Source organism: Barbatula barbatula (assembly GCF_947034865.1).
Source record: "Barbatula barbatula genome assembly, chromosome: 14".
Taxonomy (NCBI): domain Eukaryota; kingdom Metazoa; phylum Chordata; class Actinopteri; order Cypriniformes; family Nemacheilidae; genus Barbatula; species Barbatula barbatula.
In genome coordinates this window covers 12,315,033-12,427,711 of record NC_136777.1, presented here as the reverse complement: position 1 = coordinate 12,427,711, position 112,679 = coordinate 12,315,033, and the positions used below count along the sequence as shown (strand labels likewise).

At 38.4% G+C, this 112,679-nt stretch overlaps 7 protein-coding genes across 10 annotated transcripts; 4 read left to right on the top strand and 3 right to left on the bottom strand.

Annotated features, from left to right (window-relative positions):
• Nucleotides 1-27,937: 27,937 nt before the first annotated feature.
• srbd1 (S1 RNA binding domain 1) lies at nucleotides 27,938-76,692 on the bottom strand. The gene is made up of 21 exons (XM_079472359.1): nucleotides 76,581-76,692; nucleotides 76,258-76,354; nucleotides 75,754-76,039; nucleotides 75,323-75,568; nucleotides 74,981-75,147; nucleotides 74,411-74,528; nucleotides 74,069-74,207; nucleotides 72,780-72,876; nucleotides 72,432-72,594; nucleotides 68,242-68,345; nucleotides 66,922-67,029; nucleotides 66,646-66,803; nucleotides 65,817-65,907; nucleotides 65,622-65,729; nucleotides 55,054-55,145; nucleotides 50,434-50,516; nucleotides 41,347-41,453; nucleotides 39,105-39,272; nucleotides 38,760-38,909; nucleotides 31,121-31,305; nucleotides 27,938-29,512 (listed from the first exon to the last, which is right to left on the bottom strand). Exons 2-21 carry the CDS (start codon nucleotides 76,323-76,325, stop codon nucleotides 29,220-29,222), a joined length of 2,931 nt encoding a protein of 976 aa, XP_079328485.1. The 5' UTR covers nucleotides 76,326-76,354; nucleotides 76,581-76,692; the 3' UTR covers nucleotides 27,938-29,219.
• Nucleotides 76,693-77,138: 446 nt separating this feature from the next.
• On the top strand, nucleotides 77,139-81,010 carry LOC306904183 (lysophosphatidylserine lipase ABHD12-like). The gene is made up of 13 exons (XM_079473936.1): nucleotides 77,139-77,315; nucleotides 77,701-77,789; nucleotides 77,918-78,011; nucleotides 78,119-78,238; nucleotides 78,601-78,634; nucleotides 78,727-78,772; nucleotides 78,888-79,017; nucleotides 79,104-79,141; nucleotides 79,323-79,399; nucleotides 79,743-79,825; nucleotides 79,956-80,034; nucleotides 80,117-80,241; nucleotides 80,408-81,010. Exons 1-13 carry the CDS (start codon nucleotides 77,215-77,217, stop codon nucleotides 80,433-80,435), a joined length of 1,044 nt encoding a protein of 347 aa, XP_079330062.1. The 5' UTR covers nucleotides 77,139-77,214; the 3' UTR covers nucleotides 80,436-81,010.
• Nucleotides 81,011-81,152: 142 nt separating this feature from the next.
• On the top strand, nucleotides 81,153-90,593 carry tm9sf3 (transmembrane 9 superfamily member 3). Its single transcript, XM_079472952.1, has 15 exons — nucleotides 81,153-81,513; nucleotides 84,382-84,577; nucleotides 84,747-84,869; nucleotides 85,183-85,343; nucleotides 85,554-85,631; nucleotides 85,743-85,874; nucleotides 86,192-86,358; nucleotides 86,671-86,765; nucleotides 86,908-87,038; nucleotides 87,234-87,373; nucleotides 87,473-87,541; nucleotides 87,616-87,762; nucleotides 87,909-87,992; nucleotides 88,165-88,241; nucleotides 88,345-90,593. Exons 1-15 carry the CDS (start codon nucleotides 81,421-81,423, stop codon nucleotides 88,410-88,412), a joined length of 1,761 nt encoding a protein of 586 aa, XP_079329078.1. The 5' UTR covers nucleotides 81,153-81,420; the 3' UTR covers nucleotides 88,413-90,593.
• Nucleotides 90,476-93,066, bottom strand: prdx3 (peroxiredoxin 3). The gene is made up of 8 exons (XM_079472958.1): nucleotides 92,974-93,066; nucleotides 92,480-92,587; nucleotides 91,992-92,109; nucleotides 91,761-91,902; nucleotides 91,475-91,610; nucleotides 91,187-91,290; nucleotides 90,858-91,023; nucleotides 90,476-90,670 (listed from the first exon to the last, which is right to left on the bottom strand). The coding sequence occupies exons 2-8, from the start codon at nucleotides 92,555-92,557 to the stop codon at nucleotides 90,620-90,622; spliced, it is 795 nt and encodes a 264-aa protein (XP_079329084.1). The 5' UTR covers nucleotides 92,558-92,587; nucleotides 92,974-93,066; the 3' UTR covers nucleotides 90,476-90,619.
• On the top strand, nucleotides 91,828-96,903 carry sfxn4 (sideroflexin 4). Of its 3 annotated transcripts, none has more exons than XM_079472956.1 (15): nucleotides 91,828-91,932; nucleotides 93,114-93,206; nucleotides 93,336-93,401; nucleotides 93,578-93,640; nucleotides 93,727-93,753; nucleotides 93,897-93,951; nucleotides 94,091-94,116; nucleotides 94,209-94,262; nucleotides 94,344-94,406; nucleotides 94,478-94,546; nucleotides 94,632-94,722; nucleotides 94,812-94,927; nucleotides 95,068-95,153; nucleotides 95,250-95,367; nucleotides 95,551-96,107. In XM_079472956.1, the coding sequence occupies exons 2-15, from the start codon at nucleotides 93,168-93,170 to the stop codon at nucleotides 95,626-95,628; spliced, it is 951 nt and encodes a 316-aa protein (XP_079329082.1). In that variant the 5' UTR covers nucleotides 91,828-91,932; nucleotides 93,114-93,167; the 3' UTR covers nucleotides 95,629-96,107. The 3 variants fall into 3 exon arrangements, with proteins under 3 accessions (XP_079329082.1, XP_079329081.1, XP_079329083.1); XM_079472955.1 differs by having other exon boundaries at nucleotides 91,859-91,932; nucleotides 93,031-93,206; nucleotides 95,551-96,108; XM_079472957.1 differs by lacking the exon at nucleotides 91,828-91,932 and adding an exon at nucleotides 96,578-96,903 and having other exon boundaries at nucleotides 93,027-93,206; nucleotides 95,551-95,661.
• Nucleotides 95,850-99,523, bottom strand: dennd10 (DENN domain containing 10). 2 transcript variants are annotated; one of them, XM_079472954.1, is made up of 10 exons: nucleotides 98,957-99,428; nucleotides 98,625-98,821; nucleotides 98,215-98,294; nucleotides 97,950-98,098; nucleotides 97,604-97,715; nucleotides 97,380-97,480; nucleotides 97,109-97,216; nucleotides 96,933-97,027; nucleotides 96,602-96,778; nucleotides 95,850-96,121 (listed from the first exon to the last, which is right to left on the bottom strand). In XM_079472954.1, exons 1-9 carry the CDS (start codon nucleotides 98,994-98,996, stop codon nucleotides 96,611-96,613), a joined length of 1,050 nt encoding a protein of 349 aa, XP_079329080.1. In that variant the 5' UTR covers nucleotides 98,997-99,428; the 3' UTR covers nucleotides 95,850-96,121; nucleotides 96,602-96,610. The 2 variants fall into 2 exon arrangements, with proteins under 2 accessions (XP_079329080.1, XP_079329079.1); XM_079472953.1 differs by having other exon boundaries at nucleotides 95,850-96,778; nucleotides 98,957-99,523.
• A 3,412-nt stretch (nucleotides 99,524-102,935) lies between these two features.
• Nucleotides 102,936-112,655, top strand: eif3s10 (eukaryotic translation initiation factor 3, subunit 10 (theta)). The gene is made up of 22 exons (XM_079473637.1): nucleotides 102,936-103,167; nucleotides 103,865-104,055; nucleotides 104,160-104,296; nucleotides 104,709-104,872; nucleotides 105,096-105,295; nucleotides 105,533-105,741; nucleotides 105,888-106,059; nucleotides 106,650-106,754; nucleotides 106,931-107,029; nucleotides 107,161-107,277; nucleotides 107,547-107,732; nucleotides 107,817-108,164; nucleotides 108,260-108,364; nucleotides 108,507-108,620; nucleotides 108,889-109,011; nucleotides 109,202-109,355; nucleotides 109,540-109,724; nucleotides 109,868-109,947; nucleotides 110,032-110,477; nucleotides 111,269-111,413; nucleotides 111,588-111,745; nucleotides 112,008-112,655. Exons 1-22 carry the CDS (start codon nucleotides 103,119-103,121, stop codon nucleotides 112,193-112,195), a joined length of 3,675 nt encoding a protein of 1,224 aa, XP_079329763.1. The 5' UTR covers nucleotides 102,936-103,118; the 3' UTR covers nucleotides 112,196-112,655.
• Nucleotides 112,656-112,679: the final 24 nt, after the last annotated feature.

Here is a 112,679-nt window from a genome sequence, read left to right as displayed (position 1 = left end):
TGTGAATTGCATTTGTCGCCGTGCTTGTTTGCGTGTGAGGTTAACTGATGGCGCACTACTATTTATTTAAGTTTTTTATTTAGTTTTTGCGATTAAAACTTGTTTTCCGGCTGCATTGCACTGCTGTTTATCAAGAGCCATATGATCTGCGAGATGTGGGAAAACGTGGAAGAAATCGCAAATCGTAATTCTTCAATTCAAATATGTACTCTGCTTGTTCTGCGTATCCATGAGTGAATAAGTTGCACAGTTTAACATATTACAAGCATGACACTCGTGGATTTGTCTGTATCTCACTATATATTGTGCATTGCCTTAAATTGATACTTAAATTGAAAACATTATGTTGTTAACCACCATTTATCAACATTAACAGTAAGTCAGCTGGCAGTGTTTTTCAGGTGAACAGTATATTTTTAGGACCTGATTAGTTAATCGATTATTTTTCCGATTAGTCGACTAATCTAACGATTACGTTTCCAATTAATCCAATGCTTGTTGTTGCATTACCATATTCATTATTTGGTAAACTTTGCTCTCACTCTTTACTACTGATATATTATATGGCTTTAATGCTTTTAAGGAAAAGGTGTTGAAATACATATTTGAGGCCCTGCAAAGATGGGTGGTGTTTGTGATCATACTATATGCGGGCCGGTCTGGGCCAAAATGCCAGGGCTGATCTCAGTCCAGCCCTGACGAGCATGTGAAAGAAACTTTACCATATTACTACACTGGGGAAAAATGCACTTTATCACCTCAGTCAGTGCATTTGGTTTAGGTTCCACTCCATTTCAATTGGCGTAAATCGCGCCATAAAGAAGTGGGGATCGTAACTCTCGATTCTCTTTGAGTGATCTCATTGAGTCAGACAGGCCTCTTGATATGAGAAAACCACAAGTGCTAGGAGCACATGTGATGTGTGTAAATGCGTGTTCACACAGAGGCGTGGGCCTCACACGTTTAACAAGCTGACTTCTCCCCGATAGGACACATTCGTGTGTTTGGCCAAATACTGACCTTCTCGCTATGACACTTTCACTCGCTATGTTCACCGCCGATATAAATACCATCACTGTGCTAAATCATGAGCAACCTAAGACGCTTCAACCACTGTTGGCCACACCACGTCACATGACTGATGTTCTTGCCAACTGAATCACAGAATCATTACTGCCATGGGGATCTTTTTATACATTGTTTGTTCAGAAGGCATCCGTAGAAAAAGGAAAGAAAACACAGATTGGGGAATTGGGTTCCGTATTGAAACCGGATCGCAGCAACTACGCTAATATGTCCAAAAGGACTGTAATTATGAGGTGATAATGCCAGCTGATCAGGTTTCTTGTTGCCAGTGAGAGGGAAGCCCCCACTATTCCCAAAGCCAGCAGGCCGATGGGTGTTCCAGGACGTGTGATGCAATAACCTTGCCCCCAAGGGGTCACATGGAATGAGCGGGCACTGCGCTGAATGGCAATTTACTGTTGACAGTTTCCCCTCATCTAGATGGTGGTTCAGTTACGTATAAACAAAATGTTTGTCAGTCATGAGGCTGTTACAGACATTAAGCGGCTGATGCCAGAGTCATTACGTGTAAAGTCATACTTCCGAAACTAATGTTCATGATATATTTTTAAAGAAGGGAGAGACGTCAAAACTGCGAGTGAGGTAGGGTGGGGGGATTTAAGAAATCTGGTCCACATTATGTCCAGTTATTTTACACTTGTGACAACCGTATGATTGAGATATCTAAACAAAAATTAATTTTGAGATAATGCACTTCTGATCGTCAGACATCTTGTGTTCCCACAGAACTTTTTACATAAGTGCCAACTGTGGTAGGAAAGCAACAGAAGTTGCAGAGTCTGCAAATATTGAATAGCCGCATGATGGTGACTTTTGGAGGTAAGAGGTCAGGTAGGGGTTAAAGGTCATGATCAGGGACACCAAAAGAGGCACAGCTTTATCAGCTCTGTTACAGAAAGGCAGACAGACAGTGTGGACCGAGACTGAGCTTTAATTATTCCTGACATGTGTGGCTCGACTCCAGCTGTTCTGCAATGTGGAGCGCTATGGAAATACAACAAGCCTGTTTATTCACCGTCTCACATTTACACTCATTTCCTTTTTATGTTTTCGGATTATGTTCAGATTTTCCAGCCTGGAATTTTTAATGCAGGGTAAAGAGAGAGGGGGGGGGGGAAATAGTGATTTTAGCACTCAAACCGCATTTCGACTACCGCTTTATTAACTTTTTTGCCTCTTCCCAGCAAATACTGTATGTAGCTACATGTTTTTATGCTACTGTGGTAGGATCGTAATAAAATTTCGTAAAATGTTTATTTATTAAACCAGCAATATGCTCATAATATCAAAATCCAGCCTTTTTTAATAAACCGGACGTAATCGCGGCGCTCCCTTTTTGAGCGCGGTTGCCACGCATCTCCATTTCAAACGAATTTGCGTGCGCAACAGAAGCGAAATGTGAACGGCCCCTTGGTCTTCAGTCATTTTGTGAAGGTATGCAGATGAATGTATTATAATGTATATACTGTACATTTTACCGTTGCTAAAGTAATGGTTTACAATTATGTTATCCCAATTCACTGCACACTGTACAAAATAATAAGTGTTATTTTAATATCAGGTGTGATTTAATTCCCCGTTTGAAATGAAGTAAGAAAGTCAGCCCTGAATCTGATACCCATTTCCACCAAAATTACTAGGCAAATCAAACAGACAATGTTAGATCCAGTACGAAACAGGTTTCATATTAGTTTATAATGCTGGCTTCGATTGTTAATATGATAGCGAGCTGCTCCCAATGGATTTCCACAAAGAAACAAAACACTGAAATCTTACACAGAAACTATTGCTTGCGCTGGACTGGTCTATTTGTTTGCACTGTAAGAAAATATGCATGTTGTTTATAGCTGTGGTTTAAAATAGAACCATTACTCATGACTCTATTGGACATGGCGGTTCGTGACCCAACACCCAACTTACAGCACACTGAAAAAAAGGAGATCAGTGTGAGGGTATGCGTACATGTGTATATGAAGTCGTCAGACCTTTTTATAAAATAAAAGTGAAAAAAAACAAAAACATTATGAGGTGTATTACATAAGTTATCATTCTCACATTCACTTTACGTTTTCAAAAAATGAAGGGGAAAAAAAACTATCAAACAGCCCACATAACACCCCCATGTATGGGGCCGCCTGTGGCCCTGTCAAGGGCCAGCAGCTGGGGGACAGAGGAGAAGGCAGGGGGGGGCGTATGACCCAGGGTCCAGGTTCTGAGTACTTTAGCAGACAGGTTGGCTCCAGTAGCAATGAGTCATGGCTGTCTGTCTGTGTAGCCTGCAAGCTGGCCAAGAGGGTCTTATATTTTATCATGATGCTAACCACTGCTTCATTGACTCAGAGAATAGGCCTGCATTTAAAAGCTATACAGTATGAGAGTTATTGTATAGCCACTGTAGAGGAAACAAAACAAAAAGTTATGAAGGAGTTTAAGTTTGGAATACAAGACATTTTCAATGTCTTTTAAATAAATACACCATTTAAAGTAATATATAAAAGAATAAAACTAATTTTCCAAAATTGGTTTCAGCCATTAGGTTACTGTATTATTTCTGTTTGCCTAAAAACATTACAGTTACGTGTAATATACTGATGGACAATATGTTTGACATCATTAGGAAATATTAGACCACCCAAAATAAAAAGAAAACTTAGTACTGGCCACACTTGACTTCACACAAATGGTCCTCCAAAAGACATATTATATACTACTAACCCCAATTTAAGAGATAAACAAGCACAAAATTATGAATATTGATCATAATAAATAATAACATACTGTGGTAATTCACACAAAGTCACTTTAGCATGGTCCTCATTATCAATGAAAATCACTACACAGATGACAAACACTCTGTTCCACTCAAGCCAAGCAAGTACACAGGCATGGTATCCTCGGACTTGTGGATGATATATAGCCGAGCTCTGAGATTAATTTGAAACTCAACAAAATCACCAGTGAAGAGCACCCCTGGGCTCGGGTTCTGTGGGAGCATGTCATGAACACCTCAAATAAATTTAGGCATGTCTGACCATGAAGCTCTAGTTGACCAAGCTCACATTTATTACGAACTTAAAGTGAAATTCCCCATCAAAATTGCCAGTTTTTTTCTCCGCTCTGTAACCGGATACCGGGCAGATGGACGTCCTCCAGCGGAGGCAGATTTCACAGATGAGGCTGTGAGTCTTGAACTCTATCACTGTCTCAGCCCGTCGTCTGCACTTTCACAGACCTACGGCAATTGTTCTGGGTAAAAAAGTGAAAGCAGTATCGCCTTACTTCTTCAGGATAAAGGTGAAAAAACATGCAACCTAAAACTCTTCGGAACTCCGTGTGACAGAGAAATGAATGAAGGCAGCGAGCATGTCAGGCTTGCTAACAAACAGACTTAATTTGTGTTGTTTCATAGGCTTACACTGTTAATCTCTGGTTGCTATTATCATTACACTATCCATAGCAAACATTAAACTTAAAATGAACAGGAAAGGTACTAATCTCATGTCATGTGTTTTATTGTTGACAAATTATTTATTTATAATTTTTATAGTTTACGTTTCTAAACAGAGCATTCATACTAAAATCATAAAGACCTTTTACAGGAATGCTAACTGCAAATTCTCTTTGACCTGTTGATAATTTCTAAAGTAGCTCATCTGGAAGACTTTCAATAATACAGTGATATTGAAAAATGTATATAACACCTTCATATATATATGTGTGTACGTTTCTGTGAATGTGTATTTGTATTTGCTTTTTCACTTACCTTCTCTATTTCATGCTATTTATTAGGTTTTTCTTCTATATTTTGTGTGTTCAGCTTTGTTCTAAAAGCACTATAAAATGTAATTTAATTCAATTGAATAACCTTATAAAATGTTTTGCATAGGAATGTACAGTGTATCTTATCAGTATTTTCTAACATCGCTATGATGAGTCCCATGAACAACACCGATGTCCCCTAACTGTAAATAAGCAGATGCATGAGGTGCAATTAGGAGATATAAACAAAATACTAGAAAACATTACAAACATACTTACATGCAACAACATAAACACGCAAACACAGAGAATTCTGAAAATAAAACACAATATGGATGCAGCCTCCACAAACATATCAGACACACAGTAAAAACTAAACATTGTTTGAAGAATTGTTATACTTTCTGTTGTATTATAAAAAGAATCATTAATAAAACATTTTTACAAGGATTATTACTCATGAATCATTTTTTAAATTGGAATTAGCTGCTTTTTAATAGTTGTTATTACAGTGCGTGAACTTGCTTTTTAGGGCTGAACGTCATATCATGTCCTTGTGTGCTAGCTGATCATTGGGGACTTTTCGGTAATTGAGAGCACACAGACACAAACACGACCTTATCGGGTTGATCAGGTATGTATGGGAAAGCGATACAAAGCAACTTACTTGCCCTCTAGATAAGGAGGTACAAGTTTCCAGTTTGCAATAGTAGCATATCCTGTTACTTAAACTGCACTGGTTTTGTTCCTCTGCAGGGATGTCACATCCCTGAGGGAAAGGAACATCAACTTCCACAAACACACACATGGAAATATCAACTGATTGCGCTCACACACTCTTTCGCTCTGTTCATCCATCAAGAACTCACACCATAAATATCATCTCACCGAAAATAACTTCCTTACCTGCTCATGTGCCACATAATCTGTACTATCATGTCTACTGCTGTTTTCACACGATAACACACCCCTGGGGTCTGCTTTATGAATTAAACCTTATGTTCCGCAGAACAAAATATTTTCGTTTTTCTGAATTTACTATACAGAGATATGTGTTTAGTTATTTAAAATGTAGATACATTTTTGTTTTGTTTTATCAAACAAAAGCGTTGTTTTTATGTGCATTTATTTTCAGTAAAGCTGAAATGGGATGAGCTGGTCAAAAAAACAATGCAATGTTTCAGATCAATACTACATTGTTTTTACATTTATTTTTTTGACGGTTAAAAATATAAAAATATTTGATGAAATTCCTTTAATTAATTTTGATAACAGGTTTATACACTGGATATGTCAAAGTAAAAAAAAGCTGTAAAGTTAGCGTCCCAAATACTATAATTCAATTTTAATGGGCCCTAGAGTTCCAGACAAACTACCAGGATGTAAAGTTAATCAAAACAACATTACTACTAGTTAACACTCCTGACTGTCATTTTATAGCCTTAGAGACAGACATTATAACTATTGTTGTATTATGGTCTGCCTGGTGTCTTAAACAGTGTTTGGATGTTGAAGGGAAGTCTGAGGTTATACGGGTCATGACACACAGTTGCAGGTGCCTCTTGCCTCTGTAGTCAAAGTTCTCTCAAAGGCTGTCAGAGAAATCAGACAATTGTCTTAACAACTGAGTAAAAATCGATGCCAACTACACTTCTAATGGCCATTGTATAGACAAATTTTTTTCCAATATATTAGATTTACTGTCACAATTTACTAAAAAAATGTAAGTGATAGTTCACCCAAAAATGAAAATAATTTAAGTCAGTCATTTCAAACCTGTATGACTTTCTTTGAGAAAGATAGAACACAAAGATATTTTAAAGAATGTTGGTAACCGAAAAACCGCAGTACCCATAGACTTCTATTGTATGGACACAAAACCAATGCAAGTCTATGGGTACTGCAGTTGTTCGGTGTAATAAAGTTCGTAGAAGGGAAGGAAGGAGGCGGGAACCGGCGAACATTCAAACTTTAAAACTTTAATTAAATAAACAATAAACACTGAACAAACCGGCAGCCACCTCACGGTAGACTGCCGGCCATAAAACATACACCAACTAAACACAGTTTCGGGCCCGGTCCTCTCTCGTCAACAGTCCTGCCGAACATCCTTTTAAGCTCCCGATCTCCTCCGTGATAAGATGCGGGACCGGTGCGCGCACAGCTGCTTCCACTGATCACTCACGCCACCGGCCCCGCGTCACGGCTCTCGTCCCGCCTTCCTCACCACATACCCCCATCACCCCTTACAGGCCGGGGGGCACCACCGAGACTGTACCTACTCCCCCCCCCCGGGGAGCCAGTCTCGGAGTCGGCGGCGCCTGGGGGTATGCACCGGCGAGACGAAAGAACGGAGACGGGAGCCCTCGGAGCGACAGGGACGAGAGAGGGGAGAGAGGAAAAGAAAAAAAAATTGTCCGGTTCCCTGACAAGCTGTCGCTCGGTCCTCAGCCAGCCGAGAAACTCTTCCTCGCGGTGCCATGCGATGGTACTGGACGCTCGGTGGACGGCTCGATCCTCCTCCGCCCCCTGGCGGCCGGCGATGGCCCTCCAGCTGAGGGCAGCTGGTCATCCGTTCCCTGCTCCTCCCCATCATGGCGGCTGGCAGCAGGCTCGGCCCACGGCGAACGGGCCTTGGCTCCCTCCTGGACGGCAGCCACCCCACCTCGACCCAGGAGCACGGCAGCGAGGTCCTCGTCCCATCCGACTTCTTGATCCAGCACCACCGCCTCGGGCAGCCACTCGCGGACTTTCCTCGTCCGCGCTGCCCGAACTCCCCAGCACCGCGATCACCCTCGGCAGCGAGGGCTCTTTGACAGCATGTCCCTCCTTCCTCCCGGGTTTCGGCACCAATGTAATAAAGTTCGTAAGAAGGGAAGGAAGGAGGCGGGAACCGGCGAACATTCAAACTTTAAAACTTTAATTAAATAAACAATAAACACTGAACAAACCGGCAGCCACCTCACGGTAGACTGCCGGCCATAAAACATACACCAACTAAACACAGTTTCGGGCCCGGTCCTCTCTCGTCAACAGTCCTGCCGAACATCCTTTTAAGCTCCCGATCTCCTCCGTGATAAGATGCGGGACCGGTGCGCGCACAGCTGCTTCCACTGATCACTCACGCCACCGGCCCCGCGTCACGGCTCTCGTCCCGCCTTCCTCACCACATTCGGTTACCAACATTCTTTAAAATATCTTCTTTTGTGTTCTGCAGAAGAAAGTCATGAGGGTGAGTGAATGATGACAGAATTTTCATTTTTGGGTGAACTATCTTTATGTAATTTTGTATATAGAAAACACAACTTGATGTTTTAGATAGGCTCTCAAAGAACCTGCCATTATATCATCATCACAACCATCTAAAAATACAAGGGTCCAATGATGTAATGCCACGGTTGAGGAATACTTTTGGCACACGAGCAGAAGTCAAAAGCTTAAGCCTTTCGCTAACGTCCTCCAAGATAAATCTGTCAGCATTGCAAAGTGGGCATGACTGTGTGAGGAAGGTAATTTTCCTTTTAACAATAAGGAAGTCTGTACAGAGTCCCGTCCCCGCTATATCACAGGTCCCCTTCTTTTTCACACATGTCCCTTTCACAATATGCCATTCTCTCATCACACCCTTCGGCCTAAACTATTCTCTGAAGCTTTTCCCAGGTTCAGCCCACCACTTTTACCTCTCTGTTCTCAGTCGATGACCTGCCCCGAGGAACACCAAAGAATCCATTTAAGTGGATTTTTCACATTCCTGCGCTGTCATACTAACCGTGCTGTTTACCTCGTCTTTCAGAGGAAGTTTTGTGTCTACCGGCCTCTGCCCGCCCTCCTTTGAGAATCTGAGCGGAGCTGTCAGTGACAGAACCTTTAAACTGGTTTCACAGTAGGTGCTGTTCTCACCTGTACAGGTAGTCATTAAATACTCCAACACACGACGAGCTCTGCCCTGTCAGCACCTCTAATCCGGGAGCCTAAAAGCTCTCCCAGCCTCTTTAAACTCTTCACCCCGAGGTCCTCAAGCGCTGCTAATCCCAAATGAAACTTTTGTGGACATATGGCAGGGTAATTTGATAAGCCCCTTTTTGTTTTATTTGTTGTGGAGGGTTGTAGGTACACATTCAACCAGGTATCATGTCAATCATTTCTGCGAACGCATTTTTCAACACTCAGACATGCAAACATACATACACATTTACAACCTAGACAAAGACATTACTATGCATTTTGTGTAGTCATTGTCACTTGCTAGGAAACAGACAGAGTAATTTCAATGAGAAACCTGAGAAGCGCAGTTACACACACACAAACAGTACCTTCTTTGTACAAATATCTGATTTCAGACATACATACACTCTTTACATGATTTTGGTTGACAAAAAGGATCAACACGTGTCATGTCTGTGTTTATCTAACAGGTCTAGCAGGCTTTGCTGGATGTGACTTAATTAAAATTTGTCACCTTCATAGGTGTTTTATTAGTTGCAAGATTTTAAAAAGTAGCAAACAAAAGGCTTTTTTTAAGTGAGTAATTAAAATTTTTGACTTTGAATCAACGAGCAGAAGTGACAGAATATATCAGAATGACCAAATGAAAGCCGAATGCATTATTATTATCTCTATAAGAGTACATTTGTTTGTTGGTCAATGGCACATATTATGAGAGTCAATTTGGTTATTATTTGAATATTATTTGTCTAAATAGCTGTTTGTTTTGCATTTGGTGGACACAGGCCTTTACTCTAAGCCGGTTGATACTGTCAACCCTCACACCTCCACAAATCGACAGTGTTAAAAAAGGTCAAATTATATTTCACAGTGTGTATATATACAGTACACTCTCTAAATGTGGATTTGTGAGAGTTAATTTGACCTTTTTTAACACTGATGATTTTGCTGTGCAGGCCTACCTCTCACCTGCATCCAGGCGGTCACCCATCTCAGGTTGTGTGGGAGAGAGAGCGCTATTTGAAATGCATATGCAGTTACATTAGGCTTACACTTACAGTAATGTCAGCAAGAGTTCATCCAAGCCGAGGCGAGAAGCTGCCAGAACGGTCAAGTCTGAACACAAACTGAAGAACAGAAAGCTTTGCACCCCTTTCATGAGGTTCAGATAATCTTTCAGTTGCCCAAATTAATATCTGGTTGCCAAATGTTGACATTGACTCCCAGCAAACTGCTTTTACTAATTATCTGAATGGTCTTTAAATATGGAACACATTAAGTTTGAATGATACCTCAAGAACTTTCTCTTTAGTCCAAATAGTGTGTTCATGTATGGATGCATTCGACGGTCATGAAGGTATGGACTTATGCAGGTTTGTTTCCTTCAGATTCAACTATTGTTGAACTCCCCAGAGACGGATTTCTTTATCTCCCTCTGCTGGTTGCAAAACAAAACACAGAGAACTTTATCTTCAATACCTTGATTTAATTGTACAACAAGTACTGACTTTGCTGAAGGCCATCTAGCAGCCACTCATATGACAGTATTTTAATTAAATGCAAAATGCAATGCAGCAATTCTATCTAGCTGACCCAAACATCTTGGTAGAATGCAGAGGAATGGTTTTACACATAAAAAATTCAAATGACCAATGAGAGGTCTCAAATATTTTTCTTAAACATTAACAAGATTAAATGGAGAGCACAAGACTCTTTATATTTATTCCTGATGTGAAGACCCCAAAATCTCCATTACGGTTTTAGACGAGATCACAATGTGACAAACTGAGCTTTTATTTGCCACATATGCAATACTGTAAAAATAAATATATAGATTATGAACCCAAACATTTCTCATTGAATTTACCCAAAACCAGGATCTCTACAATATGTTTATTATACACCTTCCAATGTATTTAAACAAATATCTTATTTTGGCTCATCAGTTTATGATTTTACTTATCTTTTAGTAGAAATATCTGAGACAAATTTGCTTCTTGAAATTAACTGAGAATTCATTAAAATCAAATCACCTAAGCTATGAAAGAGAAACCTTTGAGAAACAACATGTTTCTCACACCCTGTCTTCACCAAAAATGAGCAGCGTGACGTGATGAGTCAAACCCATTAAGAATAAGGCATTTGTAACATCGTATCACGATGCATCCAGTTACAGTACGGACAACATTTCTAATTATAACTGGTTCTATTGTCTTTTTCTCTTAAAAAGAGACAAATAATTTTAGTTTAGCACTTACATGTTATTTTTTATGTTAAACACTTTCTCTTAAACGTCCATGCTTTAGGTGCAAAGACACTGCGAGATGATTTCTCAGACATATAAATACTGTAGCACTAAAAAAACATTGCTCTTCATTTTAGCATCGTGACCAGTCGGACATTGGCTTAACCAATGGTGTAAGTTTGAGGCAGGCCATTCTGTTTTTTGGCCCATTACCCAAAGTTTGGACCCTAACATCTGAAAATAGTGTATTTGGTGGCACAGAAATGATTTAGAAAAACATTTTCTGAAATTACCTAGTTTGCTGAGTTTCAGTGGAAGCAGAAAAATGAAAGGGAAAGCAAGTGAGAATACATTTCCATAAGCGCACTTATTTAGCAAACACTTTCTTCCCTTCCAACATTGGAAGACTAACGTGTGGGAGGAATGAAGAAGGAAGAGATTCGCTAGTAAAAATAAACTGGAAAATAAACACCAGCAATATTGGTGTAGGGTTGCAGTGTTGAGAAAAGGGAGGTCGCTTCACAGAGGCTGTGGATGGTAAAGTGATGAGGATAATCGTGTTGCTGCTGAAATCAATCCACATAAAGAAGGCAAACAGCAGCCAGGAGATGGTCACAAAGGGTTTAGCCATAGCTTGGTGAAGCATGTGTATAAAGCAAGGATGCCAATAACATCAATTTAAAATGCCTGGATATGTGCAGAGAAAGTTAATCTTCTAAAATCAAGACCATTGAAATTGTAATAATATACTCAGTTACAGTGCTCTCAAAAAGACTGGAAGATTGTAAGTTGAATGCTTGACTTTAACACACTTAAAGTGATAGTTCACCCAAAAATACAATTTCTGCAATCCTTTACTGGCTTTCTTCAAAATATCTTCTCTTGTTCTGCAGAAGAAAAAGTCATACAGGTTTGAAATGACAACAGGATGAGTAAATGATGACAGAATTTTCATTTTTGGGTGAACCGTCACTTAAACATTGTGCTTTCCATATACAGGGTATATACAGAAATCATGGAGCTAAATGTAATACTTTGCAAGACCTTTTTTAAGACTCTCCATACATTTTAAGACCTCATCACCACTTCAAATGCATACATGCCAGTGACCCTGAGGTTATAATATAGATTTTTTTTAAAGTGTAATTTCTGAACAACGTCACAATGTGATGAAGTAAAAATAAATGTTGTCTTGCTGTAGGGCAATCATATAAAAATGAATTTGCCTGCATGTGTGACATCATAAATCCAGCATAACTAACTATTTGAAAGCTTGTTTCCATAAATGTTTTTCAGATGATTAGGAGGGCATTTTCAGTGTGACGGATGTATTAATAATACAAAAGCCTCACATATGTCAAAAGCTCAAAGAAAATTTGATTCCTCAAATCATCACTCCGACAATTATAAATAAATACAGTAGACAAGTTAGAGTACAGCCAACCAGCATACTGATCCTTCTGCAAGATGGTGTTCATTTGAAAAGTGGCATGCTGGGATGTGAGACCAGAGGAAATATCATGTGTCTGTGTGTGTGAAGGTGAGGAACATACCCCTCCTCTCACCTAAATAAGTCTGAACGATGCTTCATCCCTCAGGTGATCTTCTCAAAGAGGCGCCTCTGCTTTAAGTTCTACTTCCTCCTTCACCTGTGCCAAATCTGAAGACTTACTCATTCACCTGCCTGACTCACTGTGAAAGCGCAAAAGCGTATATGACAATAGCAGGCCTAACTGGGTCTCTCCCCAGCCACAAATATTTACACTCTGTCCTGTGAGCCTGGGAAAGGAAGTACACCTGTAATTCTAGCCGAACTCTCAAAGTTAAGCGCTCGGTTAAACCGCGTCTTTCTTCTTTTTGCCCAAGGTCTGCTCCTCTGCTTTTATGATACAAGCAGTACATGTTACACAACAGCAGTCTTTAGGCCAGAGGCCAGCCATTTCTGAAATGTTGTCTGTCCACCTCCAGAGGTCAAACTCAATAGCATCTTTAATTTAGCCTAACAATGCTATAAACACAAAAAGGATAATCATGGGATATAACAGAAAATTTGTTTTTTATCATATTTATATAATGTCACAATATACTGTTAGATAATATACTATTAAAAATAAAAGTCTTAAAACTATTCTCATCAATATTGTGTGAATTCTACACGATCGTAAGTTATTCAGCACCCATTTGCCTTATAACTGTTAATGGTTACAAACTTTCCAAATGCAAAAATAAACACATTAAAAGAGGAATTATTATCACTATCTATTTTTTTAACATTTAAATCAATATTGTGACACAATTGGTAACAGGATTTATTTTAGTCACAATAACTGTGTAGCGATATCTGATCTGATCTGATATCGTGACAGCCCCAAATGTGTGTGTTGGGAGGTGTTGTATATCTAAATATGTAGTATTCTTTCTCCAAAATGTATTTACTATGCACTTAATGTGACAGTTTCGGTCAATGTAAGAGTTAAATTGCTGAGTTTGAAAACTGCCACACACAAAATGAACAGAGATGTCTGTCCAAAGACACAAGGCTTAAAACTCACTACTCCAGGCATTAACAATCATAAATTCAGTTTAAACTCTTGAAACTCAACTCCCACATCTGTCATCTATACTCAACTATATGTCAATGTGGCACTCGACCCACCATCCAGCATTTCCTAAGTAACAAGATCTAAAGAAAACATGATGTAAAGAGAAGAGCGTGTGAAGAGAGGCAAGGAAACTTTTTTAAAGGGTGTAAATTGAAACTGCCATTTGGAGGCATTCATTTCCTGGGGTATTTGAGTAAATATTATTAAGATATTTCTCAGTGTTGCGCAGCCAATCCATCATGCCTCGCAAAGTTCAAATATTAGCTCACTTGATTCACTTTGTCATACTTAGTCATTTTGATTTTTAAGGCGGACAGCTTTCCTCCCTAGCAACCAGTTCTGCTGCACCAGAGAAAAAACATTAAAACCCTCAAGTTTCTCCCCACCACAGGCGGTTTCATGCAAGAGGCAAAGAGAAATAAATGAACGGGCGAGATGAAAACAGCTAGCATGACAGACACGGCTAACTTCGAGCCCAATCTCCAGCACACATTACACAGGTGCAGAGAATATTAACATTGGCTTCACACTGTACCTGCTGAGAGCCTGTGGAACAAGGCCCAGGAACAGTAGGTCCTGATGGAGCTACGAAACGACTAACGCTGTTTGTTTTCTATGTGCAGTATTGAGTTCCAAATATTATCTATTAAGTTCGATAAATCTGGAAATGAAAATCCCATCCTCATAACACCCCAGTGGAAACGGATCCTTTAAGTGTAATTCCAACAGCTTGATGTTCCGTTTCTAAAGCCTCTCCTGGGAGTCTACAGAGCGATTCAATGACTGCACAGTGCATTACTAACAAACCAGCCATCGCAAAAAGATTATATACGTTTCATCTTTCTTACCATAGTATGACCAAAAGATTCATAACGGACAACCTTTACACACAATTACCAGCTTGGCCGGTAGAAACATTTTGTTTCAGTGCATTGATTCAAACACATGCACACCGAGGGCTGCACAATATTGACCTTTAACAGTAAACCAATAGTCAAAATTTCGAAAGATTAATACTACCAGTAAAACGATTAGTTTTATTATTAAACAATATTAATAATCCACTGAGCCACATGAAATGTTTTTAAATAAAATAAAAAATCACCATACAGAAATCTTAAAAACATGTATGATTTAAAGAAAAATATGCTCGGCAAGGCAAAGCTAATAGCAGAGCTACTGGAAGGGAGTTTTGGTGCGAGCAATTTATTTATTTACATAAACTTATATGATGCTTAGCATCGGTAGCCCTCCCGCTCGCTTTGGAAAGGAGGAGAAGACGGCACGACCCGTGCTTTCCTGCTTTCTTTTAGACGTATAAAGTAAAAAACGAATGTGAAATATGAATAAGTAATAAACAATGTGTGTATTTTGCGCGGGTATAGCAGATCGGATTTATATCGGTTTAGCTAAGACAGGTTTGTGTGGCAAAGTCCCCTATTTGGATATATAATCCTGGCTGGTGGAAAGCAAATGAAACGTCCTGCTTCCCGAGGCGTTATCTCTGCCTTCCCGGGACATCCGTGCCATCTGATAGGGTGTTTTCTGCCGCGGGACTGAACTGTCACTTAAACATGTTACATTATTAAATAAAAACTTCAAGGTTTGGACTGAGGTAGGCCTGCAATTTTTATTTGATGAAAACTGACGTTTTCTGACAGAAATGAACTTAGCTGGTTCTTCTGTGCTTCTATATCATTTGTTTATTATTCAAGTTTATTTTATGCTTTGGATTTACATTATTTTAGTTTTTCTCCATTGTCCAAAACGCTGCAGGTTCGTGAAAATGTGAAAATTTGTTTTCATGTAGTGCAACATTACTTTCATTGGCAGTACAATGCTTTATTTTTCCATGAAAGAATAGGAAACTTGTAGGTTGCTCATATGCCGCTAAACAGTATTACTATATATTTTAATATAATTAAAAATTGTTTCACAAACTTAAAGGCTTAAAGATTTTTGCATTGCAATATCCTGGCACTGTGTTAGATGGTTTTAAAGCAACAACATAAACAAATGTTACTGCTCATGCACACTAACACAACAAGTAAACTACATTAGCTAGCAAGTTAAAAGTATGTCTTATTTATTTTGGGTTACCAACAGAAGAACCGTTGAGAGCTTGGCTAAACTTTAATGTGAAGTTTCACGACAAATTGTTTTTTTAATAAAACTAATATACAATAAAATTAAACACATTTTTATTTATTACAACTATTATACATTCAAATACTAATATAAATTAAGATTAACATAAATGAGATAAAATATAAAGAGTTTTATAAATCATTAATATTGGTCACCCTGTTTGACTGGTCATCATGTTTGTCTGTGGGTTTTGCAAATATTTAATTAATGAAAAGTAATGAAATTATTGTGTTCAATTATTGTTAAAATGTACTGTTATATATTTCCTGTAAAGTGGCAATTGTGGGAGCTTTCAACAATATGCAATATCCAGTGGTGAAAATTACACACAGTGCCTTCAAAGCATTGTCATATTGCATTGTATCGTAACATACTTTAGCAAGTTATCACAAACCTGCATTTCTCACTCTTCAATATCATGCAGTCTTAAAACACAAAGTGAATCCACATTTATGTCTTTCCACGTATGGAATCATATGGGCGTTTGGAGGCCATCATTATGTTTCAGTTATAGACTGTATTTTCTAGCTATGAGTAACACTACACTATTAAACTTCTCAGTCACAACCCAAATCTGTAACAGGTGATAGACAAACCGCAGAATTCATGTTGTCCTTCACATTTAAGTGCTTGTCAGAAGGAATACGACGGCATAGAGCCCTATCCGCAAGAGGAACAAAAATGCCTTGCAGTCCATCTAAGACGTTTTTTTATAGAGCTCTGATCCCAAGCAGGGCAAGGGAGATAATTGGCCAATGGATATTTCAGACACTCAGCTCTCTAAGTTCCAGCTTTCCAGGTCCAGGCCGACCGGAAGCAAGGGCTTCTGGGATAGATTTATATGGGTTCTGGCCTAAATTGCACATGTCAGGGTCGACTCTCTCTAATATTAATATTAATTCCTTTTGGAATGGAAGCTGATTCTGGCAAGCCTAACATGTCTGGAGTTCTAAGTAGTTTTCCATGAGTGTAAGGCAGAACTGAAGCTTTGGAGATATGATGACAAAAACCGCCCGCTCTCCTTCGCCTTTTCTATTCTTTTATGTCTTGCAACTCCACCTCACAGGCTTTTTATAAACGCCACGATTTCCTCAGTTTCTTCACGAGGGGCCGCAAAACATTAATCTGGTGTATTAGTAATAAGACTCAAGATCTGCAGGTCTTACTTGTTATTTTAGGTAAAATAAACCTTTCACAAAGCTAAGAAAAACAACAACAGACAGAAAGCACTGGAACATGATATTCTGGGGTATTATATGTATTTTCTAGAACATCTAAGCACATGCAAGTCCTCATTATAACCTCTAGAAATCTTTGGCTACATATGTACAGAATTACTGGAAAAAATGTTAGAAGCAGGAATTTCCCTCCACGTGGTTCATTACCAAAACTCGACACGCTCAGGAACAACATTTTATATTTTGTACAGGTCTGCATAATTTCTCATAAAGTTCCTCCCTCCTTATCACCACTAGGCTTAAATTGTTCAGGAGAGATCCCTCACTGCTCAGTTGGTTTTGACATGCCTTCCCGTATAATTTTAGTTAAAAATATGAGATCAGTTGACTAAATATATAAAGTAACTCTATCTTAAGCCACAGGCCTTCTTCTGATCTGTCCCCAAGTAGCCTGATCGCTCATAAACACAAGCACTTTGACTTCATTTACAGCATCCCGGCAGCCAAAGACATCATTATACCCGATCCCACGTGTGCCAAGAAGTGCTATTCAGACTTAAGGCAGGAGGCCTGTACTATCGCAAGAAGCAAGACCGCACACCTACTCACCACACAGTACGCACATTTCACCAGGTCTCTTATAAGACAATTAACAGCTGTATATCAGCAAAGCACACTGTGCACTGCCAAAATCTAACCGATGTTAGCATTGGAAGCCATGGATGAAACATGTTTATTTCTTAGCCTTGTTTTAGTGTGTAGACCACAACACTTCAGAGGGTTACTTGTGTTTTGTTGCTGAAGAAAACCATTGTGTTTTGTCAATGTTTGTTATACAAATTTGGAGAGGTCAGCGAGCAGGTGAAGGAACTTATGGTCACATGATTACTTACAGCCACATTTTTGATCTCATACACAGTACTCTGTGTGTTCACCGAAATCTCTGTCAGCTCTCCAAGCACTCACATTGCTTCCGCAAACAAGCAAGGCAAACATGCTGAGCCTGACCTGAACACTTCAATGAGCCAAGCCTGGCTAACTTTGGGAATCTGTTGCTTCTCAAGGAATGCTAACAGCCACGCTCATTTAACAGAACGGTCAAAGCCACTTTGCGCTCCAATACATCTTCATTAGGCTTCGTTAAACTTCCCGATTCTGAAAAAAAGCCTTATGCGCACATTCTTGCGCCGTCCCCTCGTGCTGCTTCCTCTCCTGGCAGGATGTGAGTTCAGCTGGGAACTGATCCCTATTCAGAAACAATGGCTGAGATGCACGTCAGAAAGGGCCAGCTGTGTCTCGAGCGGAGTACCACGGGAAATGCAGGAAGTTATGGGCTCCTGAATAGAGCTTAGACACAAGGTACTACTGTGTTTAAGACTTGCAGCAATAACGACTAATCATAGCGAGGGATAAAACACTCATACATACAATGTGACTCTGGACAACAAAACCAGTCTTATGGGACAAATGTATTCACTACTGCACAATGCAGGATTGCTGAAAGACATTGCTCAGTCTAATAGTCACTCCAGAGTGTGCAATCCATCTTTTATCTTTCTATGAAAGTTACATTAAAGTTAACAACTATAGTATATAAACCAATGTGGTAATTAAATTGCTTCTCTGAAATCTAAACCGAGCTCAGAAAATCTTGTGGTAAACTTAAAAACTACATGGTTTAAGGTCTAGACCATGCTGGGGCTCGAAGCATGGCCTGGACAATTCTGAACATGAACAGTAATTAAATTACCCAATAATGTAAACAGGGTTGTTCAAAAACATAAGAAGGATACAGAGTGAGCCAGAAGGAAGCACCAACCATTTTGCAGAAGATCTTTCATTTGACAGGAGTAATTAAAAAAGCTGATAGAGAAAGTGATGGACAAACATTGTATAAAGCATCTGTCTCTTTTGACGCTTTAGTGCTACAAATGGGAAGGGCTGGACAGAGCCGTTGGTTGCAATATGCAACCTCATTACTAAAATCTCTACATTGCTCCTTTAAAGCGGCCATACAACTGTGTTTCATGCATTATGACTTAATTACAATGCTAAACGTGTTTGTTTCTCATGCTTGAACTTGTCAAAAAATTTGTTTGTATTACGTAGTATTTCTGTGCTTGATACACTCCCCCAGCGTTCGTAAAGGTTTCGGAAAGTTTTTTTTAGAAAATGTAAATATCTTTCGTAACGACTTTTCTTAGTCCCTTATTGGGCAATTCTCCCGGAAAAGCACGCCCATGGCAAGGCGAAAGAAATTGCCCGCCCACGCATCAAACGACGAATGAGCCTACCGCCTACCATCAAGATTAGCTGCAGTTTGTTACTCTTGCGATAGAGAGAAGTCGAGGTGTGTTTGTTAGTTCACTGCATTTCAGTGATGTATATTATATAAACCGTGGATATAACGCTGGATTTGGAGATCGTTTGAAACTGATAGATGGAGCGGTCCCAGCACTAAAAGATGCTGGACATGAACCGCATGCGGTGAGTGAAACTAAGTCATATGTCTTTGTTTTGTTGGCAATCAGCACATATGTGCATAATAAAACAACACAAACTTATAGTGAATAGTTATGCAGGGGTAATGTATTGTGATGATGTATTGTGTGCTCGTGATTTAGTTCCTCCCCCCGCACCCCTAGAAAGTCGTATTTTTCCAGAACTAATCGTACAGGTGTATCTATATTTTTTGTGCGTGTCTTTTGTTATATTATGATAGGACAGTGGAGAACAGACAGGAAAGCTTTTGGACATAGACAGGGTACTGGGACTGGCAAAGGCCGCCCGAAATGGGAATCGAACTCGGGTCGGGCCGCAAGAGCACTGGCACTATATGTGCTAACTACAGGGCTACTGGCACAGACAAGGTGTATCTATATTTTCTAAATGTGATCAAACGAAATAATCTTCAAAGACACGAAATATGCAACACTACTCTATAGTTACTCAATATTAATATAAGATTGGGAGAAACTGCGTGTATTATGGCAGCTTTAACAGAACATGGGCCTTGGCAGTGTGCAATTTTTAAGGCCTCCTGTTCTCAATGGGATTATACCCGCTGTCTTCAATTTGGCCCCAATGAAAAGACACTAATGAGTCAGTCTACTGGTTTTCAGCTTTTAAACTTGTCACACTTTTAAGTTACATTACAGTTAAGATACATTACAGTGTTGTGCTTGGCTCAAGACAAGATCAGCTATAAACGCTTGGTGTAAAAGTCTGGCTCACTTAGAGCTTGGTTGACGGCTTGCTGGCCTAGAAACTTTGCCTCTCTCTTCAGTGCATCACACACGCTTCATGTTTGGTGGAGTTTCTTGGGCTGTCATTACTTGGCCATGTAGACGGAACAAATCAGGACACAGAAAGACATAGACAGAGCACAGGCATATAGAAAAATCTTTGTCACCTAGCCAGGCATAAACAACCTACACTCAGCTGCTCCAACACCTCTACTAATCTGTTATGATGAGAGTAAGAGTATGCGGTGGATCCCCGAGTTTGGGTTATGTAGTCCAATGTAAATTCATGCTCCAATTTCATTTTCCATTAACGTTCTATGGAACACAGTTTAATGTACACGTAGGGCCCGTCAAAAAGCAACCAGTACCATAACATTTTTGTACCTTTATAGTAACATAATTTTTCATTTATGTCACATCAAAGTGTCATCAGGTTTAGCGTTTTTAAATGCTAAACAATACTGTAAGTAACACATTAATATACAAAAATACTGTAACAATGATTATACTGTGTATAACGATTTTTGTTACCAGTGTTCCTGAAGCTAAATTGGTAGAGTATTGGGTTAGCACTGCAAAGGTCATGGGTGTGATTCCCATACATAAAATGTTCACCTTAATGTAAGTTACTTTGGATAAATGTGTCTGTGATGAGGAAGGCGGGACGAGAGCCATGAGGCGGGGCCGGTGGCATGAGTGATAGCTGGAATCAGCTGTGCACTCACCGGTACCGCATCTCACGGAGGAGCGTAAGAGGACAAGCGGCAGGACTGTTGACAAGAGAGGACCGGGCCCGGACATATGTTAAGTTTGTATTTATGTTTTATGGCCGGCAGTCTACCGTGGATGCCGTTCTTTTACTTCCTTCCTTGTTTTTTTATTTAATTTAATGAAAGTTTTGTTAAATGCTCGCCGGTTCCCATCTCCTTCCTTCCCTTTTATGGAACTTCATTACAGTGTCTGTCAAATGTGTTTGACATTTGAAAAGAATCTAAAAAATATTTCTTCATCACTACTGACTATTTATAGTCTATCTGTTTAAAAGTGTACATAAAATATTCGGTCTTCAAAGCCGTATCATTGTCTCTTACCCTGATTTGCACATAAAAACTTTTAAATTGAAGCTATTGGGAATTAAATAATTCTGAAAAATGCTATTCGCTTTTAACACACAGAACGATACGCACAGTAACCTGCAAATCACTGCTGTCCTTGTGAAATCTCGTATCTGCATATTTCATGATTTTTACTTTTTGGCATTAATCATTGTTATTAGTCACCCTTTATGTTTGTCACTGGGTTTTGCAAATATCTAACCAGTAAAAGATATTAAAAAGTGCTTGTCAACTTTGACAACAAAGTATTTAATCATTGAAAAAGTTTCCAATTTTGGAAAAACAACCAATTTGGACAAGGTTTCAAGGACAGAGAAGAATTGTATGTTTCAAACAGAGATGGCGATCTACATAAAAATTTGCTCTCCTTTGAAATGGCAGTTATCACCAAACTATGCAAAAACAAGTTGTTTCAAACACTTGGATGCACTGATGGTAGATATAGCCTGTGTCTCGATTCGTAAGGCTGCGTCCTTGTGTCTTCAAGAGGTATCATCCTCTAAAAGATGCGGTATACAGAGGATTCTCAACATAGAATTGAACGAGACGTCCTTCATAGAAACCTATTTACTACATTTGCCTGCTAAAATTAAAAAAACTCTTAAGAACCACATATTTGATTGAAGGTGCAACTGCTGCCGTTTATTAAAATAACAGACGTTGGCCGACACAAAGAATTGTGGGTTACCTCTAGCAACAAAGGATACACCTCATGTGTCCTCTGAATTCTTGTGAAAGTAGGTCGTATTAGAAGGGTGCATACGGAGTTTCATACCAGCTTTTAGGAAACGAGAAAGCCTTGATGACATAACAGGCTTCAAATGAAACCTCCAGAGGACGCAGCCCTCCGAAACGAGACATAGCGTTTCAGCCTCAATGCCTCTGTGTTAAGCAATGGATTCTTGCCGTTGAAACCAAGACACCTTTCATTTAGTAGACACGGCGAGCGCAGACACTTGTATTACATAAGCGCAAAGCGGATCGCCACTAAATGTGAAAATGATTGAAAGCTCTTGATGACAGACGTGTCTCCTCCTGTTCCTGAATTGCTGGCCATTGGGAAAAATAGATTATCATCAGCTGTCTTAAAGGTGTTAGGGGCCAAGTAGCACTAAAGTTAAATAGACTATCAGCTTCCTTCCTACTTCACTGACAGAAACAGACTCTCCCACACTCAACAACAACAGCACAGGCTTTCCCACAAACAAACCACAGACACACTATATCTGCATAACAGTGGATAAGTCTGAACTGAACTCACAAACTTTTCAAAAACTTTTCAAAAACAGCATCCCCTTAAACCAGACAGATACAAGCCTGATTTTATTCTGGGTGTCAAAGAGCTTTCACTTTGTTCTCAATAAAACCTGTGCTACCTAGAAATCAAAATCAACAGTTCCAAACACATCCCGTGTTATCTGATTTGAGAGCGCTTGGGTTTGTGCACAATGCACATGTGACACTTAAGAGAGTTTACACTGTGATAGTAACAGGGTTGAAACACAGCTGTGTGCCGAGCAGCCGAAAGCTTGTCTCAGGGCAGGTCTGCTTTGGAGCGTCAGTGGTATTGTTTTAACGGCAGATCTGTCATAATTTGACAGACCAGTCAGACATTAATAAGGTATCATTACTGCTCATTGTTAAGAAGTTGAATATGTTAAATGAAAGGTTATTACTCAGCATGTCTCATGGCCTGGCAGCCACCATCAGCATCTCAGGAGCACGTCAGGACTTGATCTCTTTTGTCACTAGGCCTGATAACAATGAAGCCTACAGGCTATAAGGGACTTATTAACGCTGCTTGCTCGGGCAAGCATCACCATTGATGCTTATACATAGGGTTGGGGCCTTCTCGAATGTCATAACTCACTCACACCACAATGGTGCAATTTATGAGTGACTTTACATGCCTGGGGTCACTTTGGTGCATGTCAGTACATTGATTATAAAACACAACTCCGCAACACAAATACACAAATCACATTTACAATTTAATACGGTAACTACATTAAAACTTCAGATTAGATTTCTGTATTCACCACAAAACAGCCATCAAAACTGTATGTTGCAAAGCCTGGAAGCCAGCCTTCACCTCACAGCTATTATTAACTGTAAGTTGTAAGTTGAGCCATTCTTCATTTTCTTACTACTTGTTAGCTAGGCAACATTTTCCATCCCACAAATGAGTGTTGCACGGCTCTCATTATAATACATTAAAAAAGTCGACTTAGTTATGCTCACATTGCACCAGTGTATCCCCCATCAGCATCTTAGCAACGCCCTGGCAATAAGCCAGCTTGCAGTCTTAGCATTGTGGCAGGTGGTTTAACACAACCAAGCACCACTCATAACGCAGAAATGTAGTTAAAACAAGGTCATACATCAAATAGTAGCACTGGGGGGTGTTGTGGGGTGACAAATTGTTTTGTTATAAACAGCGTTAGGCGCGCAAAGCTACAAACTGCTGAAAACTAGCTAGGCTACTTACAGAAAGTACGCCGGTGTTGTGCCAAGAAATGCACCCCTGCCAGTTTATGCACCCCCTACAATAACTCGGCTGTCCGATTGTCTGGTTTTAACCCCTCCCCACACCTATTGGAAGCAATTATAACAACATAGTCAACAAAATACATAAGTGCATCAAAACTAGTCCATTAAAGCCTAGCACAGTATAAAAAGCTAAGAATAGTGAGGTTAGTTTCTTTTCTATTTTTTCTAAAATGTTTAATTATAGTTGTATGTTTTTGTGAAGCAAACATGACCTCCTACATGAAGGCCTACATTATAATTTTCATATTTACGTACAACATCTTGATCGATCAGCAAAGATGACCTAAGGCCACTGTCAATGCTGAATGAAGAGAAACTCTTATGCAGATTTAACGTAAATTTTGGAAGTAAACTGTGCGTCCCAGTTCAGATACGTCGTTTAGAAGCAAACATGTATTCGTAATTTCTTTCATACGAAATCCATTAAAAAACTATGATAAGTAGGTATTTTGTACTCTTTATGATATGGTTAGTATAGTCTCAACAGTGAATGTACATTTTGGGTCCATAGGCTATAGTGCTGCATGTGCATTATAGATATTTCCCCATGTGTGCTCTCCCTTTCCTTCCGGTGCCTGAATATGATCCGTGGATATGAAATAGGTATACAAAATTAGAGACGTGAGAAAAGTCAGAAGGTCCACAGAAAGTCTCGCTGATAAAGGCTTCCTATTACAGGGAACCAGTGAGGTGAGGGCAAGTGGAAACACAACTTCCTACCCAGGCCTGTCAATCACATTGAATTAGGGGTCTACACAGATGACCCAAGTTAAGGAAAAGGTCTACTGAATCTATGCATAGACGAATTCACAGAATTGTTGGACCATGAGGAAAGAGACTGTCTGGGAAATAAGACTAAAGGGCAAGAGCCCTGAAACAAACAAGAGGTACCAAACCTTAAATGATTGGTGTTGGGTGGAAGAACTGTACATTTATAACGAAAGTGTAAACCTAAAGGAAATAAGGAATAAATAAGATTGAAATCCAATCCAAAATGTTAGATTAACTATGCTAAATGTTAAAGAGTGAAATGTCTCTCCTCAAAATTGTACCCATCATTTCAGTGAGGCAACGCCCACTTTTATACATCTCCCCCTCCTCAGAATGAAACACCTGGATCACTGTGAAAATATTTGGCCTGCATAGGGTTGACTGCTGCAGGGCCCCATCTCAATAGCATCCTTCACTCTCATAATCAGTCTAAAGACATTATCCACTTAGTGGAGATGAGCTGAGGGGCTGCAGGGGATACGTTGACTGCGTAACAGAGTTAGTCTAATGGCCGCCAAAGAGGGACCAAGATGAGTTTCAGTAGGGTTGGAGGATGGGGGGGCTCTGTGGAGAGAGGGTGTCCCTATGGGCCTCCTAATCTAATGCTTGCGTGGAGGTTTTGATATCACACTCATTTGGTGACAACAGCTTTTATAAGCTCTGTTGACAAGGTGCAGCCTAATGCAAACAGCCATTCATCTGCCCCGAGGCACTCAGAGAAAAGCTGATGAGTACAAACTGAGTATGAGAGAATGGCAATGTGTTTTGATGTGTGACTAAAGAGCACCTTTTACAAATTAAAAATAGTTGTATTCATTATAGTGTTTTAAATATGGACAATGGTTGTTAATTGGCAGGTGAAGCAAAAAATACTTAAGTGGGCCTTGAAATACAAGAGCAAAACACATTGTACATCCCCCATCTGGGGAGTCATCATTTACTGGTAACTGTCAACACTTTGAAGCTGAAACCTTTTATTACCCTTGAAAATTACCACAAACGTATGGCCACTCACGCGCATTTTCATAAGACAAGTACAAACCATCTCTTTCCCGATGGAGTAATGGAGACTCAATAAAAATGAACAGCAGGAACACAGTAACATCTCCAAAGGAACATCAAAAGCAACGCAAAGTACTTTTGCAGAAAGGTATTTTTGGTTTGCTAAAATGAAGTAAAGTGTTCAAATTGTGGCTAAAAGAGCTGCAGTATTCAATTAAACATTGTGATTCTCTGATGGAGGTTATATTTCATGGGTTTTATTCATTTATGTGGGAAATATGGAGACATAATTTAAAAATCCTTCCTGTTTGTGTCATATATAAGTGCTAAGATTCTTGACCCACAAACTTTTATTATTAACAAGACCGACTGGTACAAAATTCACTGCCTTAATATTAAAATATGTAAAATTATAAAAATACTCAAATACACTACATAAATATTGGTTTACTCAATGAATTTGATGAAAACTCGCTGTTTAACTAATATTTTTAAGTTGCATAAACTCAACATTTTAAGGCAACCAGGTAACTTATTTTTTCAAATTGAACCAACAATCTTTTACAGTGAGGTTGCACAAATCAAAGAGTTTAGACTGTTTGGTCCAGTTGCACAGACACGGCTTAGCTTAAGCAAGGACTATGCGTTAGTTGAAATAAGATATTTATCCCGCTTTTATAAAAAAATCAGTGAGATTCAGATTATTTCTCTTAGGTTTAAACCATGTATTACGTTGCAGTTCCTGATAAAGATGCAGGCTAACTGGCAAATAAATAAACCAAATTGTACTTGCATTTGGTGCTTGGTGAGTGTTCATTTTGGACCTTGGGTACAGCGGTACATTGCCCTGGTGTTTTACATTCATCACATCATCAAGAGCGTGTAGCTTAACTCCTGCTTCAAATCTAGTCATTGCCAAAGACATCGCGTAGTTGGACCAAATGTTTTGTCTGAGCCGATGCTTTTCTTAATTTAGCTATATGCAGAAAGATTGAGAAATAAATAACAAATAAAAGGTAGCACACGCATTGACACATGTACAATCCAAGAAAATTGGGACTCTATAAAGACCATGTGAAGTCAGACAAGAGCTGAGAGATCTATCGGTCACAATTGTGATCACAGCTGTAAGTGATAGCAGGCAGACACATGCCCACAAAGACATCAGCATTGACCCACCAAGTTCCCCTTCAGCCTTTCTCAGTGAGACCTCTGCATTGTCAATCACAATAGCAGAGCAATGCACCGCTTTGTCCAGAAACAAATGAGACAAGTGAATGCATGGCTTCAAACCTGTGTCCAAAATCAGCAGAGCATTCTGATAGCCCAGCGCAGACCAAGGCCACCTACATGGTTTTATAGAGTCCTCAGGGCAATAGCATCGGCTCTGCCAATGAACTCAACGGGTTCTGCATGGAGGTGGTGCTGTTGTTTTCAAATAATTGGCTGTAGCTCTGGTTGACTCACGTTTGTGGTTGAGATTGGACACCTTTGTTTTGGAGGCGCTTGTGGTGTCCAAAAAGATGCTCCTTCTATACTGGGGGCTTTCAAACTGTTCTAAAACACTCCAGCATTGAACATTTTGATGTTTTTTATTTGCCACAACATTTTCAACTAATGGGTTAACAAATTTGGAAAGGTTGGGGAGAACCCTTTTTTATTTCTGCATTTGGTAGACGCTTATCCAAAGTAACTTACAGTGCACTTATTTAAGTAGTATGTGTTTTATAAATAAAATGAACCCATGACCTTTTGCACCATTGATGCAATGATCTTGCAATTGCACTACAGGAACAATATTGTCCAGATTTGACAAATCCCGTAATGATTTAGAATGTCATTCTATGCTGTGTAAGACTACAGTATTTTCTCTGGAATTGCAAGCCAAACCTGTTATATGGAAATGTGCTGTACTTTAGGTACAGTCTGAGGTTTGAAACATCTTGTTCTAAAAGCTACACATTGCATTCAAGTTCACTTAATGCACGAACGCAGGACAACATATGGTTAGTTAAACAATAAAACAATTAGGCATTTTAAAAATGACTATCAATGGATATGGAACAATGCACAGTCTGTGCTAAAACAGGAGGAAATGTGGTTTGCAGCTTTGAAAGCAAAATATCAACATTTCTAATAAGACTTGCATTCATTCTTTTGTTTGATACATACATTGATTTATATTGTAAAAGTCTGTTCTCTGGAAACCTAACAAACTAAAACCTGTTAGCAGCAGCTACCATCTGACATACAGAAAAATCCACAGAACTTTTTGTTTTGTATTTGTTTTCCAATAATGTTTAATTAAGCACCTGCCATTTACCATAAATATGTAAATTCAAACTAAAAAATCAAACTTTCACATCTGTAGGCTATATGAGGCAAAAATGCTCCAGCTATGAATTGACAAAACCAAGAAAAAATTGGAATCATGAAAAACATTTTCAGTAAACCGCTTCTAGTAAAAAAAACCTATAAACAGAGTCATTTTAATAGGGTCATTTACTTTTAACAATTGATGCAACAGCATTCGGTTCCTTGTCATACAAATGAAAGATCCCAAATGTAAATACACACTCATTTGAAATTCTCTCCCTGTGGTTCCAATGAAGTGCTCAGGGCACATCGGGTTTCTTATTTACCCACTTTTTTTATTTGTGTCATATAAACACAAACAGATTAGATAATAGAGATAAGGGAGTATGGGATTAATTTTGAAGTAGCTCATTAGCACGTGGCTAGCCATGGTAATTAGGTTTGCTTTTCCCAATGGCCTCTAGTTATATTGGAGTGTGGCAGCTGTTTGTACAACCCCCTCCTCACTGCTTGATAAGTGACTGTCAATCAAACGTGTTTGAGTTTGGTGGGGTAACATCTGTGACTGTGTCAGAAGTGCTCCATAGCAACAGTAACCAGTTAGTAGGAATCATGTGCTGCAATTACATCCATTCAGGCACCAAAATGATAATCCACTACAGTGTACAAGCTGAAAAACAAAACAACAAGCTTTATAACAAAAACATCCTGAAGGATAAAAACTAATACCATCTACAAAATTGAAAAGTAAATATAATAAAACTAAATATTTACATCCATCATACAGACTTTTGCTGAAATATCTTTGAAAAGATTAACATCTGAACCAAAAAAATTTCTAATATAAATACAGAAGAAAAACTTGCATTGGTTCATTAGTATAAAAAGAACATTAGTAAGATCTAAAGTCATTTTTAATGAATCATGACATTGTCATTCACCAAATGTTAACGTAGAACAAAGAGAACAAAACAGCAGCATATTTATACTGAAATAAAGGAAGCAAGATGTGAAAAATAATATATATTCAATACAAAAATATATATTATTAACCACTGATACGTAAGAATCTGCTATAGTGCAGAACACATTCCAAACATTTGAACAGTTATTTATTTCACATCACATTCAACACAGCCAAACGTAGCAGCTTGATGTCAAAATGCTTCATTCCTATAAACAAATAGAAAATGTTTTACAAATGGTCCATCTCCATAACAGCACGTTTGATTTATTTATTCCTTTGATCAATCAGTTTATCGGAGAACTCTTATGAGGTCCAGACTGATACGATTCCTCTGGTGATCAACATGTTTGACCATCACCTCCACCCGTTCGCCTGGACCGAGAGCTAGGCTGTGTCTTTTTTTGTCATTTGGAAGTTTATCAGAAGTGATAAATCGCTTCGGGATGAGCCCGCTACGACCAACTCCTATGTCCACGAAGGCTCCAAATAACGCAGCATTCGTTACGCGCCCGGTTAGAACCATCCCCTCATACAGGTCACCCATAGACACGATTTCTTTCTTGAAATCTGCCTGCTCGAAATCTAAATGGAGAAGAAAAACATAATTTAGAGAAGAAAGAAGGATGAAAATCGAGAAAACTGTGACATGATCTGAGACCTCCAAAGTTAGAGATCAGAAATTGCCAGGCCTCTCAAACCTCTTCCTTCTCACTTCTTCTAGTCTGTTTTTGAGAGATTTTCTTTGGGAGGTGCTTTTAACATAAACACAGTCTCTCAGCAGGCCCTGCAGTCCAGGAAACATTCATCTCTGATTATTCTTATCCGGGACACCTTACCTTACAGCACAGCTCACATGGCAGATATTTATACAGCTGGCTACAGAGCAGGACTCATCAGGCTTCTAAGCAGGGGAAGTGAGCCTACAGCAATCTGATGAGAAACCTAGTGTCCCATCTACTGCACAACACCCTGACCCACCCCAAGTGACATCTTATCCTCTGGAACGCCCATCAAACGTTGCAAACATTGCAAAATGGACAGATTATGTGTCCTAATGTGTGATAAAGCATGCTCAATCAGATATGATCAAAGCGCTTTTGTGGCACAAAACATGTGCTTCAGAAAACTTTTTCTTTTAAACTAACCACATCATATTTTGGGATTGAATTATGCCTACAATATCTACAAACAGCATTTTCTCCCCCACCAGAGTTCCATTGTTAATTCGACTTTAACGAACAGCGCCATCATCATCTTTCCAAGTGCGGAAAATAAAACTCCATCCCGTTACCAAAGAAAACCTTCCCTCTGCATATAATGAACTCCGTTCCCCAACCCTTAAAACACGTTAAGACATTCGTCTCAATTATGATCCTGTCATCTTTAATGAAACGTAACATTTACTATCAACACCCGCAGAAGAAAAACAATGTCTTCTCAGATGTCTGAACGTAACATTAAAACCAGAAGAGGCGTTTGTTGTTTGGTAGTTTTTATTCACTCCGAAAGAGAGTGGCGGGGGATTTTAGCGCTGGGATCAAGGGTGTTCTGCGTTGCTTTTTAAAGTTGCTTTTTCTCTCATTAATGATATATCTGTCGGCAGGTCTGCTTTAATAACGCGGGTCTTCCCCCGGTTTACGCGGCGAGACTTCAAAAGCCTGGAGCGCCGCCCTGTCATCTCTCAGACAAGAGACGGACTCAGGGGAGACAGGAGAACCGCTTAGAAAAAAAGAGAAAGAAAGAGAAGCCAGCATTGTCTCTGATGTGTGTGTGTTGCAGTTGTGTTGGGAAAGTATTTTGATCTGTCAACTTTGGTTTGTGTTATGCTAAGTTGGTTTTATGCGCAAAAGCACGTTGTATGACGCTACCAACATTAAAAAGCTCAAATTATTCATGCAATTATTTTGTAACTTACCGTCTGTCTATAAGTGTTGTGACATTTGTAAACAAAACAAACATAACAATATATTGTGATATATAGTGTTATCGTGATATATTATGTAACCCAATATTATATATAATGTGATATATTATGTAACCTCATGTAACCCAACCCTACAAAAGCATGCGTGTTATATTTTGTTTTTTCTTTCAAATTGAGTCCAATGTTTTCCTGTCTTTTCTAAATATCTGTATCCAAACACTAGGGTTAAACTGTGGGCAGTGTGGGTGTCACTGATAGAGTCTTACCCTGGCGAATGTCAAAACCGGGAGGCTGAGTGAGCCCGTCCACGATAAGCTGAAGCGTCTCAGGTGTGGTGTTCAAAGATTTGGCCAGGACATCAAGACCACTGCTCTTAACACTGTTCTTCACACTGTGCCTGAGAGAATCACTGCCCATCATATCCAAACTGCTCCCAATCTGAGACAAGAACCTGCATGAACAGACAAAGGTGGAGGAATAAATGAAAAAAGTGCATTTGATTTCATTTGAAACCTTAGTTTGTGAGCAACACACCACAGCATCAGAATCAAGTGTGTGGAAAGGTAGGGAGGTCTGCTGAGGTCCATGGGAAATGGTGTCTTAATGAATGGCTTTTTAATAGCCCTTCGCAGAGCCCTGCACACGTGGAGGAACTCCCCTGACGCCGGCGAGGAGCCTGAAGGCCGCCGCACAAGAGCGGAGGAGAGGAAAGATAGGAGATAGCAGAGGGGAGGTGAGGCTAATTATGTCCTAAATCTTGATTTCTAGAGTCCCAGAGATGAAAACTCTGTCTCCCTCGATAAATCTAACGGCTTTGAGAGTATCATACAGTACGTTAGAGCTAAGGCTTGAGCAGTGAATCAGGAACTCGCTTACAGACCAAACACATCCAGCAAAAAAAAAGATCCAGATAGGACCAATTTCTTGGCACAAGCTATAAACTCTGGCTCATGATGACTACATGTACTCAGAAACTGACAGCGATGAAGTGCTTAGACTACAGTATTATTTTGTGCTGCGTAAGGAAAATAAAAATGAACAGAAAATTAATTAATTTCAAATTGTGATTATGAATCGTTGAGCTTAAATATATAAATATGGCCATTTAAGAGGGACAGTTCACCCAAAAATAAAAGTTCTGTCATGAATTATTCACCCTCTAGATGTTCCAAATCTGTCTAACTATATGCTGCTGTTTGTTGAACACAGAGAAAGATATTTGGACGAATGCTTGTAAACAAACAGTTATTTGAACCCATTGACTACCATAGTAGGAAAAATTACAGAACTGTACCACATTCTTCAAAATATCTTCTATTGTGTTCAACAGAACAAATATTGTTTTCCCACTATGGTAGTCAATGGGGTCAAAGAACTGTCTGGTTATAAGCATTCTTCCAAATATGTTTCTTTGTGTTCATCAGAACAAAGGCAAGTATACAGATTTAGAAAAACTCAAAGTATATGATGACAGAATTTTCATTTTTGGGTGAACTGTTCCTTTAAAGATCAGGGTCACACAACATTCTGTTATGGGGTAACACGTATGAAATAAAAAATATCGGTAAAACCATACTGTTGTCAAAATAATATCAAATATTCAGACATTTACCTCTCATTTACCTTCAGATTAAAGTGTTTTTAGAGTCAACGTGAAACAAAAGTTTTTGTATTCTTCCAAATTGTGACGTTTAACGGAAGAATGACTTCTGGAATGAGAACAAATGTAGGGAGGAGCTTAATTTGTCCTTTGTTAATTTATTGGATCTTTGGAAGTTGGAAGCCTGGCGATTGGACAATTAAAACAACCCCACCCCCAGGATGAGAAATACATCATGCATTGAAAAACAGAAGGGGGGTTCATAAATTAGAAAGACAGAAATATGGATAAATGATGTACAGTAATCGCTATAATATTCAGTAATTTTTTTAAAGAAATTTTGATTTCATGGTGACTAAGATCACTCTACTGTTTAAGTCTACTGATTATAAGTAATGCTATATTTTAAATATCATTATATTAATATATATGGCCAAATTTCAGACTACACTACTGTTCAAAAGATTAGGATCACATATTCGTTCCTTATTAATATTCTGTAAAATAATAAAAACATCATAATAATAGCTACAATTTGCCTTGTTTTTTGCAGAATTTGCAATCTATCCGCCAGTTTCTCCGGGTCTCACCCAGGGAAGCTTTTAAACAGTCCCACAGTAGTTTTATCAATGCAGAGCTCTTATGTGTGGAGGTCTACCAGAAGCTAAGTCGGAGACACATAACGTTTATGTCGTAACCGCTGAAACAGTCTATAATGGGGGTTCTCAAACCTGTTCCTCGCGATCCCCGCTCCGCATATTTTGTACGTTTCTCTTATCCGGCTTTAGAGGTTTGTTTAATATGACCGTAAGTGCTCTGCGAAGTGGATATCACTGGATATTCTGACATGATTCCAGTTTGTAAGGAGCGTATACGTTTCATTTGAAGGGCATTGAAGCGCACAAGACGTGACCCTTCACATTTGTAGAACGTTTTGTCTGTGTGGGTGAAGTAAAACAAATCTCAAAACTGTGCCCTTAAACTTCAGCTTCAACTTCATGTTCTGTGTGCAGGGAGTAGAGATCAATGAACACTGTCTAGAGACCATGTCAATCAGAACACATTTCGTTCATGAAGCGATCTTCTAATGAGCCGGTGATTTGTATTAGGTGTGTTAAACAAGATAGAGACGCAAAATATGCAGAGCGAGGATTCGCGAGAACAGATATATAAGCAAATGCTTTTTGAGCAAATCGTTTTTAAGATCGCAAAATACATTTAAGTCAAGTGATCTAAACTTTTGAACAGTAATGTACATGAGGCCTAAATAAGTAATTCAATACAAGAAAGAATGTAAAGACTTATCCTGCCTCCATAAAATCGAAATGCTACTCTCTACGCAAAGCACACTAATGGGCAACATAACCTATACAGTGCCATACATCATGTCCTGGAGTGGGCAACAAGCTTGTGGCAAGGACTTTGAGAGAGGTCAAGCTGTCCAGGGGTGGCTGAGGAATGCTGGGGTCCAGGGGTATTATTGGAATGTGAGTTTTGGCATGGGGAGTGAGCGGACCTGCTGAGCCAGCTTGCTGATGGATGGACGTCATCGTGACAGCCTGACGCCAGCCAGCGCAGCTGTCCTCTGTGTGACTGACAGGGCAGGTGGGTTCAAGCCCCACCCATTTCCTGCTGCAGACAGGGGGCCTGACAGCAACAGCAAAAGGCAAATCATCTCACACTCACTCTTTTGTACGCAGGCTGACAATTCTGCACTGTCCCGAGCTCCAGCGGATAAACGCAGATGCATGTACATATGAATCATTGTGCCTTCCTGACTCACCCTGCTGATAAATAAAGTGTACACTTGACAGGAGGGATGCTGATAGGTTATGCGTTTATAGAAAGATCCACATCAACAATAAAAATTCTGTCATCATGTATTAAAAACCTGTATATGAGAAATATTTTGAGAAATGTCTCAGTGGTTTTGTGAAAATGGGGGCCGAAATTCTTCAAAACATCTTTTGTGTTCTGGAGAAGAAAGAAAGTTACATGATTACATGAAGGCAAATAAATGATGAAAGAATTCTCACGGAAGGCGTTGCTAAGTTAAAGGGATAGTTCACCCAAAAATTTAAATTCTGTCATCGTTTACTCATCCTCTTGTCATTTCGAACCTCTATGACTTCCTTCCTTTCTTCCTTCCTTCCGCAGAACACAAGAGAAGATATATTGAAGAATGTTGATAACCGAACAGCGGTGGCACCCATCGACATCTATACCAGTGCAAATGAATGGCTACCATCGCTGTTAGGTCAACAACATTTTTCCCTTTAAGCTATGGTCCCATTGTATGTACAGGATATGGAAATTTTCACCTGTTTGACCATGAACCAGGTGAAAATCATCCATTTGATCTATTCAAAAAGTAATATTGCACCTTTCGCTGACAAGCTGAGGTATGATAGGACCAGCGAGCGCCACTACTTATGTTAGCAGCACATAACCAGTCTATTTTTCAATAGTAACGTGAGATGATACAGAAGTTCAATGGCTTTCATGCTTACTTTGAAACAACCAACAGTTTTAGAACAGAACTAGGTCTGGTGAAACAAAAAAATTATAGTCTCTGTTGGGTCTCAGAGTTATGAGGTGATGAAAATGCAAAGGGTAACAGACATGCACGTTTAGCTGATGAATTCCAGCTTTTCAAGCAGATCAATGTGGCCGTTTTTGTAATGCAGACCGAAGTCATTCAATGCATGTTATGAAGGCCAAAACAACGACAACAATTGAGCTGTAATGACAAATCTGGTAAATCAAATTTCATCGCACATAATCTCTTACTCAATGTCCTGAGAACACCGGCACTTCACACATGTACCTGTGCCCAGTACTTGTACCAATTGCAACAAATTACTTAATCGCTCATGCTATCCAAAAGCAACTACATTTCGTTCTCCAGTGGTCCTCCCAAGATTTCCGTAATATTCATAAGGGACGCTATGCCGCTCTCCAGCTGTCCATGAGCAGTGCCAGAGTAGGCAGCAGAGAGAGAGAGAGAGAGAGAGAGAGAGAGAGAGAGAGAGAGAGAAGGTGGAGAGCTGAACTTTGAGTGATTTATGAACAGCTACACTGTAAGTGTGTTGGTGGCGGGTGATTGGCCCGGGGGCTCAGGTTTCTGGAGGGGGTCTCAGCTGGGCTTATGTTTCCCTCTGGTGTGTTAGTGTTTAGGGGTACCAGGGCCGCTGCTCTCTTGGATCGGGGAGAACGGAGTCTGCCTTATCCTCCGGGCATAATGAAAAGCAGCTATGGCGAGGAGCAGCGCAGAGGAGGCCTCGGTTCCACACGCCGTAAGCTGCTGGGTGGGCCCACAGATAGAGGCTATCCAGACACAATGATTCTGCTTTAGTTCTTTAGTGTGTGGTCCCCTCAAGTGCATTTTTTATCATTAGGGAATGTAAGAAGTAAAAATTGGTGACATTTGATATAATTTCTCAGCTTATTCAGAGATTTCGGCCAGATCTGTTGTAACAAATGTGGCGTTCACGTCGTGACGGAATTGCCGCAATTGCTAGATGACAACTCTTTCACATCTTTTGCACAAAAATGCTGCTGGTTTCTGTGTTTAATTTGGTGCTCGGCTGACGGATCTGTGATGACACGCTACTGTATAACCTGCTTACACAGCACACTGTAGTCACTGTTAACAACGAGTTTTGAGAAGATACTAAAACATTTAAAGTAAAAAGATGAAATGGTCAAAAGTTTACATTTATAGTAATTAATTAACTCTTCTATTTGTAAGATTAATAAATAAATGTATTTACCGCTGTGCAATTTGACACAGTCAATGTCAACCTGAGCTAAAATATATTTTTAAATGATGGTATTAAGGAAGCTTAAAGTCATAGTTCACCCAAAAATAAAAATTCTGTCATCATTTACTCACCCTCGTGGTATTTCATGACAATTACTTTATTTATTCTGCAGAACAAAAAAGAAGATTTTTTAAACAATGTTGGTAAACGAACAACAATGGCACCAATTCACTTCTATTGTATTGACACAAAACCAAGTCAATGAGTGCCAGTGTTGTTTGGTTTTGGAGTTATTTACATGTTCCAAAGATAATACTTAAATCCTATAGAGGATCCATGACGGGGTCAGCGCTGCATATTGTGAACGCATATTTGTGTGTGTATGTGTGGGAAGTGATTCCAAGTGGTGAGGCTTAGGATATCAAGTTCATCACATTAGAGCAACATGATCCACCATTACCGTCTGCTGGCCCACGCTTTGCAAAGCGCCCATCGTGCAACAAAATCACTCACAAAATGGAGGAAGACAAGCTGCATGTTTTCACAAGCAAAACGTGTGACTGATTTAAGCCACCTTCTGTACCAACTTCAATACTAACCACACACGCCAGTGGACAAACCAGTTTTAGTTGTTTTGTATTCAGATAGTATAATGAATTCAATTACATTTTAATGAATAATTACATTTTAAGTTGAATAGTTAATGTTGTCTTTCAAAATGCTGTGAAAATATTTCAGATGAAATGTTCTACATTTATGCATATCTGTACAAATATCTATATTTAGTTTATCAGTCAAAATATAAAGGCTAAAAATCTACTGTAGTATCAGAGATTGCTGTACACAAGAATGCACCACCACTATAGTGCATAGAAAACATTCTGGCAGAGAAATACATTGTCATTTTAATACTGTGCACATTTTCCAACAATGAACCACAATGTTTTTTTAAATTTGAATAAAAACCATGATTGTGATTTTTTGTTGTTCCAAAATCGTTTGAGAAAGACTGGCATTAATGACTTATATGTCCTCTCCTGTTTTGGGCAGCGAATTAGAGGAAGTGAAAAAGGAGATGGGCTGTCTATACTCTAATATGCGAGGGAAAGAGAATGAGCTGGTGAAACAGAGGACAAGTGATGAACACAGTTCAGAAATGGGTTACAGATTGTTGGGAATCTGTCAAGCTTGTCATCATCATTATAAGGCCATCGCTCAGACATTCTGCTCGCATCATTAGCCTCATGATTCCAGCCCTGGCTCAAGCTTGCAACACATTTGATACAATTTATTAGCAATACCCAGAATTCCTCCGAAGCACCCTAGAAACCACTTGTTTTAAGGCCGCTAGATTAGCTGGCCGCTACATTACCAACTCTGCACTGCTGGTGGCCATGTTTAATCGAATCCTGTTACTCCAAGAAAAATATGCCTGGCCTCATGATGACAATTGGAGTGGAGCAACGTCCATTAGCACAGCATTTGGTAACGATAGAGGATGGTGATAATACAGGGGACTGCGAGGGAGGCTTTTCTGCCTGGTTTAGTCGGAAATGAAGCCTAACTGAGAGAAATAAAAACAAACAGAAGGAGAGGAGAGGAGGGAGGATATGACAGGCTGATTATTCCTCCACTCCATGGCCCTAAGTGGCTTTATTAGACCTCTGACCCATGCAGGCGCCTTCGACGACAGATCGGGCGGACGGACAAGCGTGCCCTCACACATGGGTCACACATGCGGACACGTGCATATACAGTGGGGTTTAGACGTCTCAGACCACTAGCGAAACTACTTTAGTTTTAGATTATAACTTGAGAGCAAAGGGGGAAATCCAGGCTAATGCAATTTTACAATGATTTCAAACTTTCAAATGGCCTTACTCAGTCAATATTTAACATATCGAGGTTACATATTCACAGATTGTCTTAACATGTAGGTTTATTTTATATAGAAAATAAAGCGTATCTGCACAAGCACACGCACTGTGCTACATCCAACACTTAAACCTCTTGTTCAGTGGAAACGAAAGACGTGAGTAACACAAGGTGAATGAAAGTCTTTTTCCTAAATTACAGTTGCCATCAATGAATCAACTGAATTCCACAGCATCAGATTGCTGTGCCCAACATTCATATTCAATTTACAGAAAAAAGCCTCTTTCACATACACACACCGATTTCGATTTAACTTGCAGCTGTCATGCACGCAGGCGCATCCAAACCACAGGGCATCCGTGCGCACATCTTCTGGAAGCAACAGGCGCGAGTGTCAGATTGGAGTAGTCTAAACAGACTTGAGCAGCACAGCTGCAGGGAGAACTACATTCACTGCCAGAGAGTCCAGAGCACACGCTGAATGTGCTTTTCATATAAGTGGCAGCAGCTTGCACCACGGCCCTCTCGCACTGAGCAATACAGGACCAGATGCTCCCACTTGATGTAAACACGCACGCTACCACTTGGGTCAAGCCTTAAGCAGATCCAATGATCGACTGTAGTGGTGAAGTAATGCGATAGTTCGATGCCAAGCTCTGTTCTCACCTCAGGGCGATGCTGTAGGATTCTGGGTGGATGCAGGTTTGGTCCAGCGGGTTAAACTGGTTAGAGATGCTACCAGAGGCTTTGACTTTTCTTTTCCCAGCAGTCAGATTCTGAGGAACATCAAATTCTTTACTCCCCCCAGGCTTGTAACTGCATAAATCACAAGTACAAATACAGAGCAAAGGGGCTTAAAAGTTTTTAAGAATCCGGCCGAAGATTATTAAAGCTGTATTATAGTCTTATAAATATTTAAGCTACAAAAGGACCTGTAAAACAGCAAAGTTTAACATTGAAACATCACAGCATGAGAAAATAATTCAATACATGACAAAGGCAGACTGATACCTTAGCACCGTCTCAGGGTTAACCCTTATGAAGCCGGCACACTGCTGAAAGCTCTTAGGGCCCAGGCCTTTCACTAATTTGAGCTGCTCTCGGTTGAGAAAAGGTCCGTTTTTTTCTCTCCACTCCATGATGCTGCGAGCTCGACCTGCATTCAGACCTGCAACATGTCTGAAAATACAACAAGCCCAACTGACAAAACTCACTTGTACATTTAAAACTTAAAGACATCCGGCGTGTGTCTTAGTGTTTCTTGTGAAGCATATCTCTTTTGATTTGTACTCTAAGTTTTATTGTTATGTAGTTTGTTATTTGGACAAACAGTGCAAACCATGCAAAAAGCACTATAGAAATAAACTTGACTTCTGGATTTTACGAAAGTGACAATGAATTTGTTAGTTTGGTTTGCTATTTTCAAAATATAAAAAATCCAAGCTGCATGCACTGTACAAAAATTAAGGCCTCACATAAACATTTTCTAGTGGCTGGTTACATCTAGTCTTCAGATGGCTTAGTTAAAGGTAGAGCTGGGGAGATATATCGTCCCAGGATAGTTCACCGAAAAATAAAAACTCTTTTATCATTTACTGACCATCTTGTCATTTCTTTCTTCTGCAGAACACAAAAGAAGACATTTTGAAGAGGTTTGGTAACCAAACGACGGCGCTACCTATTCACTTGCATTGATTTTGTGTCCATCCCACAAAAGCGAACGAGTACCGCCGTTGTTTGGTTAAAAACATTCTTCAAAATATCTTCTTTTGTATTCTGCAGAAGAAAGAAATGACAAGATGGTCATACAGGTTTGAAATGACAAGAGTTCAATACATTTTTTTTATTTATATAGTGCTTTTCACAATGTGCATTGTTCCAAAGCAGCTTTTCAGGGGAAAATAGAAACCGAAAAACACAAAAAAGATAAAACACAGTTCATGGTGTTTATATAACATGTTAAATTATTCTAGTAAATAATATCTAATAAATGCAGTCACTTGAAATTAGAAGTCGAGGCTTTAACTTTTTCAGTGTGCAGTGAAACTTGAGCAAATATATAACCGATATTCTGTTAAAAGAAAATCCAAATTTTAACCCCTCAATCCCTCCGCTCAACCGCAAGTATCCAAAAGTCGTTTGCTTTTGGAATTACTCACTGCTTTATATGTCAATACTCTGCATTAACCGCACATCCTGGATAAAAAAAGTTTAACTTTAGAAGTCCACCCAAGGCTATGGAAATTCCTTTTCATACTGATGTAATCCCTACATGCTCACAAATGAGACGTCAGATATTAGTAAAAATATTGTGAACATTTTCCAACAGAATAACCAAGATCTCATAATCTTTTTGACCTTTTCATCCGAAACAGACAGCCATTGAGAAGTTTTTTTGCGACGCGGTGTGGGCAATTCGAAGTGGCAGCTCCACCGAAAGCAGCTATGTAAACACTATATGTCATCACATATAAATAAGGGTCGAATAATGCTGGAGCCATGAACACTGCTGTCTGGAGCTCTGGTACTGAGAGCTCATTTAAAGTCAGGTAAACAGATGACCTGATCCCGGACTACCTCACTTGCATTAACCCTGCCTACTAATGGCAACGTACAGCTTTGCGGCTCAGACTAGTGATGTGTGTGTGTGCAATAACTCAAAAGCCTTTAGAGTTAAATATAGAGGTCGCATTTCAACCTACTGCAGAACTACTGTATCGTTGAAAGATGAAAGTCTGCGTTCCCTCATCAATTTCTCTTTTAAACTTACTTAAGTAAACACGCCAAGCTCTATAGACTCAAGAATAATCTGTGCATGTGAAAACGAACGTTTCCAATGTGCATTGAATGGTATGTAAAAATGATCCAGATTTCATTCTGCGAGCGCTTTCCACACCACTGTTTTCCGAAGAGAATTACTCAAGAAATCCTACAAGAAATTAGGCAGAGCAGCTAGTAGGTTTACTTTCAGTACATAAACACTCCATGCATTTCGATCTTTGGGTAAGTTTATGTGACTAATATTTAAGGCTATATATCTTAATTTGAGACTATGTTGGGGAACAGCAATGTTTGTGTATGTAGATCACAATGTTTGTGTGTAGTGGGGACGTGAAGAAACGTTACGGTGCACACTTTTGAGCTTGTGTGCGGCGTGAAGGGTGTCAGACTAAACAGAGCGTTAAGCAGTAGTGGGGAGGCGAGTGAGAAGTTGCCATGTTGTGACTGTTGCTGGAAAGTATTTGGCCCCTACCTCATCAGCGTCTCTGAACAGATGTTGATGTCCACTCCCACGAAGCTCACACACTCCTGCACCACCCCGTCCAGCGCTGCCCTTAGCAAACTCTGTGACACGTCGTGCTGGAAAGAGTGACCATGGTCTTTACAGAAGTGTGCAAAATGGGAGGAACTTCACCATGACAATATTGCGTTAGCTTTTAAGCAGTCAAATTCTACAGTGTCGTTCTTAATATCAAGAGAGTCTAAACCCTTCTAATTTCTCAGCCATTAAGACGTCTCAATTATTTTTCACCAGGCCAATGCTGTGTCACTGGCGATCAAATGGTAACCTTAAATACTTTGCAGGGTTCATGCTGGTCCGAGAAATAAGAGAAACTGCAGAATAAAAAGGCGGTCGGTGGATCGCTTCGCCTCGAGAGACGCGGCGAGAAGGTCTGAGGCTGTTTTCGTTGGAAAGCATCTGTGACACTTCAAAGTCCTCTCACAGGGGTTTTCCATTAAGTGCAGGGAATTGATAAAGTTAATCCAGCCGAACTTTTCACACTTTGGAGGCGGTTTTCTAAAATGGAGATGGAATTCAAAGCATAGAAAACCACAAGGCCAAATCCAAAACGGACCAAAATTTGGAGCAAGCAGGGAATTCCGACAAGCCTTTGTCTGTCTGGCGTTGGGACCAGGATCCATATGGAGGACGTTACCAGTGTTGGAGACCTGGTTAGAATAATGTGCAATACTCCATTTGGGAGGATTCATTACGATGAAAGCTCCTATATTGACAAGAGTTTTATGTAATGACTGAGAACCCCTGTAGTGGCTTCGGAGGAAAACTCGACAATGTAACTTAATCAAAATGGGTTAATGAGTCCAGTCAATCCACATGAGGCAGGATAGGTAAAATACAAAAACAGCACTACCATGCTTCTTTAAACCATTTAAAAAGAATGATGGTTATTGAATAATGTTTGGCTAAACTGCACTATAATTAGACTTAAATGACTACAATCAAAGATATAAAGATTCAAAGCCCTTTTGATGAAGCTTTAAGCATGCAGGTAACTTTCACATCATCCCCCAGTTTTATGGTTACATAAAAGGGTGACATCCAAACTTCACAGAGGGAACATTAACAGGTCAAAAAAATGGATTCTCTAATTTTCTGTTTCATCCGGGGAAAATCCAACAGTTAGAACGGCCAAAGGTGAGCAATGACAATTTGTGGTGGAGTCTATGACATGCATTGCCTGTTCTGTTTACTTTCTGCAAATACATTTACACTGTAAGTATGTTTAAAGTTCTTTTTTTCTAACTGCCAGCGTGTTTTGTGTTTGTGTGATTACAAATTCACCATTCATACAGAATGAGAAGCCCTCGGTCCTCTTACAGCTAATTCAATATACACATTCAATCTCCCTTGCGCACACACACACACACACACAAAAACGCAGTCAAACGCTAACACTGGAACAGGTAGAAATAATAAACAAAGACATAGACGATATATTTCTCTCCTATTTAGACACAGTGGTTTACTTTGAGAAAGTGTTAACGTTATAGTCAAAGTTGGGAATGGGATGCCATGTACTAAGAAACTCTATCCTAATGCTTTTTGAGTTCCTTATTCTAGGATATGATACACATTTTATATGAACTTGCGTAGATGTATTGTATTAAATGTAGATGTAGAAGTATTAAAAAAGTGCTTGTCAACTTTGGACAGCAAATTTGGACATGCGAGGTTTCAGGAGGACAACAAGGAAATAGTGGATTATATTATATTCTGTTATACTATACCAAGACTGAATGTTAGCATCCCTCCACAGCAATTATGTTCCAGAGTGATGCAACGTACGGCTGAAATATTGTTATGCATTGAAATAAAACACAATACAGGACTGTAAAAATGTGGCCAGCAAGGCAAGGATGTCAAAGAGGTCTGAGAAGCAGATGTTCAGACAACACACAAAGAACACCCCGAAAACAAATATTGCGTTCTAGTGAAACCTGATCATGTAAACCTCATTAGCAGATCTGCCTGTTTGTACAGAAGACACATGTCCGTTGAGAGCAAAGCAAACCAAGACAAGGAAATGTTTGATAAATACTATAGAAAAATTGGTAAAACATAATACAATATAAATATATAAAAATAAAACACTATGTAATTAAATCAATCAAATTAGGGCACTAACTGACACCATCAAACTAAATAAGAAACAGGAACTACAGAGACTTCTGTAAGCAGAGGCTCTATATATAAAGTTGTTCTTTCAGTGAAAAAGTGATGATGTTTTAATGCTCGGCCCTAAAATGACTGGCACATGCAATAGCTATAATGATTGAATACGGCACCACAAAACTGTCCCAGGGGCCGCTGTGTTTGCAACCAAAAGGTGTTAATGGACACGGTAAATGAGACCAGTCGCCAACCACGATGAGATATATAACATGAGGTGAAAAGTGTCCAATCAGATATGAATAAAGAAACCTCTGTTTTTGTCTAACCAACAGGATAAAGTGATAGTTCACCCAAAATGTTTAATCCTGTCATCATTTACTCACCCCTTTGTCATTTCAAACCTGTATGACTTTCTTTCTTCCACAATATACGAAAGAAGATATTTTAAAGAAATTTAGTAACTGATTCGCTTATATTGTATGGACACAAAGCCAATGCAAGTTATTGATGGCAAGTTAACACACTTCCTCAAAATATCTTCTTTTGTGTTCTGCGTAAGAAACAAAATCATACAGGTTTGAAATAAAAAAAATTATAAGTAAAGGATGACAGGATTAAACATTTTGGGTGAACTATCATTTTAAACAGACTTGATTTAAGCTTTAGAAAAAAGAAAACCTCAGAAGAGCTTAAGTATGGCGGAGAGATTAACGTTAAAATTTGTCATCTTTGAGAAATGTCTCTGTGGTTTTATGTCCATAAAATGGAAGTCAATGGGGTCCAGTGTTGTTTAATTACCAACATTCTTCATAATATCATCTTTTGTGTTACAAGAAAACAGAAAGAAATGCAGGTTTGGAATGACATGAGGGTGAACAGGTAAGAGTGTGAGACAAATCATGTACTCTTTCACAATATTGCCTCTAGTGGTAAACAGAATGAATTGAAACACACCAAAAGTTCTCAAAGAAAGCATCAATTACACCAGAGAGGCTGTGGAATGAGAAATCATGAGAAAATCTGAGATGAGTATCACTTCCTACAACTAGCTAGTGATACACAAATATTGAAAAGAAACTGTAATACTATACAGCTAAACATTTTACTGCACAGAAACAGGCTTCGTGTGGGGAAAACCCTGCTGAAACATTTAGCCAGACCGTCTCACACTTTTCTTTTGTAACCTTAGAGAGGTGAGAAATTTGTGTATGCTTCTGGAATGCATGTGTGAAAAAGACGCAAGAAGTCTAAACAATAAACAGAGTGCCTGAGGGACAAAGCCTTCATTAGAAATTCATCAACTGCACATCAATCATTCCTAATGATCCTCTTTCACTCTGAAAATACCAAGACGTATACAATTTAAAGCCTTTTCCCATATATTACTTAAAATATTAAAGGAAAGGTTCACCCTAAAAATTGTATTTCCGCACCCTCAAGTTTTTCCAAATCTGTATGAATGTCTTTGTTCTGATGAACGCAGAAAAATATATTTGGAAGAATGCTTGTGACCGTACAGTTCTTTGCCACCATTGAATACCATAACTGGATAATTGCTTAAAAAATTTCTGTTAAACACAAGAGAAGTTGTAACAACCACGGACACCAATCTGATTAATAAAAAAAATTAACCAGCACATGCTCGAGAGACTTTCATAAGAATACCAAACACCTTATTTTTAGCCCACAAAAACCCGCTGGTGCACAATAGCCGGATGCAACCTGAGAAGTATGCGGACAGGTTCCCATGTATCTGCTCCCAAACCCTAAGGTTAGCTTTTGAGTACTTGGCAGGCAGTCGGCTGAACAGAACGCCTGAAGCACAGATGAAGCGAAAATTCTCACAGTCCTCAAGCGCGCAGAAAGCCACCTAAAAACTACGGCCTCAAGGCACCGCTGATGGAATGCACACTCATTAGAACGCCATCAATTATTACAGCCCCCCAGATCTATTTTTAAGGCGATTCCTGGAAGATATATGCGATGCTCCATTAATTTATGAGGTGGGACGCCCCCGCTGTGATAGTAGCACTCGCATACTGGGAGAAAAGCGTAAATGAGCGGCATATGATGGAATGGGGGAACGTTCAATGATCCGCATCAACTGTCGGGCGGTATGCCGGGACGAGAGGGAGGGAATACGGCCTTCAAAGACAGATCAATCACTGTGAACAAATTGAACAAAGCTGAACAAGAGAGTAATAACAGTGTTGTGGTTGACATATGTGACTATCTGAAAAATCAGCCATGACATTGTGAATCATCCGGCCTTCCTGTAGTCGCTCTTGAAACAGGCTTTGGCTTTTACCCATGTCATCTCTTCAAGCTCTCGTCAATCCTAGTGGATATATCTAAAACGGCATAAACATTTCAATTAGAGAACTGTTAAACCGAAGAGCACTGAGCTACATCTGCTAAAGCATAAGATTAGAATCAAACAACGTCTTTGAGAAGCTCTCCGCTGCTTCATGAGAAACACAGTGTACACTTAAAGCTCACATTAAGCTCGCCATCTGTCTTCAAACACACGTTGTACCGCTCTCCGGCCTCGCTCAGTAGGATGAGCGGCTGGCAGCTGAGCTCTGACACAGCATAGCGGTGCGGTCACCCTGAAGACACAACAACCCCAACTCAATTAAAGCATTGAGGAATAGGTGAAGAAATGTGGTGCGAGTTCACATAGTTTTGAAACCTGTTTAAGTGTGAACAGACGCATTCCCAGAATCCCTTGCTTCTGCCACTCTAGAGCAGAGGGGCCGAAACGGAGTGGTAACACAAAAACACACGGATGACACACAATTTACGTGCCCACGTACACACAAAAACATACACCCTGTCCCAAAATCACACCACGAGATTAAATTCAGGTGCAAGGTCCTGTTTGGCTTGGACAGGCCCCAGCGCCAGAACAAAGTGCGTCTGTCCACACTCGGCCCAGTTAACAGCTTTTTTTATCAAAAGCTGCCACTCTGAGATGTCAATCAGTTCTTCTCTCCTCTCCCCACCCTTGTGACCCAGCGTACATCTAACCAGCTGCAGGCTCTGAAAACACACTTCCCAGAGAGAGTTGAAAACACAAAGATGTTTGACGGGGAGATCCCTTTACATACCTCCCAAACCTCTGCCTCCTGAGAAACCAGAGCCCTGCGTTTTCAGCAAAACATGAAAGCTCCCAATGAGGCATTTGAAAACTGCCGAAGACATCCTGACAGAGGTCGAAGAGGCGCCAATGACTGACAGCGTTGAAGTTCTACCTGTTCTAGGAAACGAAAGAAAGCGGTCTGCTACTCTATACGTTCTGCTGTCTTAACTACAAGGTCATGTGTCGATGTTAAGCTCCATGCCAAATAACTAGAAATAAAAATAAAATGACTATTCAGAGTTTTCCAATATCATTCCAGTTGTTTCTGGGTTTTAAAAGTAATTTTAAATGCTCAGTGTGTGAAATTTAGCGGCATCTAGTGGTGAGCTTCCGAATGGCAACCAATGGCTCCCTCCATCCCTCTCTACTCCCTTTCAAAGCACTCCGGTGGCTGACACAGGGCTTAGATGCCGTCACGTTTTTGCTTACTGTAGAAATAACATGGTGAATTCCATGTAAGGGGACCTCTGGTGTATGTAGATAGAAACAGTTCATTCTAAGGTAATAGAAACACAACACTTCATTATGTAAGGCCTTTATACACATCTGCAGACATAGTTGTGTATATTACATTGCATCTCTGTCAATAGATCCTCCAAAAAATTACACCTTTAATTCACACACCAAATTGCTAATGAGTCATTCCGACCAATGTCTGATAAATAATTACACAACAGCAAATGCGTTAGTTGCACAACAGCAACTGTATTCATTTCAATGACTTTTCCAGACCTGGAAAACACTATTGCATGAATTAAAACAAGCTTTTAACTGAGACTGCAAGCTTCTGGCAGGAAATCAGGTGATGCAGTTTCCTGGCAGTGAGTTGACATTTTAACGGCGTCTTCTGACACTTTTCTCACCTACACTCTTCTCCATCTTTCCTTTACCTCAGGTGAAGCCTGGAGTTCAGGTCTGGAGTCAGTAAACATCTGTCAGACAGAACATGAGAGCTGCTCCCACGTCCACTCGCCCATCAATAACGTGAGAAAAACACGGATGTTGCTCTTTTTCCTTAGTTTGTTACTAAAATAAACACCAATAAGAACCGAAAGATAGAAGTCGTTGTTGAAGACTATCCAGTACCCACCAATGGGTATTTCAATTTTAGAAATATATAAAAAATATACCACACAACATGTACAGCTACAGCACTAGTATGAATCATAATAAGAGAAGGTGTTCAGGAGCACATAACCTTTCCATTTTCCCACGCGAAAATGGGCAAAGCTATCAATCATCGTCCATCAGCTTTCTGTCAGTCAATACTCACACCTTCATTCGCTCTCTTCCGTTTCACCCTGAGGGAACAGCAGGCCCATTAAAACGAGAACGCTTTCAGAAAACTACAGCGACATCATCAGAGCTTTTCTTACTTGTCCTTAAAGAGGCAATTCATTTACAAAACAAATCATTATTTATTTGGTAATAATGTATGTGGTTAGCTGTTCATTTTTATTTCTTCCACATCCTTAACTGTAACTCTAGTAAATGTAAATGACAACAACATTTATTTGTGCGAAATTACCCCTTTGAAGGAATAGCTACCCCAAAAAATTCTGCCATGAGTTACTCACCTCAAGTTGTTCCAAACCTGTGTACATTTCTTTGTTAGGTTGAACACAAAGAAAGATATTTGGAAGAATGTTAGCAACTGAGTTTTCTAGGGGCAACACAGATTTCTTTAAGAAAATATTTTGAAGAATTTAGGACAACAAACCATTTAATGCTAGTCAATGGCGCCCCAGAATTTACACAGGTTTGGAACAACAATTTTATCTTAACATTTGCAAACACTTACATCAATTTATGAACAGAAGCAATAAACAGCTTTAAAGCAACATCAATGTATGAACAATAATCAGAACATTTGAACCTATAACCAGCCACACTAAATTAAGTGCACATTTTAAGTAACTAACAAATACATTCCTTAATAAAAAATGAATTCATATAATTGAGAAGATGAGACGCTGCTAGTGGACTTGAGGTACACATGGGAGAGTGTGTCAAGTAGAGTGACAGTTCCCTTAATATCCGGACGTGTGTGCTGTTTTCTCTCACAGCTGGGTAAAATGGTAAAATGTGCCCTTTGGGACCTTTAAGCAGTTGGGAAACCTGAACAACAATCCTCTTCTGGCTCAGTGATTGACAGTAAACTATATAATCGTAAACTCAAGAGGTCCCACCCACTTTGGCTAACAGGCATTTCATGACAGTACAAGCCACAACAGAGGGCAAAGTGTTATCATCTTGTAAATGTTAAATCTAAAAGAAGATTATTTCAATTACTGACCCTCCAGTCACTGAAACCTGTATGACTTTCTTTGTTCTGCAGAACATAAAAGAAGATATTTTGAAGAATGTTGGTAACCGAACAACACTGAACCCCATCGACTTCCATTGTATATAGAGACAAAAACCCTGAGACATTTCTCAAAATATCTTCTTTTGTCTTCTACAGAAGAACGTGTCATATACAGGTTTTTGTAAAACATGAGGGTGAATAAAATATGACAGAATTGTTATTCCCTCTCTCTCTCTCTAATGCACACATATCACTCATCATGTCAAAGCATTGGAGAGGCGTCTTGTGTTGCTGAGATTATGTAGCAGGGTAAATAAACGCTAAGTGCTGACAGACGTGCAGGGCAACGCTGCGATGCACACTGGACAAGTCTCACACTGTGCAAGGGCAAGAAAAGGTGACCCTGATCCTCTGCTAACCTAAACCTGTGCACATGTGCATATGGTCTTTGGGTCAAAAGTTGACAGTGAGAAATATGTGATATGCGATATTGATCCTTGACATTTGCAAAGATGCAAGATGTTCTTTCCTCTCCATTTTTGGGAAATGGCTCAGAGGCTGCAGTACACTTGGTTTAGAGTTCCCTTGTACAGCTCTTAAACCGGCTAAATTTCACTCTTCAAGAAGTAATACGAACGACTGCATACAAAACAATTATGAGTTTACAAATCCCGAGAAGCTTGATATTTCGTTATCTAAGGCAATGATAATGAGCATCCAAATGAGGTTCAACAAAGGTCATAATTGTTTTTTAAAGCGATAAACAAAGGGTAGGTGAAAGAGAAATAAAGCATGTGGCACAAGCCAAAGAGAAGGCGAAAGCTGGATAGTGAGCGAGAAGAAAAAATCCAATCCAGGCCTCAATATAACCTATGATGCTACTGGGAATCGCAGCTGAATTAATTTCACGTGAGAAATGAATTACTCATAATACGAGACTGCAAAAGCAAACAGTGAGAGACAGGATTAGCTCACTGGTCCAGCTGACTTCTGTTTGAAACTGTTATTACTCAAGCGTAAAAAATCAGAGCCTGGTTAGAAAGTTGGGAAAGAGCCTACAACTACTTTGAACATTTGACTGCATCAGGAGTAGAACCACACAATGTGCACGCAGTTCCCTTCACGATCACCTGGACGTTTCATAAAGACACAAGTAAGTTGGTAACACTTTACAATAAGGTTGGATTTGTTAACAATGGGTTATTGCATTCGCTAACATGAACAACACTTCTACAGCATTTATTATTCTTACTTCGTGTTAATTTCAGCATTTACTTATACATTTTTAAAACCAAAGATTAACCGAACATTAGTTTACATTGTTAAACTTTAGTTAATTCATTTACTAATGTTAACAAATACAACCTTATTGTAAAGTGTTACCAGCATATTTAATGCAATACAAACGCTTAAGCAGCAATTCATATTTAATATCTAACATAACACTGAGAAAAGAGGATATCATGTGACTCACCTGATAGGTGCCTATCCCAATGTGTTTGGGGTCAATCTTAATGAGCTCTGCTAAAGGGTCCTGAACACGCCTTCCAATGGACACTGAGAAGACCACAGGAGGAAATTATCTCACAATTGAACAGTTTACTCTCAAATTTAATAACGTCCACTGGAGAGATAAGCAATATTAACACTTTAATTAACCAACAGACTTAATTAAGAATAAATTAAGCCCACACAAATGCCTTGAACTAATCACTGGTTTACAGATTATATTAATGAAGCAGATTTGCATTTACTACAGGGAATTCCTGTGCTTGCAAGACACTAAAGGACTGTGTTTAGGGTTTAGCTGAGCTTAGATCTTAAACGTGGATTCTGTGTAAATGAACAGAGTAAAACAAGCATCTAAATAGCAACTTTTAAAACGGTCGGTTCTGGTCCTTGATTTTGATTGGCTGAACCGTGTTGTAAGGCAGTTTAAAACACCCCGATTTAAAACGGCTGACCTAAATGCCCTAAATATTATTGTATTTACCTTATTTTGCATATTGAAAAAACGGTTTTATAAAAGCAATCAGCCCCAAGAAGCAGTGGGTTACAGGGCATTTTATAATATTGCTTTACTATCACATATATGAGAAAATGCTAATGTGTAATTAAAGATGCATTATTATAAACCTATCTATGTCTTCAGAGGTGTATGAAGACCTTACACAATGATGAGTTATGTTTTTATTACTTAGAATGAGCTATTTCTATCTACATACACCACAGGTCCCCTTGCATGGAATTCACCATTTTGTTTCGGACAAACTAGTCTACAGAACGCATTTCCTAAATACGTTATCTCCTTCGGCTAAGCGAAAACATCTTAGTTCTGTGAGAGCCACCGTAGTGCTCAGGAAGGGAGGGGTGGAGTGACTTTACACTGTTTTCGCCTTACGACATAAGCTCAAAACCAAAACACTTGTACAACTCTGTCCCTTAAACAAGGCTGAGAGATTAGACAAATAAACTCAGACAGACTCATTTAATAGCTGTAACTACAATCGCACATGACATCACATCTGTCTGAGAGAGAGAGAGAGAGAGAGAACAAGAGACACTGATAGACACATATAGATTTGCCATGAGTCCTGTTTCCCAGTAAATTCTGTAAGACAAGCAAAGACATGAGCCAACTAAGAGTGGTCTGGTCAAATAAGAACTCAATTAAAGTAAATCAAACTCAATTTAGAAGAAGCAGAATCTAACTTGTCCCTGGAAATATCACGTGTGAGAAGGCCAAAGACAATATAATAAAATGAAATGAACATAAGCACCGTGGAGCACTTGTTCCATTAGCTTTATCTAGTCTTGTTGAAGGTCAGCAAATGAAAATCAGATTTTCATCTTTACTGTACGTGGCCGTGTGTGAATGTCAAAGAGTGAGAGAGAGTGAGGAAGAGAACGAGACTCAGACAGAAATAACAGGCCTGAAAACTCAAGACAGAATGTGAGACAGTACGTGGTTTTCTGCCCAAACACAATCTCCACATTACAGAGAGTGGAGAGAAGTGCTTTTGTGTGTGCAGTACAAGGCCTGAGCTGAAACTCCATCCCTGTCCAAATATTATTACAGGCAGCAATTTCCCACAGAGTTCAGCGTGGAGACGCAGCGAGTGAGGCTTGGCCATCACGCTTTGGCAGCCCACCTCAAAACCTCTTTCCACGCTCACCCTCTTCAGCAAGCACAGATACCTTCATCTTTCAGGTATTAAAAGAAAGGCGATCACCTCCTCAAACTGCTCTCATCCAGGTGTATGTAGTTTAACTCTTAGGACTCATACAATGAAAATAGAAATGTCCTTGATCAATGTTGAACACTGTACTATAAAAACATACCAAGACTTTTTAAGCTCAAACCTTTTTAACTTGTGCACATCAATCACACAATATAGAAGAATATGTCTCTGATCACATCAGTCCAACCCTAACAGTGAAAATAATATATTACAGAGCATCAAGCAAACACAAAAATCAAGGCTGTGCAATTAATCGAAAATTAATCGTAATCGTCAGTTTTGGCCTTCATCAATTACAAAAACGAAATAATCGAGGTAAACGATTATTGTGCCGCATTCAATCCTCTCGATCCTCTCTTTTCCTTTAGTATAAATCCACAGCGCACCCTTTCATAACAGTGGTTCAGCAGAGCTATTTCTTAACATTTATTTTTCAGTTAAATTCAGAGTTCAAAAGCCAAGGTTTTTATTTTCTATGTTGTTTTTAAGGATAATGAGTAATTCTGTTAAATAATCGTGATTTCAATATTGGCAAAAAGAAAGAGAGAAAGGGTAAAACGGTCCTGAATAACTAATATAAGAAACGTTTGTATTTAGATTTATATTTTATTTGGAATTTGTTTTGTAATTTGACACAAAATATATTAAAATTTTACAACTAAATGTGAAGCATTTGAGAAAAAAATAAAAGGGCAGTTTCTAATTTGTCTCAACTCATATTGTATAAATAAATTGTGTATAAATCATATCGTGAATCGCATATAGTGAATCATTAGATCCCTATTTTGTGTTTATTTAATTATGTGTATGTGTTGTGTATATTTATATGAATCTATAAATACACATAAATGCATCAATTGAAGAAACGTGTAATATATATGTATAAATATAAACAATGTAAAAAAATCTATATAAATCTATATATATATTTATGTACATTGCTGTTATATATACACATGTATGTGTGTGCATTTATACATACACATACACACATTTATATTATATAAATATTAATTGATTAATCAATGTGACAGCACTTAAAACAATGATACAAATATATGCATTTAAAAAAAAGGGTTAAAACAAATAATAAATCAAACTATAAAAAAAGTATTTTCAATATATCAAAAGATATATAAATACGGCAAGATTATTATCTATTCCTAAATTCTATAGTTGTGTTGTCTGATGTCTTTAGTAATACTGCATGGTGTCTAAACAGTAGAGGTCTCAACCATTCATTGTAAAACACATCTGAGAATCTGCTCAGAATAATAACTGTGGTTAAATTGGAGGGTCCAGTTTTCAACAGAGTTTACTTTATCAGTTAATAGACTTCGAATTTCTCCTAGACAATGATGCACTGTCATGCATAACTGTATTTTCTTATTAAAAAACAAGCCACTTATGATTCAATACCGTTGTCCTATGTTGAAGTGTGTATTTACTGCAGTGAATCACCAAGCACTACACACATTTACACACATCCCACACAGGACGCTCCAATTTCTTACGCCTTTCATAATTTGGCCAAATATAGCTCCCTAGCTCGCTCTTGACCAGAGGAAAATTTATGATTAATCCCACACTGATTTACTGCTTTTATAGAGGAAGTCTGGAATAATTCACACATCCTGTTTTTGAGAACACTGGAGTGATTTCCAAACTTTTCACTATGCTTTATGTTTTTCAATAGTGGAGAGAGTCGCATGTGTGGTCCAAACACAAGGACTTCTTACAGAAACCTAATGTGTTACACAGTGAAACTTGTTTTATTCATAAGTGGCATATTGTCTACCAGGGCAACCGTCTGAAGTCAATGTATTGACCTCAAAACAAATGAGAGAAATAAATGTGGCCTAGAGGTAAACAGGAAATCTGTTTCTGACAAGAAGACATGAATGGCATATAAAGGTCTGATTTAGTAGGAGCTGAGTTAGACTGACAGGTTAAGCTAGTTGAACTGTCCAGGGCCAGTACATGTGACTTGGGACTAAAAAACAAACAAACCCATCATTCAAAGGAACCGCTTCAGTCAGTGTTAATATGCTTTCCGCTCAACGTTTGGTACATGAAAAGGTTTGACATTCATATTCGCAAGGTCATTTGTCTGCAAAATCCAAAATAAAATTGTACATTTATATTACATCTTTACCGTTACCAGGCAGAAGGTGTAATTTGCAGGCGGGACAGATGGGAAATGTCCTCAACACTTTTTGGAAAAAAATTTGAAATGCTTGCATAGTGTGCATTGTTTAGGGGCAGTTAACATCTAAGACTTGTGGAAACACTGGATGCTCTGCTTTCTCCCCCATCTCCCGTTGCTCACACTCGTAAGTTATATTTGCTGAAGACAGAGAGCCGCGACTTCAGAAACGTGGCCAGTATAAAAATGTGTGCATCATACGCACTCACGGCGCTTGCTGGTGCATCCAGTGCAACAAAAACGCGTAAACCAATAGACAAGTGACAATTTTAGTCATTGGAATAAACAGTTTTTAAGCGTAATGCACCGCAACAGCCAAGTGTCCTACCCCAAGTGACATTGGGAACCACATAATGTTAGAGCTGTAGTCGAAAAGCGGAGTAGCTAATAGACGGGACCTCCCACTATACTGTATATGATAAACAAAGTTATTACGAGTCATAAGTATTGTTTTGTCATCTCTGTCCCCACCACTTTTCAAAACAAAGTTACTCCACTGGCAGGCAGTGTCCAAATATTTTGTGTAAAATAAAATTTCAGATTTAGGCATTATTTTTTATAAACAAATTATATTTTTTATACAGTATATACAGTATATCAGCAGAAAAACATATTGGTTAAACTCTAGATAAGAATATGTAATCACCTGCACTCCTTAAGTTGGGATCCAGGTCAGGCATCTCCTTTACAGCCTCAGGACTCACGCTATAGATGGACGCTCCTGCTTCATCTGTTATGCTGGACAAAACAAACAAAGACAGACTGAAGCAGGTTTCCAAGGAAATTGGTGAGATAAACTCATGAAGACCCCAGATGATGTGGGAGTCTCAGAAGTTCACTTCCCAGTAATTCTAGGAGGACAGACCAAAGAGCCAATTTAAATAAATTTCCATAGAGAGCATGTAGCTGAACCTGCAGGATCCGAAGCTTGCAGTACACGGCAATGCACAGAGGACATGTGCTACAACACACAGACGCTCCATACAGCTCTGTTTATATTGGACATCACAACAGCCATTTTAGCATCTTGAAAGCTTGTGGTTAAATTCTGTGTCTCTGAGTTGATGTTCATAGCTGGGTGTTTATTAAATGAAAGTTGCTGGGACTGAATCGTACAACAATTTCCAAGACAGAAGGAGAAGGTAAGTGATGTGATTGTGGGGAAAAAAACAAGATATGATAGAAATAAAGACGACGAGAGTGTAAGGATGATCAATGGTTGACAGAAGGAGCTCTCATATAACAGCTATTCCTGTCATAATAGTTACACAAGTTCTAAACAAAGCCAGAGACAAAGCAATTAACAACAATGCGATATATATTTCACATCTATGGAATGTAGTTCTTTATACATTAATAGATTTAATAATATATAACCGCGTTTCCTGATTTGTTTTGTTTTATGTACCCCAGGCATCTATAAGGCCTGAACGGTCTCATCAACATCAACTGAGATATGTTCTTCTTAAGTCATATCAACAAGAATTAACATCCATGAGGTCTTTAATAAAAACAAAAAATTTAATAAACATTATTGAAAAGATGTTTGAAAGGACTTCTGCAGCATACCAGGACCTGCATTCATTACATTTATATGAAAGTGTGGGGATAATTATTACATAAATAATTAAGTTTAGACTTCTGAGATGTGCCTTGAGAAATGAAAAAGAGTGCATTGAGTAAGGTTTACTACATCTTTCTTTCTGTAGTTTATGTGCCTCCCAACATTTTCACTAGTCCCACCGTGAAAGATTTTATTTTTATCAATGTATTTTTCTATGCCACAAATACTTTGTTAAAACATGGTTTTCATCTAGCAGTAATAGATAGACATTTTTTAGCTTAGCTATCATGTTTAGACCGCTATAAATTCATAAACACTATCGCTACAAATGATAGCAAATAGTCAAAAAAATCCTAACTGGTTTGTAATTTTTTTTGACCGACCCTTAATGGTCTTACAAAGAGTTTCACGTACATCCTCATAATTTAAATAAAAACGTATTCATGCCAACAAGCGAGGTATATCTGTAAGGCAGTTCATTGCACTATTTTGATATCAACGTCTATCGCAACATTTCCCATTATCATTTTCTTTCCTTAAAAAACTACACATTTGAATCTATCCACAGTTTTACTTATCAGGCAGCTAACATTAGGCCTACTAATACATAACATTAAAAATAACAAATACATTATTAAACAATTTTATGTGTTTTAATTTTCAAGCCTTTCATTAAGAACACCATATATTCACACAGGTTTTGTTTAGTAAACAATGTATTTATTTATCTAATCATGAATCTAACTGTAGTGGTCACCCAACAAGAAAATTAAGTGGGTCAATACTGCCATCTAATGGTGAACAAGCGCATTCTTTACAGTACTTCTGACAAAATAAAGAATTCAGTAATGCAAAATTCAGTAATATGTTCATATTCTTATAAAATTTAAAACGAAACAAAAACTTAATATATAAAAATGACAATTAACATACCTCTATTTTACAAACCTAAAGATTGAGTTATTATTCATGCTAAGATTTTAAATAAAATAAAATGTTCAAATGTTATTTTGCGAGTTATCTTTGCGATTTTTAAAACTAAATTAATATTTTCTCTTCAGCTCATCAGACCCTGAATCTTCATACATTACAAAAAAATATTATTGCCAGTGAAATGTTCATTCAGTAAGCAGAGGAATAGAAAAACTTTCTCACTTTCCGAGATCTATTGTAGCCACTGATCTATATAATTGACTGGATTGCTCATGACGTCATTACACTGAAGCTATGTTGGTATGCTCAAACGTTCTATTAAATTAATAGGGAGTTATCACATATAAATTATAAAACCCAGAGTCCCAGATTTTAATCTAAAATCTCACAGTACATTCTCACAACGCAAATGTCTTTTGGAAGAATGCCTATAACCAGACAGATTTAGCTCCCCATTGACTACCGAAGTAGGAAAAAAACAATGGTTAGTCAAAAGAGGCCCAGAACGGTTCGCTGTATTACCTACATTCTTCAAAGTGTCTTCTTTTGTGTTCAACAGAACAAAAAAATGATAAAGAAACTTTTCCTACTATTTCCTAAAGTCAATGGCGCTCCCTGTCAGTTGGGCTTACCAAGATGACAGCGCGATCGCTTCCGGTGGCTTTACCTCCTGCTGTTTGTTTAGCATTCTAGGCGTAATCCAGTCATTTATATAAATGAGTGTTTGTACCTATCTTTAACAATTTTCAGAAATGTACTCCTCTGTGCGATTGTTGTTACAGATAAAATATGTACTCTTGAATAGACCTTTTGACTAAGATAATATCCTCCCTGCATGGTTATGACCATAGTTACAGAATAACCATTCAAATTAGGCCAGTTCACAACTGCAGCCTGTTACATTTCCTGTCCTTCTATTCCTGCCCAAGGCTTCTTTGGTTTAAGTTGCCAATTAGTGTCATCATACCCATGACAGGATGCAGAGGCTTTGTGACATGGACCTTCATTTTCTTAGACCCTTTCTCCGATCATATATTGTTGCGGTGATGGCACTAAAAAGCCCTAGAATGAAACTCAAGGGTCGAGGTGAAACAAGGTATTAGAAAGAATAGTATAAGATAAAAAATTATCTGATGCACAACGATAAAAAAAGCAAACAAATAAAAAATGAGGTTCAGGTTTGCAGACAGATGACTATAAATATGTATATATAAATGTTTGTAAGACGTTAAAGAAAGATACTACCAACCCAACCTAAATCTCTATAACCAGCAGAGCTGGTGCTGATGAGTGTAACACCTTCCCATAAAAGATAACACAGCCGGCAGTGACGTTTTAGTTCTCAAAACAATATTTTTTAGTGATCAATGTTTAAGAACATCATTTTACAGAGTTCTATGTAACCTTGTGTCCATTTTAACATTATGTATCAGAAGGCTACCAGCTCCCTGGCCAAGCCCAAGCGAACCAAAAGACGCAACGTTATAACGACACAAAGACCAACTCAGTCAGCAGATGATTTGATGATCCTTAAGGTTTGAGAGTCACCCACTTACTCACACACACTATTGGGGGCTATCATGTGTTTATCAGACCCCCCTGGGCAAAGTCACAGCTCAGCACCCCCCTTAATTGTGAGTTACTGTGGTACTCGCTGTATTTGTCACAATCCTCCAGGCTGGTCCATCTCCCCATCTCAAGGTCCCTGACCACAGGGTGACATCAAGAGATGCACACTTTGATAGTCGCCTCATCAACAGCCCTCCGAACACAAGTGCTAATTAAAAATAATACATCAGATTCATCGGCAGGGAACCTGATACACGAAGATCCAATGGACTGAAGACTTAAAGCTAGAGGGAGCACATTCACTCTTCTTGATAATATATTATGTGGAAGTAAATAAGTTAAGCATGTGTCTGACATGTTATTTTGTAAAACCGTCATCACCAGCTGAGAATTAGACTCTGCAACTGCTATAAATAAAATATATTGTCGCTGTCCTTCTGAAACCGGGGATGTCCAAATTCGCTATTTTTGAAATGGAAAATATACTGCACTTTTAAAATAATAATAATTTATAGTAAATATGAAAATACGAAATATGGAGATTAAGAATGAAGGTGTAGAAGGACACAGCGAGAAATCAAAGAATTAAGGCCAGACTCAAATTCAAGAATAAACACAGGCATTTCTATAGACTACTACTACTAGTAAAAAATGTACGTTTGAGAACAAAAAAAATTTGAATTTGGTTAACAAAACTGCTTTATTAAGCAAACGTTTCATAAGTCTTATCTGACGGATTATGAAGACCCCCTGCTTTGAAAACATTTCTCCAACACACATAAGGAAAGTGAACAAAAATTAGAAAATCTGTTCCTTTTAAATGTTAAGATAATAATTGATCTTATTTATACTGATCAAAAAGTGCTTAAGTTGTTGCCTCATCTCATAAATACAAATACAGACCAAGTCTATCTGTCTTTTATGTTTCCCAGAATGAAAAGGGACAAAAAGAACAATCTTGGATAATTACAGCTGACCAAAGGCACTCTAGCCAAAATAAAATCATCAGATATCAGGCCAACGCCAAGCCTAAAACGCTGACATTTTTCGCCTAGAAAAGGGCCAGAATGGCAGGTGTCAAAGGCCGTCAGTCTCAGGCTCTGCGCTAGAGGCTTGCAAATGCCCGGCCAGTATAGAGCCGCAGTTAACACTACATTCAAGCTGCCACCACCACACAAGTCTGAAAAGAGCAAACCCTCACAGTCACTCATATCAAACTGGTGGCAGCTGTTCATCACCCCCTCAGCTCCCCTTCCTCCCTTAAACACCCTCCTCCTCAAAGAGTCACTTCAGTGTGAGCGGTCCAGATTACTGTGGACATGTTTTCCACCACAATCTCACGGCAATTCATTACTATTTTAATGATTCTGCTAATTGTATGAATTTGTTAATCGCTCTGGCATAAAAGGTAATAAGAGCTAGGTTTAGGTGTAATGGTAGAGGGCTTCATTATTGCATTTTTAACCATTCATATTGTATGATTTAATAAGAATTAGCCACCTCGTAAAATACATTAAAATTTCTGTAAAATCAAGCTGTTTTCCTGCAGAGATTATGGGGGCCGGGTGAGTTGTCAGTTCAGTGCTTGACACGCGAGTTGTTTCAACACAATTAATTGATTCAATGAGTCATTACGTCGCGAATCGGACATTAACACGCTGTTTGTTTTTCACAGCTGTTAGATAGAGGAAGGAAAACACTTTCCTGCGCTTATCACAAGCGCATCATTCACCACTTATAAATCACATTAAAATGTTAAAATAAATCTTAGGCCGGGCAAAAATTTGTTTTACGCACTCTCAACAATGCAAGCCTGAGAAATTTTACCTCGCACGTTATGAAAAGTCATTTTGCTCGAAGTCTAGAGCCCTCTTCATTTCCAACAAATTTAAAATTCTCGAGATAAAAAGCACCCAAGTATAGCACATAAAACCGATATCTCTGGGATTTCCATATTCATTAGAGGTACGGTTTATAAATGCAGATGTGAAATTGAGGTTTCAATGTTTTGATGTAGCAAGCTTTTTCTTTCTCTATACTCCAAGGGCTATAAACTAAAACCTAAAACGGCCAAACACAAGTAAATGAGGCATGAAATGTGCAGCGTGGTTAAAAACTTCACTGTTGGCGATTGCTTCCAGTCGTTCTGACATCACAAGAGGCCATTAGATAGAAATTGACAGATGAGGATTTGGCATCTGGGTTTAAGGCAATGAAAACTGCAAACTGCTTGCTTGATCTCATGGTTGGCTGACCAGGATCAATCAGCACGAAGTAGATTGAGAGTGACACTACAGTTTCCATGTCCACTCTTATGAAAAGTTTGTTTAATGCAAGAAAGTATTCACAGAAAGCTGGAATGACTGTTCTGCACAACCCTTCTTCTGGAATGAATATGCAACATTGATGCTAAAATCCCTTATACGTATATATTATAAGTATAAATTTGGCTTTTAAAATACATGACATTGATAAAAGACAATAAACACTAATTTCTATATTTACTGTTATAAAAGTAGTCGATCTAAATTAGGGGGCTTCCTAGAGCCACTGGTTCTGAATGTCCTCTGTGACATCTGCGGACATCTATCCCTCAGTGAGACATTAGCTAAAGGCCTGTGACTGGCAAATATTCCTTCTCATTTCTCCCTGTCCTAATCACCCTACCCAGAATCCCCCTCAGAGGTCAAACCGCCCAGAAACAATAATCCACTCATCCAAGACCTTACACCCGTAACTCATCTCACTCCACCAGAAGCAAACTGGAATCTAAGAGCACCACAGAAAAGGACCCAAACACAGGTATACATGAAGGACATCTATAAAGAAATGTATCACAACCCTCAGTAATCAAACAAATGACACTGCAAACCAGACTGTAAATTGCATTATTTAGTATTAATAATTATAGTCTTGTTTTGTAGTTAAATTATCGGCAAACTTATGATCTTTTACATATTTTAATGTAAAGATGTATGTTAAAATGTTTTAAACTGTTTTTGTAGACAGAGATTACTGTACCAATTCTATTTCTAACTGCTTTTATTTACTGTATTTTCTAAGACAAAATTTGTATTAAATATTATACAATTATAAAAAAACAGCATTAAGCGTCCTTGAGCTTAGAAAACGTTTAGTCTTCCTGAATTCTCAGATAAGTGGCAGTTTCTTTCCTGCTACAATGAACATGATTATTTCTGATTCAAGCAACAGACACGGATTAAAAACAAAGTGGATGGCAGTATGAAGGATTGAGCGTCTGTAATTCCTTGTCCCCCTCCAAACGGAGTCTGATGACCAGAGACTGGCCGGCTGGTGGCGGAGACAGCCTGAGGGGAGGAGGCTGGCTTCAACCTTACGGACAGACAGAGCTGTCCAATCAGTCTATAGCCACAGCTCAGTATCAGGATCCCTGCCCTGACAGTCAGAAACACTACAGGCTCTTTCTCATTAAACAAGATACATGTCATCTTGTCCTTCAGGGGCAAGAGCCAAAGTCAAGGCCAAACAGTAGCAATGACCTGAGTCAGAGCAGCACTTTCCTATGAATAAACCTCTTAAAGGAAGATAAATAAAAAAAATTCTGTAAACACAATGGACAAACCACGCTAAAAGTGTAATCACGACAAAATGAGTATTTCATAAAACTATTTCAGCAAGAGACCATTTCAAAATTCAGGAAAATTCAGAAATCATGGAGCTAAATTAAATACTTTATAAGACCTCATGTCACTTCAAGAAACTTTAACTTACATTTACTATTCTCTATACTATATTGTGTATTGTGAGATAGCACAACTATATAGTTTGTCCTTATTAATGCAACATAATTGAAGTAAAATAATAATTTTATAACATTTAATTCTGTGAACAACAAACAATATTTATGTTAAATTTCAAATAGAAATATTGTTTCTATTTGCATTTGCAGAAAATAGAGAAACAGGTCAAAATAATGCTCTGTGTTGTTTTCAGACCTCAAATACTATTAAGGAAACGAGTTAAAATTTACATTTAAGCAATACAAACATTTTATTGATACATGTATTTAAGAAAAGTTTAAAAGTACATATGATAAACTTGATTTTTGTATAGTTTTTATGCGTCTTGTCATGCTGACAGTTTTTCAAAATGCTATCGGATGACTTTGTCACTCCTGAGGTTTGATTTTGTTGAAATTAAACAGACACTGGACTGTAATGACCACAAAAAAATCTAGAAATGCTGATTAAATGAACATTGGAATTCAGACTTGGAAGTCTCTTATTTGTTTCTGTGGCTGTATATAGGGTAGAACCACAAAGCTTGTATGGTGGTTTCATCCTGCAAGGAGCTGAAACAGAAAGATGAATAAAACAAGATAATCATCTTTATGAGAATTAAAGGGGCTTCGTAAAACATAATTCGTAATACGTTTAAGAGAATTGTAGGCTTGACAAAGCCTTCAATAAACATTCAACAACTCTGTGTTGAGGTTGGTAAAGATAGCTAGAAATCCCTGGGGGTTACATTAAGACATTCTGGTGTCCAATTGTGGATTTTGAAAAATCTCTAAAAACAAGCTTGTGCAAAAACACTTTAAAGCCAACATAAATAAGGCGAATCCACATCAGAACCACCACTGCTTTCTTCCAGCAGTCCTCACCGGGACAAACAAGGTCATCCTGGATTTGGTTCATGTTATAGGCTTTGAGCACTTCTTAGTCATGATGACGGGGGAAGAAGAAAAGAATGCAACCCCTACAGAAACAATTCACAGTTAAAGTGATAGTTCACCCAAAAATGAAAATTCTGTAATCATTTACTCACCCTCTTGTAGGGCTGCTCGATTATGACACAAATCATAATCGCGATTATTTTTCCCAATATTGAGATCCTGATTATTTAACACAATTACTCATTATCCTAAATAACAACATAGAAAAAAAACTTGGCTTTTAAACTCTGAATTTTACTGAAAATTTTATGTAAAGAAATAGCACGGCTGAACCACTGTTAAGAAAGGGTGTGCTGTGGATTTATACTACAAGAAAAGAGAGGATCCTTGCAAAATGGAATGCGGCACAATAATCGTTTACCTCGATTATTTTGTTTTTATAATTGATGAAGGCCAAAATTGACTATTACGATTAATTTTCAATTAATTTCATAGCCCTACACTCTTGTCATTTTAAACATGTATGGCTTTCTTCTGCAAAGCAAAAAATAAGATATTTTGAAGAATGTTGATAACCGAACAGTGGTGGCAGCCATTGACATCTATTGTATAGTCACAAAACCAATGCACGTGAATGGCTGCCATTTTTGTGTTCTGCGGAAGACAGAATTTCCATTTTTGGGTGAACTATCGCTTTAATATATAGGACCTCATTGTAGGCTGCTCATGCAATGCAGAGGAGACAGAAATTTCAGTTGCTTACATTTTTCCAAATATCTTTCTTTGTGTTCAAAAGAACAAAAATTGTATACAGGTTTGGAACAACTTGGGGTGGGGAGTAATTCCTGACATCATTTTCATGTTTGGGTGGAGTATCTTGAAGTTAATGTTTATCCTGGCCTTTTGCTAATAACAACCTCATCAACTCAATAGGCCCTTGGTTTAACAGAGGAGCACCAGGTCGCTGAGAGCGGCGCGGATCATCCCGCAGGCTCATTACCGCACACAGTCAGCCGGCACTGCCTGTCATTCCACAGCAGCAGTCAGGCGAAAGAGAGGAAAGCAGGCGGCTAGCGGGGACGTTGTGACAGAAAGGAGGGAGACCCGGGATGATGGGAAGGGGCAAGAGATGATGTTTTTTTTCCGAACAAGCTGATGGCTCCGGAGACATATAGCAGATGGTGCAAATGAAGCCGCCGGTTTAATTGACTAGCTGCGCACAAAGTGCAGTGCGGACATGAACTTTCAAGGGGGAATAATGTGCCGAAAAAACACATGGGTCCAAGTTCATCCGTCCTAGCAGCACACACAGGGAAGGCTGGCGCTATATGTAGGTGCACTTACCACAAAGCTATCGGCGCCAACAAAGAATTCACTTTAATCACAAATCAAGAAACTTAAAACCACTTCGTGAAAAGTGTTTAACTGATAAACTGTCGGAAGATGTCCTAAGGAGATATGCCATTAAAAGTATAGTCACCCAAAATCATTCTGATTTGCTCATGTTGTTCAAAAAATGCCCATTAAAGTGATATGATAGGGAACAACACCATACATAATCACACAATGATGTGTTTTCAAGTGTTACTGGTCTATATTTCGTTATATATAAAAATCTGCATTAGTCTGAGAATCTTACCCTAGTAAACCGACGAGAGACGCATTCCTCCACTTAGAGGAACATTTCAGCATGCACTTTAATCAGTATAATTTATTACAACTAGCACTTTACTTCTATAAAAATCTGGCTGGGACTATCGGTACACAAAAGTTCAATGTGTCAGCACAATACGCCAGACACTGGATGTTGCACTGCCTATGTGGAGATCTACCACTTTCATTTTCGAATAGAGGTTGAAATGAATCCACTTGTGGAGTGCCATGGATGTCAATTTTGACGCATCATGTTTGCGGAGAATTACTGAGGCAGACCTGGCAGCCCATCTGAGCTGCACTGAGGGATGCGGAGAGCTGCAATGAAAACCGCCATCAATGTACACCATAAACGGCCACTTCAGAGCGGTTCTGGGCAGCTCTCCAGTCAGAACCAAAAGTCAACAAACACGAGTCCAGCTAGATGGAGGGAGAGACAATCCCAGTTCGAGCTTTATTTGGGTTGGATAGGAATACATCGGCCTGGTTTGGTTTGAAGGACGGTGAGAAATATTTGTTTTTAATTAGAGACAGTCAAACAAGGTCCAGATACCATTTTAAACCCGCAAGAGTAACACATTCCAGACCGGCACCGTTTCCTGTACTCCTCCTTCGCGAACCTTGCCTGACAGTTGCTATTTTCACTCTTAGCAGAGTTTATTGATAAAACACTTTCAAATTTCAAGCTGTAATCACACAAAACTGGAAATGAGTTTGATGTGACCTCAAACTAATGCAGGTAAATCTCAGCTGTGCTTAAAATACCAAAGACCCATCACAGAAAGAGCTGCACTCATAAAACAAATAACTGCAGAGGATAAAAATAAATAAGTCATACCAGTATGAAACATCGAGTGGATGGAAGAAGCGCTGTTTAATTAAATCTGTAAAGAAGGCTTCGGTTTCTCTGCATGCTTTGCCATTTCCTATAACAACGGTTTGACAGCTGCAAGAACACAAAAACAGTTACTCAAAAATCTTTTTTACTCATTTAAAGATACTCATTCAACAATATTCACTTTGACTGTAATACCTATGTTTAAGCAATAGATGGCGCAGTTTTTCCGCCTCTCTTTTTCTAGCTGAGCCATGCAGGTAAACCACATCTGTGTGCAGTATCTGACCTGAGGAGAAACACAAAGGTTGTAAGAAGATAAGAAAAATGTCTGCAGAGAAGAGATTCCAGGGCAAATTAACACATCACTCCCGAAGTCCTATTAGGGATACAATTCTAGTAATTTAGACAAAATATGAGAAAAAATGTAATATAAAGACTTTTATCTACATTCATTAATTTGTTTCAATATCTGCAATCATTTAATTTAATTCTAGTACGCACATATCTGCATCATATGCCTGGCATCAGCCATTGGTCCACTACATTCATGCCCTTCATCTTGTTTCCCTTTCAGACAATTCGTTGGCGTTTTTGTCAGCATGAGAAAGGCGATCTAATCGCAATGGACACCTCAGGAGCCAGGCAGGTCATGTGACTCCAAACCCACAGACCTGTCACATTCAAGCTGGCTCCTTGTGAGTGTGTGGTGCTGCTGCAGGGCAGAGGGCAAAACACAGCGATGCCACCTGACACACACCCGCCAGCCCCATCACTTGCCTGGACAGGGGGCACACAGAGGGCACAGCATGCAGCTCAAACCACCGTGATGGCACGATGAGCATTCTCATCACATCTGCCAATGTTTCTTAAAGTTGAACATTTCTTTGAAATTAAAATGAACTGTGATTCGTTTCCATTGGCTTTTTGTTTTGTTTAGAAGATTTTACAGCATCAACTGTTTGTTATAGATACTTTAGGATTTTTCCTTTCAAACTCTGAATGCATCGGAGTCTAGCATTCTTACTGGTGGGGGAAAGAACAGCCAGTTTGCAGCCATGGTGAAATCCTGGATCCACTCCCATGATAACATTGCCCCGCACTGGACACATCAGAAGACGCTGACGTAGATTGCGAACAAACATGGCTATGGATTCCTTTTCTGCACTAGCAGTTAATTTAGTCCTGGGACAGAATGAAGCACACGTAAAGTTTAGAGAGAATATTATTTGTGCGCTGTACAGAACGTTTGAGAAAAAGCATTAGGCAAAATCGTGAGGTTTCCTGTCAGGCGAGAACAAACCTGTAGCCTCGGCAGAGAAATGGCAGAATGAGCCTCTTGTAGGAATCTTCAGCAGCATTCTTCAGAATTTCCATCAGTTCCGGTCGTGCAAATCCTTGTGGCTTCCACCTGCAAATCACACAAAAAGTGACTAATTAGTTTGACACTGAAGTAGTGTAAAAAAGAAAAAATAATGAATAGATTTCAAAGCTTCAGGGAGAACAAATTCAACTTTCAAAACATGTTTTTTGCAGAACAAGTTACATTCTACATTTTTTTATGAAAAATTGCTGCCAAAGGGGGACTGCCATAAACAAATATAAACATACTTATGTATACTAACCTTGGAATTGCAAATTTGGGATTGTAAACAAAAATAGAACAAAATGACACGTTTTCATATAAGTAAATGTATGAATAAACATAATTAATTCCTTCCTGAAAGGGACATTTTATTTTAAATATATTTTTATATATATATATATAATTAATATAGTATGTTCCCGGTTTTTACAGTAAGATCCAAATCCACAGCTTTTAAACAGCATTTTAACATATGTAGGCATTCCTACAAATAGATTCATAAAACTAAATGATTAAACAGTTAAACATACATTTATAAAATGTAAGATGAACTGTAACAAATAATCGTAAAAAATATTGATAATGTTTAGAAACTTTCTTCTTTAAAGGTCCAGTGTGTAATATTTGGGATTGATCCATTGATAGAAATATTTACATTTACATTTATTCATTTGGCAGACGCTTTTATCCAAAGCGACTTACAAGTAGTTTTTTACAGTGTCACATTACTGCAGAGCAATCAGGAGTAAGGTCCTCAAGGGCACTTCAGTCATGACCTGTTGGCACTGAGATTCGAACTGGCAACCTTCTGATCACAAGCCAACAAATAAAGCGTTATGTTTTTATTACCTTAGAATGAGCTATTTCTTTCTACATACACAATGGGTCCTCTTGCATGTAATTCACCGTGTTCTGTCAGCCGTCGTAAGTGTTTGGAAAGGGAGGGGTGGAGCGAGCGGCTGGTTGCAATTCGCAACCTTGCCACAAGATATTACTGACTGGACCTTTCAATTATAATATCTTATGAACATCTTTAAAGTATTAATTTATTTCAAAATCAATCTCTAATCATGAAAAGCAAATACAACAGTATTAAAAACCAGTTATCATATTTTACACCTGGCATTGTAAAAATCAGCTGCCAAGCCACCGCCCATCAATCAGACCAACAGAATTGAACCATTGAGTGTGAGAGGAAGATGAAGAGGTGTGTGCGTGTAAGTGTTGTGGGTGTGTTCGGGGGGCTGGAGCGCTGACCTGACGTTGACGCACCACCTACAGAAGTCATTCTTCAACCAGTCGGGAATGTTGACCTTCACTGTCAGAATCTTCAGATTCTCCCCACGGTTAATGGCTAATGTCTGAAACGAGAGAGTAACCTGTAGAGACAGCCGACACAAGGCAAGGCAAGGCACGGCAGCGCGCCATCAGTGCCACCCCCTCCCGTTCACTCCTACAACAGGGCAGCGCGCTAAAACACTTTTTAATCTCACCGAAAAGCCTCTCTCACTTTCTCCTACCGGCTCTTTAAAGGAAAGTGACATGCTGTGAAGCAAATAGTTTTAAGTATCTGACCTTTTCTGAGCAGAAGGTTTTGAAGGAAGAAAGCAAGTGGGAAAAGATGACCCATCAATCTGGACTCCAAGCGGAAGAACCGAGCTGACAAACACCAGCAACCCCCTACGAAACACGCTCACCCTTACACCACAGAGATGCAACCACCCTCCTCCACATCGTTCAACAGCTAATGGCCTGATCAAGATGTGAATTAATGCAGCCAGAAACATGACGAAAATTAGATTTCCCTATTTTGGCATTTAACCACCCTAAGGCGGCTGTTTACTTGGGCTTTCTCATGCGACGTTCATCACATTTGAAGTTTTGCACGAGATGAAGGAAATGTCAAACAAATATCAAACTTTTCTCCTTATCCAGTTGTATTTATAAATTAGGGTGTGTGTTGTTAAAGCATGTGTGCTATACATTGAGAGGAAACAAAACAAAAGGTTTAGCTGTTTTTAAAGACAAATTTTCAATTGTGTGTACTGTTTTTCTGTACCTTAACTGTGTTAGAAGAACACAGCTTATGGGTTAAAATCCCACATACTGATACAAATGTATACCTTAAAGTGATAGTTTAGCCAAATCATAATTTACTCGCCCTCAGTCATTTAAAACCTGTATGACTTTCTTTCTTCCGCAGAACACAAAAGAACAATAAGCTATTTTGTTGGTAAGCTGGTAAAACAGCGTGACACCCATTCACTTCTATTACATGCAAGTGATGCCAGTTGTGCCAGTTAACAGCATTCTTCAAAATATTTGGTATGTATAAAAGAGAAAGTCATACAGATTTGAAATGACCAGAAGATGAGAAAAGGATGACAGAATTAAAATTTTTGGCTGAACTATCACTTTAAATGCACACTAAATTACTTTAGTGCATGTGCCAAATGTGTAAATGTAATTTAATCTACTCACATATTAAAATCACTGAGCCTGAATCATGAAACACGAACAGAAAAAAGTTTTGTATAAATCGTTCGCAAAGTCATTTTGACGTAAATTTTCAGTTTCATCATATTTTCAAAATGCTAGTTCGTACGAAAGAAATGTACCTGCTCCATACCACAAGTAAAAAGTGTGTAAAACCGCACGTAACGTTCTGTATTCTTTTAGACAAACTGATGACACTGCATTTTGATGCACTTTGTATCATAATGATATTCCACGAGTTCTTTTGACCAGTCTTTATTACTTTTTAACGTTGGGTAAAACGCAGAGCTCGTCACTGTCCTTTTTTATGAATGAGGCCTATTGTTTGTGTGTCACAAACCTAGAAACTGGCTGAAGACTGGGGCGAAAATGGAAACATTAGTGTCTTTAAAGAATAAAACAGAAGTTTTCACCACACCTTAAACAGAAATCAGCTATTTTGAAAAGCCATAATTCACATATTCAAGCTCAGTGTCTCATTTCAAACCCTCAATCAACACTTTCATGCCAATCCAGGACATGACATTTAAGAACAGGCAGAGGAGGAAAAGAAGGAAGGAAAAAAATGTAGTCTAAATATTCAACATATCATGTTCCTCAATAACAATGAAATCATAATTGGAAAAATATGAGGAATGTAAGCGACAGAAACGAATATTATTCTAAAGACTGAGCTATTCTGATTCAATATTTGTTCTCCAAATAAAGGCAACGCCATCGCCACAGAACAGAGCAATAGAGGATGGCTGCTACGAAAACAAAAAGGAGGGATGAACTTTTCACTTCCTATCTTTGTGTGTACAGAAAAACAAACATAAACAACAAGGGGCTTAAAATACACCAAGGACCGCTCTCTATAAAAAACAAATGAAGTAAGAACTACAAAAACTGTTTAGCTCAAACATACAAACAAGCATTTCACTTATTAAACTAACTATAAACAAACTAAAATTTGTGGGACTTTGTCTAGTGGAAGAAACAATGCACTGAATTCATTTTTGTCACTAAATATCCAACAATGATAACCGGCCCCTTGTAAACTCCAAAAAAGTAACTTGGTATGTTACTAATAAAAACGGCATGCGTGGAACACGAGAAGGAAAAATCTGTCAAATCACTAAACTCATTATTTTCCTCAATACTGTTCAGGAACTAAATAAAATCTTTGACAGAAATGTCAAAAACAGCCTCTCTTCTAATTTAATACACAATATATTCAAAAATAAGAAAGAATGTTATTAAATTAGACCATTTTGCTACTGATCATATGTAAAATGTTTATGAAAATGCTGAAGAAACAGGCAGGTGAAATATGATTATATACTGTTAGTAACAACATGCCTTATGTGCAATCTGGTCAATTGCAGGTGATTATTTTCCACATTAAATACAATATTTAAAACGTAAAAGAATTATATTTAATACAAATTTATTACAAAGATTGAATTCAAATTAATTGCAATTTTTTTTGTCTTCTGAAGTCACAATTTGTTTTATAACATTCAGACCCATCACTGTGCAGACAGTTTGACTTATTGAAAATATACAAGTTCTGTCTTATTTGTACACAAAGCATCAATGTACCCTCTGTTAATGAATGAATCTCTAAGATCTGTAAAACCTTTTACACCAACCCGTTCACTCTTACGATACCAATGCATGAAACCCACTCGATCACCAAACACCACCCCCCACTCGCTCGCTCGCGCACACACACACACATCTGTCCTTAATACACTCTCGCAACTGATGTGTTAAATTAAACAAGCAAGAACGTGTGTATACACATGCCTCCTGTCAAAATACATTCCACACTCTTCCTCAGAAAAACCACGAAAAGGTTCATTTTAGCCGGAGTGTGACAGCTCGCAGGTCACGGCAAACTCAAATTAACACTCACTGACAATCCACGTCAGCAGATTAACAACGGGTAAACTATGTTTCATAGGAGATCTCTCGCACGCTCGCTCGCAAATTCTGCCTTTGTCTCTCGCCCTCTCCCTTTACCCCCCATCCCTCTCACAGAGCCCATGAGCGGCTGTCATCATGAAGCAGTGACTGTCAATCCCAGCCTTTAATCCACAGCCACGTGGATACAGACGTGTCACATATGTTAAGAAGGGAAGAGAGGGAATGACTGGAGGACAGGGAAGGGCTTGAGAGAGCTGGATCGAGGGAGAGAACGATGACAGAGTCACTGTGACATGTGGCCCGCAACCGGCTCTGAGTAAGCGGGTACCCGTGAGTGAGAGGGGGAGGAACACTATTGACACAAAGACGTACGGTTAAATGCCACTGACAGAAGAGCTTTAAAGAGTGACACAAGGACTTATATGTGTGGCACAACACTGTCAATGTGTATGTAGATATAGGGTACTAGTCAAAAGGGCGCGAGCTACTTCTCAATCTTAAGTGTTACATTTCTCCCACTGTGTAACATAATAGTATCTGTTAAAATATGATATCAAACAAAACAAAATATGGAAATTATGTTGCGAACCAAAACTGTCCGAAATTGATGCAGTCTTATATTTTAGCTTCTTTAAAATTACCTAAAGAGTCTCAATGTATCTTTGGGACTGCCTTTATATTTGTCAAAGTTACAACAACAAAATGTTGTTAAAAATTATCAGAATAAAAAATCAAGACTTTTGTAAAGAATAATGTATGTATTATTTGCTTATTCATATATTTGTAATAAATACATTTATATGCAGTGAAAATATTTTAAAAGAATTATAATATATAAAAACCATGAATTTACTCCTTTGTTACATTTTAATTAACTTTTAAAAGAATTATTCATTTAATATTACAGCATCATATTCTGTAAAGGGCAAATATACTAAGAAATCATAAATTATATGGCATTATATTCAAATATCTGTATAAAAGAGATATTGCAAAACACAAAAGATAGTGATTATGATCCTCATGATTCGTGACCATACCTGATGGTGCTGGATTTGCTGGACATTGCAGGTGAAGTCAGTGTATAGGCTGAACTTGGCAATGTCTTTTGGTTTACTCTTTTGATTGCCCTGCTGCTCTTGCTGTTCTCTAAGGGCTGTTTTAGAAACTGCTGAGTGAATCGTCACTGACCCCCTGTCACACCTGAGAGAAAACCACACACATGCAGTCAAACAGGTGCTCATAATTGTGACTGACAGGTCAGAAAACTCATGAAAGATATGTGTATGTAATATAAGAGATGCGGTAGATTATTACATGAAGAGAAATATTAAAATAGAGAGGAAAAAGCTATGCAAAAATAGGTGGCTAAATCATAAGTGGCTTACAGTGACTGGACATAGGTGAGAGATTCCTTGTCTTTAGAAATCATATCCGCCAGGATCTCCTGCACACCTGTGGCCACCTCAACCAGGTTTGACAACCCTTTGAACAAAAAGAAAGAAAAAGAGCATATATGTAACATCAAAAGTAATCAGTTATTCAAAGTTTAACTGAATTGGAGTAAACCGAATGTAACACCGATCAACAGCTGACAAATAACATACTGTATTAAGACTTTAGGTTAACATTTATGTTTTCAATGGTGTCCAACAGTCTGAGAACAAATTGAAATTCTTGGATTCAAACTGCCAACCCACAATCCACATTGACAATATCATTATTATGCTATGCTGTTATTAATTTAATACATTTGCAAAATTAAACTAAGTGAATATTATTGCATATGTGTAAAAAAGTTATAATAAATTAAGTTAAAATGCTTTGAAGCTTGGAATATAAAAATACTAGTTGTCTTGTCTCTCAACCCTGCTGTGTGTATCTTATGACTTCTTGGACTGGTTACCATATCTTTCACCAAATTTTTACTATTTTATCTTAAAATTCTTTCATGATTTATTCACCCTCATATTGTTCAAAACTTATATATGACTATGGACCAAAACATTTAATTTGAAGAAATTTTGTGTCTATTCAATCAAGTAAGGTCCAATGTTGCTTGGTTCTTCTAAACATCTCCATTGTCCTTTGCATAAGTTATAGAGGTTTACAAAGACACAAAGGTCAGTAAATGATTAAAGAATTAGCAATTTAATTAGAAAAATGTTAGTGTGAAAAAAAGTACTGCTTAAAAGTACAAATTTCCTATGTAGTGTCAAACATTAGCAGACGGTATAAAAAATGCGGAAGTACTTTGCTGCCCTCTACTGACAAAATGTCTAATATTTCAAATGATTTAATGTCAAATTTACATACATTGTGGAAGCTGATGAGCACCAGGGCCGAATAATTTTATTTACATACACCACCATGTTTTGCTCTTGGACAAAAAATATTGTATTATTATGTTCTGTTGAACACAAAATCAGATATTTTCAAGATCTTAGGAAAGCAAACAGTTCCGGGGCACTATTGACTATCATGTAATTTTTTCCTACTGTGGCAGTCAATGGGGTCCAAAAACTGTTTGGTTACAAGCATTCTTCCAAATATCTTTCCATGTGTTCAACAGAACAAAGACATTTATACAGATTTGGAACAATTTGGAGGGGAGAAATTCATGACAGAATTTTCATTATCCCTCTAATGTGTGTAGTGGTTTGCAGAGTGGCAATACCCTTTTTGTTGGGCTGGATACAGGAGTGGATGTTCAGTGTCTGGGGTGCCTGAAGCAAAGCTAATGCAGCAGGTTCCAGTCCCAGCTCCTTAGCACGCCGGGCCTTAGATAACTTACTGCCCTTTTTATAGGGGGCATACTAAAGGAAACACAGTGTAAGCTGTTGTTAGTTCATGCATAGTCAAAACCATCAGTTTTATTGTAATAGGCGTTCCTTTTGGCACTGAGCATAATGTAGAATTTTGCTGTTTCAAATGTTGTAAAATATGGAGCTGACAGTATACAGTATGTGTATTCAAAGGTGAAAGTTTTTTTTATGTTTTAGCTTTCTTTTTTTCTCACCACATGGTCTATTTCATCCGCTGTTGTGCAGTTTTGTAAAGCATTCTCCAGCTGGGAAGTAAGAACTCCCTCCTTTCTAAGTGTTTGAGCGACAGATCTGCTCTTCTTTGCCACCGACCTAAGACACACCAACAATGTCATACAACAGATATACTTTTACTTTTGAACTACTCCTCATAGTATCTACAGAAGATTAAATAAACATGTTACAATAATTTTATGGAAGAGTTGAAAATGTCTGCAGTGCGGCCATCTAGCAATCTAATTAATGAATTGATGCTAGTGCAAATGTTTTAAATGAAAACAGGCCTTTAAAAAAAGAGGAACATTACTAGATCCTTTCATAAACAAATGTTTTTTTTAGTTCATATTAATTGCTAAGATTGTTTATGAATATAACAATGGTATATATGCAAATATGGTGTAACGGTATATGCAAATAGTTAAAAGTAATAAATAGTTTAAATCAACAGTTTCAAGCATGTTGCATGTCCCCTTAAATGTGAAATCGGCACTAAAAGTAAAATCTTAATCCCTACTTAACATCTTTTTTTCCTTCCAATGTCTTACCGTAGTTCTTCTAGAACAAGTTGAACATCTCTAACAGCATCAGCATCCATATGGTTAATCAACTCTTTTCTGTAGCGCACCATGAATGGAACTGTGTTCTCTTCCTGCAACAGCTGTACAATGTTTCCACATACCCACTGCTCCGCATCCGTCTTCTCAGCAAGTACCTACATGGATACGTATACAGGTAAAAAGATATGAAACAAACATACTTCGTAATAACCTGAAGAGGTTTATTATTGTGATGCATCTATTACAAAATCGATTACAGCATGGATTAAACCCATCTGTAGCATTAGCAAAGTTAAAAAATATTTATGACACAGGAACGTAATAACCCACCTGTATGAGATCCCAGTTCATCTGTAGGTCTTCTAAGCGGGAATTTCCTACTTTGAGTTTTATTGGTCTTCCCTGATGTTCATCCGTCCTCTGCTTCTTCTGAGGAGGTTCTTCAAATGTAAAGTCTTCTGGTTCTTCTTTTTTGACACCGAAAGGATGTTGGCTGGATGACGGCCCCTCATCAGGCATATCTTCAGGGACCGCCGCAGTCGTACTGAACTCATTGTTCAAGTTGATGGATAACCTCTAAAAACAGCATCAGGTTGAAATACAGTACAAGTGTACTCTCAATACATAATCAATCCCTTTGGAGAAACCTAACCGTATTTTAGTTTGATGACGCCATGCTCTTGACTACACAAATTTATCAAAAACAGATATTCGTCAATGGAAAGGTACATTTCAGGGATAGTGGGATCTCAATGATATACCTCTTCTTTAACCCCCATGAGCTGCTGTGATGCATACTTTGGTACATTTCTATCGTCAGGTTGTTGTTCTTTATTAGACTTAACCGTCTTCACTTTAGGGGCCCGTGCTGTTCTCGGCTTCCTCTCTGCTTTAGGCTTTGCCTCTTTGGGTTTAGCCGCCCTTTTGGGGGCTGGTTTTCCATCTGCCGTTTTATCTGTAGCCTTCTGGCGTCCTTTTTTCATTTTGCCATCATGCAAATCCGGCAACCATTCCAACTCTTCACTGTCATCTTTCCGGTTGCCTGTCCTGTAATGGGGTAACATTCCCATTTCATTAAGCACACAGGTATGAGCAAACGGAAGACAGTGCATTTCTACTGTGCATCATCATGCTTGTGTGTTTATAAGGTAAATATCAATACAAATTTCCTGAATACAAATTTCCTTAATTTATACTTATTACAGAGGTAATGACACAAATAGAAACTTCAAGGACAGTGCGAATAAGAAAAGTTAAACACTCACGTGTCATCAAAATCGTCATCTGTTGAGGTCTCGTTATACACTTTCGCTGTCCTTGTTCTTCGCAGCATCTTTGTGTAACGTTAAACGACAACACGTTCTGAAAAATGGTATCCAGACACCGTTTAATTTTCCGCTCTTGATAAGCACACCAAGAAAGGCAATATATTTTGCAATGTTGTGTTCAGTTTCCGGCTAGAATACATCAGGGTCTTTATTTGCTTCTGTCTCATTTTGAATTTAGCGCGCAATAATGTACGTGTGACGTGTTAGGCTTCACATACTCTGACATATGAGGAGCATTTTAAAGAGAGATGTCCACTTACAGCAGTCAAACCGTTAAACTTCCATCGTTATTCTGACATAAATCAAACTATCGTCAGTTTCACGACAAACAGAATGAAGATTTGCTTCCTCGGAGGCGTCACGGCAGGAAGTGACGTACCTCGCAAAATGTGTAATAAAAGTTCCACATGTTCATAAAAATATCTATATATTAAGTGAATAGTTTACTTTGTTTGTTCTGTAAACTTTTTTATACGTGAAAGACATTATTTAAAAAAATGAAGTGTTGGTCAGAGCCACCCCATCAAACATTTCTGCATTGTCTGAACCCTGGACCCTGCCTTTTTCCGAACAGCAGGAAAAAAGCTGTACATTTGTAGTTTAAAAGCATACAAATATAAACGCATGTTCATGAATTTATGAACAAATTGTCTATAAAGGTTGCACTACTGAATGCTATTCTATGTATCGTTCAATCAAAACGCATATAAAGAGGCTGATATTTAGTACAATGACATAGCAAAACTAAGAGTAAGCCCAGAATTATGAAGCATGCATGCACATACTGTAAGATTGTCGATGCACTTTGATCTTTACTCCCCTCCGCTTCCGTGAGATACACAGTTGTGAGATTATCGTAAAACAAGCAGGTAGAGATCGTTCCCTGTTCTTAAAATGAAGAGAAGAATCGACCAATCTGAAAGGAAGGCTACTGCAGCAGGAAAAGCGCAACGAACGGGTCGTCACAAATCTAAGGATTTAAATGTGCTGTCAAGGTAACTTTTCTTTTACCCGCTCAGCTTTGAAATAGCAAAACATGTGCAGCTGCAATGCTGCAACAAGAAAGTCTATGCAGAAGTATGATCAAGTCGCAAAGATAAAATAAGATAAATACAACAAAACTTATACAATTAGAACTGTAAACAAAATTACTGTAACTATAAAGTTGGATTGTAGACAACAATGGACATGTCACGTTATGAAATTATTGATAGAAACCGAGTTGGGTCTTTAAGGCAATGTTAATTAATAGCTGTGTTATGAATAATTCTCACATTTAATGTACATTCTCAAGTGAATGCGTAGCTGGTAATGGTTTATTACATCTGAGTTTTTCTTTATTTCGATTTAAATCTAGTTTCTATTTTTGATTCTCCTAAGATCACAGTGGTGGGAGTGGACTAAAGTGGGATTTCTTACACTCTGCATCCTTTTTGTGACTATACCGTTTCTTCTGCCATACCTATATGGTAATACACAACTTCTTTCTCCTAAAAAAAGGCCTATATTGGAATGTTGTCATTTTGTAGAGAGAATATTTCAGATATGCAGTTTTCGGATTTTACGGAAATTAATTTGTGTATTGTTATTTTCCCAGATTCTGTGGACCTCAGTCGGCCTTCAGATGTAGGTCTCAATTATACTTTAAATATATACCTTAAACCTGAGGAAGGAGTGAGATTGGGCGTTTGGTTAGTTTTGAGACACACACACAAAATAAATAGAAGAATGTTCCGGTTGTTCAAATATCCTCTTTCTTTTTCTTTCTCTTTGCATTACAAATGTGTCCTTGTTCCAGGTACACTGTGCCGAGACATAAATGGCAGGAGTCGAAGGGACAAGATCTAGAGTGGTTTAAGAAAGCTCTGGGGGATGGATCACCCATTTTCCTTTACCTGCATGGCAATGCGGGCAACAGGCAGGACTTAACTTTTAAAATTATCTAGAATTTATGCCTTTGATTTGTTGTAATAATAGCTTATTCTAAAAGTCTTTTGTGTTTGCCGTGATAATAACTGTATTGAACTTTAAACTGCAGTGCACTTTAGGGGATTGGCATTGAATCCTTTTGCTTCACTGATTAGGAACTAAAAGTAACAGGAAACTAAAAGTAAAAACTTTGTATCAATTTGTCCCAAACATTTATTTTAATTACTTCAACATAATATACTATTAATACAATTTAAATTGTAAAGTTCACAGTAGGAAGGGGTTATATTAGGGTTATAAATTTCAACAAATGTTGGGATGACAATTTGTTTCTATACCTTTAACATACAGAGCTTCACCTCCACATCGCATTGGAATTGCACATGTGAGCCTCACTTATTTCATCACAAAACCTATAAAACTGTGAACTTTAGCATAAATATTAATAATGACTGAATCTTTCTCTTGGCCATACAGGTCTTAAGTGCTGCTGGTTATCATGTCCTAGCTATGGACTACAGAGGTGGGTTGAAATGGTGTCGCTTCACTGTTTTATACAATGATTGGGCCACACTTCAAACTTGTCGTTAATGGTTCAAACAATATTCTTTTTATATGAAAACTTTACAACGTATAAGGTTTTGGGGACTCTACTAGTGAACCCACAGAGCGTGGTCTGACTACGGATACCTTACACTTGTACAATTGGGTTAAGGCACACAGCGGAAACAGTCTGGTGTGTGTGTGGGGTCATTCACTTGGTTCTGGGTGTGTAGAATTTCCTTTTTTATTGTCTATGTTTATAGCACACGTATTATGCATTATCTACATATAACTTTTTCTTTTTCCAATAGTGTTGCAACAAACACTGCAGTGAAATTACAGGAGGAAGGTAATAAGTTGATTGATTTAGTATTAAACATAAAAGTCTCTTTAGTGATGTTGTCTTTCTCTTTCATTCCAGAAATGACTTTGTCATTCTGTGAAATAGAACTAGATATTAATTTCTTAAAATATATGCCATAGGTGTGAGGGTTGTAGATTGTTGTATTTTATTGTCAATTTATTGAAAGGAAAACATTTTGATGGAATAATACTTGAGGGGGCATTTACAACTGGAAAGGGAGAATATCAACACCCCTTTACTTGGGTAAGTACTGTTCTGGTAGCAAAATATCTGATCCTGATTATTTTACCTCTGTAAATATGACCTTGCCTGTGAAAACCATGCAAAAGCCTCACAATCTATGAGATTAGGAGCGTTAAAGTATTATTTATTTTTAAACCATTTATTTCACTAAATTTATATCACAGTCAATGTTAAAGATATCAAGTTTATATATACTTTTCATTGTGCACGTAGAAAACAGCAAATCGCAAATAATGTCTTTAGCTGGGTTTTTACAGGCAGTCACATATTTATTGTTAATATGGGTTGTAAATAACAGTCTGATGTAGACCTCATTTGTGCCACTCTTTCTACTTCTCTCAAGTTTTATTGGAAGTTCCCATACATTCAGTACTTTCTTTTCAATCCCTTAAAAGACAACATTTTGGAACTCCCATCAAATGAAAAGTATGTGACATTCACTAAAGAAACAAAGATAATTACAAGAAATTTGAATATACCAGAGATGGTTTTGAAAAGAGAATATACAGTTTTCAATTTTTTTATTAAATAAAAATATTTTTCTTTTTTTTGATAGTTTGAAAAAAATCAGAACTCCCCTTTTGATTCTTCATGCTGAAGATGATCCAATAGTGCCATTCGACATGGCTAAAGAGGTTTGTTTGTTTGTTTGTTTACTTTGTCATTTTATAATGTTTTTCAAATATCTTTTTTAAATGTCTTTTGTTTTTTGTTCAGCTATACAGCTTAGCGAAAAATGCTCAGAAATCAGACAAAAGAGTCAAGCTGGTATCATTTGAGTCATCACTTGGATATGTTCACAACGGGCTCTATAAAGACCCTCGTTTGCCAGATATAATAAGGTAATATCACAAAAAAAATGTAATTCAAGTGAAAATCATTCATTCTAATGAACTATACTATACTGAAGAGCATGTGTTGCAAGAAGCCCATGATATAATGGTTCACATTAAACTAACAATAACCAACACCCGTTACATGTCTAGTTTATTATATTTATCCTTTCAGGGAGTTTGTGCAGTCACTGATGGCATAATACAGACACACAGAAGAGGCGGTTTCTTGAGAGTTGCCCTAGCTGTCAATAAGACTTGTTTTAAACATGTACCTCTATAACTGAATCGTGACTTAATCATGACTTATGACTTTTACATAATATTTTAAATACTCCTTTCTTTGTAAAGTTAAATCCTTTTTTAAATCAGTTATTTTTTTGCCTGAATTAAATGTTTTCCATTGCCAACTAGTATACAATATTATATTTTAATATTATGATTTAATAAAATTAATATAACCAAGATGTCTGTTATGTTATATTGTAAATAAACATCCAAATTTAGAATCCAGATGAACTGAATCATTAATGAAATTGTGATGTTTTATTTGAAATTTATTTTGAAACTTTCTTGTCTATTTTAAGACAAGATCATAAACAACTTTTCCTAGTCCGAAGCCTGTATAATTTTGCAGCTGAATTTAAAACAGCGTTATATAATTATTCTAACAAAGTTTCACTATGTTTATTTTTGTTATGCTTATTTTAAGTTAAAATTGTAAATGTATAAATTACTATACAGTTCTTGAATCTTAATAAATACATAACAAGAGCTCAATTGAATTAGTTCGCGTAAATTGTTGATTTACTGGATAGGCGTAACTTCTCACTTCCCGACAAAATATGCAGACATATGTTCAAGGACCAGTCAAACAACGTGGTTTACATCCTGTTAAAGCAGCTCTCTTGTTTGCGCTCAGATGACGTGGCCATGGGTGGCGAAGCGTAGAAGAGGAAGGGTTTCCTTACTCAACGCTCTCTTCAACGATAGGTCCAAGTCACCCACGTGACCTCTCCCCGCCAATCAGAACTATACGCGCTGAACGCTCGCCAAACAGTTTTACGACAAACTCGTATGTGAGCATCTTAAGAGAGTCACTGTCATAGAACCAGGAAGAAGGAAGGTGGGTTAGCCCCCCAAAAAGATACCATCACAAATCAGTCGGAGAACGTTCCTTAGAAAACCATGGGGGTCTCCAGGTGGAAGATCGCAGGGGTTGTCTTAACGACTGTTTTAAGTTTGTTACTGCCAATTCGAGCAGATGAACACGAGCACACGGTAAGAGAAACTGCGGGCCGAGAAGCGTAGCCCTCTGTGTTCGGTTTGTGTGTAGCCTCCAAAGACGATTTATAGAGAACTGGTTGAACGCTTAAAGAGAGAAGCAAGAATCAAGTCACAAGGTTGCAATTTCTTGCTCTGGGTTGTAAGAGAAATCACTAACGTTATATGGCTGTATAACCTACGCGCTCGTGAACTAACTAGCTTTAGCCTTTACTTGCTAGCTTAGCATGATCTCTCCTATTACATTGTTGTGCAAACAGCAGCACGGTGTCACTTCGTTAGTTTTCAACTTAGTAGCGATGCATTTCAGTCATGATACGATTGCAAGCGAATGGTCTGGGTTTTTTTCTTTTGTGTGTGTAAAATCAGTCAGGGTCGGCTAATCGACATTAGCTAAATATGTCCGTCTCTCCACACACATATCCGGTTCGTCCAGGTTTTTGTATGGCTGCCGTGTTGTCATAACCCTATTGATAACAGCGTTAGCTTTTCTGCAAGTGGTGTGTCGCGTAAGAATTTATAGATACATATCACTCCTTACAGGCGTCGTATCTTTTTCATGTCACCAGGACGCTTGTGCGTTTATTAGCATGCCAGACGCTGACAGGGACCTGTATATAAAAAGAGTATTTGCTAGTTTGTGGGTTTTCATTTTAACGTCGGTCCTCTTATAATGTGTTCATCTCAGTCTGAGGAAATACGACCAGGCACGTAAGTGACACATAGAGACAAGACCATAGGAATTGACACACCTGCCTTACTTCCAGGTGTCTTATCTGAGAGAGATCTGAGGTTTCTGTTGGATAATGATTGCTTCATTGTAACATGCTTTTCATGCCATGATGGAATACAATGAGCAGAGAGAGAGAGAGAGAGAGAGAGGGAGAGAGAGAATAAGTTAGTTCAAATATTAGCAATGCACTGATACCAGTATCCAGGCCCCATACTAAGCTCATGAACTCCTAAAAAGATACCCATGGATCATGTGACAGAACTGACTGAAATTTGTTGTGAAATTTACTTTGAAAGTTTGTGACAAGCTCATAAAATTATTTATTATTTAATAATGTGTTAAAGTTATTTTATTTTTATTGGTCTCCCTGTGTTGTGAAAAGACACAGTTACCAGAGAAGAATATCGGTACTCGGTCTTGCCAAAAAATGGTATCTGTGCATCCCTATCAAATCTAAATGATACTATTTGGTGTCATGTTTTTTTTTCATTTAGTCCAGTACATGTTATGACCAGAGAGTGAGGATCAAGGTGCACAAAGTCTCTTTTGTGTTGAATTGCATTGTTTCAAATGATAAATGTCAGTTGTTGCTTAAAAACTTACAGAACGACATCGGTTTCAATGCTTCCTAATGACATCAGTGCTGCACGCTCCCTCCCTTTATTTGGTTTCTAAGTTCGCATATAACAGTGCTACATTACCTGATTTACAGGATCACGCCCTTTACTGTTATTATTTTCTATTCAAAAAGTATTGCTTCCAGCCCAAGAGAGCATTCCAACGTGTGTCTGACGGCCGGTTTACAACATTGTGTACATTAATAAATCTAAGATCAATCATCAATCTAATGAAACATTAAATCTTAGTGAACTGCTAAAGTGACTAAACTAAAACTGAATTTTCTTATGGAACTATTATCTGAGTTGGTGTCACCTGTCTTATTGTTCTGTCTGATGCTTGGGTCTGGTCCTCTGGTACAATAGGTTTGCGCTTGGTATTTGGAGAGCTTTTGCGACGTCAACATGAATAAATTCAATCTGGTGAAAATGGACAAACAGGTCTGGTCAGTTGAGTTTGACCTTTTGACCATTTTCATATAATTGTGTCTCAGATAATTGTATCAAACCTGTTATTCAATTCTATACAGATTAAGTCATGTGTTGTGCTGCAGAAATGTATAATTGACAGGCCTGTATCTAATAGGATTTTTTTTGCTGTTCAACTTTTTGATCTATCTGCAATAAAGAGTTTATTTGTTTTGGAAGAATTTCAAACTTGGTTTGACAGTAACCTTGCATTTTTCCGTCTTTATGTCACGTATATATATATATATATGTATGTACCAAGTGCTCAAAAATACCCACAACAAATTCCTTGTATGTTTGCACTTTGCACACATTTAGCAAATAAAGCGAATTCTGATTCTGCTGTTTTCCCAGTGTCGGTACATTTCTTGGTCACTAAGTAGCCTTATAAGAGGTAACCAACATTAAGATGAACAACAGTTTTATTTATTACTGTTGCTTATAGAACAGCAAATTTGTATTGATTGTGGGATGGCATTAACAGAATTGTCTCAAATACATTCTTTTTCATCTCTGCAGAATGTAGTTTCACGGTAGATGGAGATTATCTGATCTGATGTTTTTTGCACAGACACGCTCTCAATACAAACGTTATTGGCAATTGAATATTTGTAATCTTCCTCTTTCCTTTGGGCAGTTTTTTATTCAAGCATGGTTTCTTGAGAGTGCACAGTTTTATTTTGCTTGTGATATGTCTAGTGCAACTGGCAAACACATCATTCAATAGACCTGGTATTATCTGTCACAGTATTTTAAAAGCGACTACATTTAGCCTTTAATCTATGGACTGATGTTCATGGGTGCGCTTGATGAGACACATCCCAGACAAAAGAGACAGCAAGTGTGTGTGGGTAAAAAATGCAATCAAGTTCAATATAGCAAATGTGTTAATAGGTGAAGAGTAAAGTAAACATGCTGTAAAACAACAACACTATTTTACAGAATCATTTATTGATCATTCTTTTGTGTGTTTTAGGAGCTAAAAGGAGAGGTAGAGACTGTGATATTCAAAACTGACATCTGATGACTGGTCTCTTTCTTTTGCAGTACACAGATAAAGAGGAGGTGGTTCTTTGGATGAATACCGTGGGCCCTTATCACAACAGACAGGAGACTTATAAGTACTTCTCTCTACCATTCTGTGTGGGTATGAAGAAAACTATCAGTCATTACCATGAGACATTAGGAGAGGCGCTGCAGGGAGTTGAATTAGAATTCAGCGGTCTGGACATCAAATACAAAGGTATGACTGACTGTATGTTAACGTGACTGTCATGTTCACTTTTTCCAGTTGGAGCTGTTCAGTGTTCACTGAAGACCTGTGGAAGAAATTTCATTAAACAATTACAGTTGGATGACAATTAATTTTTTATTGCAATTGTAAAGCTATACGTTGGATTTATCTTTTGCAGACGAGGTGTTGCAGACAACATACTGCGAAATTGACCTGGACAAAGCAAAAAGAGATGCGTTCGTCTACGCCATCAAGAACCACTACTGGTACCAAATGTACATAGATGACCTTCCCATCTGGGGTGAGTAGCAGAAAGGGAATGGCTTTATACCCGTCCTTAAAATATACTATTTTTCCTAGTCTCTCATTAGGCAGTTTCTGCATTTAACTTGCAGGAATATGCTTTATATTAACCTTGTCTCGGTTTTTTGACAACTGTTGGGAAAATCTAAATGTCCTGTGTTGCCACAAGGTTGTCAAACCGTAGTATAGGGCAGGGCTTGGTTTCTATTTTATTATCCATTAGGATTTGAATGAACAGCAAAAAAAGAGCATTTATCCTAATCTTTTTGTGTGCATTGCTATAAATAGAAATATCTTTGTGTGACATAAAGGAATTGTTGGTGAAGCTGATGAGAATGGGGAGGACCATTATCTCTGGACTTACAAAAAGCTGGAGATAGGATACAATGGGGATAGAATCGTGGATGTTAACCTGACCAGCGAGGGCAAAGTCAAGCTTGTGCCAAACACAAGAATTCCCATGTCTTACTCTGTGAGTCGAGCTTAAAAACCTCTCTCTCATTTGACTTTCAAATGACATTTTCTGTGTTTCGTTTTCTGCTCTTTTGACATAGTTACTTTCTCTATACATAAATAATCCAATGTTTGTTGTATAGAAAAATAATTAGTTTTCATTCATGTGAGTTATAGTTATTTTTTAGGTTTTTCATGTGAGCTACCATCTTGTTGTTAATTCTCACAGGTGAAATGGAAGAAGTCGGATGTGAAATTTGAGGACAGATTTGACAAATACCTTGATCCATCCTTCTTTCAACACAGAGTAAGTGATCCTGTCACATCATGTTATATCAGGCTATAGATTAGTAGACCATTTAAACCAGCTCAAGTAAATGTGCTGCGTGATGTATTAAATGTCTTATGCACCCAACAGATTCACTGGTTCTCAATATTCAACTCCTTTATGATGGTGATTTTCCTGGTGGGTCTTGTTTCAATGATCCTGATGAGGACGTTAAGGAAAGACTATGCCAGATACAGCAAAGAAGAGGAAATGGATGACATGGTAAGCACATTAAAGAGAGGAATTAAAAAAATATCCAATAACTTTAATTGAAACCACAAAAGTATTGATAATACCGGTTTAAAATTACATGTATTTTTTATTTAATAATTGAATGTGTTATCTTTGACAGATTAGTTCCTGCACAAGCTCACCATGACTGGTGACATACTTTGGCCCTTATGAAACAATTACCCCCACATCGCCATTATTTAATGCTAGTTCTCTTTCAGGGTTGCCATATCAACATCTGCTTTTTATCAAAACGCACGTTTTGTTTCTCCTGGATTTCTTAACATCTTCTCTACTTCTCTACTCAGGATCGTGATCTTGGAGATGAGTATGGATGGAAACAGGTTCATGGGGATGTATTCAGGCCGTCCAGCCACCCACTGATCTTCTCTTCCCTCATCGGCTCTGGATGCCAGATCTTCTCTGTTTCTTTTATAGTTATTGTTTTGGCAATGATTGAGGACTTGTATACAGAGTGAGTTCTTCCTCTTACTTACAGGACAATGCAAAACTACTTGCACTACCTGTATAGTGTTTATTTATTTGATTTAGGGCTGGAGTGGGAGCTTGTAGTTGAGATTCATTAACATTTAGATATATTAATTTAAACATACTTGGCTGCATTGTATTTAAACATTTTATTAGGTTATGCATTACTTGCGATTTAAACCCTGGATGAGGGAATCTAACCAATGGTGTTTTAAGTGTCATATGTATGAACAATAATTTAGGCAAGTGCTTCCCTTTTTTAATTTTTTATTAACCATGGTTACATTTGTTTTTGCAGGAGAGGCTCCATGCTTAGTACAGCCATATTTGTTTATGCTGCTACATCCCCAGTCAACGGATACTTTGGTGGCAGTCTGTATGCAAAACAAGGAGGTATGCAAACTAACATTTACAATATTAATGATCATACATATATGTTAACGTTGTGTTTTGAAAGTATTTTAGAAGCAGCAGGATGTGTGTCTTGTGTGTTTCATTAGGGTGTAAATGTGATTTTGTACATATAATTATCTAGGCAGGAGATGGATCAAACAGATGTTTATAGGAGCTTTTCTGATTCCTGCCATGGTGTGTGGTACAGCTTTCTTCATCAATTTCATCGCCATGTACTACCATGCCTCCAGAGCCATCCCATTTGGCACCATGGTGAGATTTGTATCTTTCTTATGCAGTACAGTATGTAGGAAATGCTGTGTTGAGAAAGCACCTACTTATTTTCACACCACATGGGTTGTTTGGACAGTTTAACTTTGTTGTACTTCCTAAAATGACACTATGAAGTCTTTAAGCACTAATTCTTTGTTACAATACTTAATGTCATTCATGTTTCTTATTGACCAGGTTGCAGTCTGCTGCATCTGTTTCTTTGTAATTCTACCACTAAACCTGGTGGGGACAATTCTGGGCAGGAACCTGTCTGGCCAGCCCAACTTTCCCTGCAGGGTCAATGCTGTACCCAGACCCATCCCTGAGAAGAAATGGTAACCTCATCCATAATTCATTGTCTCATACCGGTCTTGGTTTCTGTACTTATCTGAGATAAAATTACACGTTACTAAATGTTTTTCTGTGTCTGGCAGGTTCATGGAACCAGCTGTTATCGTGTGTCTAGGTGGCATCCTTCCATTCGGATCAATATTTATTGAGATGTAAGTTGTATCAGTGCGTATATATTTAGATAAATATCTTTCGGATAAAATAACCCTTTTACTTTTCACTCCAGGTACTTCATTTTCACATCCTTCTGGGCTTACAAGATATACTATGTGTATGGATTCATGATGCTGGTGCTTGTGATCCTGTGTATCGTGACGGTCTGTGTTACCATTGTGTGTACCTACTTCCTTCTCAACGCAGAAGACTACAGATGGTAAAAATAATCACTATCTGTTATCTTGCTTTGCAGATGTGAGAATCGTTATTGTACCAAAGATTAATTCAATGTTTTGAGATCAAAGCACAGATGAGTCTAAGTATATTCAAGGAATGTAAATTCTGCATAATCTTTTTTTCTAGGCAATGGACAAGCTTTCTCTCAGCAGCATCAACAGCGGTTTATGTTTACATGTACTCCTTCTATTACTATTTCTTCAAAACAAAGTGAGTTTGTTTCCTCATTATGTGGGTTTGAAGGGGTGAAGTTTGTTGTGTCGGAGATTTCCTATCTGGTTCATCTCATACGAAAAAAGTAATTGTGATTCAAGCTTCCAAAAGTGAAATGGGGGTGGTTGATCCGATTCTAGTAATTCACATTCACTCATCTTTTCCCCAGGATGTATGGATTATTTCAGACGTCATTCTATTTTGGTTACATGGCTGTGTTCAGTACCACTCTGGGAATCATGTGTGGTGAGTACAGAACAGCTTTGTGATATGATAGCGATATGAGAATGTGAGATATTTTTATAGTAACAAACTGGTCCAATGAATAATTTCCTCTCTTTGGTTTCAGGAGCGGTGGGTTACATGGGAACAAGTGCCTTTGTGAGGAAGATCTACACAAATGTGAAAATCGACTAGAAGCTCCACGGTGACGCTGCAGATTAGCCTACACTTCCTCCCGATCAAAGCGGGCACAAAGTCTCCATTTATTTTGCAAGAAGAGATTGTGGTATCTTTTACAAAATCTAGTTTTCCATTTTCTCTATGAATTAAAACTTGCGACACGATGCGTACACAAGGGTAAAATGAAAGGTGAAACAAACAGGACTTTTAATTTTTATTTTATCTGCTTTTTGTTTTTCCTTCCGGTTGAAATGCTGATAAACAGGAAAAGAAAGTACACCACAGCATTGCTCCTATTTCTTATAACACTATACCACCCAAGAACCATTGAACAGATCTTTATTGATGCAGTAGTCTAGCTCTCTTCAGTGAAGAGGCCAAAGTGTATGGAGAGCCTTTGTTCTTTTATATGAGAATATAGGGGAGTGAGGTTGACGTCCATCCTCTTGCTTGTCTGTTTTGTATTACAGAGTTGTACAATGCCATCATTGTATTGTTTTACACACTTACGAATCACACCAAAAGCATAACGTGATATGAAGTTCCAAAAAACACAGTTGTTTTAATTGAGGTAAAGTTGAGATAAACCAATACGATGTGAAGCAGCCAGGTTTTAGCTCTACTTTCTGGTTTTCTATAGTTCAGATCCGCAGAGCAGACGATTTGGCACTTTATATACTGTACAGTTCACTGTCCATAACAGATTATGGTGAGACGGATAATCTGAAACAATGGTTTGGTGGCAGAATGTTTTAATGGGTTGTGTGATGTGATATTTCTTTCTTCAGTTCAGTCTTATGTTACTGTTTGAGTTTGAATGAAGTCCGCTTGTTAAAATAATATATGGAGGGGGTGACGTGTATATAACCCTAAACTGTAGATGTAGATCCCAAATGTATTTTGGTTGTACAGATTAATTAAAGGGTGTTTTCTTTTTCATTGATGAACAGTCAGTTAAAACATTTCTTTCGGAAGGTTGGGGTGGGCTTGGTAGCAGTTACATCTTGCCTGGATCATGCATGAATCTCAACAAATCAAAAAATCTGATTCTGTTTGTTTCTCGGAATTACACTTTTGGGTGACCCAGTCTCACTACCCTTTCATTCTCTACCCTTCATTTGCATCTTGTAGAACAGTCTCAAAAATAAGTGCTTCATTGACTTTGTGCTGCTCATAGAGGAGATAGTCATCAGCTTTTTTTATGATTTTTTTATTTAAAGGGTTGAAAGACCATTCATTGGATGGCCAGCTCTCTCGTGCTTATTTTTTTTTATCCATGATCTGAACCAAATTGTGAATGTCAGACACAATTGAGGCACTCATGCTAAATATCTGCAGGCATACAGTACAAAGTGAAGTTATTGTACACTTTACTAGATGTTTTCATGGTTGAGTGCAACAACACTTAGACCAAGCTGTTGTTTTTTTTCTTATGTTCCATTGTGTAAATACTATGTAACTAAAAAAGTTGAAAAGTGGCAAAGCCTTTTTCTAAACCTCATTCCTCCCAGTTTGAAGTTGATTTCTGGTTCTTCATGTCATGTTCCATGTGAAGTCTAAAAATACATTTTAAATGCGATATTAACTTGCTGTAAAAAGGACAAAAAGAAATAAACATTGTTTTTGAGGTTATGTAGGCATGGTTTGTACATGAAGGCAAAGTTTTCATTTAAAAATGTCTGCCCAAGGACACCTGCTGAAAATCACAAGATCAGTATGTAATGATTGCACTTTTTGGTCGATAGAATAAACAAATGGTGTGATGGCATCTGTCTCAAACATGTTAAGTGTTTTATTAGGATTTGTTTTAGAGAACGATTTCATCTCCTAATTTTAAATCACCAAATGTGTGCTAAAATGGTTTTTTGGTTATGGATTAATTTAACACAAAATCTGGATCAAAGTTCATGCCTAATGAAGACATTTTCTATATGTACTTGACTTTTACAGAGCAGGATTTCTCAACCACTTCTGGTATGCTTCTGCCCGATGCTGATAGTGGCTAACTTGTGGTTTTGTCTGACAGTAAAGCACTCTAGATAAGAATCTTCTATGGCAAACAAGAGACAAACTCAACATGGATGTATTTTTTTTATTTACACTCCTAACCAAATCTAATAATTCAACTGCCAATATACTTATACATGTAGTCTGTAAATAACTAAATTGTATGCAAAAGATCAGCATTAAGATTTCCATAATCTGTCAGTACTTAAGGAGTTTCAGTTGACTTTCTCAAAGTATTCCTTGGAGCCCTCTGGAGTTGGCTTGATCTAAAACCGACACAAAAAAACCCAGCTGTAAACTGTAATAACCTTATATTTCACAAAATTAAGAACTACTCCATTATCATTTACTGCTTATCTCCAGTTTGGGTGTAAAAATATTTTAATGAACCCACCTCACATTATATGATGTAACAATGTAGCATACTTGTAAAAAAACAGGGTCAAACCTTACCGTGGGCGACTTTGGGGTCCAGCTGGCAGGACAGACTTCACCGTGGGTTTCAACATACTGGAAGGCCTTGACCAGACGAAGGGTTTCTTCAACTGAGCGCCCAACTGGCAGGTCATTAACACTCATGTGTCGGATCACTCCATTAGGGTCAATAACAAAAAGACCCCTAAAAAGTAAAACATAATTGGGCGATGTTAATTCTCTAGCCTAGCAATGCATACAAAAAGCTTTTTTGTTCTTAGAATAGCTACATAGTACATGTTAAAGTATGTTACATTAGTCAAAAGAAATATATTCCAACACAAATTGCTTTGTAAAATTCTGCTTACCTTAAAGCAATTCCAGGGCCCTCCAGTAAAACCCCATAGTCTCTTGACACTTGCTTTGTGAGGTCAGCCAACAGGGGAATGTGGATTTTTCCTAATCCTCCACTCTACAAGAAAGGCAGAGCGGCCAAAGTTCAGTAACTGAACAAGGTTAGCACGGCTCAGGTAGCTTCGATCCCAGTTTTAAATCTAATCCCTGATGCTCTTTATAGAACTGTATTCAATGTGTAAAACACAAGAATGTATTTTGTCAATGCATGCATGAATTCTAAACCTGACCAGTAAATATACCTTTCTTGGGGTGTTAGTCCAAGCCAAGTGGGTAAAGTGAGAGTCCACAGACACACCAACTAATTCACAGTTTACATCATGGAACTCGTTAGCCTTGTCACTGAAGGCGATGATCTCTGTGGGGCATACAAATGTGCTGCCAAGTGGACAGAAAAGAAGCATTTTATAAACATAATCGTAGGGAGTGTTTGCTATGAAGTTGAGTTTATAACTCAATTCAACGTTGTATTCAAATATTTAGGTTTATTATGAACCACATTGTGGATCTAATAGTTCAGAAACTTACAAATCTAATGGATAAAAGAAAAGGACGAGGTATTTGCCCTTAAAATCTTCTAGGCTGATTTCCTTGAACTCTCCGTTAAGAACAGCAGTGCCTTTGAAGTGAGGAGCCGGCTGAGTGACTGCAGGAGCCCATCTTGCTGAACCTGATATTTACAAACCATTTATTATTGCAGGTAAAACTTTTAAAGAAAAGATAAGAACGGATGCTTCCTTTAATCATTTAATTACTTACTGACTGAGAAACAAGCTTTTTGTGTAGCAATGCAGGAAACAGTTTGTGGGGCCCTGATCACTGATGCTCCACTGTGAGCGACGAAGGCCTTCACACCATTAACTGCCACTCTTCTTGCCTGATAAACAAAAGTCATTATCAGTTTTAAACAAATCAGCCTAACATTGTGCAAATTATCAAAATAACGTGAATAATAAAGACTCTGCATTGCATACGTGCACATTTATTCGTAACATATCCACACAATATGTGCGTAACTGATATAAAACAACATGTAACTGCTGTGCACGGCTTCTGAGAGATCATTTGACAGTAACGTTACACATGGTTGTATAAGACGCAGGAAGGTTATCGTGAGACGTATCTAATAACTAAACGACGTTATAACTAAAACTTATTTTTACACACAAGCGCTGCAGTTTAGATGAGCTTAATGTGTGTGGTAACAATTCAAACAACAGTTTTCGGTGCTTAAAGGTTTAACTTACAGAAGTCCCGAGAAGTCTACCGATGGTGGCCGCCATCTTGCCAGTGTGAGTGTGCGCAATCAAATCCACAGTGGGCATCAAAGCGTCGCACTATTTCCGCATTTGGTTCTATGTAAATAACCTCACACAATAATATTTATTATCTACAAATGTTAAAATTTCGCACTTATTATACACGTGATTAACATTAAATGCAATGTACTTTAAAAAACATTTATTAATATATTGTATGGGTATAAACTAAAATTGACAAAGACTAATACATGCTTTAGAATAATCGCTAGTTGTTAGTTGATGTTAGCTGATGAATTATAATGTTAAGAATTTGACCCTAGCAAGGGTACCTGGGTAGGTATTGTAATGTGTTATTTGTTTTATTGAAGTTTTACATTGACAATGAGTACATCTAATATAAAATGTGTTAATACATTTACAAACTAAACATTTCTTTACTATATTAAACAAGAAATACTTTACAAGTACGTATAACATACATTTGTTCTTGTTCTCGTTGTAATCAAAACCTGCTTCTACGCTGTCATTGGACGCAGTCTGGATAACACGTGACATGCGGAAGTGTCGCGCACACAAGCATGTTTTCTGCTTGACCTTATAATACAAATCTTTTTACAAGAAACAGAAAATGAATCGGTGATGTTCTTCATTATAAGACCATTTAAAAGCTACAATGGACCCCAACTTGCAATACTGGCAAAGCAATGATAAGGTACTTTGCTGGCAAGCTCTAGGTGTCGTAATTTCACAATGAATAATATATTTTTAAATAGTTTAGTTTATGTTATTTATGTAAATGATGTTGTACATCGATAAATACAATTATTTGACCACTCTTCAGTCTTTTCTGAGCCGCCTGCAACTCTGGTTTCATATCCTTGACCCCACATCTATCATATCATCAGAGGTAAGCAATTCCAGAGCAAAATGCTTCACCGTACAATAACCCGATGAATAATATTTAATAATGAATAATATAAGATAAACGACCACGTGCACGTCACAGATGTGAGGTGGTCTACACCTTTTGATGTCAGACAAAGCATAAGACTGAATGAATAAAATCTTTGATCTCTTCCTTAGGCTGAAATACAGAACGCCCGCATTCTTTTAAGAAATGATGGAAATCAACATAAAAGTGACAAGGTAGAGTTATTACTATTAATACATAAAATTTGATTAACCCTTTAAATACATCTAAAAAAGTATTGTTAACTTTTATGTCTCTATAGGTTGCTGATGCCTGGTTACTGTCTCTTGTAAGTTACATACAATTTGCATTACCAAATAAACAACTTTTTATGCACTGTAAATGTTGTGTATTTGTTAGTTGCAGTCATTATTGGTAGCTCAATTGATTTATTGGTTTTGCATTAAACTGAAGTGTCATTTGGACTTCTAGTCATCTATTCATGCTGATACCGGAGCTTTAATTTCGCCAGTGTTTCGTCCTCAAGGTAACAGATTTAGGATTTGTCTTTATGTTTTATACAATTAACACTGTGCCATTGTTTATAAATTGCCCATTAGTGTTAACAGTTACTTTTAAATGAAAGTTTTATTTTGGTTGTCTAAAAATATCAATTTCTTATTCAGTTCTTCTACCTATATCTGCTCCTTTGGTGAGTGTACCCAATATTAAGCTAATAATGTGCCATAAAGATATTCAGAGAGTTGAATAATTATTGTGTTTTATTCTTATTCCAATCCACAGGTGGTTGCAAGTTTAATACCCCACAAAGGAGTTAAACCTGCTATGTTCTGGCAAGTAAGTGCATTTTTCTTTTATGTTTTCTTTTCTTGTCAAAAACACTAACCATAACAGAATGTTCTGAACTTTTTATTGTAGTTTTTACTACAAACCTACTGTGCAGCATTCAGCCATTCTAACAGAAATGCAACATCGACTTTGGTAAACATTTTTTAATTATTTACAAAAACGGTGACTTAGCTTTCTATCTAAAAAAAATATATTTTTCTTAGGATAACAAAACGTCATTGAAGCAGTCTCTTCTCATTACTGGAACAGTTGCTTACTCAACATATGCAGGGGTAAAGACTCGACCACCTCTGTTTTCAGTGTAAAGTATTGATACATCACAAAAAACAGATTTTAATTTTGTGGACATTGTTTTAGGCTCTTCCTCAGATTATAGTCCAGCGTTTTAAACTAATGAAAGCTGTGACTGAGACTTTTTCCAGATCTGTGTTACCCATTCCACTCTCAGGTAAGTAAATGCACATAATACACACAGTAGAGTTTGTTCATATTGGTACTCTTGGAACTTGATACTACTTTATTCAAATTGGTTTCTAGCTTGTCTAGCGGCATTCAGTGTTATGGTGGTGAGGAGTGAAGAAGCAGAAAATGGAATACGAGTGTTTGATTCTAATGGGAATGCTGTTGGGGTTTCCAAGAAAGCTGGATCAAAGGTGAGTGTGCAACCAAAACAAATATTTGTTATTAAATTGCCACCAAAATTAAACCAATACGCATAAAGGTTTTATATTGTTTAGATATTTGTCAACTTCATGTGTCAACTAGTATTTTCATTTATTTATTAATGTTTAAGGCTGTGAAGGAGACGGCCATCTCAAGAGCGACTCTCTTTGGCACCACTGCAGCTGTTTCCAGTTTACTGCTTGTTCTTCTTAAAAGGTACAACTCAAAACTGTTTTTTCATCCATTTGAACACTGTTTATTCAATGTTTTGATAATGTGCAAGTGCAAACATTGATGCTTTCAATGTCTCAGGGCAAAGTTTGTCCAGAAGAATCCAATGTTAATCGCCCCCGTTCGCCACATCAGTACTGCCATCGTTTTTGGTCTGATGATTCCTTTGTCCTTCAGTCTTTTTCCACAGCTTGGCAAGGTAACACAATGGACTATGGAGCTATGTAATTGGGTATCATTTGTAAAGCTGTACAAACTAGATTGTAATACTATATGCTACAAGTACGTAAAAGTACGTTTAAGTATTTGAACATTGTCAGAAACATGCGATATCTCACAAACAAAGCTAAGACCCTAATTCATTTTTTCTCTTTGATTATAGATCAAGAGGGAGGATTTAGAAGACGAGTTACAGTCACTTGCTAGTGATGGAGAACTGTTATACCACAGAGGACTCTGATGTTGTTATTGATGATCTAATTTATTGAGCATGGTATTTATTGACACAGATTGTGCTCACACAAAATTACAATAAAGTAACAAGCAAACTAATTTACTAATTTCATGATGGTGATCACTAGAGCAGTTTTAAGACAAAGGAGAACATTCTGTTTATACAGATCAGCTGGACAAAATTGAGCACTTACAACGGAGTAATACCACAGAAAGACACAAGGCTATAAAGTTTTGAATTTGTATTTATTTAAGTGCTTTAACCATGTCATTGAAAATAGAATTTACCACAACACGCTAAAAAAAAGCATTTTTTCACTCTGCTATGCTAAGGATTAGAACAATGTTTAAACATGAAGTATTGTTTGAACAAAAGGGTTTCCATTATATGTTGCACATGTATTATCTTTAATGGTCAATTTAAGCACAGAAAATAGACATTTCATAACATAAGGGGTTTATTGTAAATAAAGACTTTTGAACCTGATCATGTGCAATCCCTGAAAAGGATGTTAAGGAAACCTTTGTTTTAAGACACATTTGAGAATACAGCCAGTAAAAGTACTGTTACATAAATATAACCTTTAGATTGTAAATCTCATATATTATAACTTTAGATAAGCATTTGGCACTCAATGCTAATACTTTTGGTCTTTTTCACAGATCACCTACATATTTAATTAAGGTTAATAAAAAGTTACTTAAAGAATAACATACTTTAGGAATGCCTGCGGAGAAATCGAAGAAATTCTCCCTGGCTTGCGATCCAAAACCTGCTTAAAGATTTGATTATAAATTATTTATCTGAATCTGTTATTGAATATTACATTCAACATTCCATTAACCAGTTTCTAAGAAATCGTTTATCTTTATTTTTATGTTCCCGTAACGTTTGGCCTGTCACTATTCTATTCAAAATGTGTTTGTAATTTAAGTTTCTCTCTAAACGATGACAGTCGTATCAGTGGTGGATGGGATACATTGAATGGTCAGATCTTCAGGAGTTGCTCAGCTGCAGCTAAGTGGAAGAGGAAATTTTCAGTTGCTGGAGGGTAGTGCCGTTGCTTCAGAGTCTCCAAAGTCAACTTGGAGTTATCTTCTTCATCAGCAAGAGACATAAGGTTACTCAGGATCTCTTTAGTTTTCACTGATATTTCCTGAAAGACACGTTTGAACCGTCATTGTCAAAATTGCAGTGTGTTACTGGTAAAAGCTATTTTGAAGTATAACTCCTTTAGAATACAAGCTAAATGCTTAAATAATTAAAGTTTCATGTGACATTATTTATTGCCCTCCCTTGTTTTAACTCACCTTAATAACCTGCGCATCTGTGCGATCAGCATCCTCTGCAGCCTGAAGTATAAAGTGGCCCATCTCTTTATGCAATTTTCCCATAGCCATTGCCTCTAAAAAAGGGCAAAGGTGTTACTTAGAGAACATCCAACATTAAAACATACTCCTTGTTAATCTGTAGTTGAATCTCTCACCTTTAGCATTTTGTGATACAGTAATCTCACTTTCTGGAAGATTAACAAACACATCAAACAAGTCTGATTTGTCTCTAACTTCCAGATCCACAAATCCTGCAACATACCCTTCAGAGAGCAAATAGATTTGGTAACATTACATTTAGTTACATCAACAATTGGTTACATTTTGAGGTTCTAAATTAGAAGTAACCCAAAACTTTGTCTTTTATACTTGACAAAAGCATTTAAACTACAACAAAGTTGTGAAAACGAAAGGGTCTCTCCATACCTGAACAAAGCTTGAGGTTTTCCAGCTCATTATTATCTATGTGAACAAAAGGGTGAAGGATGGACCAGTCTTTCCTATGCCATACCAAGGCTGGAAGAGCTCTGGATTCAAAAGCATAAATTTGCCTTTGTTAATAGCATCATATAACATAACTCTAAGATACCTTCCAAGTTAGAAGCTTAGCACAATGGTGCTATATCCAAATTGCGTGTTGTCATCAATACCTTGTAAACTCCAAAAGCACCTCAATCTGTGGATGATAGACTACCACTCTCTTCTTCAGCATCAGTGCTGTGTAAAGGATAATGGTCTCCATACCAAGCTGAGACACAACATCTAAAACACAGAATTGAAACAAACTTTGAGCCCATTCACAAATAATTCATGTATGAAAAGCCCAATTATTTTTTTTTAAATATGCTTTGAATAAAAACATCCCCTATGCAAATAAATGTAAATATATACATATAATATACTACCACAATTATGTAAAGAGAAAAATATTTTAACTGTACAGTTCTTTACGTATGCAGGTGCTTTGAATGTCAATTTTGCAGGTGCGTTTTTAACCTTTCAAGGAGCCAGCCAAGTAGGCCTTCCTGACATCACAATCTTTGATGAGGAATGCGCCATTCTCATCACTCTGACATATGCCTTTGGTCAGAACAGCAATGTAGCCCTCCATCATCTTCACAGGACTTCCATGTTTCATATACATCCTGAACAAGAACATGTCACAGATATACATGCATTATCCTTGAAAATAGTAATAATTCATATAAAAATGTTAAATAAGTAAATATTCAGCAAAAATGCTAATTCAACCTATACCTACCTGCACAGAACTCTACCAAATGTTGCATATTTTTCAGGGTTGAAGTCCTTAGCTGTGATAGCGACTGAAAAATGTGTCACCTGTGAATGAAATATAACATCTGTAGGTACATACAGTTGAACACAGGAACAATGAAGATTCCATCTACACACAAGAACCGAAACCACATCAGAAGGGATATATCGGTCAGATTTATTTGACAAATTCGGAAGCGAAAAGGAATTCTGGAGCAAAATATGTCTAGTTATAAGCATTTTTCCAAATATCTGTATATTTGTATAAAGAACTTTATACAGATTTGGAACAACTCGAAAGTGAGTAAATGATGACAGCATTTCACTTTTGGGGTTAGTATCCCTTTAAGAGAAGCTTTCCCGGAACTGTAAAGCAATATATAATACGTGATGTACCTTTTTAAGTGCAGTGGGCTCCTGGACCTCTACAGAGCTGATGTAGTACCAGGTTCGACAGTATTGGCCGAACAGAAACGTGTGCAGAAGCTGATTCCCAAAAGCCAGGCAACATTTTCTCAACAGAACCTCTCTCAGATCAGCACTGATCGAAGGATAGCACCAAACCCAAAGTATGTCTCCATTTACATCTTTCTCTGTGTGGGGGCACAATTCCAAATTACTGCCCAAAACCATACTTTTTTTATACTTCACGCATAAAACATTTTAAACAACAGTTTAATAAACTGATAAATAACCGTTTTTAATAAACGTGCGTGTTTCGAGCTCACCAATCAGTCCAAGACTCAGCATCAGCTCAGACGCAGCCATATTCCATACCCACGTTAAGCTGTATCTAAAAGTTCAATAACGACGTTTAAAACTGTTTCTGTTGCGAACAGACTTGAACTGAAGTGTCTGGGCTTGTAGTCAGCACAGAAAGATAACATCCATCTTTAGCCTATACGGAAAACCATGCAAATGTCACAAGGCGCGTGACGCTGTTCTTCTTGCGGAATCTTTAACAGTGAATATATCACAGCGAGCCTTGAGTCCAGTTACATTTGACTAATGAAGACCTCGGTGTACTTGTTTTCCTAAGTATACATATAATTCTAGCACACAAGCTTTAATACACTTGCAATCATTCCTGTACGTAGTTTCAACAGAGAAACAGGAACAAGAGAAACAGTAACACGAAATGACGAAAAGTTATCAGCAAGCTTTGCTGTAGTGGTCAAGTGATCGACAAGATTCTTCCGCGTGATTTGTGCGACTGAAACACATCAAGCTCACACTGCCCCCTAATGTCCTGGTGCGAGTGCGACAAGAGTTGCTCGAGCTGCTTGCAAATTTCCAATAGGCAGACTGCTGGGATCATTTAAAAAAATATGTGTTTATTATTTGTGTATCGAAGACAGCTGAATCATTTAAGATTGTTTGTCGTTGCATTAGAGATGTTCTTGTTATCGCTTACCTTATTTTTCTATATACAAACTACTCCTCGGAGTACATATCATGGCAATCACCACTGCATGAGTAAGTAATACACTTTTATTTGAATAATCATTTGTAAGTAAAACAATTATAATTTGCCCTAATCTTGATTTTAACAGTTATTCTAAAGGTTCTGGATGTAAACGACCCTGCTCTTCGTCGCCAGGCTGTATGGAGATTGCATGTAAAATATCCGACCGTAGTCAACAAGATCATCACATTAACACTAAGACGATCCCTGCACTAATGTGCATTTTATGTGGTTGTATATAAAGGGAAGTTTGCCTGTGTTGATCTAGTCACCGTTCTGAAAGGGACAAGGTCCCCTGATGTGTGTGCAAAGGCTGCCGTCTAGTGGTTTCTTTTTTGTATTGCATTTTCTTTTCACTGAATACATGACGTACATCATAAAAAATGAATATTAACATCAAATAAACAAAATATGGCGCCCTTCACGAATGTGCGTTTCATCCTTTGCGCCTCCGCCGAGCTGAAGATCGGTTCCAATTCCGTTCCAAACGTTCCAATTTGCGCGCGCGTTGATTTGCCAATTACTGTCAAGTGTACTGTATGTGTACGGCACTGAAATTCACGATGAAGTGTACTTTATGACGAAGTTCAAGGTAAAGTTTATTGTATGTCACTGTCCTTTGTCACCTGTTGCCTGGGATGGTGTTAAATGGAACCCCTGCAGTGCCCTGTGCGGGGGACAGTCATGTTCACACCTGCCCAGGTGCCTCTATGACCTTTTTGACCCTTTGATCACTCACATTTATTATTTCAGCCTCTTATCAGTGCAGTGCTTGATGTATTTATGTATAGCTAGCTAGATCAGACTTGTGTATATGTGTGTTTTAACGGTGCCGTTTCTTGTGTTTTTCTCTGTGCCTTACAGAACATGGATTTCAATGCCACCCTTCGTAGAGAGGCCACTGGTGAGGTACCTCTCAAGCCGTCCCCCAAGGGCTGCTACCTGCAGAAAAAACCCCACCCCAGAACGGCCATGGCCCGCTGACAGGGTCAAGGAGGAGACCGCGGCTCGTTTGGCTGCAGCTGGAGGGGAAACCGGAAATCGGCAGCTAGTGCTTAGCGAGAGCCCCCTTCAGTTTGGCCAGTACCGGGGGAAAACCTTCCAATGGTTGCTACCCAATGATGCTGGATATGCAGCCATGATGCTGGCCTCTCACCGGCAGGAGCGTGGAGACACGTCCATGACTACCGTGATGGTCAACAAAGAAGCATTGCTGCAGTATGTCGGCCTGTTTCCGGATGTCAGGGCAGCCATCCAATAGCGGCAGCTTCGAGAGTGGTCTGGGACACCAGCGCAGGAAGAAAAGCCCCTCGTCGGGTTTGGAAATTTTGCCACCCTGATGTTCAAGGATCTCGATAAGGCCATGGATATAAGGAGAGAAAGGGGTAAGAGTTAATCTAATTGGAGCTGCTGGCTGTGGGACCTGGCACAAAGATGGAGGCGCTGCAGAATTAGATAAAGAGAGCTGAGGCTGAGAAGACGGGCCCAAAAGTTCCGGAAACACCAGTTCCAGCTCATCTGCTGCAGAGGAACCATCGGATGCTGATATGCTTGTTGCAGCTGCCAACGTAGATGTCAAGGGTGAGAACGACATTTTCATGAATGTGTTTTAATCATGTCGATATTTTCAGAATACTGTTGTGCATTGTATAACTTGTTTTGTGATTCTGTATTATCAGCTTGTGGTTTTCTGAAACAGTAAGGTATTACACCTTCTGATCATGTCAGCCCCTACCCTGGCTTTTTTTTTTGACCTCTCTTAGCTTTTTTTTTTGGGCATCTAAGTTTTTCACTCGGTGCTGCCACACGCAATTGTTTGTCATAATCAAACAATAAATTGTTTTTCACAATCTAGGGGTAACCAATAAACAAATAACCTCAGGGAATGTCTATCCCACAGAGAGTGCCTACCTATAATGATACACATCACTCTAATCGGAACCAATCGGAAGCTCCCACCCATTCTGCCCAATAGTAAGACTCAGGGTCGTCACACTAATGTTTAAAATTTGTACTAACATCTGGCGGTAGTAAGTTTTATTTGTATAATTCTCATCTAGCAGGTATTAGTAGTATTACACGAACAAAAATAAATCTAGTGGTTCCTTTACTGTGGGTCTCGCTCACATTTTCTCTTATGCTTTGCAGCTGATGCAAGCCAGTCAGCCAGAAGCCCTGCGCCGAAACAGCAGCCAGTGCCCACTGAAGTAAGACAAAGCAGGAGAGTGAGGTCTTGCAGCAGGGCATTCAGACCTTTGCCAGTCCCTTGGTGGCCTCTGAACCTTTCATACCAGTGCTGTTGAAGGATTTCAAACCGGTCCGGCATGGGCAGCCAGCATAGACTTCAACATCTCTGCAGATGCATCTGGACAGTCAGTGCAGCGTGTTCGGGGCCAACACTCTTCAGAGGGTGCAGTGGCGGCAGCTGTTGCCATGCCCGCTGTAGCACAACAGATCTTAAAAAAATGAAAAATGGTTTTATATTTAAAAAAATAGATTAATAATTTTACATGTAAAACGTATATAAAACCACTTAAACTGCTATATAAATGTACTTAAGGTTTTTTTTAATTATTCAAAACTAAATTGATAACGACATATTTATTAATCACATTTTGAATGATGTATTTTTACTTAATGAATTAAGAAGAGAAAAGAAAAAAATCTAAAATGTTTGTTACTATATATTTAAAACTACATAAGCAACATTACTTGAATTTTAAATAATCGAAGTGGTCTAAAGGTTTAACTTGTATATATTTTTAATGGAGCACTGTTTCACGATTTTCTCTGTGCTCAGTGTGCTGTGCGTGTATCTGCAATGATAAATAAACCTCAGATCGATGTAGCTTTCTGAAATGGACAAGTGTGCATTATGTGTGTGCATCCTGTACTCTTAGGTTGCAATCAAGTGGTTACATTGTGTAATGTTTTTTCTTTTTATTGAATGAGAAATACAGAAAACGTAACTTTTATGTTGTTAAATACATGCAATTTATTTAGCTATCTAATGCACATAATTCATTATTCAATTATTACATTTTTTGTGCGTAAAGTAATATAGCTGTGACTTTAATTGTCCATTAGTGTATTTATAATTGTGTGTACACTACAGTTCAGAATTAATGAAGAAGCATTTGAAAATAACCAATAGGAACGCATTGTCAGATTCGGTATAATGGTATGATTAAACATTTATAGATTTTATTGATTGATTTCATTTGCACGCTGCCTTGTCTTGCAGACTTGAACGGGGAGGGAGCGTGTACGCGCACATACGGGAACTCTCGTCTTGCTCTCCGGCGCAGTTCACGTGCTATAGTCCTTTCTTGCTTGCGCGGCGAGAAGTCACGGCGCTGATGGACAGGCAGAGTCAATAAAATAGCCTCTACTCTCTAAAAAACGCCCGCTAGCAAGCCATCACAATGCCAGCCTATTTCCAGAGACCGGAGAATGCTCTCAAACGAGCAAACGGTGAGTGGACAAATACGTTGGACTGTAATTGTGGGTTTAGCTGCTAGCTTGATATGGCGCGTGGTGGAGCAGCCATGTTTCTTACAGGCAGGCGCTCGTGCAGGCCGGATGTCACCGTTACTAGGCCTGTGTGTGTCATGTATGATGCAGCGTTTCTGATCTCTTAACTTAACGAACCTAGTGAGGTGAACTTTTTAATAATGTGTCGTTATTCGATCATGCCACATGTGGTGTAAAATATCGCGAGGTCGTTTTTGTTAAAGCAGCCGAAGCGTGTTAGCAAGCTAACGTTACACTATTGCGCTCTATTCCGTTAGCCTAGCATGGTCAACTTGTGGCATTGGACTTTAGGGCTGTAGCAATGACATGTGTATAAACATATATTCGAGGAAACATGGCAATACTCAAATGTGTCTAAAGGTTATGAAAAGTTAGCATTTTGTCACTTTCTATAACGTTAAACATTGTGGAATCGAATGGCAGTAATGCTGACATGCCACTACGTTTAGCGCAGTGACATTTTTGCTAACCCAGTTTTGTTAACCGCTGTAAATTATTTATTTGAGTTAAAAGGGTCTTTTGATGGTACACTTTAAAAAAGGAAATAACATCATGGAACATTGTTACAGGTTTGGTCCCATATGTTTGTAGAATGACACGTATGTGGTGCATGACAGGTGTTTTGTCTCTTCTTCAGAGTTTCTCGAAGTTGGTAAAAAACAGCCAGCTTTGGATGTGCTTTATGATGTTATCAAGAGCAAAAAACACCGAACATGGCAGAAGATACACGAGCCGATCATGCTCAAGTATCTGGAGCTCTGCGTGGATCTCCGCAAGAGTCACTTGGCAAAGGAGGGATTGTATCAATACAAGAATATATGCCAACAGGTTAGCCTTCATGTTGTTTCTCACTGTGTTGTGTTTACATAATATCAACGTGTTTTTGAATTTGGATCAATACAGTCTACTTATAACTGTCTTTTGTTGTTCAGGTCAATATCAAATCGCTAGAAGATGTGGTCCGTGCTTACCTGAAACTAGCAGAAGAGAAAACCGAGACGGCCAAAGGGGAGTCTCAGCAGATGGTGCTGGACATTGAAGATCTGGACAACATTCAGACCCCCGAGAGGTACAGGACCCCAAAAGCCTAAACATTGAGGACGTGGGTAGTTGACAAATAAATCGTATGCTTGTCCTACAGTGTGACATAGAAAATGTATAAAACAAACAGCTAATAATATAAATAAGTCATTATAAATATTATATATTTTTTATAAAATGGCATAAGAGAAGTTTATCTTGATTGTTTAATTTTTTTCTCACACACACCATAAGACACATTTATTTGTCAATTACCCATGTCTCTTTTGAAAATGCCAACTGAGAAATACATTAAGACTTCTGACTTTTCTCTGTTGTTTTATGAAAACAAGGTTGAGTGTTATTCATCTGGCCTTAACAGTATGTTATGAATTAAGTGATTCTGTATAGCTCTGAATAAATTTTGTGACAAATATGAAATGCTGAATTTCCCCCCTCAGTGTTCTGTTGAGTGCAGTCAGTGGCGAAGACACCCAAGACCGCACGGACAGACTTCTGCTCACACCTTGGGTGAAGTTTCTGTGGGAGTCATACCGTCAGTGCCTGGATCTGCTAAGGAATAACTCCAAAGTAGAGCGCCTTTACCATGATATTGCTCAGCAAGGTCAGTGTAGATTTCATATCAAGCTTCCTGTTTGCTTGTGAGAGTTTTGAAAACACAGCCCTATGAGACAGATAAGGCACACGGTTCCTTTTAAGTTAATACTGATTGTGTGTGTGTTTTGATGCATTCATTTAAGCTTTTTGTCATACAATTATAAATGTGTTGTGTCATATATTGAAAACGTATTAGCCTGAACACAAACTTTTTTCCATTTTTCCCGTAGCGTTTAAGTTCTGCCTGCAGTACACCCGTAAAGCAGAGTTCCGTAAGCTGTGTGATAACCTGCGAATGCACCTGAGCCAGATCCAACGACATCACAACCAGAGCACTGCCATTAACATGAACAACCCTGAGAGCCAGTCCATGCACCTTGAGACACGCCTGGTCCAATTGGACAGCGCCATCAGCATGGAGCTGTGGCAGGTCTCTGTGCTTATTGCTTGGCACTCAAACTAAATGTGTAGAATGTTCGATTTTATTGCTTTTATTTTTATAGAGTGTCTTACTCTTTCACAAAGAACAAAGTAATGTTAATTGTAGAAATGGATGAATAAAGCAATATATTACTAGGCATATTGTTTGACAGTTTATAACCTTATTGATGGGTAAGTGTTAAGATAATGTGAAAATGACATTGGTTTTCCTACATATTGCTTACAGGAAGCATTCAAAGCGGTTGAAGACATCCATGGATTGTTTGCCCTCTCAAAGAAACCCCCTAAGCCCCAGCTCATGGCCAACTACTATAATAAGGTGTCCACTGTGTTTTGGAAATCTGGCAATGCCTTATTCCACGCATCTACCCTCCACAGACTCTATCACCTTTCCAGGGAAATGCGAAAAAACCTCACTCAGGAAGAGATGCAAAGGTGAGCTTATAGAGGCATCATATCGATGAAGAAACAGTAGTTAATGTATTACGTCAGTCATTTCATATTTCTTATATTGAACGCTTAAACATTTGACCTGTCGTGTAAAATAAGAACTTGCCACGTGGTGTTGTTCTTTCCTTCAGAATGTCCACTCGAGTGCTCTTGGCCACCCTCTCTATTCCCATCACCCCTGAGCGCACTGATATCGCTCGTCTGTTGGACATGGATGGCATTATTGTGGAGAAACACCGCCGACTGGCGACTCTGCTTGCCCTACAGTCACCACCCACTCGCCAAAGTCTCATCAATGACATGGTAAAAGCATCAATAAATAGTCATTTTAGTCAATTTTTGAAATGGAATTGAATGAATTGGATGAGAATTTGGGCTGGGAGGAAATTTCCTGCAATTCTTATGCTCCGTTTCCTCAGTGAATTACGGTAAAAAAGCTGCATCATACGAAAGCCAGATGGCGCTCTCGTGCAGAAACTCTGAATATGGGAAAGAAGAAGAACACACACACACACACACATACACACACACACACAGTTCCAGGAAATCCCAATGTTGATATTCTGTTGTTCATCAAACCTTTTCAGGTATTTTCATGAGAGTATATTTATAATGAGGATGTTTGAGGAGTGTTGTTTTTTCAAATGCACGTTATAAACGACTCAATCTCGGAGTGATTTTAGATCGGTCAGTACTTCCTTCTGATCAAAGAGCCGTAGTTCATGGAAGAGCTGTGCATAAAACACAGAACCAGTTACCGAATCGATATAGAAATGTGTAATAGGTGTGAATCTTGAAATATATATATCCCGTCCGTAATGAAAATTCAGAGCTATTATGAGCTGTCACATCTGTTAAACTGCTTTGCAAAATTCTGGATGTTTGATTTATAGGTAAGGTTCAACTTGCTCCAGTATGTTGTCCCTGAAGTCAAAGAGCTGTACAACTGGTTGGAGGTGGACTTCCACCCTCTCAAACTCAGTGGAAGAGTGACTAAGGTGAGAGACACTTGCTTAATTTTAGTTGCATGACAGGAATTTGAAAAAGAGGAAATGTATGCAAAAATATTAAACTCTTAGCCCATTGTATGTTCTTAAACCTAACAAATTTTAAAAAGTTTTCTCAGATGCACACAACCGATATTTAATGTGTATGTGATTCTGCTGCTGTTCAGGTGCTAAACTGGGTGAGAGATCAGGCGGAGAAAGACTCTGACTTGCAGTACTATGTTCCTCACTTACAGAACAACACCATCCTCAGACTGCTACAACAAGTCAGTCTTATTTAACCTTAGATTTCACTTTACTTTTGAAGAACTATTATTTATTTGTTTAATCCATTCATGCCACATGCCATAGAAGATTTTCAGTCTTGTGTTGATGGAAGGTTTTTGGTCTATATCAGGTGGCTCAGATCTACCAGAGCATTGAGTTCAGCAGGTTGGCATCTCTGGTGCCATTTGTTGATGCTTTTCAACTGGAACGCTCCATTGTAGATGCTGCACGCCACTGTGACCTGCAGGTACAGTAAAAAAAGTATTCCTGTTTTTATGTATTGATTTTTGTTATATTTGTCATATATAATCACTAAAACAAAAATAGTGGTATAGTTTTTTTCATGATTATAATGGAGAATATAAAATTTTTACTTAAACTTACAACCTTCACATAAAATACTTTTTTGGCTCTATAGCAGCATTTTGAGTAAATAAGTACATGCATTCAGTGACATTATTCAATGTTGTTTCTTTCTTTGTATTAACGATCACTTTGTGTTTCTTATTTTAAAAGGTGCGCATTGATCACACATCTCGCACACTGAGTTTCGGTTCAGATCTAAACTTCTCCACCAAAGAGGATTCACCGGTAGGTCCTTTCCTACAGAACATGCCCTCTGAACATATCCGGAATCAGCTCACCGCCATGTCATCCTCATTGGCTAAAGCCATACAAGTCATCAAACCTGCCTCCATACTGGTAAGAAAGCATGTTTTCCATCACAAAGATCTCTTTTCTGGGCAGTTTTTCTGTTTTGTTTCTTAACTTCTACTTCTTGCACAGCAAGAACATGAGGAACAGAGTCAACTGGCAATCACAGCCTACCTGAAGAACGCCCGCAAGGAGCACCAGCGCATCCTTGCTCGCCGGCAGACTATCGAGGAGCGCAAGGAGCGACTGGAGAGCCTTAACATCCAAAGGGAGAAAGAGGAGCTTGAGCAGCGGGAGGCGGAGCTTCAGAAGGTGCGCAAGGCAGAAGAGGAGCGTCTCAAACTGGAGGCCAAGGAGCGAGAGAAGGAGCGCATCATGCAAGAACACGAACAAATAAAAAAGAAGACCGTGCGTGAGCGACTGGAGCAGATAAAGAAGACTGAGCTCGGAGCCAAAGCCTTTAAAGACATTGATATTGAGGTACTGTAGAGAAGAGGAACATGTCGTAGCACTGTATATAAAACAGTTTTACCTTTCCATTGATCATAATATACATTCTTAATCATGTGGTATAGGATCTGGAAGAACTGGACCCTGATTTCATCATGGCCAAACAAGTGGAACAACTGGAAAAGGAGAAGAGAGAACTTCAGGAGCGTCTGAAAAATCAGGAAAAGAAGGTACAGCTTTCATTTAATGATTTTGTCAATAAGTCTACTGGAAAGCTGTTTTTAAATTCAAGATAATATACTCTGTGTATTAAGGTTCGATGAGAGAGGCCGCTAGAAAGTTTATTTTAATGCATTTAATGGCATCTTGTAGATCGACTACTTTGAGAGGGCCAAGCGCCTTGAGGAGATTCCTCTGATCAAGAAAGCCTACGAGGAGCAGCGCGTCAAAGACATGGAGTTATGGGAGCTGCAGGAGGAAGAGAGGGTAATCATCACATACACCTTTTCCCATATGTCAGAATTACATGATCTGCCTCACCCTCTGGTCCATGATTACATTTTTTAAATTAGAACGTGTTCTTCCTTGGAGTATTTCAGTTCTGCATTATTTCTTGAGGCCTTACTCTGTCATCAAGATGTGATTATGAGTACTTAAATATGAAATATATATTTGCCTTTGTTGAATAATGTATTGACACAATATTGTTTCGTGTAATTGAAATTAAATGTTGTTGTGCATGTCTGTTTTTTAGATTAGCAATATGAAAATGGAGCGTGAGAAAGCGCTAGAACACAAACAGAGAATGTCCAGGATGATGGAGGACAAAGAGAACTTCCTCTCCAAAATTAAAGCTGCTCGAAGCTTTATCTATGATGTAAGCAGAATGATTCACATTTCATTTCAAGTCTTCTACATTTTCAGGGTATTTGCAATGTATACCGTCATTTTTGTGCTAGCAACTTAAATATAGAAAATTAAACTTTCCAAAATATTTTTGGAAGTTTCAGATATTAAATGTATTTGAACTCACTAAAGCAAACTTGTCACAATTCTCTCGTACGCAGGAAAAACTCAAGCAGTTCGAAGAACGTTTAGTTGAGGAGAGGAAAAGGCGCATCGAGGAGCGAAAGAAACAGCGCAAAGAGGACAGACGAAAGGCCTACTACAGCCAGAAAGAAGAGGAGGCTCAGAGGATTCACGAGGAAGCGCTCAAGAAAGGTAGTTATATTTTCTTTTCACTGTAAATTCTGTGATTAACAGTTAGTGATTCCCTTGTTACTTAAATGTTTATTTTTCATGTTTCATAAGTAAATCTCCATCCTTGTAATTATGAATGAAAACATCAGTCGGTGTGTTTTTGGTTCAGCTTATGTTTGAGCATCTGTGATATTGTGTGTTTCAGAGCGTGAGGAGCGTGAACGTGTGGAACAAGAACAGAGAGAGGAGGAAGAGCGCGAATATCAAGAGCGTTTACGCAAACTCGAGGAACAGGAAAGAAAACAGCGTGCCAGACAACTGGAAATTGAGGAGCGTGAGCGCCGTAAGGAGGAGGAGAGAAAGGTGCCGGAAGAAAAGCCTGCCACCAAGGTAACGTGTGTGTGTGTATAAACTTTGGATCTTATACTTTGATGAGATAACCCCCTGCCTCCTTTCCCCCATTCAGATTTTATTCAGGTGTCTAATAAAACTTTTGCTATAACAGATATATGATATAAAAATTGTCTTTCCAGGAATGGGGTGAACGTGAAGAAAGTGGCTGGAGAAAGCGTGGTGAAGGAGAAACAGAGTGGCGACGTCCTGTTGAAAACAAGTGAGTGTTTTCAGACAAACTGCTAACTAAATACAGAAGTAAAATTCTGACAACAAAATGATTCTCTCTTTATTTCTCTACCAGGGAGTGGCGTCAGGAAGGGCGTGAAGAACCAGACCGTGAAGACCGTGAAATGCCCATCAAGAAAGGAGAAGGTGCTGGTCGTGGTGGTTCAGATGACAGGGGACTCCGCCGTGGCTTTGATGACGAACGAGGTCCACGCAGGGGTGGAGATGACGACCGTGCACCCAGACGGGGCTTTGATGATGATCGTGCTCCCAGGAGAGGCTTTGACGATGACCGAGGTCTCAGGAGAGGCGAAGACGACCGTGCCCCGAGACGAGGCTTTGATGATGAACGTGGACCTCGTCGAGGCATGGAGGAACTGAGAGGACCTCGACGTGGGGCAGATGATGACTGGGGCCCCAGAAGAGGAGGGGATGATGAGAGGGGTGGCCGCAGAGGTATGGATGATTCTGGCCCACGTCGTGGAGAAGATTTGAAACCATGGAAACCACTGGGAAGACCAGGTACAACTTCCATATTTTCTTGATAAAGGCCTAAAATTGAAAAGTATTTTATATAGAGAATATTTTGAGAATACATTGTGTTTCACAATGACAATATGCTGTAACTTTCAAAACTAAGAAGCCTCAGTTTGGGGCTTTTGCAACTTTGACACAAAAAGGGGATGATTAACATACACGCATTACCACCCACATGTTAACAAATTATGTCTCCGGGGTGTTGCAGTGATATTTAATGAAAAGGAAGCAGGATTATTCTTGCAGTAGTGAAGTAGTGAAATTGTGGCAGTTCTAATATAGTTTTTTTTTAAACTAATAGTGCACTCAAATGAAGATTCTGCCATCATTTACTCACCCTCTTGTCATTTCAAACGGGTATGACCTCTTCTGCAGAAAACAAAAGAAGATATTCTGAAGATAGTTGGTATCTGAACAGCACTGGCCCCCAATGACTTCTATTGTGTCGACACAAAATGGAGTGTGTGGGGGTTAACCAGGTTAACCAAATTCTTCAAAATATCTTATTTTGTGTACTGCAGAGGAATGAAAGTCATATGAAATGACAAGAGGGTGAGGAAATGATGACAGAGTTTTTGTTTTATTGGGTAAACTACCCCTTTAAAGGACAGAAGCAAGAAAGGCAATCTTTTTTTATAAGGATTTGTAAGAATCAGGAAGGGTTTGGAGATATACTTGTGATTTACAATTTGAATTTACTACACAATTTAGGTATTATGCATAGTCACAGTGTGTCTAGAACTGGTTTTAATTTCTCTGGTTGTTACTCTTTGTAGGTGGTTGGAGAGAGAGAGAGAAGGCTCGGGAGGATAGCTGGGGACCTCCTCGAGAAGCTGGTCGTGATGATGATGATGATGGCGGCGAGCGCGAGGGGGATGATCGTAATGAAGGGGACCGATTCAGAGATCGCCGCCCTCCTAGGTAAAACAATTACTTTTGTAAAATGTTTTCTATTAATACTATAACTGTATCTGAAGGCAAAAAAGTAACAAACTGGTCAGAGTTTGTCACCCTTGCGCTATGATTTGTAGGACAATAAAGGGACTGTCTCAGCTTGATGAACCATGTTAAAAGTGCGGTCTTGTGCATTTTCAGGGAAGAGGGTGCTTGGAGAAGAGGTGGTGGAGAGGAGACGAGCAGCTGGCGAGACTCACGTCGCGAAGAGCTTGGCCGTGGTGAGCTTCGTGACGTGAGAGACCGCAGAGATGACCGTGATCGTGACCAAAGAGGACCTCAAAGAGACAATGATGAAGGTCAGAGATTTATCATCTGCTTTAAATTCACCTCACTTGTTCACTCAGTGACGTTTTTTTTTCTCATTATAGTATCACATGCAGTAGCACTTAAAATATGAAAGATGAACTCTGTAAGGATGTCTCCAAGTATTGTCAGTGTGTTAAACAAGGTGTCACAGTCAGACTTGAAGTTTGTTGCTGCTAGGGGTGCCAGACATGAAGGTTACATAAATGTATACTTGAAACTCACATCTAAGACATGTTATGTCCTAAATCATAGGTGGTTCATGGCGTCGTGGTGGAGATGATAATCGAGAGGAGAGCAAGGATGAAAGAGAGGCTCCTCCCAGACCCAGAGACCGTGAGGGTGGTGAGAAGAGCTCTTGGCGCACTGACAAAGATAAGGAGATCCCACGCCGGACCAAGAATGAGACGGATGATGATGGATGGACCACTGTCCGCCGCTAATGCTTAAAGCATCACATTTTTGCTTGATGTCGTATTGAGCCCTGATGTGTTCTCTATTCAATATGAAGTTGTAAGGTCACTGCTTACATTAACATGGAAAACATAAAGCTTTGCCATAGATCTACAACATGTATAATGTAATTTCATTGGCAATTTCTATTTATGATCCCTTTTTAAAAACCTCAACTTCCATTAAATAGTAACTCATTCCTTTTTTGTTATGCATGTTTAGAGGATTAAAATTGGTCACACCAAATTATGTAGGCTTTTTTCTTTGATTGGGGTGCAGACATCGTAGGCGAGTTCTGAAATTCAAACATGATCTAGGTGATGTTGTGGTAAGGCTTTGAAAGGAAAGTTTCTTTACAGCTGTGTCCATGCTGTAGTCGCTGCTTACCCTATGGTTGTATGCCCTCACGAAATATGAAAAATCTTTATTAATAAAGTCGTTTGCTCAATACACTAAACTTATTATTTCAGTTTT

Excerpts from the sequence above, each read along its gene's own strand:
- srbd1 (XM_079472359.1), bottom strand. The coding sequence starts at position 76,325 with ATGCTGCGAAGAACAAGGACAGCGAAAGTGTATAACGAGACCTCAACA. Across the intron at positions 68,346-72,431 it reads AGCAAATCCAGCACCATCAG|ACATTAGCCATTAACCGTGG; the intron begins GTATGGTCACGA and ends CTCTCGTTTCAG. Across the intron at positions 29,513-31,120 it reads CGGTTTTGACATTCGCCAGG|ATTTCGAGCAGGCAGATTTC; the intron begins GTAAGACTCTAT and ends TTCTCCATTTAG.
- LOC306904183 (XM_079473936.1), top strand. The coding sequence starts at position 77,215 with ATGAAGAGAAGAATCGACCAATCTGAAAGGAAGGCTACTGCAGCAGGA. Across the intron at positions 79,400-79,742 it reads ATCAACACCCCTTTACTTGG|TTTTATTGGAAGTTCCCATA; the intron begins GTAAGTACTGTT and ends ACTTCTCTCAAG. Across the intron at positions 79,826-79,955 it reads GAACTCCCATCAAATGAAAA|TTTGAAAAAAATCAGAACTC; the intron begins GTATGTGACATT and ends TTTTTTTGATAG.
- tm9sf3 (XM_079472952.1), top strand. The coding sequence starts at position 81,421 with ATGGGGGTCTCCAGGTGGAAGATCGCAGGGGTTGTCTTAACGACTGTT. Across the intron at positions 84,870-85,182 it reads AGATGACCTTCCCATCTGGG|GAATTGTTGGTGAAGCTGAT; the intron begins GTGAGTAGCAGA and ends TGTGACATAAAG. Across the intron at positions 85,344-85,553 it reads GAATTCCCATGTCTTACTCT|GTGAAATGGAAGAAGTCGGA; the intron begins GTGAGTCGAGCT and ends TAATTCTCACAG.
- prdx3 (XM_079472958.1), bottom strand. The coding sequence starts at position 92,557 with ATGCCCACTGTGGATTTGATTGCGCACACTCACACTGGCAAGATGGCG. Across the intron at positions 92,110-92,479 it reads GTAGACTTCTCGGGACTTCT|GCAAGAAGAGTGGCAGTTAA; the intron begins GTAAGTTAAACC and ends TTTGTTTATCAG. Across the intron at positions 91,291-91,474 it reads GGACTAACACCCCAAGAAAG|AGTGGAGGATTAGGAAAAAT; the intron begins GTATATTTACTG and ends CCTTTCTTGTAG.
- sfxn4 (XM_079472957.1), top strand. The coding sequence starts at position 93,168 with ATGGACCCCAACTTGCAATACTGGCAAAGCAATGATAAG. Across the intron at positions 94,117-94,208 it reads TACCTATATCTGCTCCTTTG|GTGGTTGCAAGTTTAATACC; the intron begins GTGAGTGTACCC and ends TCCAATCCACAG. Across the intron at positions 94,928-95,067 it reads CCAAGAAAGCTGGATCAAAG|GCTGTGAAGGAGACGGCCAT; the intron begins GTGAGTGTGCAA and ends TTAATGTTTAAG.
- dennd10 (XM_079472953.1), bottom strand. The coding sequence starts at position 98,996 with ATGGCTGCGTCTGAGCTGATGCTGAGTCTTGGACTGATTG. Across the intron at positions 97,217-97,379 it reads AAACCTCAAGCTTTGTTCAG|GGTATGTTGCAGGATTTGTG; the intron begins GTATGGAGAGAC and ends TGCTCTCTGAAG. Across the intron at positions 96,779-96,932 it reads CAGATGCGCAGGTTATTAAG|GAAATATCAGTGAAAACTAA; the intron begins GTGAGTTAAAAC and ends CGTGTCTTTCAG.
- eif3s10 (XM_079473637.1), top strand. The coding sequence starts at position 103,119 with ATGCCAGCCTATTTCCAGAGACCGGAGAATGCTCTCAAACGAGCAAAC. Across the intron at positions 105,296-105,532 it reads TCAGCATGGAGCTGTGGCAG|GAAGCATTCAAAGCGGTTGA; the intron begins GTCTCTGTGCTT and ends TATTGCTTACAG. Across the intron at positions 111,746-112,007 it reads TCAAAGAGACAATGATGAAG|GTGGTTCATGGCGTCGTGGT; the intron begins GTCAGAGATTTA and ends CCTAAATCATAG.